Raw genomic sequence first — 144179 nt, 5'->3', positions numbered from 1 at the left:
GAATCAGCCATGATCCACCACAAAAGTGGATCCCCACCCACCATTTGGGAACATAGATATACATAATTTAGATTCTCCAGATTCTAGTCTTACACAGGTTTAGAGGTGCATCGACAACACACTGGAGGTAGGGGCTTATTTTTGGAGTGGCTATCAACAACCCCTTGACAACTCCGCTGTCTGAGTGACAGGACAAGTGTGCAATTAGACCCTCTCAATCACTCAGGCCAGCATTCCACTGTGTAAGCAGACACAGGTCTCTAACCACCTCCTCTTCTTTTCCACCTACCCCCCTCTCTCTCTTGCTTGCTCTCTCTCCCCCCTTTATTTCTCTCTCTCTCTATCCCCCCTCTCTTTCTCTCTCTCTCTCTCTCTCTCTCTCTCTCTCTCTCTCTCTCTCTCTCTCTCTCTCTCTCTCTCTCTCTCTCTCTCTCTCCCTCTCCCCTCTTTCTGTCTCTCCCCCCTCTCTCCTCTCTGTCTCTCCCTTTCTCTTTCTCCCCTCCCTCTCTCTATTTCAGCTCCCCCAGCCTGCAACCCTATCAGCAGTGCCCATACTTAGGGTGTGGGTGGGCATGTGTGTGTGTCATTGAAAGAGTGTGTGTATGTGTGCGTGCCCAGGTGCCAGAGTAGTGGGCTGAGAGAAGTCAACTCCATGACATTATAGCTGAAGGAGAGCGGACAGAGCTCTCTGAGGGGGCCCTGACAACTATGGAGTAAACGCACTGAGGGCCCCCCAGAAAGATAAAAAGACAGACAAACGGACAGAAACGCAAAAAAAGGAGAACGTATCACACAATAATGGTGGCAGAAGAGGTGATAATCACCTTGTCTGGTGGAGCACCATGGGGCTTTCGTCTCCAGGGGGGCGCGGAGCACCAGAAACCACTTCAGGTGGCCAAGGTATGGCTTCAGTGAAAGGTAGGATGGTAAAACTGTTTCAAGGGACAGGGGATATGGTAAGAGGGACATTCTGAATGATACGTGTCTATGTCTATGACATTCTATAATATATTGGTTCTGGAATTAATGGGTTATAAAGGGTTGTGAACGTGGTTCAGATGGAATATCGGCTGCAATCATGGACAGGGGCCGAGAGGCCTGAGCATGAGTCATGTGTCTGTTCTAGAATGGGTCTCATGTGGAGACATTGATAGAGCTATAGAACTTTCAACTTCTCCTGTTTGAAGCACATGTAGCAAGGCAGACATAATTTCATTCTATGTGGAATGACATGAGAAAAAACATACACATGAGGTACTGTTTTCTTAAAGCATTTGGTACGTGATTGCACAGATGTCGGACAGATCGGATAATCATCTGCAGAGTTTCCTCGTTGGATCGCTCTCGTTTCTGAATGGCTGGTTCTCAGTCAGGGTTCTCAGTCAGTCGCCACACCTCTTCATAAGAGGATATCCAGTTCAGCAAAGCTGTCATAGATACATACAGGATATCAGTTTCACACCTTAGAAATCCAACTACCTTATCACTTCTCTGCCTATGCATTCCCCCATTGCATTTCCCCATTACCAAAGTATTTCTCTTGTCCTTTTCTGTATAGGGGATTTTAGTACACTGAAACCACATTTACTGAGTGTTGACTGAGCAAAACCGCTTTTCAAACAGACTATTCTGGGTTAAGAGGTGGCTCACCAAAGTGTGTGTTTCAGCCCAGTGAAGAAATTGTCTGGGTTATATTCTTCCCCAATGCTAGTTGAGATCCAAAGGGTTAAAGAACCCCTTCAAAACAAATATAAATTCCTCTATCCTCACACACCTCAATGTAACCCTTGATGTGTAAAGTTTCTACCAGAGTAAGAGATCCTCACAGATCATGTAGCTTCAACATGTACACTCTCTTAAAATCTCATAGGTTGCATCAGCACAACTATGGGTTGACCCTGGGCACAAATAGTGGGAGAGTGCATGGGGGAGGAGAGGTGCTGGCTGGCATTTCGCTGCTGAAGTGGGTAAGAGGGCTTCACTTCAGCCACAGCTTGTGGGAAATGTCTGCAGCACGTCCAGGCTGTCAGGGCAAGTCATCAAGACAAGACATCAAGAGCTGCTTTGTCATGTTCTTCATCCAATATCACTTTTCAGAATGAAGGAGACAGAGATGATAGATGACAGAGAGATAATAGATAGAGAGAGAGCTCGTTAGAGAGAGTGAGAGAGAGAGAGAGAGAGAGAGAGAGAGTATGGCATTGGGTGCTGTTGGCAAACCTATCTTATATTGTTTACTGTGGGTGATATTTTGTCTCTCTCTGCTGGTGTAGGTGCGTAAGCGCAGTAAGGCGTGCAGGGCAGGACTGCGGGAGGGCGATGAGCTGGTGTCCATCAACGAGCAGCCATGTGGAAGTCTGTCCCACTCCCAGGCCATGACCATAATCGACAGCTCCCCAGGAATATTACACATCCGGGTCAAGAGGTCAGAGAGCAATTACAATCTCCATTGATGTGTACCCCTTTATGCATAAAAACCCTGATGTTAACATATTGTTTTACCTGTTATATTAGCATTAAGTGCTACTCCATCATTATTTTTGTAATTTAACCTTTATTTAACTAGTCAGTTAAGAACATATTCTTATTTACAATGACAGCCTGCCAGGGAACTGTGGTAAACTGCCTTGTTCAGCTGCAGAATAACAGATTTCTACCTTGTCAGCTCGGGGATTCGATCCAGCAACCTTTCAGTTACTGGCCCAACGCTCTAACCACCAGGCTACCTGCCACCCCATCTTATGCAAATAGCATAAGCCAGAGCAGTATGCCCAACAATTGTTAATTTGCTCCCACAGGGCACCAGCAGGCTTCCAGTCTGTGGTGCTGTTGACCCGCGCCCCGTCTCCCCGCATTGACAAAGAGTACCGAGCCGCCCTGCGTGCCATGTCTCCCTCCTCCAGACCCCACCACATAGCAGCTGTCAGGGAGGTCCCCCATGGCAGGTCCTCTGTCCTGTCCCCCATGGGGCGCAGCGGCCTCACCTCGCCCCCAGGCAGTGAGGCCTACTACGGGGAGACAGACAGCGACGCAGATGTGGCAGCCCACGAGAGGCAGAGGAGGCAGAAGCGCAGAAGTCCCAGCAACTTACCCGGCAAAGCCTCTGGCAGAGCCTCCCAGGAGGGAGGGGAGACCTCAGAGTTTAGCGGCTATGACAGCGCCCCAGATGGCCGGCTCTACCCAGGGCTCCAGGACCACGGGCTAATGGATGGCCGAGGAGCGGGGGAAGGCTTGCCGGGGGTGGCCCGCAAGGAGGTGATTTACCAGCCCCCTCCAGGGATGTGGTCCTCCCAGACTTCCACAGAGACCTCCTCCATCATCTCCTCTGTTGAGGACCAGGGCCCAGGACGGGACGGAGTGGCGGAGGAGGACAGTGGCTTCCAGGAGCCCTCCAACGTGGTCCCACTGGTTTCCCCCGAGAGGGCCAAGGGGGCCATGCAGCTGAGCTCCCGCAGGCAGCTGGTGCCAATGGTGGGGCCCATAGACACCCCTCTGGATGAGGAGCTCAGTGTCACCTACATGGACAAGGCCAAGCAAGCCAGTGAGTATCCTAATCATGCTCTACACGGTGATGTGAGATGTGTTACTGTACAAATAATTAGCCATGTAGTGGCTAGTTGAGGCTGGCATTGCATGTTGTGAGTTATTTATACTGAACAAAAATATAAACGAAACATGTAAATTGTCGGTCCCATGTTTCATTAGCTGAAATAAAAGATCCCAGAAATGTTCAATACACTCAAAAAGCTTATTTTTCTCAAATGTTGTGCACAAATTTGTTTCCATCCCTGTTAGTGAGTAATTATCATTCACAAAGATAAACCATCCACCTGACAGGTGTGGCATATCAGGAAGCTCATTAAACAGCATGATCATTACAGACCTGCACCTTGTGCTGGGACAATAAAAGGCCACTCTAAAATGTGCAGTTTTGTCACACAACACAATGCCACAGATGTCTCAAGTTTTGAGGGAGCGTGCAATTGGTATGCTGAATGTAGGAATGTCCACCACAGCTGTTGCCAAACAATTGAATGTTAATTTCTCTACCATAAGCCCACTCCAACGTCGTTTTAGAGAATTTGGCAGTACATCACAACCACAGACCATGTTTTAACCATGCCAGTCCAGGACCTCCACATCCATCTTCTTCACCTGCAGGATCATCTGAGACCAGCCACCCGGAGAGCTGATGAAACTGTGGGTTTGCACAGCTGAAGAATTTCTACACAAACTGTCAGAAACCGTCTCAGGGAAGCTCATCTGCGTGCTCTTGGTCCTCACCAGGGTCTTGACCTGTCTGCAGTTCGGTGTCGTAACCGACTTCAGTGGACAAATGCTCACCTTCGCTGGACACTGGCACGCTGGAGAAGTGTGCTTTTCACGGATGAATCCCGGTTTCAACTGTACCGGGCAGATGGCAGACAGCGTGTATGGTGTCGTGTGGGGGCGAGCGGTTTGCTGATGTCAATGTTGTGAACAGAATGCCCCATGGTGGCCGTGGGGTTATGGCACGGGCAGGCACAAGCTAGGGACAATGAACACAATTGCATTTTATCAATGGCAATTTGAAAGCACAGAGATACCGTGACGAGATCCTGAAGACCATTGTCGTGACATTCATCCGCCGCCATCACCTCATGTTTCAGCATGATAATACACAGCCCCATGTCGCAAGGATCTGTACACAATTCCTGGACGCTGAAAATGTCCCAGTTCTTCCATGGCCTGCATACTCACCAGACATGTCACCCATTGAGCATGTTTAGGATGCTCTGGATCAACGTGTACCACAGCATGTTCCAGTTCCTGCCAATATCCAGCAACTTCGAACAGCCATTGAAGAGGAGTGAGACAACATTCCACAGGCCACAATCAACAGCCTGATCAACTCCATGCGTAGGGGTTGTGTCGCGCTGCATGAGGCAAATGTTGGTCACAGCAGATACGGACTGGTTTTCTGATCCACGCCCTTACCTTTTTTGAGGTATCTGTGACCAACAGATGCATTTCTGTATTCCCAGTCATGTGAAATCCATATATTAGGGCCTAAGGAATTGATTTCCTTATATGAACTGTAACTCAGTAAAATCTTAGATATTGTTGCATGTTGCGTTTACATTTTTATTCAGTGTAAATCACATTTAAATAATGACATTAAGATAATGAGATGGTTTAAGTAGCTTCTCAAATCAAATCAAAGTTTATTCTCATAGGTGTCCTCTCAGGTAAAAGCAGAGTATTCCTCATGAGACAGCATTAGTCTGAAAAGGGCCACTTTAAGAGGACAGAGGCAGTCCCTTCTACGTAGAACAGGGGCTATATTTGTCCCCTAGTTCAGTGGTCCGCTAACCCGAGCACTGCATGTATGAACTGGGAAAGGCATCTCCAAGCAGCTGCTATCTGATATCAAGTAGCAGTCCTTCTCCCCCCTCTCACTTTCCCTCTTTGACCACCTTTATATATCACCCTGTCCTTCTCTTCCACTATATTCCCCTCTCATGTCCATGTCTTGCTACATCTCGCTAAGACTGCAACAAAAACAAGGACACACTGAAGAAAAACGTACAATAACTATTTACAGGTATAAATAAGACACATTTAAACTGTATCTAGAGTAAACAAAATATGATACCATTCCATTCATACACATATCAATAGACACAAAATACACACGTGCTGTCTTTGGTCGGATGGTTGAGACACTAATACACCAATAGTTAATAATAGTAAGGCGGAGTGCCCTCTGCTGTGATCAGTCTGTCAGAGCTAACAGGCAGCTGATGATTGGACCAGTGACCTGGGCTAACAGCCAAAATATATACAGTACATTTACATTTAAGTCATTTAGCAGACGCTCTTATCCAGAGCGACTTACAAGTTGGTGCATTCACCTTATGATATCCAGTGGAACAACCACTTTACAATAGTGCATCTAACTCTTTTAAGGGGGGGGGGGGGGGGGGGGGGGGTTAGAAGGATTACTTTATCCTATCCTAGGTATTCCTTAAAGAGGTGGTGTTTCAGGTGTTTCCGGAAGGTGGTGATTGACTCCGCTGACCTGGCGTCGTGGGGGAGTTTGTTCCACCATTGGGGTGCCAGAGCAGCGAACAGTTTTGACTGGGCTGAGCGGGAGCTGTACTTCCTCAGAGGTAGGGAGGCGAGCAGGCCAGAGGTGGATGAACGCAGTGCCCTTGTTTGGGTGTAGGGCCTGATCAGAGCCTGAAGGTACGGAGGTGCCGTTCCCCTCACAGCTCCGTAGGCAAGCACCATGGTCTTGTAGCGGATGCGAGCTTCAACTGGAAGCCAGTGAAGAGAGCGGAGGAGCGGGGTGACGTGAGAGAACTTGGTACCAGTCAAAAGTTTGGACATACCTACTCATTCAAGGGTTTTTCTTTATTTTTACTATTTTCTACATTGTAGAATAACAGTGAAGACATCAAAACTATAAAATAACACATATGGAACCAAAAAAGTGTTATCAAATCAAAATATATTTTATATTTGAGATTCTTCAAAATAGCCACCCTTGCCTTGATGACAGCTTTGCACACTCTTGGCATTCTCTCAACCAGCTTCACCTGGAATGCTTTTCCAACAGTCTTGAAGGAGTTCCCATATATGCTGAGCACTTGTTGGCTGCTTTTCCTTCACTCTGCGGTCCAACTCATCCCAAACCATCTCAATTGGGTTGAGGTCGGGTGATTGTCGAGGCCAGGTCATCTGATGCAGCACTCCATCACTCTCCTTCTTGGCCAAATAGCTCTTACACAGCTTGGAGGTGTGTTGGGTCATTGTCCTATTGAAAAACAAATGATAGTCCCACTAAGCGCAAACCAGATGGGATGGCGTATCGTTGCATAATACTGTGTTAGCCATGCTGGTTAAGTGTGACTTGAATTCTAAATAAATCACAGACAGTGTCAGCAGCAAAGCACCCCCACACCACCACACCTCCTCCTCCATGCTTCACGGTAGGAAACCCCACACGCGGAGATCATCCTTTCACCTACTCTGCGTCTCACAAAGACATTGGAACCAAAGAGCGTTGGAACCAAAAAATCTTACATTTGGAATCATCAAACCAAAGGACAGATTTCCATTGGTCTAATGTCCATTGCTTTATGTTTCTTTACCCAAGTAAGTCTCTTCTTCCTATTGGTGTCCTTTAGTAGTGACTTGTTTGTAGCAATTTGACAATGAAGGCCTGATTCACACAGTCTCCTCTGAACAGTTGATGTTGAGATGTGTCTGTTACTTGAACTCTGTGAAGCATTTATTTGGGCTGCAATTTCTGAGGCTGGTAACTCTGCAGCAGAGGTAACTCTGGGTCTTCCTTTCCTGTGGCGGTTCTCATGAGAGACAGTTTCATCATAGCGCTTGATGGTTTTGCGACTGCACTTGAAGAAGCTTTCAAAGTTCTTGACATTTTTCCGATTGACTGACCTTCATGTCTTAAGGTAATGATGGACTGCCATTTCTCTTTGCTTACTTGAGCTGTTTTTGCCATAATATGGACTTGGTATTTTACCAAATAGAGCTATCTTCTGTATACCAACCTTACCTTGTCACAACACAACTGATTGGCTCAAACGCATTCAGAAGGAAAGAAATTCCACAAATTAACGTTTAACATGGCACACCTGTTAATTGAAATGCATTCCAGGTGACTCCCTCATGAAGCTGGTTGAGAGAATGCCAAGATTGTGCAAAGCTGTCATTTTTATTTTATTTTATTTCACCTTTATTTAACCAGGTAGGCTAGTTGAGAACAAGTTCTCGTTTGCAACTGCGACCTGGCCAAGATAAAGCAAAGCAGGTCGACACATACACAAACACAGAATTACACATGGAATAAACAAACATACAATCAATAATACAGCAGAAAAATCTATATTCAGCATGTGCAAATGAGGTAGGATAAGAGAGGTAAGGCAATAAATAGGCCATGGTGGCAAAGTAATTACAATATAGCAATTAAACACTGGAATGGTAGGATGTGCAGAAGATGAATGTGCAAGTTGAGATACTGGGATGCAAAGGAGCAAGATAAATAAATAAATACAGTATGGGGATGAGGTAGATTGGATGGGCTATTTACAGATGAGCTATGTACAGGTGCAGTGATCTGTGAGCTGCTCTGACAGCTGGTGCTTAAAGCTAGTGAGGGATGTAAGAGTCTCTAGCTTCAGAGATTTTTGCAGTTCGTTCCAGTCATTGGCAGCAGAGAACTAAAAGGAGAGGCGGCCAAAGGAAGAATTGGCTTTGGGGGTGACCAGTGAGATATACCTGCGTGTGCTACGTGTGGGTGCTGCTATGGTGACCAGTGAGCTGAGATAAGGCGGGGCTTGACTTAGCAGAGACTTGTAGATGACCTGGAGCCAGTGGGTTTGGCGACGAGTATGAAGCGAGGGCCAGCCAACGAGAGTGTACAGGTCGCAGTGGTGGGTAGTATATGGGGCTTTGGTGACAAAACGGATGGCACTGTGATAGACTGCATCCAATTTGTTGAGTAGAGTGTTGGAGGCTATTTTGTAAATGACATTGCCGAAGTCGAGGATCGGTAGGATGGTCAGTTTTACGAGGGTATGTTTGGCAGCATGAGTGAAGGATGCTTTGTTGCGAAATAGGAAGCAGATTCTAGATTTAATTTTGGATTGGAGATGTTTAATGTAAGTCTGGAAGGAGAGTTTGCAGTCTAACCAGACACCTAGGTATTTGTAGTTGTCCACATATTCTAAGTCAGAACCATCCAGAGTGGTGATGCTGGACGGGCGGGCAGGTGCGGGCAGCCATCGGTTGAAGAGCATGCATTTAGTTTTACTAGCGTTTAAGAGCAGTTGGAGGCCACGGAAGGAGAGTTGTATGGCATTGAAGCTCATCTGGAGGTTAGTTAACACAGTGTCCAACGAAGGGCCAGAGGTATACAGAATGGTGATGTCTGCGTAGAGGTGGATCAAAGAATCACCAGCAGCGAGAGCGACATCATTGATGTATACAGAGAAGAGAGTCTGCCCGAGAATTGAACCTTGTGGCACCCCCATAGAGACTGCCAGAGGTCCGGACAACAGGCCCTCCGATTTGACACACTGAACTCTATCGGAGAAGTAGTTGGTGAACTAAGCAAGGCAATCATTTGAGAAACCAAGGCTGTTGAGTCTGCCAATAAGAATGTTGTGATTGACAGAGTCGAAAGCCTTAGCCAGGTCGATGAATACGGCTGCACAGTAATGTCTCTTATCGATGGCGGTTATGATATCGTTTAGGACCTTGAGCCTGGCTGAGGTGCACCCATGACCAGCTCTGAAACCAGATTGCATAGCGGAGAAGGTACGGTGAGATTCGAAATGGTCGGTAATCTGTTTGTTACCTTGGCTTTCAAAGACCTTAGAAAAGCAGGGTAGAATAGATATAGGTCTGTAGCAGTTTGGGTCGAGAGTGTCTCCCCCTTTGAAGAGGGGGATGACCCCGGCAGCTTTCCAATCTATGGGAATCTTAGACGATACGAAGGAGAGGTTGAACAGGCTAGTAATAGGGGTTGGCAATAATTTCGGCAGATAATTTTAGAAAGAGAGGGTCCAGATTGTCTAGTCCAGCTGATTTGTAGGGGTCCAGATTTTGCAGCTCTTTCAGAACATCAGCTATCTGGATTTGGGTGAAGGAGAAGTGGGGGAGGTTTGGGCGAGTTGCTATGGGGAGCGCAAGGCTGTTGACCGGGGTAGGGGTAGCCAGGTGGAAAGCATGGCCAGCCGTAGAAAAATGCTTATTGAAATTCTCAATTATTGTGGATTTATCGGTAGTGACAGTGTTTCCTAGCCTCAGTGCAGTGGGCAGCTTGGAGGAGGTGCTCTTATTCTCCATGGACTTTACAGTGTCCCAGAATGTTTTTGAGTTTGTACTACAGGTTACAAATTTCTGTTTGAAAAAGCTAGCCTTAGCTTTCCTAACTGCCTGTGTATATTGGTTCCTAACTTCCCTAAAAAGTTGCATATCACGAGGGCTATTCGATGCTAATGCAGAACGCCACAGGATGTTTTTGTGATGGTCAAGGGCAGACAGGTCTGGAGTGAACCAAGGGCTATATCTATTCCTAGTTCTACATTTTTTGAATGGAGCATGCTTATTTAAGATGGTGAGGAAGGCACTTTTAAAGAATAACCAGGCATCCTCTACTGACGGGATGAGGTCAATGTCATTCCAGGATACCCCGGCCAGGTCAATTAGAAAGGCCTGTATTCGCAGAAGTGTTTTAGGGAGCGTTTGACAGTGATGAGGGGTGGTAGTTTGACCGCAGACCCATTACGGATGCAGGCAATGAGGCAGTGATCGCTGAGATCTTGGTTGAAAACAGCAGAGGTTTATTTGGAGGGCGAGTTAGTTAGGATGATATCTATTAGGGTGCAAAGGGTGGCTACTTTGAAGAATCTAGGCAGAGTTGCAAAGTGAAAGCCATATCTCAGACTGGCCAATAAAAAGAAAAGATTAAGATAGGCAAAAGAACACAGACACGGCCTAGAAGGCCAGCATCCCGGAGTCGCCTCTTCACTGTTGACGTTGAGACCGGTGTTTTGCGGGTACTATTTAATGAAGCTGCCAGTTGAGGACTTGTGAGGCATCTGTTTCTCAAACTAGACACTCTAATGTACTTGTCCTCTTGCTCAGTTGTGCACCGGGGCCTCCCACTCCTCTTTCTATTCTGGTTAGAGCCAGTTTGCGCTGTTCTGTGAAGGGAGTAGTACACAGCGTTGTATGAGATCTTCAGTTTCTTGGCAATTTCTCGCATGGAATAGCCTTCATTTCTCAGAACAAGAATAGACTGCTGAGTTTCAGAAGAAAGGTCTTTGTTTCTGGCCATTTTGAGCCTGTAATTGAACCCACAAATGCTGATGCTCCAGATACTCAACTAGTCTAAAGGAGGCCAGTTTTATTGCTTCTTTAATCAGAACAGTTTTCAGCTGTGCTAACATAATTGCAAAAGGGTTTTCTAATGCTCAATTAGCCTTTTAAAATGATAAACTTGAATTAGCTAACACAACGTGCCATTGGAACACAGGAGTGATGTTTGCTGATAATGGGCCTCTGTACGCCTATGTAGATATTCCATAATAAAATCTGCCGTTTCCAGCTACAATAGTCATTTACAACATTAACAATGTCTACACTGTATTTCTGATCAATTTGATGTTATTTTAATGGACAAAAAATGTGCTTTCCTTTCAAAAACAAGGACATTTCTAAGTGACCCCAAACTTTTGAACTGTAGTGTATATACCAAAGACTTACAACCTGTCCACCTGTTACAGTCATAAACTCCCAGAGAGGGAGGGCTGAGGCTATTTGAGGACGTTGCTGTTTTAAGAAGTTTAAATAAATAAAATGCCATAAATCCCTGAGTGTCCCTAATTAGAGGTTCACATGTCCTCTTCAGGGACACTGCCAATGACAATTTAAATAACAACTCCTTACACAGTTGGGCATATTGGTATCATATCTGTCTAAAATTATAACAAGTTTGTGCAAATGTACAATGTCTGCTTGAAGTTTGCCTACAAAATGAGACTTTTCTTCAAACCTATGCTATTAAGTTAATATCTGGGAACTTCACCTTGGTAGCCCCCCCCCCCCCCCCCCCCCAGATAGCATATGAGCACGTCATAATCTTTTGCAAAATGTGTAGAATAGCATGAGATTAGCTATAAAACTGCACATTTTTCTCTCTGCCCCATGGCAAAATGTGTAGAATTGTAGGAAGTTAGCTGTTGGCGGTTTTTAGAACCTGATGTTCTCAATTTAAAGGTTATATCTGGTCGTTCAACACTGGTAAAAAAAAATCCCCCTTTACTTTTGGCAATGCATTAACAGTCATGATTTGTTCATCATATTTTAAATAGCTTGTAGAAATTATGACTACCCTGTGTCACTTTACGTGAACTAATATCTCACTACATGTAAAATACTATCCTGTGATCTTTTTGTGTATATCATGTTAGGTGCAGTTGTTCAGATGAATTGTAACTCCTATTCAAGAATTGAAAATAAGTTTCATTGAGCTTTAAAAAAAGGTCAATGATCTAATTAAAATGGAAATGGCCACAAGCGAGATGGAAACAGTAAAGGTGTTTCTACAGACGTACCCACACTAAAACATGCTCTTTGACTCCTACAGAACTTAACCGGGGTGACACGGTTCAAGACAAACAGGTGAAGGAGGCCAGAACCAAGTGCCGCTCTATCGCCTCCCTTCTGACAGACGCCCCCAACCCCCACTCCAAGGGCGTGCTGATGTTCAAGAAGCGGCGGCAGCGCTCCAAGAAGTACACGCTGACCAGCTTCGGCAGCGTGGACGAAGACATGCAGCAAGATTCCCAGGAGGAAGATGGTCTTTTCCCAGGAAGCGAGTCAGAGTTTGATGAGGATGGCTTCTCAGCCGCCCCCGACACCACCTGGGACAGTGACTACTTGGATGCACTGGAGAAGAGGGCGACCGCAGGGGGAGAGCGAGGGGATGGGACAGAAGATGCCCCCAGTCCCGGCCTGAGTGACATCTCTGGGAAGGGCGCCCAACTGTTTGAGCAGCAAAGGAAGAGGGCGGCCGAGCATGCCAAGAAGGTGGCTGCCACCCAGCCTCAGGTGCCGCCCCAGCCTCAGATAAAGACCCAACCATCGAACCAACCACAGATCCAGGAGCAGCCTCAGCCATACGCACAGAGCCAGCCCCAGCCAGAGACACAACCACAGATGTACCAACCTCAGCAACCTGTGGCACCACCGCCCCCTGTAGCCTTCCAGGAGGAGACTCCGTCTGTGGCAGAGAGGGCTATGGCACCGGCCCCAGCTGCTCCTACTGCCTACAGTATGGCTAACGGAGACGTAGCCTACTCTGCAGTGAGCACAGCTAGTGTGGTAATGTCACCCCCGACTGTGGCATCCAAACCAATCACCGGCCAAGTGTCCATCTCAACCATACCTCCGCCCCAAACACCACTGCCAGAACTCTCCTCCAGCTTTGTGGTCAACAGAACCGCCCGCCCCTTCAACCCAGGGTTTGTGACTAACCGAGCCGCCACCGCTCCTGTTGTGTTCCGCCCTGTCGTCACCAAAAGGGCCCAGCGCCCAGCAACCTCTGTGTCTATTGTAGGACCTCCCTTCTCCACCACATCAGAGCTACCTGCAAGTGGTTGTCCTTCCTTCTTCTCTCCCCCGTCCTCTGTGTCCGGAGGACCGTTCTCCACCCCCTCCTCAGCACCGGCCACTCATCCCCGCCCTGCCTTCTCTGTGGAGAGCCTGGCAGAACCACCCATGCTCTCTGTTCCACAGGCTTCCTTCACAGCCATACCTCCACCCCCAGCACAATTCTCAGGTGGCCCCATACCCCCACCTCCAGTCTCGTTTGCCTCCGTACCACCACCCCCAGTATCATTTGCCAACGTACCCTCAATTCCACCCCCATCGCCATTCTCAGGTGCTCCCATACCCCAAGCCCCAGTCTCAGTGGCCCAATCATCCCCAGCTCCAGTGTCATTTGACCCCATACCTCAACCTCAAGTTTCTTTTGCCCACATGCCCCAAGCTTCAGTCTCAGTTGTCCCACTCCCACCCTCCACAGCTCCTGCAGCTGTACCCAGATCCCCCATGTCCAAGGTCCCACCTCTCCCTGGTGGTCGTACCGGTTACCTCCAGGAGGCTCGTCGGCGCAGCGGCAGGAGGCCCATGTTCCGAGTCCCTGATGAGAAGAAGAACTCTCCCAACCCTGACCTGCTGAACATGGTGCAGAACCTGGATGACAGGCCCCACTATGGAAGCAACTCAGGGAGTATGATGGGCTTTGAGTCGGGCACAGAGGAAGACCAGGGTGCTGAAGCCGGCCGGGGCAGGATGCCTCCACCGGTGGCCCCCAAACCAAGGGTCATCCACGAGGCCCCTCAGATTCCCCAGGCGGAGGGGAAGGGGGCTCAGCTGTTTGCCCGCAGGCAGAGCCGCATGGACCGGTTTGTGGTAGACACCCCACTAGAGACCGCCTACCAGCAGGAGGTCACCTACCCAGGGGCCGAGTCCCAGTATGCCCCCAACCCCAATATCAACTCACAGTGGAAGTTATCCCCCAACATCCGTGCCCCCCCGCCCATTGGTTACAACCCGTTGCTAGCCCCCTCCTGCCCTGTGGGGCCACAGAGAGATACAGGCAGGTCTGACAGGGGGAGCTGGGGAAGCAGAGGGGGGATAGCCTCTCATAGGGAGGGAATCAAAGCTTTGGATTTCATGAGAAGGCAGCCTTACCAGCTCAACTCAGCTATGTTCGGGGGTAGTGTTGCCAACCTGTCGGCGATGCCCTCATACCAGGACCAGAGGCAGCAGCAGGGAGGGTATACTACCATGGTGGGCAGCACCATGACTCCTCCCAGACAGATCCCAGTCAAGGCGGCCCGTGTGTATGAGATCAAACGCTTCTCAACACCCACGCCCATGTCAGCCCGGTGTTTGGCCCCCACCGTGATCGCTCCTCGTTCAGCCACAACGCTGGGAGAGCGCCTGACCCGCTCCGACATGATCTCCCCAACCCCTGCTCCTCTCTCCCCACCCCCTGCTCCTGTCTTTTCCCCAGCCCCGGTCTCTGCCCCACATCCCGCCCTTGCTCCTACCTATTCAGGGGGCCTGCCCGGGCTGCCCAGAATCAATGCCACCCCAGTCCCCAACCCCATCCCCCACCCATCACCCTATCCTGGGGTGTCTTACAGTGGGCTCCAAGGTGCTAAGCAGTTTCAGAGTGCCCCTGATCTGAGTTTCCTTGCTAACCTCCCCCCTCCTTTCAGGGCAAATGCCATGCAGGCGCCCAAACCCCGCTTCATCGCCACCAAGGTGGGCGTCCAGCCGCGTGTGTGGAGACCAAGTGCCATGTGAACGGGAGTGGGAGTGGGAGTGGGAGTGGGAGTGGGAGTGGGAGTGAGAGACCCTGTCTGAGAACTGGACACATCCCAGCCCTTATATATATATATATCTACAAAACAACAGAGTATTAAAGTGGTCAAAAACTGATCAATGAGTTTGTTCAGAGCCCAACAAATACGTTTTCACAAATGTATGAATTCTCTCATTGTAAGGATTTGAAACCCTCACTAAACGAATGTTTGATTGGTGAAACTCAGAAATGTGTTTCCATTCATTTGATTATTATTATTACTATTAATTTCCACCTTTTTGTTTGTGCAATAGAGGTCCTTTGCTGTCAACGTCACAAAGTGCTATGATCAACTTCAAATCATGGCCCTCCATGTGATTGCAGTCGTTGATTAGCTTGCTTGTCACACATACTGTTGCTGACCTGCGTTTGTCTGGTTTGTCTTTCAACTCATTTGGCCCAGTCATGTCACAAAATACACAGTAGTATATCCACTGTACGCCTGTCCTGGAGGAGGTTTTTGTAGGGCTTATCTTTCTACACAGTCAGCTAAATACTGTTTAAATCGCCATGGGAGTGAGAGAGCCTGTACCGAATTATTCTTTGAAACTTTAAATGTTGACATGTAGGATTTCTGAAATGAAATGAAGTGGTGGATATCATTTTGCATAGCAACCGACCGTTCACTAAAATTTACCACAGGAGGATCGCTGAGGCCCTGAGTCTTCCCTGTCTCTGATGAGAGGACAGAGGAGGGAGAGATGAGGCTACCACAGAGAGTGGTGAACAAAGGGGGGGTCCAAGCTGATTCAATGTGAGCACCATCAGACGAGTGTCAAGCGCGATGATGCTTCCCTCAGAAGAAACCCCTGACATACTTCTCTCATGAAATCTGGGCTCTCCAGCAGAGGTCATTGCTCCTTTTTCATTGGGCAAAGGCTATGTCAAATTTGTAATGGAGCTAGGGCTGGGGCTCCCTTCCAGTCTGCTGAAGCCCACCTCGGAAGATCAGAGGAGGTGGATGATACTGTAAGTTAGACCTCGCTCCATCCTGAGTGTTTGTGTTGGTGGCACCAGATCCCTGGCTCCCAGTGGTCAGTGACAAATGCTATCTGATTTGGCGGGGCGTGTAGTTAACAGGTGTTTTTCTAGCCAGTCACTGCCTATTTGCGGAGCTGATTAGACAGCCAACCGAATTGGATGAGCACAGCAACCCAGCCCTTCCCAGACTAGTGTGCCCTTTCTGAATGTCTGGTGTCCATGTCACCACTCACGTTGTATTAAAACAAATCACACTGATGACAGATGTTCATTTTTTGTGACTGAATCGGATTTGTCATATAGAGAAACAGGGAGGCACCGGCAACAGAAATGTTAAAGACATGAGATGGGCTGTGGATATTGAAGAAGCAGGGACATACGGTCCCTGCCAAATGATTTAGAGGGGCGTCGGTTATGAACCAGGTCAAGGTCCTCACTGGCATGTTAGCCTCTAATTTAGAGGAGGGGAGATATGTCACGGTGTACCATGAGAGAGAAACTTCAGTTTGGATATTTGTCAAGGATTTCCCACAGCCTTTAGAAAGTAGACGAGAGTGACCAGGAAAGCCTGGTTCTGAGGCCTAGTAAAGGAGGAGGGTGGAGAGAGAAAAGAACAGACTCCACCGGTGCCTCTCGGAGACATGGGGGTGATCAGGTAGTGTATAAAATGGCAGAGATGACACATAAAGAACCCGATCATGAATGAAACCATAACCGTTCATGTTCTTCTAACAATGAAAACAGCTGATGGTAATTAACTGTAAATATATACAGGCTTTTGGATATGGATACGACCCCCATTCACTGACAGGGTTCATGACTTACCTTTCTGACACTGGTAAATCGTTGTTATTTTTTGTTGTTTTTCTAATTTATTAATCTAATTGAACCTCATTTAGGCTATCTGTATTTATGTCATTATGGGTTTTAAAGTATGTGATATGTTGTGCATAGTGGTCTCGGTGTGTAAAAATACAAAAAACTAAAATACATTTATCCTGGATACATCTATATAAAAGAGTGAGTGTGAAAATGTCTGTTAATAAAGCTGCAATAATGGAGGGCAGTATGAGCTTTTTACTGACTAAGAGATGTGTTCATTTTAGAGGAATAAAAATACTTAAACATTTATCCAATTGTCTGAATCCTCTGATTCCACACTGCCCCCTGTCATTAAAAAGCACTGAGTGACACTGAAATTCTCAGATACACAATATTTTTGTACTACAGAAAACCAGTCTATGAACAGGGATAATAGGCTACACGCAAAGACAGTGCCATTGTTTCCCCAAAATAACTAATATTTCTCTAATTCAATTAGGGGAGAGGGGTAAGTTGAGCCATGTTTTACATTCAGCATCACTTCATAAAGGAAATACAGTATTCTTTCTAACAAAGATATATACATATATTTCAGGATGTTGTACATCCCTGGAAATAATCAGAATTCATGTAAACATTACAGTTTTGAAAACATAGTTTGTCCAAAATATGTGGTCTCTTGGCACAACTTACCCCGGATATGGGGTAAGTTGAGCCGCCTACAAATTTCTGTACGGAATTAAATATTACCACTACCTTTTTAAAACCATGTCTATCTTTATTTCCCAAACACAATTTAACACATTCACAATCGCTTTTTTGTCTTTTAATAATTGTATGCATATTTTAACATAGGCACACACACCTAACAAACTTACTTTTTAAAACACTTTTAACATAGGCCCTGTTGTTACCTCATAGAAAACACTTAAATTTGCTCAACTTGCCATTGGCTCATGCTATCCCAAGGCAAACATGTGGACTATATTAGCCCACACAGCTACAAGGACATACTTTTATGTCATGTTTAAGACCTCCTATTGAAGCTTACTGAGAACCCAGCTGATGTATAGAACAATCTTAAAATGATTTCCTTTGTTTTAGATACAAACGTCATGAAACCTACAACACAAAACATTATTTTGACTTGGTTTTCAGTTGATTACCACTTTTTCCATGTGGTTTCTTCATTCACAGACTCCATTTAAATGACCTCTTCCTAAATATTTGGTCAAATTAATTATGTCTGTCTGTTTCAATAGCGAAAGGTAACAAACATGCAGCTACTTACCAACTGAATACAATGAAGACATGTTACAGTTTCTCAATCGCTTTGGTTCATTTTTTGAAACAGTCTTAACATTCTCTAAACTGTAAGTGCAACTGTCACAACTATTTTATGGGACATCACAACTCTATTGCATGTCTGCAAAATGTAGTAACTCACTCAAAAGATTTAATTCATGCTTCAAAACCTAGTTCTTGTGTCAGTGAATTGGCCAACGCCACCAAAATGAAAGGTTTTGTCATCCTGTGAGCCGTACTGGTCAAAATGTTGAGATGTTTTTTCACCATGTCAGTCAACCCAGGAAGTGTTTGTTATATACACATTTCAGCTTTGTTCTTTGTAAACAGAAAATTCACATTTGCATGTCCATTTTACATATTTCTTACATGTAAAGTCATATACAGAATAGTGAACAGAAGATTTGCCAGAAAATGACATCCATGCAACAACAAACAAAATGAAAAAACCTCAATGAAAAAACCTGCGGTAGTTCTGTAAAAAACAATACATTTTACCTCCTCACAGTACGTAACACTACAAGTTCCCATCTTCTTGCTGGACATCCTGTCGCTCTTGTTGGTCTGGCCAGAGATTTTCTTCAACATCACATGTGATGTTTTCCCTTGCGATGCACCGGGGGAATAAAATCTCCTTGCGTGGCGCAACCATCCCCTGCAATGATCGCCTGTGATGTCCTCACAAGCAGCATTCATGGCATCTAACAGAGACATCTGATCTTGTGCCCGATAGTCATATACTTTCCACCTCCATGCTGAAACAAACTCTTCTATCAGATTCAGGATTGGAGAGGATGGTGGAAGGAACGCCATTGTTATCCTTTCATGCCCAGCAAACCATTCCCTAACAATGTTGGTTCGGTGGAAGCTGACATTATCCCACACAGTTACATAATTTGACAAATCTGGTCTAACTAAACCTCTTTGGTGTTCTGGTATTATGTCTCTGTAAAGTGTATTTAGGAAGGCAAGGAGAAGTTGGGTGTTATAGGGCCCAATGTGTGGAATATGTGTTCTCACACCATTCTCAGAAATGGCAGCACACATTGTAATATTGCACCCACGTTGGCCTGGTGTGCCAATTGTGGCTCGGTGTCCAATGAGATTGCGGCCACGTCTCCTGCTTTTGGCCAGATTGAACGCAGCCTCGTCCACAAAAACAAGAATGTGTGTCATTTCTTGTCCTTCCAGCTCCATTATTCTCTATATAGTAACACAGAAACAAAATATAAAGTTAGTTTTATATAAACAATTCTAGAATCAGACAGTTTAGTAAAGTAAAAATGTTTTATGTTCTTATGGTTATCTACAACTTCAAGAAGTATATACAGGCATTATTGAAGTACAGTAAAAATCCCTGTACAATATACCATGTGCACACCAATGGTTTACCTGGACATACTGGTACCGCAGCTCCTTCACTCTGTCACTATTCCTCTCAAAGGGCACCTTGTACAGTTGTTTCATAGTCATTCGATTTTTTCCCCAAAACTCTGTCTATAGTGGAAATGCTGACAGAATTGATATTTGCGAAGATATTGTTGTCATTTATGATTGCACTTTGGATCTCTCTTAGCCTGATGGATTTGTTGGCAATGACCATGTTGCAAATTTCTTGTTCTTGCTGATGGCTGAATACTGCTGCTCTGCCACCAGCATGAGGTCGTTGTGCAGTCCTATATATGACATGTAGAATTCACAAATCATTCGAGAATTGAGCCAAAGCGATTGAGAAGAACTGTCATATCAGTTCCAAGATGCCAGTACAGAATCTGACTTGCTTTTCCATGAAAGTCACAGTGCACATGCCTCATTAGTGGAAACCAAGACTGTTCTCAGGGCAGGTCTGCCGGTTTAATAAGCAGAAGTGACTTTCGTAGCAGGTTAGTAGAACATACACAGCAGGTTAGGAGAATTAACGTGGCAGGTTAGAATAATTAATGTGGCAGTTTAGGAGAATTAGGCTAAGGTTAGGAAAAGGGTTAGGGTCAGCTAAATTGCTAAAATTGTCCCTGATGCAACTCAAGCATATCTAGCTACAACCAGGCCTGCCCTGAGAATAGTCTTGGTTTCCACTAATTCAGTGCTGCATAGGCTAGATCTATTGTAGGCCTACTGAAGTGTAAAATAGTGGATCGTTGGCGGTTGAGTCCCTATGGTCTTGACATAACGTACGCAAGCATCAGTCCTCTAACAATCTGCGGTGGTAGGCTACAGGTCTGCGATACAATGTAACTGAACTGAATAAACAATGTTACAATTTATTCTCACGATTGCTCTTTATATAACAAATGCAATGGATGTTCGGTACATTTTAGCAACAAGAATATGTGTGTAGCCAGGCATGCATGCTGGCAACGGACACAAATATATACACTATATATACAAAAGTATGTGGACACCCCTTCAAATTAGTGGATTCGGCTATTTCAGCCACACCCGTTGATGACAGGTGTATAAAATCGAGCACACGTCATAGGACGCCACCTTTCCAACAAGTCAGTTTGTCAAATATTTGTCCTGGTAGAGCTGCCCCGGTCAACTGTAAGTGCTGTTATTGTGAAGTGGAAACGTCTAGCAGCTACAACGGCTCAGCTGCGAAGTGGTAGGCCACACAAGCTCACAGAACGGGACTGCTGAGTGCTGAAGCATGTAGCACCTAAAAATTGTCTGTCCTCGGTTGCAACACTCACTACCACTCACTACCAACACTCACTACTACTTCCAAACTACCTCTGGAAACAACGTCAGCACAATAACTGTTCGCTGGGAGCTTCATGAAATGGGTTTCCATGGCCGAGCAGCCGCACACAAGCCTAAGGTCACCTTGCGTAATGCCGAGCGTCGAATGGAGTGGTGTAAAGCTCGCCATCATTGGACTCTGGAGCAGTGAAAACACGTTCTCTGGAGTGATGAATCACGCTTCAGAATCTGGCAGTCCGACGTACAAATTTGGGTTTGGCGGATGCCAGGAGAATGCTACCTGCCCCAAAGCATAGTGCCAACTGTAATGTTTGGTGGATGAGGAGTAATGGTCTGCGGATGTTTGTCATGGCTCGGGCTAGGCCCCTTAGTACCAGTGAAGGAAAATCTTAACGCTACAAGATACAATGACATTATAGACAATTCTGTGATTCCAACTTTCTGGCAACAGTTTGGGGAAGGCCCTTTCCTGTTTCAGCATGACAATGCTCCCGTGCACAAAGCGAAGTCCATACAGAAATGGTTTGTTGAGATCGGTGTGGAAGAACTTGATTGGCCTGCACAGAGCCCTGACCTCAACCACATCAAACACCTTTGGGATGAATAGGAATGCCGACTGCGAGCCAGGCCTAATCGCCCAACATCAGTGACCGACCTCACTAATGCTCTTGTGGCTGAATGGAAGCAAGTCCCCACAGCAATGTTGCAACAGCTAGTGGAAAGCCTTCCCAGAAGAGTGGGGGCTGTTATAGCAGCAAAGGGGGGACCAACTCCATATCAATGCCCATGACTTTAGAATGAGATGTTCGACGAGCAGGCCGTACGTATTGGCCTAGTTGATGTCCTAGTTCTACCCTATCACAGTGGCGTTAGGAAACTCCTGGTTTACAGGCCACATCAGGCCTGCAAGTCACAATGTGCTTGCTTGCAAAGTGATGTGTAATTCCTATTGGAATCCAGCCAGAGTTAGGGTATCCAACAATTGGAATTTTTATTCACCTGCAACCTGCATTCAGAATGACTGTGATGGTTCGGAAACGTGATTTAAAAAAACACTACCTAAACCATTTAAACTGGAACAACCATTTCAGTAACAGGTGCAATAAATCTAACTAGCTGATTGGATTCGTTTAGAGAAATGTGTGTTATTTATGTTTCTGTAGCATAGTATTAATCAATCAATCAATGTACATTCAAAAACACAGATATTAAAAACAAAAAATCTACCTGAAGAAAAGCATAAATGGGAAATATGTGTATGATTTTGATGGGACTGTTTTACTCTCCACATGTGTAAAACAATAATTTACTTATTAACACCAACACTGGGGATTATTTTACACCGCTGAGCGTTGAATTTAACTCATGAATCACTAGAAATGTTGCAATGATAAATCAACACTGGCCAATTTGCTGTGGAACTATCTCACAAAAACCACCTGTAGGTTATACAGTACCTTTCGGAAAGTATTCACACCCCTTGACTTGTTCCACATTTTGATACGTTACAGCCTTATTCTAAAATGGATGAAGTATTATTTTTTCTCAGCAATCTACACACAATATCCCATAATGACAAAGTGAAAACAGGTTTTTATTGAAAATAAAAAAACAGAAACATCTTATTTACATAAGTATTCAGACCCTTCGCTATGAGACTCAAAATTGAGCTCAGGTGCCTCCTGTTTCCATTGATAATCCTCGAGATGTTTCTACAACTTGATTGGAGTCCACCTGTGGTAAATTCAATTGATTGGGCATGATTTGGAAAGGCACACACCTATCTATATAAGTCCCACAGTTGACAGTGCATGTCAGAGCAAAAACCAAGTCATGGAGTTGAAGGAATTGTCCGTAGAGCGCTGAGACAGGATTGTGTCGAGGCACAGATCTGGGGAAGCGTACAACCATCTCTGAAGCACTCCACCAATCAGGCCTTTATGGTAGAGTGGCCAGACTGAAGCCACTCCGCAGTAAAAGGCACATGACAGCCGGCTTGGAGTTTGCCAAAAGGCACCTAAAGACTCTCAGACCATGAGAAACAAGTTTCTCTGGTCTGATGAAACCAAGATTGAACAATTTGGCCTGAATCCGAAGCCTCGCGTCTGGAGTAAACCTGGCACCATCCCTACAGTGAAGCATGGTGGTGGCACCATTATGCTGTGGGGATGTTTTTCAGCTGCAGCGACTGGGAGACTAGTCAGGATCGAGGCAAAGATGAAAGGAGCAAAGTACGAAAAGATCCTTGATGAAAACCTGCTCAGGACCTCAGACTGGGGCGAAGGTTCACCTTCCAATAGGACAACGACCCTAAGCACACAGCCAAGAGTGGCTTCGGGACAAGTCTCTGAATGTCCTTGAGTGGCCCAGCCAGAGCCCGGACTTGAACCCGATCGAACATCTCTGTAGCGACCTGAATTTTTTTTGCAGCAACGCTCCCCAGCCAACCTGACAGAGCTTGAGAGGATCTGCAGAGAAGAATGGGAGAAACCCCCCAAATACAGGTATGCCAAGCTTGTAGCATCATACCCAAGAAGACTAGCTGCTGTAATCGCTGACAAACGTGCTTCAACAAAGTACTGAGTAAAGGGTCTGAATATTTATGTAAATGTGATATTTCAATTTATTTTAAATACATTTTCCTAAATTTCAAAACCTGTTTTTGCTCTGTCATTATGGGGTATTGTGTGTAGATTGCTGAGGGGGGAAACAATTTAATACATTTTAGAAGAAGGTAACAAAATGTGGGAAAAGTCAAGGGGTCTGAATACTTTCCGAATGCATTGTATACAGGCCAACTAGGCCTACACATTTGATATAACTGTTTGATGTAAACAGCTAAACAGGACTACAAAGAAATAGAATATTCTTAAACCGATGCCTTTTTTACAAATTCAAAATGAAATAGTTCTATGGAATAGCAACCCGCCAACTGGGCACATCACGTAATTTCAACGTGGATAATTGCGTAGTATTTGGTTGAGCCATTGATATATGAGATTCCAACCTTTATTCGCCCACTCAAAAAGACAGCCAAAAGTTAGATGAATTTCCAATGTGTTATCGCTTTACATTGAACCATCTCAAATCACAACCAAATTCCAATGGAAAAACAACGTCTGATTTTTGGTTTAGTTGTCACCTAAATGTCTTAACTGTGCTTTCAACCAATTAAAAGCACAGCCAAGTTCAAATGGTAATACAATGTCAGATGTTTTGTTTATTTATACAACAGATGCATGTGTTATCACTGTGCTTCATCTAATAGCAGAACCAAATTACCAGGATTGGAGTTGAGATTACACTAAAAGTACATGGTGCGAGTGATCAATGTCATTTAAGGTTGTCCACAGACCTGTGGTGACCTATGCATGCTATCTTGAACATGCACGCTTTATATGATTACATAAAGAAATGTATAGTTACAGTAACTTCAATGTGTCCATGGATGTTACTCATTTTAATAAGGTTGAACGTTATATTGGTTTGTAAAATAGCCTTAACTTTGGGCTCTTTACTGTATAACAGAAATTATGAATTATGTTTGGTTGACCATGCAACCAAATATCAACATTTAAAGGAGAGAATTCCATCTGAGCCACTGGCTTAATCACATTCTTCGAATTTTATTTTTTGGTTGAGTTGGAGACATGAATCCAACATATCATTTGTTAACTTGTTGATGTTTGATAGACCATTTCTTGCACTTCAAAAGTGATATTGAATTTTGTTTGATTGTCAACGCAACCAAATATCAATAATTTTAAGGTGATTTATCTTCTCTTTAGATATGTGCCACTGATTTAGTCTGCCTTTAAATTCCAGTTTGTCGGGGCCTCCCGGGTGGCGCAGTGGTCTAGAGCACTGCATCGCAGTGCTAGCTGTGCCACCAGAGTCTCTGGGTTCGCGCCCAGGCTCTGTCGCAGCCGGCCGCGACCGGGAGGTCCGTGGGGCGACGCACAATTGGCCTAGCGTCGTCCGGGTTAGGGAGGGTTTGGCCGGTAGGGATATCCTTGTCTCATCGCGCTTCAGCGACTCCTGTGGCGGGCCAGGCGCAGTGCGTGCTAACCGAGGGGGGTGGGTGCACGGTGTTTCCTCCGACACATTGGTGCGGCTGGCTTCCGGGTTGGAGGTGCGCTGTGTTAAGAAGCAGTGCGGCTTGGTTGGGTTGTGCTCCGGAGGACGCATGGCTTTCGACCTTCGTCTCTCCCGAGCCCGTACAGGAGTTGTAGCGATGAGACAAGATAGTAATTACTAGCGATTGGATACCACGAAAATTGGGGAGAAAAGGGGATAAAAAAAAAAAATACCAGTTTGTCTACAAATTAACTGATATGTTGGATTCATGTCTCCATATCAATGGCACATTGACGGGGCTGTAGTGGAGTGGGTTGAGAGCTTCAAGTTCTTTGGCATCCACATCACTAAGAACTTAACATGGTCCACGCACGGCAGAGCCTTTTCCCCTCAGGAGGCTGAAAAGATTTGGCATGGGCCCTCGGATCCTCAAAGTTCTACAGTTGCACCATCGAGAGCATCTTTACTGGCTGCATCACCGCTTGGTATGGCAAATACACAACCCTCTACCGCAAAGCACTATAGATGGTGGTGCGGACAGCCCAGTACATCACTGGGGCCGAGCTCCCTGCCATCCCTGAACCTTATATCAGGCGGTGTCAGAGGAAGGCCGAAAAAATGCCAAAGACTCCAGACACTCAAGGCATAGACTGTTCACTCTGCTACTGTCTGGCAAACGGTACCGGAGCATCGGCTCTCGGACCAACAGGTTCTGAAACGGCTTCTACTCCCAAGACATAAGACTGGTAAATGGCCATAAGACTGCTAAATAGTTCATGAATGGTTACCCGGACTATCTGCACTGACCCTATCTTGCACTGACTCTATACACACTCATAAGACTATATATACACACTCACACACACACTACACTGACACTCTCACACAAACACCACACATTCACATACACTACATACGTACAGCCACACAACACACACACGCAAACTGACACAACACAAACTATACTCTCATCATATGCTGCTGCTACTCTGTTCTTTATTTTAGTCTTATTATTATTATCATTATTATCTATCCTGATGCCTTGTCACTATACCCTGCCTTAATGTACATACACATTGATCTGGTACTGGTAATCTCTGTATATAACTCCATTCTTGTGTATTTTATTCCTCCTATGTTACTATTTGTAACGGCAGCCTTCCTCCTCTTCGTCTGGAGGTGTAGCAGGGATCGGACCAAGACGCAGCGTATTCCGTGTTCAACATGATTTAATCAACAAGACGAAAACTGTGAACACTTACAACGATACAAAATAACAAATGTGGCAAACCGATACAGCCCTATCTGGTGCAGAGAAAACACAGAGACAGGAAACAACCACCCACAAACCCCAACACAAAACAAGCCACCTATATATGATTCCCAATCAGAGACAACACAAAACACCTGCCTCTGATTGAGAACCATATTAGGCCAAACATAGAAACAGACAAACTAGACACACAACATAGAATGCCCACCCAGCTCACGTCCTGACCAACACTAAAACAAGCAAAACACACAAGAACTATGGTCAGAACGTGACACTATTTTTCTCTGCATCGTTGGTAAGGGCTTGTAAGCAAGCATTTCACGGTTAAGTCTACACCTGTTGTATTCTGCGCATGTGACAAATAAAATTAGATTTGATTTTAAATAGAGCTTTCATTTTCCCAGGTTGTCTGCCAATAACATATGGATTATATTAGAGAGTTAAACATATAAGGACAGTTTCTCTGACACAGATTAAGCCCAGTTGTGGACCAAACATTTGACAGTGATAGAGAATTTCTACTGAGCATGCTTTTTAGTCAAGGACTACACTTTGTGTCCAGGAAACGGTCCCAAATAATGTTATCATGGTCTAATAGTAGGATATCAAAAAGACTCAATTATATCCGCTCAATCTCTATTTCCACAATATGTAAACTAGTGAATGCATATACACGTAACAGTGAAATCCTGACAACCATTCACCACATGATGGTGCTATGGGCTGTATTTTTCAACTCATTCTGAAACCCCTTAGCACTATGGCACAACTTGTTGGTGAAGGGTACTACAAACCCATACATTCTATGCTAAAAAACAGACAGTCTGGTGGAAACATTTAGCTGGCATCTTTTCCATTTGCCACCTATATATAGGGCTGTTAATATCCAGAAAGTATTTATGGCTGCTCAACGCCCCCATTTTTACATTCCAGTCAGAATATGATATGAGGAGGCCTCCCGAGTGGTGTAGCGGTCTAAGGTGCAGTGCTTGAGGCGTCACTACAGACCGGGGTTCGATCCCAGGCTGTGTTACAACTGGCTGTGACTGGAAGTCCCATTGGGCCAGCGCACAATTGGCCCAGCGTCGTCCGGGTTAGGGGAGGTTTTAGCCGTGGGGGCTTTAATTGGCTCATCGCGCTCTAGCGACTCCTTGTGGTGGGCCGGGTGCCTGCAGGTTGATCTCGCTCGTCAGTTGAACGGCGTTTCCTCCAACACATTGGTGCAGCTGGCTTCCGGGTTAAGCGGGCGGGTGTTAAGAAGCGCGGTTTGGCGGGTCATATTTCAGAGAATGCATTACTCGACCTTTGCCTCTCCCGAGCCCGTTGGGGAGTTGCAGCGATGAGACAAGATCGCAATTGGGGAGAAAATATTATGATATGAGGAAATGGTATTACAGTAGTAGCCTATATCTGTGACGGATTTTCCAAGGCTGAAATGTTGAGTGCAGAAAAAAACGTTATTGGGTCCAATGCAGAGGGTGAGGTTTTGTGATATAAATGAGAACAGTGGGAAATGAATAACGGATATCCATTATCAGCTGGGAAATACAGTATATTATACAATATTATGCCAGCAGTTTTTATTTGTGATTAATTGATTTGTTTCCTGTAACACAACAATTCACCATAACATAACCCTTCCTTCAATCTTAGTAGATAAGCTCCTGGTGCTAACAGTGAAGCACTGCAAGCCGCAAGGTCAGATGTCAAGGTTAAAAATTCAGTCCTCCTGAGTCACTGTTAACCTCCCTTACTAACGGAAATGTTTCAAATGAAGAGGCAAAGTGCAAATGGTACATTTTACTCACTTCTCTTCTAGTGAGCACACAGGGGAGAGAGAAGCTGCGACAATGACTGTAAAATGAATCATCACAAAGAGCGAATATGAATGTGGGGGTGAGATGTGTGATGGCACTCTTCACTTTGATTTTTGTTCTTCACTCTTCGTTTTGGCCTGACTTTTTTCCTACAGTAGGCTACATTACCCTGGCTTTCACTGTGATACGGAGTACACATTTGTACAGACATGCTTAAATGGGAGAACTTGAAGTGATCTACGAATTGAGTATGTAAAGTAACCAATCTACAAAATATCACACCCTGGTCTAACGTATGGATCGAATAACACTAACAGGCACATATATGAAATAACGTTCAGCCATTAAGCCATGGAGAGAGCTGTGGATTTGTCTGAGCCAACAAATCAGCACCCACTTTGGTTTAGGAGGCTATATGACCATAAATACCATACAGCAAGGACGCCTCTGCCTGACAGAAAACTGATAATCTATTGGAAGGTTGGAGTTAATTAATGAAGGGGAAAATGGGCAAACCAATGACGCCAACCCCAAATCACACCCTCAGACACTCCTCCGTCCTTTGAGGCTCTATTATAACTAAGTTTAGACTCCCCCCTCACTCTGCACCGGTTCTATACATAGGCCCCCCGGACCATCTCTTGATAGCCCCATCAGCACTTTCACCCCCCCCATCCCCCACTTTTACCCCAACCTCAACCCCCCCCCCCCCTTCCCTCCAGCCCCCCTTCAAAGATCTGCCATCCAAGCTCAGGGTGGATTTCGCACTCCCTGGGATCTGAGTCCAGCCACAGGTCAGAGGCACCCTGGGATTTGTAAACTTCGGATTAAGATTAACCTGAAGCCTTCATCTCCTACTGGTATTACTAGACCTCCTTGAACATAAGGATTTAAAAAACTGGGTGAGTGGATCATGCCATCAGCTTGATTGTACTAACCAATTGCATGCATGACTTGGCCGTCAACGGCAAACTGGAAAGTAAATACAGTTGTGCAAAAGCTTCACCTATAGCATTCAAAAATAGCTGCACTTGAGAATTGAAATTATGTTTGAAGACCTTGACTCAATAAGGAATGCATTATTTATTCATTTATGGGATATAAAGTGCTTTTGAAGGCGTGGTGAAGTGATCTTGACGTTCATTGAACATTTTTAGAATTTGCCCATCACTCAAAGACGCAGGCAGGCTCTGAGATAATGTGCTGACTGCTCCCCTTTGTCCAACAGCACATTTTATATGGTGTGCAAAGCCTGGAATACCCAGCTGGGGAGGGGAAACCTGAGTGCTGGGGTCCTCAGCTGGTGATAATTTTACAGGGGATTTACAAAGTCCTCCCCCACAATCCCTTCTCCAATCCACCCACCTCTCACCCCTCAACATCTTCATTTTAATTTTGGGAAGATTAGCTCATTCTCTTGACAATTGTGCCAATGTGTATGTGTTTGTATATGAGTGTCCATTGCGTCTCACACATCTGATAGTACACTGACGCCACTACTCGTCGCTAAAAGGTCTTGGCTGAAAATAGCTCTGGTGGATTAGGTTACAGTCAGTCGATGTGATGCGAAGTTTGCCACAGAGTGGGTCTTAAAGAAGCTGCAGACTCTCAGTAGGTACAGAACAGTATGGCTTAAAGGAGAACTACAGTACATAGAAAAGGGCTCTGTGAGACATAAACATGCTAGGTGGCGTGGTGCTTGTTCTGTATCCCAACTGAGATCTTCCATGTCTTCAAGCTTCACCTAGCAACCTAGACTACAGAGTTCCTGTGTCAAATTTCTACCTACTTTAAGAATCTATGATTACAACCATGTTCATCGTATCCATCAAATTGGATCGATGTGTTTACTGCAAATTGGATTGATCTGAAAGGCTTGGTAATTTGTGCTCATCAGCTCATGAAGAGGAATGTGTTTACTGCAACCACTGTAGGCCTACAGTATACTCTGTGTTAAACCTTTCTAATTTCTAGAGTTGTCAGACCAAACAAAACAGAAACTTACAGTGGGCTATATGATTTCTCACGGCCGGACATCTGTTGGCTCGGGGAATGTTATGGATCTGAAGCCACTCTGAACTTGGAAAAGGAGCAGAGGGCAGTCTGCACGTGTTCTTCATGGGCTCAGAAGCATGGCCTCATAAGTGTGGGTCCCAACATAGTGCAATGGTTAGAGATTATCACTAGAGGGACTCCAATCCCCGATCTCCTCTCTCTGTGCTGCCTTGAACAGAAACACTTTCTTTTCCACAATTAGTTTTTTCTGCTAATGAGTGGCTACAGAGAGACCATATATACACATATATACAGTACCAGACAAACGTTTGGACACACCCACTCATTCAAAGGTTTTTCTTTATTTGTATTATTTTATACATTGTAGAATAATAGTGAAGACATCAAAACTATGAAATAACACATATGGAATCATGTAGTAACCAAAAAAGTGCTAAACAAATCAAAATATATGTTATATTTGAGATTCTTCAAAGTAGCCACCCTTTGCTCGCACACTCTTGTTATTCTCTCAACCAGCTTCACCTGGAATACTTTTCCAACAGTCTTGAAGGAGTTCCCGAATATGCTGAGTACTTGTTGGCTGCTTTTCCTTCACTCTATGGTCCAACTCATCCCAGACCATCTCAATTGGGTTGAGGTCGGGTGATTGTGGAGACAGGGCATCTGATGCAGCACTCCATCGTTCTCCTTCTTGGTCAAATAGCCCTTACACAGCTTGGAGGTGTGTTTTTGGTCATTGGCCTGTTGAAAAACAAATGATAGTCCCACTAAGCGCAAACCAGATGGGATGGCGTATCGCTGCAGAATGCTGTGGTAGCCATGCTGGTTAAGTGTGCCTTGAATTCTAAATATATTAAAGACAGTGTCACCAGCAAAGCACCCTTACACCATCCCACCACCTCCTCCATGCTTCAAAGTGGGAACCACACATGCGGAGATCTTCTGTTCACCTACACTACATCTCACAAAGACACGGCGGTTGGAACCAAAAATCTCAAATTTGGATTCATCAGACCAAAGGACAGATTTCCACCGGTCTAATGTCCATTGCTCGAGTTTCTTGGCCCAAGCAAGTCTCATCTTATTATTGGCATCGGCAGCGTAACAGCGTAGCCTAGTGGTTAGAGCGTTGGACTAGTAACCGAAAGGTTGCAAGATCGAATCCCTGAGCTGACAAGGTACAATTCTGTCGTTCTGCCTCTGAACAAGGCAGTTAACCCACTGCTCCTAGGTCATCATTGAAAATAAGAATTTGTTCTGAACTGACTTGCCTAGTAAAATAAAAAATCCTTTAGTAGTGGTTTCTTTGCAGCAATTTGACCATGAAGGCCTGATTCACGCAGTATCATCTGAACAGTTGATGTTGTGTCTGTTACTTGAACTCTGTGAATAATTTATTTGGGCTGCAATCTGAGGTGCAGTTAACTCTAATGAACTTATCCTCTGCAGCAGAGGTGCTCCATGCTGGGTCTTCCTTTCATCATAGCGCTTGGTGGTTTTTGCGACTGCACTTGAAGAAACTTTCAAAGTTCTTGAAATGTTCCGGATTGACTGACCTTCATGTCTTAAAGTAATGATGGGCTGTCGTTTCTCTTTGCTTATTTGACTGTTCTTGCCATTATATGAAGTTGGTATTTTACCAAATAGGGCTATCTTCTGTATACCACCCCTCCCAACACAACTGACAACACAACTGATTGATTTAACAAGGCACACCTGTTAATTGAAATGCATTCCAGGTGACTACCTCATGAAGCTGGTTGAGAGAATATCAAGAGTGTGCAAAGCTGTCATCAAGGCAAAGGGTGGCTACTTTGAATAATCTCAAATGTAACATATATTTTGATTAGTTTAACACTTTTTTGGTTACTACATGATTCCATATGTATTATTTCATAGTTTTGATATCTTCACTATTATTCTAAAATGGAGAATGAGTAGGTGTGTCCAGACTTTTGACTGGTACTGTATATATATATATATATATCTAAATACAGTATAGCTAAATCCAGACATATTATACAGTAGCTTGGTATGTTCTGTGACCTTTTCTAACTTCCTGTTTACATGTGTTCTCAGTCTGCAGTCATGCCTCATGGAACACCTGCCCCACCTAACAAGCGGAAAAAGCCCTCTAAGATCATCACTGACCTGTCACATGTCACTCAAGATGGTAAGGCACGAACATGTGAGCTCATAAACACAATACATTGCATGTACAAAGGTACATTGCTCACACATCATTAAAAAAATATAATAAGGAGATCTCCCAAGTTATGTGAGAGACCGCACAGTACCATACATTAAATTCTAATCAGTAACATTTATCAATATGAGCCTGTGGTATTATCAAGAGTAACATACTGCACTAATTGGTAAACCAAGAGGGCAGGCAGGGGGACACTTGTCAAAGAGACTCCTCCACATGGATACACTTAACATGTCCTAATGACTAGCGCCCTGTCACACACACAAACATTTATCTCATAGAATTCACAGCACAAATACGATCTCTCCTTTACAATCATCGCAGTAATGGTTTACTCTCCCCTCCCTCTCAGCTGTTAGGATCCATGCTTCATTAACCAGCGATGGCATGATGATTTTTAATGAAAATGATGCAGGTGTTTTTCCCCTCCATCCATTAAGTGCTCCAGATCTGCATGCAAGTAAATATGGTAGTCTCCGTTGACATCAGTAAAGTGTACATTTATGTTGCCCTTACACTTCAGTTGTGCTGTGCACTAAATACTTTTTTGTGTAATGTGTCCTGACAGATATAGCAATAAGGCCTAAGCAGAAAGCTGTGTTTTAACAGCAGGTTCATGTTTATTGAGATAAATCTTGTCCTTAACACAGAACTGAGCGATCTTCGCAAGATGGGCTAGCTGCAAAGTCCAAATAGGCTATATTGTAAAGAGTTATGAAATGAATGTAAGATTAGGGTTAAGCATATTTGTAAGAAGTGTGGTTACGTTTGGGGTTAAAGTCCCCATGCAATCTTTGTCATTTTATTTGGAAATCATCACTGCATGTCTAATAAATCACCGTGTGTGCTTATTTAATGAAAATAACTCCACAATATATTTGTATCATGTATTTCCCTGAGACTCCTTTAACCTGTGAAATGCTCAGTCTGATCATGTGGGCGTTAGGAAAACATTTGAAGATATTTACATAAAATCACGTTTTTAAATGCATTGCCCCTTTTAAGGTTAGGGTTTGGTTTAAAATCAGATGTTGTGATTTTGTGGCTGTGCCAGCTAGCTGCAGCATTCAAACGTATTCCCCTCCACAAGAGAAGCCACGTCTGTTGTAGCTTATAACAGAAATAGACAGAAATCATATTTGAATCACATAACTAGTGTTGACTTTTAATGTCAACATAAAAATGGTACTGTCAAACATTACAAAATCGTAATGCCACAAAAGTCATTGAGACACAAGCATAGTCCTTTTGAACTGCAGAATTTATTGCCAGGGAAACAAACAGGAATGCTAAATTATTAAATCCACCAAATTTAATCAGAGTTAATGTGTGTTTATCTAGTGACAATTCCTACAATGGAAACGGGTGGCAAGAACTTAGCAGGAATTAAAAGGATGTAATGTTGAGAGGATGTGCTTTGTCAAAACGGTGTGGGATGAATGTTCTCATAACAAAGTTCTAAGGCCTGGTGGTGCTATGTAAATAATCAGCTGCTATCTGAAAACCTGTTTTTTTTTACACACAGAGAACATTTTACATAAGAGCTTACCGTAGATAGATAGATAGATAGATAGATAAAGAACAAAGCAAAGAATGATTAGGCTACTACAAAAAAAGTATAAAAGACACATATGTATCATATTAGTAGTATAGCCTACTGTTATATAGGTATTGTATTACTGCACTGTATTACTGCATTGTATTACTCCATAGCTTAAGAATTGTTGTGGAACATCTTCCCTGTGCAGTGTTACGGATTGAAGACTTTCTCCCTTCACTCATCCTCTCGGTCTCAACACCCTGTGACTTCTGACCAATGGATCATAAGCACTGAGAACAGAACAAATATAGACAACACAGACATGAAAACGACTCAGGCCTTACCTCATAAAGCCATAAAGCCTCAGTCAGAGTCAGGCCCAAACTCGGGGATGAGCTGTTCTCTGCTCTCTCTCCTCCACATTGTTGAAGAACAGCCAGTTCATCTTTGGGCAGAGAGATTTATGAATTTTCCACCGTAATGATACCAAGAATCTGAGAGCATCCCCCTCCTAGGCAACCATCTGCACTGAGTGTAATTTCTGCTGAGATGTAGAGATCACGTCACACCCACACAGATGTGTTTTCTAGGTGAAAGATGATGCACGCAAAGTACTTTAACATTCATTCAAACAATGCTAAGCAAAACGTAGAACCAATTCAAACCAAACAGGTAAGATTCTTTCTGCATAGGGAGATACATTGCTGAGTGTATTTTTGTATCACACTGCAGACATTGTTGAGTCCAATAATCCAAGTTTGAACAAATGCTGAACCAGAATAATTATGTTTTTGATTTATCCCGGAAACCTGGTCTACAAGTTTAATGGAATAGAGCCTTATACAGTATGTTCATACAGTACAATGTAGAGAAACAACAAGAGAAATTAATAGACAGTGTGAACATTTCTCATCTGCAGAGTATGAGTCAGAGCCTGAGGCGTCAGAGTTTGACCTGGGGACGAAGATCAAGACTCCCAAGGACACCATGCTGGAAGAGCTGAACCTCTTCACCAACAAGGGCTCCAAGATGTTCCAGAGGAGGCAGAAGCGTGTGGAGAAGTTCATATACGAGAACAACCCTGACCTCTTCGGCAGTGAGTCTATGGTGAGAAAAAGGAGGTCAATCATCCAAGTCAAAATTAAAAACTTGATATAACAATAATACATGTTAGTATTATACTGTATATAGTTCATGTAGAAATTCTGTCCAAAGAGCTTTAACGTAAAACAATTGCAGTGAAAATTGGCAATGGATGAGGGAAGGAAGTACAACCCATGGATAGATAGGGAAATTATCACAATGTTGAGGCTATCAATATATATTTCAACAACCACCCAGGTTGGAAGCTTGTCTTACTTGTGTGTTTCGTTTCAGGAGAACTTCCAGAAGTTGGTCCCCAGCCTGGGTGGCACAATGATGTTGGACGCTAGTGGCCACATGGTGGAGAAGAAGGCAGGCCCTCCTGTGCCCCCTCCCAAACCAGGCAAAGATGGGCATGGTCATGGTCATGGTCAGGGACATGAGCATGGACATGAGCATGGACATGAGCATGGACATGAGCATGGACATGAGCATGGACATGAGCATGGACACCATGGACATACACATCATGATGATGTTGCTCCAGGAGAACATGGTCATGGTCAGTATCCGCTCATATCAACTAGAAAAAGTGATTTTGAATGAATGGAGTGCAGTGCAATCAATATATCAGATTTTGCCTGACTTGACTTTTCCTGGAGATTTATTCCAAAGAGGCTTGAACATCATGTGATAGAATATCTGTTTTCCTGACTCACTGTTTTCTTCCTACAGGTAGTCATGGAGTAGAGGTTGCCTTAGACAAGGCCAAGAAGAGGCATGATTATGTCCCCTCATACGTATCACCATGGGAAAAGGCCATGAAGGGCAACCAGGAGCTGACATCCAGCATGAGATATCATATGCCAGGCCCCCATGCCCACCATGATCTGCCCAAGTTCAAGTCCTTCAACAGGTACAGTCCCCTCTATGCTTTGCATGGTTGACTCCATAGCATCTAAAAAATATATATTTATTTGAAAAGAGCATGAAGTAATGGAGCCCACCCATTTACTATCAAACTCAGACTCTTATATTGTCCATCCATGTATGTGACACACATGTACAGAAGTTGCCTTAGAAGATTTATTTCGTTTATTTTCCTCATATTCTTTTGTTGCCCATCACTTTATCTATCTTAGGAGTGCTACACCGTTTGGGGGCTTTGATAAGGCCTCGCAGCTCATGACCTTCCAGCTGCCAGACACCCATGAGGTGGCCCATGATGAGCCTGAACTGGCTATGGTATACCAGCATGAGATTGGCGCTCGACCCTCCTTCAACCGCACTCCTATAGGCTGGGTGGGGAGCGGTGAGCCCAGCAGCATCCACATCGAGTTGGACGCCATGCCCTTCGATGGGGAGACTGACGACCTGTGAATAGCATGCCCCACAGACCCAGATGTGCAGATAAAGACCACGCACGAATATATACAATTACATAAACAAAAACCCTAACTTTTTTTGAAAGGTTTGGGATGCAATCAGCTTTTCCTTGGATTGAATTAATTAATAGGAAAGTGTGTATGAAATGAACCACGTAGCTCAATATTGGGCTCTTTAATTTAGACAGACAGACAGACAGACAGACAGACAGACAGACAGACAGACAGACAGACAGACAGACAGACAGACAGACAGACAGACAGACAGACAGAGAAGGAGTGAAAGTAAACACAATAGGCTACCATAACTCTGATTTATGCTTACACTTACTTTTTCATGATGATTAATTTAAGGGGCATAGTATATTGTGCAATCACACTACAACTGTGTAGCTTATTCAAAAAGCAGCAAAATAACATATTTTGTCCATGAGGAGAACAGGTAAACACGACGGAGAGTTTGAGTATTGTTTAGCTTTTCAGCATGTTGATGTGACTCATTGCTCATCAGGACAGCCACAAGTTGTTCATTTAGCTTCTAGCCTTCTACCATCATGGCTTTTACTGTATTTCTGTGTTTTTTCTGTGTTTCTATGCCGTTTTCACTTTTGACAGCTTTGTCAAGCCCCTGCAAATCCAGCCCATCCCAGGATGCATGCAGTAAGCATGAGGTGAGGTGTGTTAATGTCTGTTGAGTGATAGAGATGATGTTCTACTGCATCACCCAATTTTTCTCCCTAATAAACTTTTTCCAATTGTAGTTTGCATCTGTTATTCTTTTTATCTCGCATGTGTACAGTGTAAGGCTAACTATAATCTTTAGTGGAACAAATAGACAGGAGGCCAGTCTAATGTGCTGGGACCCTCTTTAGGGCCCCACAGTGTAATTCACTTGATGGAAGACAGTGATGCAACAGGGATGAATTTCAAAGGATCTTTACCTGTGACAAACACACCTTAAAAATGTGAAATAAAATCATCAGTCAGTGCCCCCTTTTTTCCTTCTCAGTCCGTCCCCCTGTGCCAAGCACTTGAATATCACCTCTCAAGACGCCAAGCCAAAATATCGCGAGCATTGGTTGCCTTGGCTGCAGCGCAGGGTGACGCTAGAGGTTTGACTGGGGTTTAGCGGCAGAGCGTTTCACTCAAGTCCCTCAGGACAAGGGACAAGGCAACATCGGGGTTGAAAAGGTAAGTCGGCTGTCCACAAACTTGATACATAAACCAAATGATAAATTGGAAGGATTTAGATAAAATTACCAATTTAGAACACGACTTAAGTTATGGAACATGGACAAATACAGGCTGCAATCGCGTGTAGGCTAAATGCACGCGAGTCCTGTGATACATTGAGAGTGACGTTCACCATATGGATGCGTTGCAAGACGATGCTCTGTCTGCACGGTGACCACAGCACATTGGATTTCGACTTCGTTATCTAACGGGCTCTCTTGATTATTTAGACTGCGCATACGCAGCCATATGCACGCCATACCTCGTACGTTGTTTGCTTCTACCAGATATTTAACTTGCGTGCACAGTGTGTTAGCATTGATACAGATTATCTCCAACGGCGGTTACCAGTTTAAATCAAATCAAATGCTATTAGTCGCATACGCCGTTTACAGCAGGTATAAAATGTACAGCGAAATGCTTGTGTGCTAGCTCCCTCAACAATGCAGTACATTAGTCAATAACAATAATATAGTATGCATAGTAATACTGGACTGTATTACACTGTTTTTACACGTATAAAGTGGGTAGTGTCTTCATGTCACGCTGTGGAATAAATAGAACAGCAGGGTTGACTGTGTGTGTGTGTGTGAGAGAGAGAGAGAGTTCTGAGTGTGTTGGGTGCATGTGTGTAAGTTTGTGGGTAAGGGTTCGATGTGTTGGTAGTCAGTGCAAATAATCTCTAAAGTGCAGATAGTCTCTGAGGTGCAAATAGTCTCTGTAGGTGCATGTCTGTACAGGTAGACATCTAGGGTTAGCTGTTCCGCAGTTTGATGGCCTGTTGATCCGAAACCCAATGCTCCGATGCCACTTGCCAGATGGGAACAGAGTGAACAGTCCGTGGTTCGGGTGACAGGAGTCCTTGACAATCTTTCGGGCCTTTCTCAGACACCGCCTGGAGTACATGTCCCGGAGGGCAGGGGGCTCGCCCCCAGTGATGTATTGGGCCGTCCTGACCATCCTTTGTAGAACCTTATGGTTGAGGGCGGTGCAGTTGCTGTACCAAACGGTGATGCAGCCGGTCAAGATGCTCTCGATTGTGCAGCTGTAGAACTTCTCCAGGACCCGAGGGCCCATGCCAAATTTCTTCAGTCGCCTGAGGTTGAAGAGGCACTGTTGCACCTTCTTCACATCGGTAGTGGAGGGATTGGACCATGTCAGGTCATCTGTGATGTGCACACTGAGGAACTTGAAGCTTTTGACCCTCTCCACTGCAGCTCCGTCGATGGCAAGGGGCGTGCTCCCCCTCCTGTTTCCTGTAGTCCACGATCAACATTAGAGGCCACTCTGGCAGGGCTCTAACCTCCTCCCTGTAGGCTGTCTCGTCGGCGATCAGGCCCACCACCGTCGTGCCATCGGGAAACTTGGTATTTTTGGTATTTTATTGGGATCCCCATTAGCTGCTGCAAAAGTAGCAACTCTTCCTGGGTTCCACATGAAACATGACATAGTACAGAACATTAAAAGACAAGAACAGCTTAAGGACAGAACTACATCAATTAGTGATTAATGATGGTGTTGGAGTTGTGTGTGGCCAAGCAGTTGTGGGTGTACATAGAGGACAGTAGGGGACTAAGCACGCACCCCTGGGGCTCCGCCATGTTGAGGGTCGGCGTGGTGGAGGTGTGTTGCCTACCCTCACCACCTGGAGTTTGCCTGTCAGGAAGTCCTGGATCCAGGAAAAGGAGTGATTCACGGCTAAATTGTTAGCTGCATCTACTCCGCAACTCGGCAAGCGTTGTTGATTTAGATATAGCTAATGCATTCTATATGATACTTGGTGTTATGAACACATACTAATCAAGGTACGTGGATAAGCATGGAAATAGTTTCTCTTGTCTTGTCAACCCGCCTCTCCGTCTGTCAGACTCAGTTGCTGATATAGCTCCTATACCCTAAAAAAAAATGATATGGTGCATTTGTAGAGATGTCATCCTGTTTTATCTTAAACATTTCAACAACAAAAATGCATTTCGCCCTCACGCGTGCCAGATGTATAATTGTTTAATCCTTGTTTGATTCCATCATTGATCCTAATGGATGAATTGATACATGTCATTTCACACGTACAATAATGCAGAACAGTGTAGTAATGCTGTGTTACGACGTGCTACAGTGTAGTAATGCTGTGTTACGACGTGTTACAGTGTAGTAATGCTGTGTTACGACGTGTTACAGTGTAGTAATGCTGTGTTACGACGTGTTACAGTGTAGTAATGCTGTGTTACGACGTGTTACAGTGTAGTAATGCTGTGTTACGACGTGTTACAGTGTAGTAATGCTGTGTTACGTCGCGCTACAGTGTAGTAATGCTGTGTTACGTCGTGTTACAGTGTAGTAATGCTGTGTTACGACGTGTTACAGTGTAGTAATGCTGTGTTACGACGTGTTACAGTGTAGTAATGCTGTTTTACGACGTGTTACAGTGTAGTAATGCTGTGTTACGACTTGCTACAGTGTAGTAATGCTGTGTTACGGCGTGTTACAGTGTAGTAATGCTGTTTTACGACGTGTTACAGTGTAGTAATGCTGTGTTACGGCGTGTTACAGTGTAGTAATGCTGTTTTACGACGTGTTACAGTGTAGTGATACTGTGTTACGACGTGTTACAGTGTAGTAATGCTGTGTTACGTCACGCTACAATGTAGTAATGCTGTGTTACGACGTGTTACAGTGTAGTAATGCTGTGTTACGTCACGCTACAATGTAGTAATGCTGTGTTACGACGTGTTACAGTGTAGTAATGCTGTGTTACGTCACGCTACAATGTAGTAATGCTGTGTTACGACGTGTTACAGTGTAGTAATGCTGTGTTACGTCACGCTACAGTGTAGTAATGCTGTGTTACAACGTGTTACAGTGTAGTAATGCTGTGTTACGTCACGCTACAGTGTAGTAATGCTGTGTTACGACGTGTTACAGTGTAACCTACTTGAGAAAGTTGAACGGTTTTTACACAGTGGAATAGTTTTGCTACATAATGTTGCTTTTATGATGGAAGGCGAAGAACAGAAAAATTAGACAGTTGACAATATGATGGATTTAAAAAATATAATTTGAAGACAGGTAAATAAAGATAGAATAACCTAAACTTGTGTGCCTATGATGTCCTGTGGATGCGGAAAATAGAAACATAATATGCCCTTGTCTAGGCTACTCTTCACTTCCCCTTAACAGGGCTCTGTCATCGGGAAAAGTACATACAATTACATGCAGCTTTTTTGTCATCTCATCCGTTTTCAAAACATACAGTATTTTTCCCAAGTGGCATGTTATTGAATTGACTGTGGGAGATGCTGCATGTGTGATGTGGGTGTGAAAATTCACCCCAGTAACATATGGTTCCCCAGCACCCAAACTGATGTGTGAGTGTAGTACTTTTATAATCAACCATTGGATTTTCTATATTATTTAGCACAGTCAGTGTTTTCTTACATAACATGATTGTAAATCTATTTTAAGCCCCCACCGTGCAAGTCTCTGCTTTGTTTTCTGCTGATGAAGAGAAAATGACAGGATTTTATTGTTTCGTCTATGATAGGTGGGAACGCACAGTTGAAGTCGGAAGTATACATACACCTTAGCCAAATACATTTAAACTCAGTTTTTCACAATTCCTGACATTTAATCAGAGTAAAAATGTCCTGTCTTAGGTCAGTTAGGATCACCACTTTATTTTAAGAATGTGAAATGTCAGAATAATAGTAGAGAGAATTATTTATTTCAGCTTTTATTTCTTTCATCACATTCCCAGTGGCTCAGAAGTTTACATACACTCAGTTAGTATTTGGTAGCATTGCCTTTAAATTGTTTAACTTGGGTCAAACGTGTCGGGTAGCCTTCCACAAGCTTCCCACAATAAGTTGGGTGAATTTTGACCCATTCTTCCTGGCAGAGCTGGTGTAAATGAGTCAGGTTTGTAGGCCTCCTTGCTCGCACACACTTTTTTAGTTCTGCCCACACATTTTTTATAGGATTGAGGTCAGGGCTTTGTGATGGCCACTCCAATACCTTGCCTTTGTTGTCCTTAAGCCATTTTGCCACAACTTTGGAAGTATGCTTGGGGTCATTGTCCATTTGGAAGACCCATTTGCGACCAAGCTTTAACTTCCTGACTGATGTCTTAAGATGTTGCTTCAATATATCCACATAATTTTCCACCCTCATGATGCCATCTATTTTGTGAAGTGCACCAGTCCCTCCTGCAGCAAAGCACCCCCACAACATGATGCTGCCACCCCCGTGCTTCTAGTTTGGGATGGTGTTCTTCGGCTTGCAAGCCTTCCCCTTTTTCCTCCAAACATAACGATGGTCATTATGGCCAAACAGTTCTATTTTTGTTTCATCAGACCAGAGGACATTTCTCCAAAAAGTCCGATCTTTGTCCCCATGTGCAGTTGCAAACCGTAGTCTGGCTTTTTTATGGCGGTCTTGGGACAGTGGCTTCCTCCTTGCTGAGCGACCTTTCAGGTTATGTCGATATAGAACTTGTTTTACTGTGGATATAAATACTTGTGTACCTGTTTCCTCCAGCATCTTCACAAGGTCCTTTGCTGTTGTTCTGGGATTGATTTGCACTTTTCGCACCAAAGTACGTTCATCTCTAGGAGACAAAACGCGTCTCCTTCCTGAGCGGTATGACGGCTGCGTGGTCCCATGGTGTTTATACTTGTGTACTATTGTTTGTACAGATGAACGTGGTACCTTCGGGCGTTTGGAAATTGCTCCCAAGGATGAATCAGACTTATGGAGGTCTACACATTTTTTTTGAGGTCTTGGCTGATTTATTTTTATTTTTCACCTGATGTCAAGCAAAGAGGCACTGAGTTTGAAGGTAGGCCTTGAAATACATCCACAGGTACACCTCCAACTGACTCAAATGATGTCAATTAGCCTATCAGAAGCTTCTAAAGCCATGACAGCATTTTCTGGAATTTTCCAGGCTGTTTAATGGCACAGTCAACTTAATGTATGTAAACTTCTGGCCCACTGGAATTGTGATACAGTGAATTATAAGTGAAATAATCTGTCTGTAAACAATTGTTGGAAAAATTACTTGTGTCATGCACAAAGTAGATGTCCTAACCAACTTGCCCAAACTATAGTTCGTTAACAAGAAATTTGTGGAGTGGTTGAAAAATACGTTTTAATGACTCCAACCTAAGTGTATGTCAACTTCCGACTTTAACTGTTTATAAACAGTCTGGAGAGGGATCTAAGGGTTACACTGTAGCTAGGCTAATTGGTTATGAATTGCTGATCTGTTACAACTCGAGATCTGCAGAAGTTAGAAAAACAGAGAGAGGCTTAGGCTAGAGAGGGAGAGAGAGTTATTCTATTGTCCTTTCAAAATGTAAAATGCCAGATAGTTTTTTCCCTTCCTTTGCCCTAAGTGCTTTTCCCAAGTGAACGTGACTAAATCGTGCAGACATGCGTATCTTCTCAACACTCCTCGCATTGCGTAAACAAGTAAACAATAACACAAGCTCTGTGAAGTATGGAGAGAGAGGGGGTGAATAGATTAGTGCATGCTTTGATATCTCTGACCAGCCCCCTCGGCCTCTTTCTCTCCTTCTTAGCCCCCCTTCATTTCTTTCTTTCTTTCTTTCTTTCTTTCTTTCTTTCTTTCTTTCTTTCTTTCTTTCTTTCTCTCTCTCTCTCTCTCTCTCTCTCTCTCTCTCTCTCTCTCTCTCTCTCTCTCTCTCTCTCTCTCTCTCTCTCTCTCTCTCTCTCACACTCCTTTTCTCTAGCATAGATTAGCTGGGCAAAGTAAATGTGAGTCCTGGCCTGCATGCTAAATTAGGCCATGGATTGTTATGTAAAATTTGGAGATGAATAACTTAACATACGGACGGAGTGTTCCCATGCATTCTTTTAGAGAAAGGGTCTGTGGACTGTTTTGGTAGGCGGTATACCGTGCTTGAAAGTTGCAGGTGCAGCTTCCTGATGTTAGTGAGGAAGGGCCTGGATATTAGAGGTTTGAGGATTAGGCCTACTTTTGGAAAAAAAAGTGCTACTTTCTGAGGAGGAACAAAAACAGATTATTGCTTGAAAGAGCTCCCAAGAAAGTGACTTAGATCACTATTCAGACTTCATGGCTCCTGCACTCTGGGTGTCTAGATTCAAGCCGTGATGCTTTCCCCTTCTATTAACCTGGGCTTCAGTGACCTCCATTATCAGCCTGGTCCATCCTGGCAGCCAGCGTCCTGTGCAAACTCAGATAAGCAGGAGAGACCACCCCATGTTGTGATGTGCTATCCCCACCTATTTATAATATAAACAAGCCTGGGAACAGTGGAGCAAAAGCGACATCTCTGTGAATGTCAGAGGGTGATACAATAGGGGTCCTGTGCAAAACAGTACTGCGTCTCTTATCGGAGATTAGAATATAGCCTACTCAGCTTCTCCTTTAGTATTGGATCTGTTATATTTCTCCCACCAGTTGGTAAATTGCAATTCTTTGGTCTAACACATCTGAAATATGTGGCCTCCCTTTTCAATTTGTCAGAGAAGTGAGGATGGTTAAAAAACGGGGGTAAATTCAATTCCTTTCCCAGCAGGAGGCTAGCGAGGCTGGGCTGTACATATCTATAGGTACTGCTGCTCAGTCTACTGATAACCTGCTCCTACTGCGTCAGGCTCCCATTAGACCCTCTGTGGCGGAGCGAACCAATGCCTGGCATGTCGTCCATGGACCCGGAGCCCAGTTCCCTCCCTCCATCCCTCCCCCTGCACTCTCTGCCCAGGCCTGCTTATTTTCACCCACAGCAGCAGCCGTATGTTTTCTATCAGCTGTAATCTTCAGTGCAGAAATGAAACACGGCTAAGCAGGATTGCCGAGAGGGGACGTGGCAGAAATTAGAGTTGTTGTTAAACAGGAGTTACGCAGACACATCGGGACAAGAGGCTGGTCTTTAGATGGTAATGGAGAGTGTAATACAGAGGTAGGCTCTGGTTCAGTCGCCATGTAATGCCTAATGCATTGAATCTGTGTGTAAGCAGACTAGCTGAGGCAGTCTAGACTGGCCATTATGTAATTAGCCAGTCTCAACCTCCTCATCCATTGCCGTTTTACTTTCGCATCAAACTCTTTTCGATCTGTTGTCGTGGAGTCAATCCGTTTTCATTATCCATGTATCTCAGTTATTAAGAGGTCAGTCCACCTGAGCATAGGAGCCTGACATCATTGTTAAATGGATTCAGAAGATGCTGGTTCTGCCTTGTCACAGCTGTTTTGTGTATGTGAAGGGAAGGAAAGAAGGGGTGCAGTTCATGTTCAATGATGCGTAGTGAATGGTGGAGGGACACCTTCAGGCACTCAGGCTTGTGTCTCAGGCGTTGGTCTGTTTCCAGTTCACCTAATAATGCCTTCACAGGCTACACCACAGCTCCAGATGGATCTTATCAGTGGGCCATTGGCCGTTTTTACTAATACAGTTGAAGTCGGAAGTGTACATACACTTAGGTTCGAGTCATTAAAACTAATTTTTCAACCACTCCACAAATTTCTTGTTAACAAACTATAGTTTTGGCAAGTTGGTTAGGACATCTACTTTGTGCATAACACAAGTCATTTTTCCAACAATTGTTTACAGACAGATTATTTCACTTATAATTCACTGTATCACAATTCCAGTGTGTCAGAAGTTTACATACATTAAGTTGACTGTGCCTTTAAACAGCTTGGAAAATTCCATAAAATGATGTCATGGCTTTAGAAGCTTCTGATAGGCTAATTGACATAATTTGAGTCAATTGGAGGTGTACCTATGTATCTATTTCAAGGCCTACCTTCAAACTCTGTGCCTCTTTGCTTGACATCATGGGAAAATCAAAAGAAATCAGCCAAGACCTCAGAAACAAATTGTAGACCTCCACAAATCTGGTTCATCCTTGGGAGCAATTTCCAAACGCCCGAAGGTACCACGTTCATCTGTACAAACAATAGTACACAAGTATAAACACCATGGGACCACGCAGCCGTCATACCGCTCAGGAAGGAGACGCGTTCTCTCTCCTAGAGATGAACGTACTTTGGTGGCCGAAAAGTGCAAATCAATCCCAGAACAACAGCAAAGGACCTTGTGAAGATGCTGGAGGAAACAGGTACAAAATTATCTATATCCACAGTAAAACGAGTCCTATATCGACATAACCTGAAAGGCCGCTCAGCAAGGAAGAAGCTACTGCTCCAAAACCGCCATAAAAAAGCCAGACTATGGTATGGAACTGCACATGGGGACAAAGATCATACTTTTTGGAGAAATGTCCTCTGGTCTGATGAAACAAAAATATAACTGTTTGGCCATAATGACCATCGTTATGTTTGGAGGAAAAAGGGGGAGGCTTGCAAGCCGAAGAACACCATCCCAACCGTGAAGCACGGGGCTGGCAGCATCATGTTGTGGGGGTGCTTTTCTGCAGGAGGGACTGGTGCACTTCACAAAATAGATGGCATCATGAGGGTGGAAAATTATGTGGATATATTGAAGCAACATCTCAAGACATCAGTCAGGAAGTTAAAGCTTGGTCGCAAATGGGTCTTTCAAATGGACAATGACCCCAAGCATACTTCCAAAGTTGTGGCAAAATGGCTTAAGGACAACAAAGGCAAGTTATTGGGGTGGCCATCACAAAGCTCTGACCTCAATCCTATAGAAAATGTGGGCAGAACTAAAAAAGCGTGTGCGAGCAAGGAGGCCTACAAACCTGACTCAGTTACACCAGCTCTGTCAGGAGGAATGTACCAAAATTCACCCAACTTATTGTGGGAAGCTTGTGGAAGGCTAACTGAAACGTTTGACCCAAGTTAAACAATTTAAAGGCAATGCTACCAAATACTAATTGAGTGTATGTAAACTTCTGAGCCACTGGGAATGTGATGAAAGAAATAAAAGCTGAAATAAATCATTCTCTCTACTATTATTCTGACATTTCACATTCTTAAAATAAAGTGGTGATCCTAACTGACCAAAGACAGGGAATGTTTACTAAGATTAAATGTCAGGAATTGTGAAAAACTGTGTTTAAATGTATTTGGCTAAGGTGTATGTAAACTTCTGATTTCAACTGTATCTACAATAATTCATGGAGACAAAATTACCCCTAGAGTCAATAATAGTGCCCCCAACAATCAACCAGATTGCATTATGTCCCCCGGGATAATGAACATGCTATATGCAACACATAAAATATGTTAGATAATCACATAATTTATGCATAGCCTTATTTAACACATGCCAGAAGTGTGAGTGCGTGGAATATGGGTGGTTTATGGCTCCAGTTAGACAGGCTGGCTCGCATCACTGTTTAATAGGATACTCTCTTCATTGTTTTGATTGGACCTACAGTTCTCCTTAAGAGGAGATTACTTAAGGTTAACCACACTGCTATTAAACATGTACAAATGTCAGCTGTCCCTGCTGTTCTCTCAGTGCTAGGACAGGCAGAATGAATGTCGGCTGCAGCACAACAAATAACAGGCTGAGACTCTTACAAAATGACAGTACAGTCTGAACCGCAATATTTGCTGTCATTGAATCGTGCATTCATTCATTGAAGCTGACATAACACATTGTATCTAACATGAAGGATGATTATTATGGTATGGTTAGAAGGATCTTTTCGTTGTTGAAGTGTCACTCCACAATGATACAAGAATTAACAATACAAAATACATATATTTTTAAACCACTCAGATAGTGTGAAGCTTGGGAGGAGGACTATGTCAGCTATGTTAACAACAACACAGTAGAAGTTGTGAGGGTCAGATGACATCTTGTTCCAAAGTTCTTTAAAACTTCATGACCCATCTGTCCCATGTTCTCTCTCTGTCCATCTTTCTCAATGCTTTCAGGCAGTATTGGTGACACGTTGCTCACAAGGACTTGCCAGGTTGGGTAGCCTAACCCTGCAGATTTGCATACAGAGCATTTTTGTGTAAAAGAACCCATGAGCACCAACGTAAAGCGCAAAGGAGCATATCAAATTGTGTGTCAAATGAAAGTATATATTTATTTTTGAGAAATGAAGGCATACATTTTTCAACCATTTTCTATTCTTAATATTAAGAATAAGCAAAGGCTTTGATTTTTGGTTAAACAGTTGGAAAGGGGTGACATCACCAGGTGGTAAATTAGTTTATAGACCAGTAAGAAAGAGAGTTCCAAACCTCTCTGCCAATAACAGGTAGTTTTCAGTTTTCCCCTCCCCACCCAGACAATCCTAGCAAAATTATTGCTTGGGAAATTGCTTTTTGCTAAGAAGCTATGTTTGTTTTTGTTTTTTAAACTATTTTTTGTGAAAACAATCACAGTAATGTACTTAATTGTCAACCAGAAATGATTTGATATTGAGCTGAAAATAGTTCCATTGGACCTTTAAGATATTTTCAAATTCCTCCCCCTCATGAGGAGAGAGGATAATACAAGTTTGTAGAAGGGTCGTTCCATGTAATTTCAGCAACTCACCATCTCAGTTTGTTCTGAAATCATTTATTTATTTAGAAACAGATAAGATTAGCATTCATGCAACACTATTTTGTTAACACATAGTTTGATATATGAGAAATTCACCTAATTGATTGCACCGAAATTGGCCATTTTAATTGATAGGATTCGTATAATATTCAATAAAAATAGTACCTAACATCCGATTTGGACCAAACTTATTTTTAACAATGAGTAAGACATTTGGAATCACCAGAAATAGTCAAACGCCACCCACGGACCCCCCACACCCCACGCCAATCCCACCCCATCAACAAGTATACCGTATCAGTTCTCTATACAAGTAGAAGGGAGCTGGGGCTCGGAGTATTGTTTCTTCATCCTATGTAACGGCAGGTAGCCTAGTTGCGGCAGGTAGCCTAGTGGTTAGAGTGTTGGGCCCAACGAGGCAGTTAACCAACTGAACAAGGCAGTTGACCCACTGTTCCCCAGTAGGCCGTCATTGTAAATAAGAATTTGTTCTTAACTGACTTGCCCAATTAAATAAAGGTTAAATAAAATAAAAAAATAAACGTATTGTCAGTGAATTTGGTGATGTTTTTTTCCCCTGTTCAGAGAAATTTGTCATTGAAGTTGTTAGGTTTATGTCTCATCCTACATCCTAATATTACCAGGTTCTGACCACTAGACGATGCTGTTCCTGCTGTTAGGTAAAAAAGACCCCTCTCTCAATGTTAAAGGGACAGTTCACCCAAATTGCAAAAATCTTACCATGTAAGCAGTTTATGGACAAGGTATGACAGCACACATGCTTTTATTTTGTCTATCTGGCCACTGTTTCAAATGCTAACTTTTTAGCATTTGTGGCATAAATCCAATAAAAGTCAATGGTACCTATATTAGCATTTTTTGCGCTTCATATCCAAAGCCTCTTTAAGTAACATCATTGAGTTACTCAATACTTATTTTAAAAAACAGCACCATCTAGTGGTCACAACCTGGTAATATCAGGATGTAGGATGGGACATAAAGTTAATAACTTCAATTACAAATTTCTCTGAACAGGGGGGGAAAAAACATAACCACATTCACTGAGAATACGTATTATATAGTAAGAAGAAACAATACTAAGAGCCGCGATTCCATACTACATGTCAGACATAGAGAACTGATACTATATATTCGTTGTTGGGGTGGGCTTGGCGTGGGGGGTCCACTTTCTTGTGCTTTTTGAGGTGGAACGACCAAGAAGTAACAAGTAAAGAGAGAGCTATCAATTAGTTGTGGTGTTTAGTGTTTTTACTGATAACATTTTTTTTAAATGAATTATTAAGTGATTAAAATGCATCATTCTGTTACCAAATCGGTGCTGCACTGTCAAAGGTTATGAAACATAGACGTCTATGATTGGTTCATATTTGGTCCGGTCTGGACAAACCAAATGTGTTCTTGTTTGGGGTCGGAGATCATTAGAATAATAGCCAGTGTGTAGAATAATACCCAAATAGGAGGATATTTAATATTTCTACCTAGGGTTGCAAAGTTTTGTTAACGTTCCAAAAATGTCCAGGTTTTCCAGATGTCCCGGTTGGAATATTCCCGGAATCAGGAAGAAATAAGCAGGAAATCCATGAACCTACAACCAGGATTTCTGGAAAACCTGGACATTTTGGGAAAGTTATCATAATTTTGCAACCCTATTCTACCTTTTTGTACCTATTCATGATACATCTAACTCAAGGTGTCATATCATAGCTGACACCCCCTTCTTTCTGTAGAAATCTTTGAATCTGTAAAGACCAACGCTGGAGAAGCAGGTACAGGGAGTGGACATTTAATACGGAACAGACAGGCAACAAAACAGGAACAGCGTCAGCACACGGGTAAACAAGGACATATGACAATTAATGCTGCAGCAGGGAATAGAGCGGGGAACCAGACAGATATAGGGGAGGTAATGACAGAGGTGATTAAGTCCAGGTGAGTCCAATAAGTGCTGATGCGCGTGAAAGGGAAAAGGCAGGTGTGCGTACTGATGGTGGCAGGAGTGCATAATGCTGGGGAGCCTGGCGCCTTCGCGCACCAGGGAGGGAGAGCGGGAGCAGGCGTGACAGAATCTTAATTCGGAGTAAATATTTAAGAGTTTTAGGAAAACCTGGTCACATAAAAAACGGAGGGAAATTTTACCATCATTCTGTGATCAAACTTTGCATCTGCAATGTTGTTCAAGTAAATGTTTTATAAAAAATGTTCACTTGAAATTATTAAAAGTCGTTTCTTGTCCATAGAGTGTTATGGTTTGTTTCACTTTGCAATCGATGGTTTTTGTTTGACATTTTTAAGTAAAAAAGTGATTATCAGCCTCATTCTGTTATCATGGAATTGCCTTACACCCAACTCCCCCCTCTTCCCTCCCACTGTGTTTTTTGGTGTACCGTAAGAGATAAAAATGATTTCATAAGAAGATGGGGGGTGTTGGTAGAATCATTGCAGAATAAGTTACTTACAGTAAGTGCTCCTAAGCTAAGTCTTTACCTAAGGCCAGACAAAATTGATCCACTGTTTTTAATGGATTTTCCTCCCAGAAAAGTGAGGCGAGCGAGCGAAAAAATAAAAAATACATTAGGAGGATAAGCAATAACAGTACTTTTCCACATTGTCCTATGTACATGAAGAATAGGCGAAATATTCCAAGGAACGCGAAGCGAGGCGGCCATCTCTTTTCGGCGCCGGAAGTTACATACCCTACATTACCCATCTCATATGTATATACTGTACTCTATATCATCTACTGCATCTTGCCATCTTTATGTAATACATGTACCACTAGCCACTTTAAACTATGCCACTTTATGTTTACATACCCTACAGTACTCATCTCATATGTATATACCGTACTCTATACCATCTACTGCATCTTGCCATGCCGTTCTGTACCACCACTCATTCATATATCTTTATGTACATATTCTTCATCCCTTTACACTTGTGTGTGTGTATAAGGTAGTAGTTGTGGAATTGTTAGGTTAGATTACTTGTTGGTTATTACTGCATTGTCGGAACTAGAAGCACAAGCATTTCGCTACACTCGCATTAACATCTGCTAACCATGTGTATGTGACTAATAAAATTTGATTTGATTTGATTTGATTTGATTTGAAATATTCAATTTCAGACTGATTTTAAGTTCATTATTATGAATACACAAATTAACATTATTCACATAGAATATTGCATTCTATTATACATCCTATCATATTAAAAAAAAGTTTAAAAAAAGTAATGTATTATCAGTTCATTAATCTACTTAATTGTATAGCTTAACAAATTCAACAATGATTGACAATAAATAATTGTAATCAAATTAAAATATTGATGCATAATAATGAGTTCCTTACCTGAATGCATCTCTATTGCCTAGGCGTTAACAAAATATTCATACAAATATGATTAGGCCTTAGGCCTTGTAGAAAGAGGGTCAATCAAGCTAGGTCTGCCAAATGAATGTAGCATTGGAAAAAATACATAAATCCAGCCATAGAGTATAACCTATCATCATCAAAATATATTTTTTTATTTTTATAACATGTACAATTAGAAGCATCAATCTATATAGATCAAGCGTGACTAAATTCCAGCCCAGTAACCTTTCTCACCGCATCCTCCTTCGATTGTCTCGCCTGGCTGCCACGAAAAGCCCCCACCTGCTGATCTGCACGAAGTGTGTGCGTGCCATTGGCTATGTACTTTGCTGGACATTCTTGCTGTTCTTGGCGGCGCATCATCTCTTCAAAGGCATTCCGTCGTGGTGTTATCGGTTGGCCTAGTACTACTGGTAGTACCGGTAAAATGTAAATTATGAATCGCAAATCACCGTACAGCTGACACACTTCGATTTCATCAATCATTTTGACTTAAATTTGGTCGTCCAAAATACAATCAGCTTGCACTGTCTTTGCTGATGAATGCCCTGATCTCTGGTGAGTCAATTGGTTAAATTACATTGTTGTTTCGTCTATTAATCGCTTCTATTAGATCAGAAAAGTATGCAATAACCATCCATTTAACCAACTGTTTGTTTATAGTGAGGGACGTCCCACGTTTAACCTGGCTTCTGCCATGACGGCATGAGAGAGAAATGAAACATCTGCAGTCGCCTGAAGGTGTGTTTCATTGTCCAATCCGAGGCTCGAACATGATCTGACCGTGTGATCTGAGGCCGTTTGCTCTCTTGGGCATCCATTTGGGAAAGCCTCAAGGGAGAGCGGACAGTGAATTATAAACAAAGAGCTGAATATATTTCCCCCCAAAATAACACATCTGATTATATTTTATTCATTTTTCGGGGTGTGGAGAAAAGTGAGGCGGGGCATCCGTTTAACAGTAATTCAACTTTGGCCAGCCGAACCAATTTTGATTGGATAGAAAAGTTTGCCAGAAACCACCATCATCCACACCCAACACCAGCAGTGACGAGTCATCCAACCTCAGCCCGGCAGACGGCCATAATCAGAGCATGTTGGGTTGACATCAGTGGTATTAGCCTCTATTTGAACTTTAACCAGTCTTACATAGAATATGTTCACATATCCTTTTTAGACAACAATGAATTGGGATTTCTCTTTTCTTATCTCTTCTGTGCTTATGATGTTGAAGCCGGTGTCTGGTACTAAAGATAGAGGCTTCATGTAGTTTTGAGGAGCGTCAGGGTCGGTTTGCTCATTTGACCAGTGGATCACTTCCTCCCTTTGGCACCAGTGTATGCCAGGGAGGCATATGGTGAGTGAAAGCTGAGACTAGTTCCAGGTTCCAGCCCACCAGAGTACATCGGTGGGATCTGATAGAGAGAGAGGCTATTCTGAGCACTAAGTGTTGCATCAGAAAACATTTTACAGTAGAATTACGTATAATAATGCTCAGTAGATTAGAATATGTCCTAGTTAGCTGGATCCCTTAGAGATTCCAGCAATTGTGACTAAATGGATGCATGAGCATTGGTGAATGGTGAATGACTGTCCACGATGTGTGTGGAGGTTGACACCTGAGGAAACTGACAGCATATGTTTACAGCCAGCTAGCCTCATTGTCCTGATGCACACTTTGCACCTCGTCCCCTGACCCTCCTGATCTTTGCTCCCTATGTATCTAACAGTGACGGATCCTATTCTTAGTCTGTGGTGACATTGTGGGTCAGGTCAGGTCCTCTCCTAATTGGTGGGAAGAGAGGAATCTATATTGTACTCTTTTGTTGATGTGCAGCAGTTTAATTTGTCTTAAGGCCTCTGTTTACGGCTTGAAAGGAGACAAGTGGTGCATTATCTCAATTTTGAAATGTGTCTCACACAATAAAACGTTATTCAGAAAGAGAGAACGGCCAAAATACTGTAGGGGGACGTAAGATAGTTCGAGGTAGTTTGGTGTTGGAAATAATTAGATGGCAGTAGTGAAGCTGTGTTGATTTCACTTCCCCCGTTGGCGACACTGAGATGAATCGAATCTCAACGAAAACCACACATAATCCTTAATTGTCCACATTTGCATATTTCAATAATTGATTGTGTTCATCTTGTGTAAGGGAGATTTAGGGAGCTAAAGTTTGGAATTGCCTAGTAGGGTTTTATGATAATGCGATGATAGTTTATTGTGCTTGAAGACCTGCTCTAGCTTATTACAATGTTGGCAGAGAGCAGATTGGTGCTGTACTGGGAATAAACAGTGGAGCACACTGAGATTGTGTTTTACCCCTGGATAGACTGTGACTCATTGGGATTAGTTGGGCAGCAGCACTATAGGTGTGCCTGTGAAAACTCCTGAAGGGGAAACAACAGCAGTAGCCAAAAATCCCAAATAAGACTAACTTCAGCAGCATGAGCATAAAAGTGATAAATGTCTTGGCAGAATATAACATTTGGCACTCTAGTCTTTTATGCCACTGTCTTTTTGTGCTAATGGTTCCACTGTGTCTTATGGTTATCTTTCCAAAGATCCTATTTCTTCCTCAAGACTCTCTATCGCTTCCTTTGCATTGCTTGTGTTTTCTTCTATTTCGCTTTGTGAAGCTCTCCGATTGGCTGCTTTTATCAAGCTTTTAGTAGGCCTGATTGGCTGCTTTTATCAAGCTTTTAGTAGGCCTACCTCATTTCCATTTCCCTCCGCATTGCTATTATGGGTGAGCATGGAAACCAGGCTATTTCTGATGACAATAACACTGGCCTACATCTCGCTAGGCTAAATATTGAAGCAAACAGTCTATAAATGAATCAGTAGGCCTATTTTTTATTCATTCTTCCATTATTTAGAGTCTCTGTAGTGTTATTACACTGTTTTTACAATATGTGCCTCAGTGACTGATGTAGCCTAACTTTACCTTACCATTACCTGGTCTCAGGATGTCCCCCTGTTTTACCAGGATTAGAGGATGAAACAGATGAAGAATTATTTGATAATTATCATCACCGTCCACTGCTCTGAAAACGTTTGGCCGGTGACAGATAACTGACAAGCCACTTTAGGCTAATGAAAGGATGGTGCGGTGCTGAATAGGGCTTAGCTTTCGAATGAATCACACGTTCACATGACAAATCAGTCATGACATTGGTCTTTATAGCAGCTATGATACACTTTGAGATGTATGGTAATAATTTACCCATCACAGGAATTTCTGAAACTTTTTATGATCCGTGTAACAGTGTTGGTGACTAGATCAAGTGGAATTTTGTTTGAAACTCATTGATGTTTAGCCTGCAGCAAATGTCTGGTCTCCCTTCTGCTAATGGGAAATCATATTGCTATTTGTAGTATTTGAGTGACCGTATCAAATCAAATCAAATTTGATTGGTCACATACACATGGTTAGCAGATGGTAATGTGAGTGTAGCGAAATGCTTGTGCTTCTAGTTCCGACCGTACAGTAATATCTAACAAGTAATCTAACAATTTCACAACAACTACCTTATACACACAAGTGTAAAGGAATTAATAAAAATATGTACATATAAATATATGGATGAGCGATGGCCGTGCGGCATAGGCAAGATGCAGTAGATGGTATAGAGTACAGTATATACATATGAGATGAGTAATGTAGGGTATGTAAACATTATATAAAGTGGCATTGTTTAAAGTGACTAGTGATACATTTATTACGTTCAATGTTTTATTATTAAAGTGGCTAGAGATTTGAGTCGGCATGTTGGCAGCAGCCACTCGATGTTAATGATGGCTGTTTAACAGTCTGATGGCCTTGAGATAGAAGGTGTTTTTCAGTCTGTCGGTCCCAGCTTTGATGCACCTGTACTGACCTCGCCTTCTGGATGATAGCGGGGTGAACAGGCAGTGGCTCGGGTGGTTGTTGTCCTTGATGATCTTTTTGGCATTCCTGTGACATCGGGTGCTGTAGGTGTCCTGGAGGGCAGGTAGTTTGCCCCGGTGATGCGTTGTGCAGACCTCACTATGTGCCTCAACATTGAGTGTTAAAGTTACTTATTGCTACTCAATCCATCCAATCAACAAGTAAGCTATGAAATATTGATATTTATTAACCACTCGCAGACCAACTAATGGCAGAGACACATCATCAATAACTGTTTTGTTTGCCTATTGCCTTGCCATATATTTGAAGCTCTGATTCAATGAGGCACAATGTGTGAGATTCATAAATATTAAAGTGATTTAGAGTGAGGAGCAAATAGCAAACAGCAATATCACAGATGTATTCAATTATTATACAGTGTTTATGTCTTGCAGTCTGTGTTACTGACTATAGGAAGGGGAGACATTTTTCTCAGCTAGACCTCGTCCTTAATTTAACATTACTAAATGCTTACTGTGTATTTGAAAATTGAGAAACACCAAAAGAGCCATGAAACAAACACCCTTCGAAATGTATAAAACCGTGTCCCGTGTGGCTCAGTTGGTAGAACATGGCACTTACAATGCCAGGGTTGTGGATTTGATTCCCACGGGGGACCAGTACAATTTTTTTTTTTAACTCACTACTGTAAGTCGCTCTGAACGTCTGCTAAATGACTAAAATGTACAAATGTAAAATACATGTTAGAACTGTTCCCAAAGTTCCCTTTATACTGAAGCACAGCATGAATTCTTCATCTTATATAATGCCTTGTGTATCTCAGCGCTTGTAGAGGTTATGTAAACCGACTCATTGTATGGGGAGCCCTGTCAAGTTCACTGTGTTTCCTCTTTCCTGGCAGCCCCGCTGAGTGTCTGTCTCTTTAATAGGTGTACAGAGGGGAGGTGGGAGGGGCTTCCTGAGGAAACAGGTATGTGCTGACAGGGATGATGTCATTATTTCAGTGTCACCTGGGAAGACCTACGTTGTAGCGGCTCCACGATCACACCTCACAGCTGGTAGAGAGACCGGAGTGCAGATGCCTCCCAGGCGGCACGTTGATATAAGTAAGTACAGAAAAGAGCTGTCTGTTATTGCAACTGCACTTTTGTCAAGGTAAGGGGTTGTCTTACACCCGGGAAAGCCTGTTTCACAAGTAGCTTAGCTCCTGCGTAGCAGGTGTGACAGGATGGGAGCGTAGCATCACTGAGCAGCAGACATCACAGACTGTATGTTTCTCCGCCAGTAATCCCTTGTGGGGCATGAATAGTGTATTTTTGGGGAAAGCATATTTTAGTCATAAGTATAGATGTGATGACTACAGCTGTCTCCTGAACAAGTAACTGAATGCTAATGTGAGAATCCACAACCTTATTTAAAAAGATGCTTTGCTAATTTATTTCAGCAATAAGCACCGAGGGTGTGTGGTATATGGCCAATACACCACGGCTAAAGGCTGTTCTTACGCACAACCCCCTGCGGTGCCTTATTGCTATTCTAAATTGGTTACAAACAGTAACAGTAAAAAGTAGAACAGTAAAAATAAATGTGCTGTCATACCCGTGATATACTTTCAGCCAATCAGCATTCAGGGCTTTAATTACCCAGTTTATAATGTACTTTATGCCATGTCATTGTTGAATACTCCTTTCTCATTGGCTTGAAGGAGATTCTAGAGCGTGCATTATTTCCCTGTAATGCACGGTGTAGTTGCACAGTAGAATTCAATGGCTATAGTTCATTTTTACGTTTTGAAAAGCTTTCGAAAGTGAAAGTCGAATTGATAACAGCATTGGTATTATTGAATTCGATTATTGAATTCATAATTGAATTCGATTATTGAATTCATAATAGCAAGCTATGATGGTTTGTTTAGCTAAACTAGCAAGCAGTTTGTTTACCACGGCAACTACTGTAGCTATCTAGTAAACTTGCTAGCTACTTCAGTGCATGTTGAACACATTTCTACCTACAAATTAACACATTTCTAGCGGCAAATGTGTTCAATTATAGCCGTGGTATAAAAGGGATAATCAACTCAGGGCTCTATGCGTTCTCTGGAAAATGATGCAACTCCGTGGAAGGTAAGATTCCACTCCGCTTACGCATCGTGGAACACACCTTTCACGTCGTTCATTATTTTCCATAGAACGCATAGAGCCCTGAGTTGATTATCCCTTAGTTATTGTTGAATTTATGCCCCTTAAAATAGTAACCTGAAGTAGATCAGTGCATGGGCCAGCTGCATTATTCACCATGCTCCCAGCTCAGTCCGCTGGGCTTCATCCAAGGACTATTTGCATATTAGTAAATGTATGAAACCGTGGGAGCCAAGCAATTTCTTCCCCAATCTCAATGTTGAAAACGTTTGGTTGAGAGACGCCTCCTGAATCTATTGCCCCATTATTGTGGTGAATATGGTCATATATCTTTTCCTGACATTTACATACAGAGAAAAAAACTAAGACACTAGGCAACTTCCCCTTCAAAAAGTGCCTCATGGGAAACCTTGAAATGACTAAGAAGGTCTGTTCGGCAAAACAGTACCAGGAAACCTCTTTGAATGATAAGGTACCTATTAGAAGGGCAAGGCTTTTACTTAATAGGTGTGTTGTCTAACCAATAGCCTCAGGGTGGTATGACTGAGAACAGCCCCAGGGTGTGTGTGTGTTTAGGTACCATCATATGACACTGTGAGTAAACAGTATCTCAGTCAAGGTGGCTGACTAAGCGCTAGGTCGGATGATGTCATTCAGGAAGTGGAGTCAGTGGACACAGTGAAATAAGGTACTGTACTGTAGGTCTACTGTACCATATGGCCTGTCACAGAGTCATATGACACATATCTCAATTACTCGTCTTTGTTTGGAACGCTTGAGAGAATTAATAATTTTGAATGTCCCTGTTATGCTCAAGTATTAGATTATTATGACACAAAAGGTTATGTATTTTTTTTATTACATAGAGGCATATGAACCTTTAAAGTATGATATATTAACTGGAACAAACTTATACAGCATAAAAACAATCTTACTCTGTCTCTCTCTCCCAGAAACATACACATACACACGCACACAAACACATATTTGTCGAAAAAGCTAAACAAAACCCTTATTAATTGGTCTGGATGTGGACCCCCTCTTTGTTAGCTGGCTGAGTGAGGGCCTTTGGAGAAGAGGAAAGTCATGTTTGAGCAGAACGCCGGTGCATTGTTACGGGGCTAATGCTTTGTTTTCAAATAACAGCTTTTGTCTTCTGAATGAATGGCCTATTGTGAGAAAGTGTTCTAATTCCCGAATCAAAGCTTGACACAACTTGCAGATTGAGTCCCTTTTTATTTTTTTATTGAAGTAATCAATGTCTTTTCTTGGAGTAGGGGCATCTTCTCTGTAACAGTTCTTCTAGGACACCCAGTAGCGTTCACGTGGTACACTTTGTTTTCTAGGTTGTGTTTGGGATATTCTCTGGGCTTTATTTCATTAGTGTGCAGATTACAGGCTGTGCTGCAGCTTTCAAAGGTGTTTATTTGATCCTAGTGATGGATGCAGATGAAGAGTTGGAGCAGGCACCTGTTGCACTGCAAATTAGCTGGAAAGGGATCAAAAAATGGACCAATCCTCTCAAAGTACAAGCTCCCAACCAAGGAGGAAAGCTTAGAACAGAGCCCAATAGGCCTTTTCTTGATGATCACGTTGAGTCACACAATTATGGTATTTCTATCATATTGTTGTGTTTTTCTCAGAGAACTGTATTAAAAAGTGACACACAAAGTAGCCTAACGTGACTTATTATGGATCAGATTGTGTTGTGCTCCATGCTAACACGGACTTCCTTAGATTAACTCCCATGTGTTTTCTTATTAGGGTTTGAATGATTTTGTCCTCCTTTCACACCACAGCTACAGCTTTCTATAGTATGTGGTGCTATGGAATTGTAGCAGGGAGTGTGTAGGCAGTCAAACACAGTATTTGTTGACTTAACACGATTACTGCCTTTAACAATGTGTTTATCTAAGCTTCTCCTAATGTGAAGTTCCACAAATGTCCCTTGCGATAAGCACTACCTCATGTGTTGTATGGTGGTGCGTGGAACTTTTCTCCCTGTATTAAAAAGTTTTATTTCCCCCACAATCCCACCCTGCCCTATCATTTTACAAGTAAAGCCTCACACCCTGAGGGTTCACACAACTATTCATCCGCCAATATAAAGTTTAACGTTGGCCGGTCTCTCCTCCCTTCCTTCCTCAGTGGAATTTATGGAAAATCATCCACCTATTTAGTCATGTACAGTTTCGTGTGAAAACTGTTTCCAGTCATGTTGTGTGAATCAACTCACGCTTTTATGACAGGCTCGTCTCAGAGTTCAAAGTCGCGTTATGGTCTCTCTCTGGATTGGACATTTGCCACCTTTGAAAACAACCACTGTTGGATTAAAAATATCACAGCTTGGCTGTGTGCCACTAACACCATAACACAGTCACAAAGCTTGATCAGCGTTAAAGGCCCAGTGCAGTCAAAACTTGATTTCCTGTGTTTTATATATATTTCCAAACTAAGAGGTTGGAATAATAGTTTGAAATTGTGAAAATTGTGATAGTACATTTTTAGTGTAAGAGTTGTTTGACAAGAACACCTGACATTTCAGCCTGTTTTGGTGGAATGGAGTTTTTGACTACCTGGTGACATCACCAGACGTTAAATTAGTTAAACCATTACAGTATAAACCCTGTCTGGGTGGGGTTCTACTAAACTATATGGAATTGCTTTAAGAAGGTCATACCAAGGATCATTTTGCTACTGGATTTAGAATTTTAAGACCCGTTGAACTATATATATTTTTTTAATTTGGCCTTACTGCTATTAGCCTATACAAACACATTGAATAACAGATTCACTACATGGAACAACAGATACAAATCTCAAGGAAAAGATATAAGAAAGATTAGGGAACACTTTTTTTTTTTTTTACATGTATTTAAACCCTTTATTTTTGGAACTAAACAGTCTCCATATATACAGTTGAAGTCAGAAGTTTACATACACCTTAGCCAAATATATTTAAACACAGCTTTTCACAATTCCTAACATTTAATCCAAGTAAAAATTCCCTGTCTTAGGTCAGTTAAGATCACCACTTTATTTTAAGAATGTGAAATGTCAGAATAATAGTAAAGAGAATGATTTATTTCAGCTTTTATTTCTTTCATCACATTCCCAGTGGGTCAGAAGTTTACATACACTCAATTAGAATTTGGTAGCATTGCCTTTAAATTGTTTAACTTGGGTCAAACGTTTCGGGTAACCTTCCACAAGCTTCCCACAATAAGTTGGGTGAATTTTGACCCATTCCTCCTGACAGAGCTGGTTTAACTGTGTCAGGTTTGTAGGCCTCCTTGCTCGCACACACTTTTTTTCTTTAGGAATGTATTGAAGTAAAAGTAAAAGTTGTACAAAGTATAAATAGTAAAGTAAAGTACAGATACTCCAAAAAACGACTTAAGTAGTACTTTCAAGCATTGTTACTTTACACCACCGCGTGAGAGTCTCACCTTTCCAGACGAGTAGTCCAAACTATTCGGACGCTACAGACAGAAGTTGGCAGATCGGCTGTACCAACTTCAGACGAGTCCCAAGACGCTTGTGGGGGCCGTAGAGCAAAACGGAGAACCCTATCATATTCGTGAGAGTCTCATCTTTCCATAGAGGGGTCATAACCGTTCAGACCCTACAGACGGTTTTGTGAGAAGACCGATTTTCATGATGTCTGGAAAAAAACACTCTAGCGCTGTCACCTTTGACCGCAGATGCGGAAGTGCGACATCGGTGGATGTGGTGGATTGAGACACATCTAATGCAAAAGAAAACTATAACTCTTACTTGAGAAATTGCTCTTTGCGAAGAAGCTATTTTTGTTTATTTTGCATCATGTTAATTAAAAACAATCACAGTAAGGTACTTAATTGTTAGCCAGAAAGTATTTGATATTAGGATAAACCGGCTGCATTGAACCTTTTAATGAAGGACTCTGAACAGAGAAACTGTGGCGTTATTCATTTATAATGAACACCACCTCATTCTATTTGTATCGAGGTGTACTCGTACAGATGTAGGATCTTAATTTCGTCACCCAGTTGCAGGAGAACTTTTAAGTTTTAATTTCCACTTTGAAATTTCAGACTTAATTTTCCCTTACTTAAACATGTATCCACCCCTACAAAAATATCCATTAATTATAACCTACATAATAATTCACATTCATGTTGTGTTGCTGCAGGATTCTTTTCCTGCTGTAGCAAACTGGCTCAAATTTAAGAAGTTCCCGGACTGGCAGAGCTCCTGATTATAGGGTAACATAGCCCTGTTAATCATATGGGTGGAGGAGGACTATGTGGCTCATAGCTGCGTAGCCTTCAGACTGGGTGTAAACATTCCTTGAGAATGAAAATGGCTGTGTGTTAGAAATGTGGTGTGGTAGCTGTTGCGCACTCAATAGCGTAAACTGCTTGGGTAATTCCCATTGTCAAGAGTAGCACAAGAGCTGAAATACTACCCTCTGGGCACAGACGTCAGTTCAACGTCTAGTTTTGATTTACATTTGGTTGAGTTTTCAACTAACGTAAATGATATGTGAAATCAACAAAACATTTCACCATGTCATTGGATTTAGGTTAAAATACTTTTTGCAAATCCAATCAGTTTCCCACGTTGTTTCAATGTCATTTTTTGGGTTGAAATGATGTAGAAACAATGTTGATTCAACCCGTTTTTGCCCAGTGGGTAATTTGTCTCTTACCTTTGATATTTACACAAGTTTTTAGACAAGTTTTTATATACTTTTTTGTTGTTGTTGTATTTTATCGCCTTTTTCTCCCTATTTCAATTTTGTCTCATCGCTGCAACTCCCCTAACGGTCTTGGGAGAGGCGAAGGTCGAGTCATGTGAAACATGACCCGCCAAACCGCCCTCCTTAAAACCTCTCTAGGGTACGTGAGACGTTAGCGTCCCACCTCTTCAACAGCCAGTGAAAGTGCAGGGCGCCAAATTCAAAACAACAGAAATCCCATAATTAAAATTCCTCAAACATACATGTATTTTACACCATTTTAAAGATACACTTGTTGTAAATCCAGCCACAGTGTCCGATTTCAAAAAAGCTTTACGACGAAAGCAAACCAAACGATTATGTTAGGTGAGTGCCTATTCACAGAATAACACAGCCATTTGTCCAGCCAAAGAGAGGATTCACAAAAAGCAGAAATATAGATAAAATTAATCACTAACCTTTGATGATCTTCATCAGATGACACTCATAGTACTTCATGTTACACAATACATGTATGTTTTGTTCGGTAAAGTTCATATTTATATCCAAAAATCTGAGTTTACTTTGGCGCCTTACGTTCAGAAGTAACAAAACATCCTTTAATTTTGCAGAGAGCCACATCAATTTACAGGAATACTCATAATACACATTGCTAAAAGATACAACTGTTATGCATGGAATTTTAGATGCACTTCTCCTTAATGCAACCGCTGTGTCAGATTTCAAAAAAGCTTTACCGAAAAAAGCAAACCATGCAATAATCTGAGTCGGCGCCCAGAGCCCAATCAAGACACAAATATATGCAGTCAACAAAAGTCAGAAGTAACAATATAAACATTCACTTACCTTTGATGATCTTCATCAGAATGCACTCCCAGGAATCTCAGTTCCACAATAAATGTTCGTTTTGTTCGATAATGTCCATCATTTATGTCCAAATTCCTCCTTGTTCTAGCGTTCAGTACACTTTCCAAACTCACGACGCGCGGGCAGGTCCAGAAGAAAGTACGGACGAAAAGTAAAAAAAGTTATATTACAGTCTGTAAAAAGATGACAAACGAAGTATTGAATCAATCTTTAGGATGTTTTTAACATAATTCTTCAATAATGTTCCAACCAGAGTATTCCTGTGTCTTCAGAATTGCGATGGAACAGAGCTTGCTCTCACGTGAACGCGCATGGTCAGAGCATGTTCAGGTCATGGCAGACCTGACTCATTCCTCTCTCCTTCGGGCCCACTAAACAGTAGAGGCATCAGACAAAGTTCTAACGACTGTTGACATCTAGTGGAAGCTTTAGGAAGTGCAACATTGACAATATCCCACTGTATCTTCAATAGGAGCTGAGTTGAAAATCGACCAACCTCAGATTTCTCATTTCCTGGTTGGATTTATTCTCAGGTTTTTGCCTGCCTGATGAGTTCTGTTATACTCACAGACATAATTCAAACAGTTTTAGAAACTTCAGAGTGTTTTCTATCCAAATCTACTAATAATATGCATATTCTAGCATTTATGGCTTTGTAGCAGGCCATTTACTCTGGGCATGCTTTTCATCCGGACGTGAAAATACTGCCCCCTACCCCAAAGAAGTTAACACCCACCCGCTTAACCGGGAAGCCAGCTGCACCAATGTGTCGCAGGAAACACAATTCAACTCACAACCGCCACAAGCAACCGCCACAAGCAGTTGCTAGAACCCCGGCCAAACCCTCCCCTAACCCAGACGACGCCGGGCCAATTGTGCGCCGCCCTATGGGACTCCCGGTCGCGACCGGTTGTGACAGTGACACCTCAAGCACTGCGATGCAGTGCCTTAGACCGCTGCGCCACTCGGGAGGCCATTTAGACAAGTTTTTTTTTCTAGTTGGCTGCAACCCCAAGGCATGCATAACACCCTCAATGCTGATTGCTGAAATACCTGTTCTAATATAGGGGCCAATTAGTTGCCATCTATTGATTTTGACATGTGATGGTTCTAATCATTACAGAAGTCAATAGCGTACCCTCCATACCCTCTACTGAATATACAGTAGGTCTGTGGCTGGTTAATGTCACCATCCAGACAAATTCAAAATGGGTATGGTGAAGCTCATAATATTTGAGTGCTCACCCAGGTCCTACAGAGGGTAGTGCGTACGGCCCAGTACATCACTGGGGCCAAGCTTCCTGCCATCCAGGACCTCTATACCAGGCCGTGTCAGAAGAAGGCCCTAAAAATTGTCAAAGACTCCAGCCACCCTAGTTATAGACTGTTCTCTCTGCTACCGCACGGCAAGCTGTAGCGGAGCACCAAGTCTAGGTCCAAGAGGCTTCTAAATAGCTTCTACCCCCCCAAGCCATAAGACTCCTGAACATCTAATCAAATGGCTACCCAGAATATTTGCATTGCACCCCCTCTTTTACACCGCTGCTCCTCTCTGTTATTATCTATGCATAGTCACTTTAATAATTCTACCTACATGTACATATTACCTCGACTAACCGGGCCCCCACACATTGACTCTGTACCGGTACCCCCTCTATATAGTCTCGCTATTGTTATTTTACTGCTGCTCTTTAATTACTTTTTCCTTTTATTTCTTATTCGTATTTTTTAAACTGCATTGTTGGTTAGGGGCTTGTAAGTAAGCATTTCACTGTAAGGTCTACTACACTTGTTGTATTCTGCGCATGTGACTAATAAAATGTCATTTGATTTGGAATATTTATTTTAGTTACTCTATTGCATGATTACTAATATTATTTCATGTCAAATTATTCTATAGCCTATTTCAAAGTCGATGAGGCTACATATAATTACAACTTCCTCCCACTATTAACATCGTATAGTCATTATTAAGCTACTCAGTATGACCATTATCACAGCAGAACACTGCTGAATTGAGTAATATTTTTTTCTGTACATAATGTTTCGCGCTACGGTCTGCGCGGTCGAGTACCATCAAACATGCAAAAAGTGTCGTCTCTGTTTCTCCAACGCCCCCTCCACTGTGATTTTATTTGGGAGACTGCCTGTGGTTGTTTCGGTTGGCAGGTAATGGCGCCACCCCTCCCCCCGCCCAGCCTCCAACCCAGCACAGTCTCACAGAGCACGTTATGAAGATTTCAATGCCTGCTGAAATTGGTATGCGGAATTTTTGGGAGTTTGAGAATCCTGCAGCTGAAGCGAAGGTTACTACCGTAGGCTATCCGGAAACATTTTCCCGAATGAAAAGGTAAGTTGTTCGTGCTACTATTTTAGAAGAATGTGTTTTGATCTGTTGTTTTGAAAATAAATTTAAATACATTGGGTTAAGATGTTGTTATTACACAGAACCGTTACTTTCGTACAACTTTACAGTCTTTATTTTGAGTTTTTAGGAATAATTATCAGAGGTTTGTCGATGTGGTTCCAACTAGAGGCAACGGAAACACTAAGTATAAGTTTTAGCCCTTGCGCATTGTCTGTGACTAACGGTATATAGAACTGTTGAACTGAGGCACGGGATGCTGCATTGCTCGGAATCTGTTCATTGTTCTCTGGGAGTCGAGTTGACTAACGAGATGCTTTAAACTTCACTCGCGAGAACGGTTTAACATAAATGTTATATGTATCCGTTCATGTATCCATCCTTGTTCACATTGGAATGTTGCACACCGCGAAATGTTACAATGTATCGGTGCGATTCATGTAACAACATAAACACCTAACGTTGAAAGTAGGTTATTCGAATGAATGAATGGGGACTTCCGGTAAACTACCCTACGTTTGATTGTGCTATTACACAGTTAGAACCCTGGTAATATGGTGAAATAGAGCGTTTATCTCCAAAATAAACTTTTACCTACGAAATAACAGAATAGCAGGCATGACTAAATTGAGTTCGCTATACGCTATATGTTTTGACGCACCTGCTCTTCAGGCTACTTGATTTATCTTTGGTGGTTGGAATGAGGACAATATATTTTGTTTGTTTTCATTAATTTAATTTGATATTATACTGTGTCCCCTGGCTAACAGCTATCTTTGCTACATTGTATAGTGTATTCACATGTAACCTTTGACATAAATGTGTGTGAATGAGAAATTGAAACTAATATTCTATTGTTCAATTAAAATTAGTGTATTAGATTGATAAGGGTTACATGGACCGTAGTTTAATCAAAATAGCCTTAGTCATTTTCCTCTTCATTATGTGATAATTATCATGTTGTGAATTAGTGTGATAATGAGTCATGATGATTCATATTTTGTTAGGCTATTGCTATACATCTTGACCAGTCATCTCTTCACAAATACTTGTTATAGAGACAGACAGATCCACTATCATTGGACTTTCACTTTAACATCAGAACATCAGTCAAATGAACTGATTTCACCATTACAAGACCGGTCTACTTCACACTGGGTTCACCTCCAGAACTAATGGACCGTGTTAATAGGCTTTGGTGCCCATGACAGGCCAGGACTCGCTGCACTCTGGCCCACCCACTGTTGTGGTGGGGTGATGGTCTGTGTGTCATTGTAGGAAAGTGGTGTATTGACATACTAATGGTGTGTACAACGTTCCTTTTGGTGAAACCATAGGCTAACTCTTCTTTCATAAGCTTTAAACTCATTCAACTCAACTCAACCAAATGTATAATCTGTCAGTGCAACTGTTGCATCAGGTGTCTGGATTATTGTCTGAGAATGATGGAAGGAATTTGGTTGACCCATAATGACATCACCAGGTCATGTCCTCTGAAAGGCTGGGTGTCCTCTGAAAGGCTTGTTGTTGCCATATTGCTCATATACACTAATTTCATATCAGAAGTGCTAATGGGGTTGGGGCTAGGGGTTGGTTTGGTATAAGAATTTGGCGTCTCTGGGGCAAGGCGTGTCTGTGGGTTTTGGCCGTTTTGTGTCGAAAGCAGTCAAGGCTCATTAACACATACAGCCAACATCACAGCATCTCTCTCTCTCCCTTTCTCTCTCTCTCTCTCTCTCTCTCTTTCTCTCTCTCTCTCTCTCTCTCTCTCTCTCTCTCTCTCTCTCTCTCTCTCTCTCTCTCTCTCTCTCTCTCTCTCTCTCTCTCTCTCTCTCTCTCTCTCTCTCTCTCTCTCTCTCATTCCCCACCCTTCTATTCCTCACCCAGTTTTCACCCCCATTTGATATATTGCTGGTCATTGAAGGACACAATATAGACCTACAATTTGTGACTGACATGGTTCATATGGGATTTCCCAAAGATTATTGTTATTGGTGGAGTTCTATAAGAACCTTTTATTGTATTGTGTAATAGCAATCATATCGGTCATGGTAACACAGGTTAGATTACTTCCACACAAAGTGTTTTTGCTTATTGGGATCCACTAGCAATGACAATTTTCTGTGCTGTAGGTCTGATGTTATTTATGTTTAGGCAGGCAGCAGAGCAGTATTTAATCCAAGCTAAAAGGCAGGGGCTAGCTGTAAACACAGAAGATGCCAATTTTTGACTTAGTTTATGTTATCCTCCGCTGCATTTTTATTTGCCCTATGCGGGTTCAGAAATGGCTCGGGGTTAGAAAAGCAAATGTAAAATAGTTACGACTGGGAATCTATCACTTAGGCCTATGAGCAAATAAACAATAAAAATAAAAAAAGAATAAAAAAACATGGTATTTACACATTCATCATCATTAAGCTCCCTTTGAAGTGTGGCTCCCAATGGAACAAGTGATGTCGGGCTGCCTTGGAAGTGTGCTTTAGTAACGTTACTGCCTCAGCTCTTGTGTTTGGGCTGTTTATTTTTTATTTATTTTTTTCACCTTTATTTAACCAGGTAGGCTAGTTGAGAACAAGTTCTCATTTGCAACTGCGACCTGGCCAAGATAAAGCATAGCAGTGTGAACAGACAACAACACAGAGTTACACATGGAGTAAACAATAAACAAGTCAATAACATGGTAGAAAAAAGAGAATCTATATACAATGTGTGCAAAAGGCATGAGGAGGTAGGCAATAAATCGAATAATTACAATTTAGCAGATTAACACTGGAGTGATAAATCATCAGATGATCATGTGCAAGTAGAGATACTGGTGTGCAAAAGAGCAGAAAAGTAAATAAATAAAAGCAGTATGGGGGTGAGGTAGGTAAATTGGGTGGGCTATATACCGATGGACTATGTACAGCTGCAGCGATCGGTTAGCTGCTCAGATAGCAGATGTTTAAAGTTGTTGAGGGAGATAAAAGTCTCCAACTTCAGATATTTTTGCAATTCGTTCCAGTCGCAGGCAGCAGAGAACTGGAAGGAAAGGCGGCCAAATGAGGTCTTGGCTTTAGGGATGATCAGTGAGATACACCTGCTGGAGCGCGTGCTACGGGTGGGTGTAGCCATCGTGACCAGTGAACTGAGATAAGGCGGCACTTTACCTAGCATAGCCTTGTAGATGACCTGGAGCCAGTGGGTCTGACGACGAACATGTAGCGAGGGCCAGCCGACTAGGGCATACAGGTCGCAGTGGTGGGTCGTATAAGGTGCTTTAGTAACAAAACGGATGGCACTGTGATAAACTGCATCCAGTTTGCTGAGTAGAAGCTATTTTGTAGATGACATCGCCGAAGTCGAGGATCGGTAGGATAGTCAGTTTTACTAGGGTAAGTTTGGCGGCGTGAGTGAAGGAGGCTTTGTTGCGAAATAGAAAGCCGACTCTAGATCTGATTTTGGATTGGAGATGTTTGATATGAGTCTGGAAGGAGAGTTTGCAGTCTAGCCAGACACCTAGGTACTTATAGATGTCCACATATTCTAGGTCGGAACCGTCCAGGGTGGTGATGCTAGTCGGGCGTGCGGGTGCAGGCAGCGAACGGTTGAAAAGCATGCATTTGGTTTTACTTGCGTTTAAGAGCAGTTGGAGGCCACGGAAGGAGTGTTGTATGGCATTGAAGCTCGTTTGGAGGTTAGATAGCACAGTGTCCAAGGAAGGGCCAGAAGTATACAGAATGGTGTCGTCTGCGTAGAGGTGGATCAGGGAATCGCCCGCAGCAAGAGCAACATCATTGATATATACAGAGAAAAGAGTCGGCCCGAGAATTGATGTGTTTCTGTTGACCTTACCACTCTTGTTTTATTGAGTTGATCCCAAGTTGTGTTGTCCCATCAAAATCAAATACAATTTTGTTGGTCGCATACACAGATTTGCAGATGTTAACGAAGGTGAAGCGAAATACTTGTGTTTCTAGTTCCAACAGTGCAGTAACACAAAAAATGTAAGAAATATCAGAACGAGAAATGTCCGAGTCTGGAATTTATACACTACATGGCCAAAAGTCTGTGGACACCCCTTTAAATTAATGGATTCGGCTATTTCAGCCGCACCCGTTGCTAACAGGTGTATAAAATTGAGCATACAGCCATGCAATTTCCATAAACAAACATTAGGAGTAGAATGGCGTGTACTGAAGAGCTCAGTGACTTTTAACGTGGCACCGTCATAGGATGCCACCTTTCCAACAAGTCAGTTTTTCAAATTTCTGCCCTGCTAGAGCAGACCTTGTCAACTGTAATTTATGAAGTGGAAACATCTAGGAGCAACAATGGCTCAGCCACAAAGTGGTAGGCCACACAAGCTTTTTTTAGTCGAGCAGTCTAAAGTATATATATGTATATATTTTTATGACACATGCGACACCTGTCTGATTCACACCTATCTCAGTGGACTAATCCATTGCGGAGGCCAGGGGGATGGCACACCAGTATCATCAGTAGTACATTTACTGTTAATTCCCATAATTTCTGATCTACAATGTTTGTTTGGTTAAGGTAATTTCTGTTAATGTGTTCAATATATTATTATTTCAGTATTTTATCGTTGTCATTGTCGGAGTGGACACATTGTTTGCAGACCACACAACCTAGGTTACACTTGTGAAGAACACGTTTTGGTTTATTTCAATGTTGCAAGTTTGCTAGCAGGAGCTTTAGGCCTGACCCAAGTTAATAGTGATACAATGTTTCAAGTTCCTTGCAGACAGGCCATGCGTAGCCAATGTGATTTATAGGATATTTATTTTTATCAGGATATTTTCTGCCTGCAGGCTGCAATGTTTTTATTTGTTGGCTTTATGTAGGCTATTTTTATATAGTTGGCATTGGAAGTTACTTTTAGAATTTTGATTAACCACATGATAATGATTTTGAGCTACAAAGGCATTATTATAAATGAAACTGTTCCATGAAAATGTGCATATAAAAATCATAACTGGCACTCAGATGGTAGAAATGGTAAGATAAATTGACACTCCAGATGGAAAAGGTTGTCAATCTGCGAAGGCCAGCAGCAGCGGGAGGAAGAGGGTCGGGAGCAGTTTTCTTTTTTTCCTGGTTAGGTTATCTTGATCTCTGGCTCCCTCGAGTCATTTGTGTGTCTTAATTATTTAGTCACAGTGTGCTTAAAGCATCAGACAAGCTCAGTAGCCTACATATAGTTGATTTTATTATAACACACATGGTGTAGGGAAAAAGACACGTTTAAAAATGTAGATGACTAGTTCAACAAAGATTTGTTTTAGTCGGGGACAGCACAGGTGTGTATAAACAGTATGGACAGTATATGAATAGAAAAGGTGTGTACAGCAGTAGTTATATAAGATGAGCCATGACTAGAATACAGTATATACTGTACATATAAAGTGGGTAATACAGTATGCAAACATTATTAAATTGACCAGTGTTCAATGCCTCTATGTACATAGGGCAGCAGTCTCTAAGGTGCAGGGTAGAGTATCGGGTCGGAACCGGCTAGTAACAGTGACTAAAGTTCAGGGCAGGGTACTGGGCGGAGGCATGTCTGTCGGCGCCATCTTGCTTCTATCCATCCACCCCCCTGCGATGCTGAGAGTTGAGTTCACATGGCTTCTTGGCCCGGGTTCAGGTGGCACTTTATCATACAGATGGTAAGATGAATAAGCAGGCCTGGGTGCCAGGACAAAGGGACATTGAGTGCTGGATGCCTGCGAGAGAGAGAGAGAAACATAGAGTAAGTGATAGTGCTACAAAGTGTGACCAATTTTGCTGTGCGACCAGGAGTTTTATTTTGGGAGCCTTGCGACTAGGAAAAAAATCTCCCAGATAATTATTGTTGTACTGATAAGGCTCCGCTGTACCGTTGATTCCGAGGTCCTTAGAAAAAAAAGCGAGTGCAGATTCGATAGCGTCTAAGGCTGCACCATTACTACTAACAGCTGAAACAGCTTGCTTTAGCACAACCAGGTCAAAAGATCTGGGCCCAGTTTCCCAAAAGCATCTTGTTCATCATTAGATCTTTCGTTGAAGCATCGTTAAATATCCGAGCTGTTTCCCAACACCATCGTTACTAAGGTTGCACAAAACGCTTGTTATTTACCAACTGCCTCAGACCACTCTAAGTGCATCGACAGATACGTTTTTCCCCCTACCGCGTCACTTTATACACAGAAGATCTCCACTAAACATAGAATCAAGATGTTTATATGTCTCTCTGTGACGCTATTGACTTCACAACGAAGTTGACTACAAATACAAAGTTGCACAATGTCTTTGCAATTGTTACAAACAAGCGAGGGATAAACATGAAAACTGAGATGATTGCATTAAAAGATAAATAGCCTACAGTATAGGCTACATAGGCCTATATCATTTTATAATATTGAAACCAATTTCATGTTCATTCGAGTTCTATTTTGCTAATTGTAGGCTATTGTAATTTTTGCCTCCATATATTTCACGATATGTAACAACAACAACAAATCTCGATTTAGTGCATTGTCATAGAATAAGCTTCCTCAATATTTGCAGCCATACGTGATATCATCTTTCTAGGAGCTGATCCATCATCAGTATTGTGGAAGTACCTCCTTTGTTTCGCTCCGCATATCCATTAGGGACGCAAAAAGACAATACAGACTCAAACTTGAATTGATGTTTGACAACTCAGATTCGCGTCACATGTGGCAAGGACTACAGACTATCACAGACTACAAAGGCAAATCCAACTGTGTGGTGCCAACCCAAGCCTTCCTCCCAGATGAGTTTAACACATTCTATGCTCGCTCCGAGGCAGACAATACTGAGCCATTCAGGCAGACTCTCACTGCTCCAGACGACCAGGTGCTTTCGCCGTCCGAGGCTGATGTGAAGAAAACTTTCAAAAGAGTGAATACTCGCCAAGCCGCCGACCCAGATGGCATCCCTGGCCACGTCCTCAGAGTGTGTGCTGACCAGCTGGCAGGCGTCTTCTCGGACAACTTCAACCTGTCCCTGTCTCAGGCTGTAGTCCCCACCTGCTTAAAGGAGACCACCATCGTCTCTGTGCCCAAGAAAGACAAGGTGACATGCCCAAATGGCTATCGCCCCGTCGCGCTCACCTCAATTATCGTGAAGTGGTTTAAGAGGCTGTTCATGGCCAACATCAAGGCCAGCATGCCAGGCACACTGGACTCACTCCAATTTGCCTACCGCTCAAACAGATCCACGGAAGATGCCATTTCCGTAGCTATTCACAAGGCTCAGAGCCCTGGGCCTGGACATCACCCTCTGCAACTGGATCCTGGACTTCCTGACGAGCAGACTACAGGCTGTGAGGATTGGCAACAACACCTCTTCCACACTGACTCTTAACACAGGGTCCCCCCAGGGATGTGTCCTCGGTCCTCTGCTGTACTCCCTGTTCACCCACGACTGCGTGGCTTTGCACAGCACCGACTCCATCATCAAGTTTGCTGACGAGACCACTGCATGATAACCAACAACGATGAGTCAGCCTATCGGGAGGAGGTAAGTGAACTGGCACTGTGGTGTCATGATAACAACCTCTCCCTCAACTTAAGCAAAACAAAGGAGTTGATTGTTGACTTCAGGAAGCAGAGGAGGGAACATGCCCCAATCCACATCAACAGGACTGCAATAGAGAGAGTCACAAGTTTTAAGTTCCTCAGCATCCACATCACGAGGACTTGTTTGTCACTTGTTAGCAAACGTTCTCTCTGGGTGGTGTTTTGAGGAATGCATGTTACATCTTTGGCTGTTGTAGCTAGCTAACAACCTGGCAGAATAAGAAGCCTACATTCAATGTAATACATGTGTCACGATCGTCATAGTGAGGAGACCAAGGCGCAGCGTGATGATAATACATCTTCTTTTTAATAACGAAGAAGACTGAACAAACTATACAAAATAACAACATGAACGTGAACGCTAAATGACATGAGTGCAGACATGCAACATCACATAGACAATAACCCACAAACCAAACTGGAAAATGGCAACCTAAATAGGATCCCCAATCAGAGACAACGATAAACAGCTGCCTCTGATTGGGAACCAATCTAGGCCACCATAGACCTACATATGCCTAGACTACACACACACACCTAGACATACAAAAACCCTAGACAATACAAAACAATCATATCCACCCTCGTCACACCCTAAAGTCAGGGCGTGACAACACGAGTTGAATCAAAACATGTTTTACACCCTAGTTCATGAGTTAATGCTTGGAGTCTTCACAGATCGTGTGACATAAAACACTAACTCTCTATCCTTGCATTAATGACATTTATGACAGTGTTATTTGTCATTATTAACAAATAAGAATTGAATTAAAACATTGAACTTAAGCCCTGTACTAATTATGGGTCTTGGTTATTGCTTAAAATACACTGTATGTGTAACTATGCCTACTTAACATGTCATGATGTTTCACTGTGAAAGAGCTGGGCACACATATCCAAAATAATGTAGGTCTATGCAGTTGCAAAATCGAATGCTTCTAACCAAAAGAGTAAACTATAGGCCTACTTTCATTAACGTATACTTGTTGGATGGATTGGATGCGCATTGGTGTCTAGCTGTAGGCGTGTTGTCTAGTGATATTGTCGACCATCAGCTGATCCAGGAAAGAAAACAAACATCTTTAGAAAAGAATAAAGGTAAATAAATGGTCTGCTACCTCTGGTCACGGATGGCAGGGAGAACCCCAGCACCCACGAGCACCTGAAAAACAAAGCATTGAGTGATCTAAAGAGCTGACTGACAGCAGCAAGCAATGATACATCAATGGATAAATGTAATGAGTTGGAATAAAGGATATTTTTTTATTAAACGACGCATGGCAAACAAATAGCAAAAATGAGGAAGTACAAATGAAAATCAATGTGTAAAGGAGCTCAGCTAAAGCTGAAATTCAGCACTACTGAGTGGACAGCGCCACCACATACTGTAGAAATAGATGAGTTAAACCATGACAGAGAGGTGGGGGTGTTCGTTTCATTGGAAGCTTTTATTGTCATATTTACCACGGCTTTTTAAACAAATATTAGAATGGTTAAATTTCATTATTTAGAGACCCCCCCCCCCCCCCCCCCAAGTTTGACTTTTGTTGCATTTAGGGGAGCTAGCTTCTCATTTAGAGGTGCTCACGTCTCATTCAGCTCCCCCTTAATTCGCTTCATGATTTTAGCTTTTTATAATAAGCTAGTGTCTTTACAGTGTTACATATTAGTTTTTTGCAACCAATAAATTTTTTATATTTAGAACCCTGGTGAGTGATCGAGTGAGAGATTCAAAGAGTGAGTGACTGAGGGAGTGAGTGAGAGAGACAGAAAGGCTGAAAGCCGGAGATGGAGCTCTGTGCCCAGTCTCAACCTCTCTCTCTGGCTGGCTTCAGCTCAGTTCATCTCCACTGATCTGGCCAGAGTGATTGCTGCCATACCCTCCGCTCACCCCTGCCCTGCTTTCCATCTCTCTCTCTCTCTCTCTCATCTCGCTCTCTTTCTCTCTCTCATCTCGCTCTCTTTCTCTCTCTCTCATCTCCTCTATTCTAGCTACATAGCAATGTCTCCTAGTTTTATCCTCTCAAACTCCTTTTCAGTCTCTTTCGATTTTTCATCTCTCTCACTGTCAGTTACTTGAAACTATTGAGTGTTCTCTTACTGCTTCCCACTGCTCTCCTCGCACTTTTCCTTTTCTCGGAAATATTGATGGAGGTGGAAAGAGGTTGGAAGGGAGAGAGGGAGAGGGAGAGGGGTGTTGGTACTGACCAATGTGTCATCATGTCTGGTGTGTTTGACCATCCACCCCACATACCCACACCCTCATCACAAAAAAACAACCGTCTTCATCTGCCCTGTTTTCTTTGGGAGTGGAAATGTTATTGAATTGGAGGTCTGCGCGGGACTGATTTCATCCTCCCGCTCCTGCAGCTTTTCATACCGTACCCGCTCACTCCTGCTGGCTTATTGTCCGACTTCACTCTCCGCGGGTTTGGTAGAAGGTGGATGTTTCCGGTTTTCAGGGATACGGTATATTCAACCTAACTTCCGTTTCCCCTGAAAAACGAATATCAGGACTCCGCTCAGGCGTCTTTTAACGCCCGCTACGTTAGGTTAGTCCAACTCCCACCCGCTCCCACAAGAACTAGCCCCGAACCCGACCGCATTCCTGCAAATTTTATTTTAGGCATAGGTCAGGCATATCGTTTGGCAGCCATGGTCCCAGCAATTTTGCGCCCTGTAGGCAATATCAAAAATAACCCAAGAAATAGGTTAAATTACTAGAGATTCTCACTTGGCCCATTAGGCTATATTAGGTTATTGGTATTACTGGGATATATCAGCCAATAGGCTAGACGTAGTTGGAAAGAGAGCCAGAGTTGGAAATGTAGTAGGCCGAAACTATAGCTTTATTATATTTAGGAAGTTAATTTCCTTGGAAAGATAACCCCTATGGTTCTCCGCCCATGCATATAGCATGCTTTGTTTAATAGAGACCACACGCAAACCTGACCTCACACGCCCAACTAGGAGAGGAGAGGTATGGCTACTGAGCTTAAAGCAGCAAGAATGATGAGAGCGGACACTTGCACTTTCTCTTACGTTTTGCATAGCCTACAGGCTACCCTTTTAGGAGCGGGACGATTTCCATGCAAAGACAAAAAAATGGGTTATCAATATTTATTGAAAAGGAAAAGGTGCAACGTTGCACCTCAACTTTTAATTGTCAATAGTTATTTCCTGAAACTGTAGTAAACTGTAGCCTAAACATACTTAAGCAAATTTCCTTGCTAAAATAGGCTAACTGCACCATGCTTCTCCACCCATGCATTTCATTTAGACCACCCATATAGCCTAAAGCTGCACTTGATCTCGCACACCCAAACTAGGAGAGAATAGGTGCTATTGAACTTGAAGCAGCGAATGATGAGAGAGCGAGTGTGTAAATAGTGCGACAAAGAGGTGCTTTTAATTGGCTAACGCATACCCTACAAAACAGACAGATGACTGTTTCCAAGTAGCCCAATCTGCGGTACCAAAAAATATTGTCTGTCTGATCTCCCGCTCGCCGCATGAAAAATGCAGACCGCGCCGCAATGATGTCGGGTCCCACGGTAGCCCCTTATACTGAATCCCTCCTTTTCCCACGTTCGCAGGCTGCCACTACCCCCTGCCGTCTGCCAGAGCTCTGATAGCGTGCAGACATGCAGCCAGGATGGGTGTGTGTGTGTTTGTATGTGCACACTGCACACTTACATTGTTTGTCCTGGCATCACCCCATACCGCACAGCATGCTTCTAATCTCTTCAACGTCTCTCCCCCTTCCCCACCTGAGCCATAGCAAGTCATTTCAAACCTAAATCACAAGTGCGTGTGAATGACTGAGAGAATCAGGAGTCAGCCTTAAGATTTCAAGAGTCATTAATTGTCGCTAGATGTTGTCTGTCTGAAAACAGATGTAGGCCTATGTTATGCTACCTTATGTAATACTCATTAAGACCCAAGTGCTCTCTCTCTCTCACTGTGAGGCAAAGCATTTTCTGCTGAGATTAGTTGGTTTATTCTGCTTTAGTGCCACATTCTCAGTAACAGTAAACCAGATACAAGAATTATGGCAAGGTTATTTCAAGATTAATTTAGCCTGTCTCTCTCTCCCTCCTCCCATGTTAGAACGATCTTCCAGGCCAGGTAATTTTAAATAGGGCTGGAGCTGATTACATAAATACAGTAATGCCGCATTAAGACAATTAGGAGGCCAGCTTAAATGCCCAAACAGCCCAGATTTACCAGCAATGCGAGCCGGGGACAGATGTTTTATCATTTGGCAGGTCAGAGGCCAGGGTTTTAATAGTGGCAAACGTTATTCAGGTTAGGCTGCTGGAATACAGACAAGTCAGCAGTGACCTCTTTCCTCATTGTTTGACCAACATTTCATTGGTATCCCTCATCAAGTCCCCTCGAACTGTTCAATCAATGATTGCCTTTTGACTAATATTCTCAGTAGTCAAAGCCAGAATCTGCCAGAGCCTTGGCTCTTGGTTTAATGGTGGTGTGATTCTCACCAGCAGGGGTCCTGTTTTCATGTGTCACTGTAAGCTCCTAGAAGGTCCTCTTGGCAGAAGTAGATTGTGATAAAATCACCAGTAGCTGAAGTTGTTACTGTCAGACTGGGGTGTGAGTTTGTTCGATGGCGAGACTCCTCACTGTTTTCATTAATGATGGAATGTCAATACCAGTGTGGCCAAACTGAATTCCTCCCCTGTCTCCAATGAAAGTGAAACAACATCAGGGCATGCCATTTCCAGGTTGGAAGACCTTCCTAAAGGCACAGACCGTTTTTGGTGATCAGGCTACAGATTTGCCAGTACAGTCCTTAATTCAGTTGATATAGTCAATGGCAGCACAGCAGTGGGCCTGCATGTGAGCACCAGAGCACCAGTCTTTGGGAGCGAGCCCCATGCGGCCTCCACAAGTCTACTTTGCATCCCCCTGTTGGCGTAGTCCCGGTGGAGGCCAGGCCCTGGCACGGCGCCCCTGCCAGGCTGGCAATGTGGTGGTGTGGTGCTGGAGGGGTGTCAACGGGAGGCATTAGTGGTGATTTCTAGGGGTGCAGGCGGAGGAGGGGCTACACTCAGCTACAGACTGTAATCATGTTGCGTAACCACTTCCAGACAAGCACCCCCCCCCCCCCCAGGGAGTGACTGCCAGTAAAGGTGTTGTAGACTGTCTCCTGCCTCTATTGATGATTTATTATGAGATGATATGGAATGTGAGGGCCGGGGGTGGGGGGGGGGGATTACTATGCTGTGTTGTGTGTGTCTGTCTTTATGCCCGTTAAGCTGGAATTGCACCAAAGAGTCTTGTCAGGCTTCATTTGCTTAATCCTGTTCGAGGCAGTATAACGCTATTTAAGCTTTAAACAGCGTTTTACTATTGTTTATACTTCTCAAGCACCCGAATGGTATTTCTCTGGGACATACAGCTTTATTTAATTTGATGGGGAATTTTTTTAAGAAGCCTTTTCTCACTTTATCTGTGCGGTGTATGGCAGACAGGATGGGTGAACTGTATAATGGCCCATTAATGTCGTCAGGGGATATTCCGTCTCGCTGGCGCTCAGCTCAGCCTTTTCGCCTCACTGAGTTCAATTGAATTAGTCAAAATTGGTGGGTTTCAGTCACACTGTGTACACACTGCCCAGTCAGTGTCACACAGCCACAAGGGTCCAGCATCATTCTGGGTGGTTTGCTTTAGTATGGATCTTTCTTATGAAGGACCATGATTCATTTTAATGCAGATAGATGGGTATTGATTTAGTTTTTCCAATTTTGATTCTCCTAACCTTTCCTATGTAGGTCCTACTCAAAAGCACGTAGGCTAATCTTACCTGACAATCATATGGCGAGAGAGAAGCCAACACGTTACCATGTGTGTGATGGCACCCAGGCCTGTTGCAGTGGTCTGCGTAGCTGCCTGGTGAGAAAATCACTGTGAGCAGAGCTGGCCTGGACGTGATGGGACACGCACTGATCGATGTGGGCATGTCAACATGCCTCCTGGTCAGAGAGGCCAGTCCATCAGCACCCTGCCCTCTAATCAGATGTGGCAGCCAGTTGCCTGGCAATGGGCGCCATCTTCCCTGAGTCAAACAGATTCTCTCTCGGGTCCCTGAATGCTGACTGAAGGCTGTGCTGCTGTGTGAAGAGGTGTATTTAGGGTGTCGTTATCCTGACTCCCCTTTCATCGATGACTTCATTCAGTAATGATGCCTCTTTTAGAGAACATCCCTTCTGAGACCCATTTCATATGTCCTAGGACTTCTAAGTGAATGAAAAGAGATGGATGGATTCAAACACCCGTTGGAGCACATCATCAGCTGTCATCTAGGCCTATACTTTTGTTGCCTAGGAGACTTAGCCCACTTTGGTTTTCTGGCTTTGTGGCACAAACCGGCCAAAGCGCTCGCATAGCGCAAGCTTCGGTTGAAACTGGAGCCACTGTGATCATCAAGCATTTCAATCACGCTTCCGAAGTGTTCTCATCTGAAATAAGTGTCTCGCACTGAAGATGCTGCCTCCGTTTTTCTGCTTCTGGTGTTGCAAACCGAAAATAACACCTCTGGACTGCTAGGGATATGCTTGCAGTGTAGTTTCCCAATGTAGTGTCCCAATTACCTACCGCTTAGAAATCATCCAGCACTTGTGGTCACTTCTTTGACAATGATGGCTTTTGGAGAACATTTAATCTGAGCTGTCTGTAATGAGCTCATGTGAAGGCAGCAGGGAGGGAGGGAATCCCGTCTCTCTCCATGAGTATTTTGGACTAGTAGCATGTTTTCTAACTCCCTGTGGCTGCCCCTGGCCATGTGGTGTTGCTTACCACTGCAAATGCACAGTGGCTACGGGCCATGCTGAGGGAGCCTCCTACAGCCCAGTAGACATCTGTGTCTGTGGTGGAGCTAATATGAGCTTCATGTCGAGGCGTAGCGGCTAGGTTAGTCAGGTCTGCCTCCCTCCCAGGCCCAGACAGATCCCTGACCAACGGGACAGACTAATCCTAGGCAGGGTCTGATCAGGCTAATCTGCCCACATGACCTGCCTCTTAACTGAACTCCCTCCACTCCCCCATCCCCGCGGACCACAACAAAACGGTAGTTAGCTGTATAGGAGACGCCCATGCTACACTCCCCCTTAACCTCGCCCTTGGTAGGGAACACTCAGTCGGGATGATAACAACACAACACCACCTATAGGAGATGCCCAAGCACCCCCAGCGTCTTTACCCAGCATTGGTGTTAACAAGCCACCTCATTACAGGAAACGTCTAAGCCCCCCCTTTGAACCCTCTCCTCCCTGCGCCGGTGATTAGGCTGCTTCACAACCGTCCACCTATAGGAAACGCCCATATAATTCCCCAGCCCAGCCAGCCAGTCCCAGGGTGGGAGTGTGTGTCTGTTTGACCCTCAGCTCAGGGATTGTCTTACTCCCACCACGAGCGCTGAAAGTGTTGTTTTTGTCTGGCAGAGGAACTATTTTGGACTCAGCACCATTCACTGGGCTTGTGGGATAGAGAGGACAGGAGGGCTGTTGATCCTCCTCCTTGAAGTAAACAAGTAATTACGCAGACATGCATAAGTGCAGAGTAGAGACACAGACACACGCCGTAGTCTTGCTCAGTGTCGCCTCAGGTTCACCAAGAGTCTATCCTCTTGAATAAGCGACGGTGATTAATTGTTCACATTTTGTTTTTTTACACCGTTTTTAATAAAGTGTGTGGAAGGAGGACATTTCTTCCCACATTTGAACAGTGGTGGTTTATGAATGACTCATTAATGAATGACTCATTCAGGAGTATTGATGTTTCCCTTTTGGTGTCTGCAAACACAAAACTTTGTGTCTGTCATAGGCAGACTGTGTACACTGTACACCAGAGGTTGGTTGATCCTGCCAGTCGGTGCCACAGGTCCGGGTTGTGAAGAGCAAACACAAACAGACAGACATGTGACCTGGTGACATCACAAGTACAGGTCAGCTTGTGATTCAACACTGGGTAAACACATCCAGAGGAGAGAAGAAGAGAGGAGTGGAGGAACGAAAGAGGAATTGGAGAGAAGGCTCGGTTCATCACAGCCACCACACACAATAGGGATGTACTGACTCTTTCTTGCTCTCCTCCTCTGTACCTCCACCTTATTACCTCTTTCATTGTTCTCTCCCTCCTTCTTAATCCATCTCCCTTTCATCTCACTCCTCGTCCCTTCCTTGCAACTCTGCCCTGAAGTCGGACCATTTAAAGCACATTGTGATGATGATGGATATGGAAGGACTGAGAAAGAGCCTACTTAAAAACCGCCAAGAGCTCCGATTTTTAGCCACCAAACCTAATAAATGTTTCATAGTATCATAAATGTTACCATAAGCATATACAGTGTATTCGGAATGTATTCAGACCCCTTGACTTTTTCCACATTTTGTTACGTAACAGCCTTATTCTAAAATTGATTAAATATTTTTTCCCTTCATCAATCTACACACAATACCTCATAATGACAAAGCAAAAACTGTTTTTTTTCTTTTTTTTCTCCACATTTTTATAAATACAAAACTGAAATATTACATTTACATAAGTATTCAGACCCTTTACTCAGTACTTTGTTGAAGGACATTTGGAAGCGATTACAGCCTCAAGTCTTCTTGGTTATGACGCTACAAGCTTGGCACACCTGTATTTGGGGAGTTTCTCCCATTCTCTGCAGATCCTCTCAAGCTCTGTCAGGTTGGATGGGGAGCATCACCGCACTGCTATTTTCAGGGCTCTCCAGAGATGTTCGATCGGGTTCAAGTCCGGGATCATGCAGAGATTTGTCCCGAAGCCACTCCTGCAATGTCTTGGCTGTTTGCTTAGGGTCGTTGCCCTATTGGAAGGTGAACCTTCTCCTCAGTCTGAGGTCCTAGCGCTCTGGAGCAGGTTTTCATCAAGGATGTCTCTACTTTGCTACGTTCATCTTTTCCTCAGTCCTGGATAGTCTCCCAGTCCATGTGGCTGAAAAACATCCCCACAACATGATGCTGCCACCACCATTCATCACTGTAGGGATGGTGCCAGGCTTCCTCCAGACATGATGCTTGGCATTCAGGCCAAAGAGTTCAATCTTAGTTTCATCAGACCAGAGAATCTTGTTTCTCATGGTCTGAGAGTCCTTTAGGTGTCTTTTGTCAAACTCCAAGCGGGCTGCCATGTGCCTTTTACTGAAGAGTGGCTTCCGTAAAGGCCTAATTGGTGGAGTGCTGCAGAGATGGTTGTCCTTCTGGAAGTTTCTCCCATCTCCCCAGAGCAACTCCGGAGCTCTGTCAGAGTGACCATCGGGTTCTTGGTCACCTCCCTGACCAAGGCCCTTCTCCCCCGATTGCTTAGTTTGGCCGGGCAGCCAGCTCTCGGAAGTGTCTTGGTGGTTCCAAACTTCTTTCATTTAAGAATGATGAAGGCCACTGTGTTCTTGGGGACCTTCAATGTTGCAGAAATGTTTTGCTACCCTTCCCCAGATCTGTGCCTCAACACGATCCTGTCTCGGAGCTCTACAGACAATTCCTTCGACCTCATGGCTTGGTTTTTGCTCTGACATGCACTGTCAACTGTGGGACCTTATATATACAGGTGTTTGCCTTTACAAATCATGTCCAATCAATTGAATTTACCACCAGGACCAATGGAAACAGGATGCACATGAGCTCAATTTCGAGTCTCATAGCAAAGGGTCTGAATACCGTACTTATGTAAATAAAGTATTTATTTCATTATAATTTTTTTAATTATTGCAAATATTCTATAAACGTGTTTTCAATTTGTTAATATGGGATATTGTGTGTAGATTTATGAGGAAAAACATGTTTTTAATACATTTTAGAATAAGGCTATAACGTAACAAAATGTGAAATACTTTCCTAATGCACTGTATACACTGAGTGAACAAAACATTAAGGACACCTTCCTAATATTGAGTTGCACCCGCCCTCTTTGCTCTCAGAACAGCCTCAATTCGTCGGGGCATGGACTCTATAATGTGTCGAAGGCATTCCACAGGGATGCTGGCCAATGTTGACGCCAATTCTTTTCAAAGTTGTGTCAAGTTGGCTGGATGTCCTTTGGGTGGTGGACAATTCTTGATACACATGGGAAACTGTTGAGTGTGAAAAACCTAGCACCTACTATCATACCCCGTTCAAAGGCACTTAAATATTTTGTCTTGCCCATTCACCCTCTGAATGGCACCCGTACACAATCCATGTCTCGATTGTCTCAAGGCTTAAAAAACATTCTTTAACCTGGCTCCTTCCCTTCATCTACACTGATTGAAGTGGATTTAACAAGTGACATCAATAAGGGATCATAGCTTTCCCCTGGATTCATGGAATGTGTACGTGTGCCATTGGTCAGTCTACATTATGTCATGGAAAGAGCAGGTGTCCTTAGTGTTTTGTACACTCAGTGTACAGTTGAAGTCAGAAGTTTACATACACTTAGGTTGGAGTCATTAAAACACGTTTTTCGAGCACTCCACAAATTCCTTGTTAACAAACTATAGTTTTGGCAAGTCGGTTAGGACATCTACTTTGTGCATGACACAAGACATTTTTCCAACAATTGTTTACAGACAGATTACTTAGAATTCACTTATAATTCACTGTATCACAATTCCAGTGGGTCAGAAGTTTACATACACTAAGTTGACTGTGCCTTTAAACAGCTTGGAAAATTCCAGAAAATGATGTCATGGCTTTAGAAGCTTCTGATAGGATAATTGACATCATTTGAGTCAATTGGAGGTGTACCTGTGGATGTATTTCAAGGCTTACCTTCAAACGCAGTGCCTCTTTGCTTGACATCATGGGGAAATCAAAAGAAATCAGCCAAGACCTCAGAAAGATAATTGTAGCCTCCACAAGTCTGGTTCATCCTTGGTGTGACACTGGTTCGACTGGCTTCCGGGTTGGATGTGCATTGTGTCAAGAAGCAGTGTGGCTAGGTTGGGTTGTGTTTCGGAGGACGCATTTGCCTCTCCCGAGTCTGTACGGGAGTTGCAGCGATGAAACAAAACTACTACCAATTGGATACCACGAAATTGGGGGGGGGAGAAAAAGTTTCCTTCCATATCACAAAGGGCAATGAGATTTGTAATATTTACAAATGACAACAAGGGTTTTATAAAACCACTGTGGAATTACCACTCTCTCTACGCTGTCCTCTCTCTACGCTGTCATCCTCATAATCACCTTCACACACCTGTGTCCGCCCACCGAGCAGACTTTGCACAGCTTTATTTAGCCTGTCTGTGGATTTCTGATTAGAGTGCCTCAGACCTGCACCACTCGTGGCAGAGTGACGTCACACTACCACGTCTCCTGCAAGGCATTATCTGCACAGTGTGTGCTAGAAGGAAGGAGGGAATGCAGTCCCAGGTACTTGTGCAGAGACCCAGTGGAGGGTGGGCTTGGACTTTTCTCCCGTCTTAACGCTCCGCAAATGGGATGACTGTCAGCAAATCTATTCCCCTTCCACCGTGGTGATAGTGGAGACATCTGCGTACTGCGTGTGGAAATCGAGTAAAGACAGAGGTAGGGCAGGGAGAGCACTGGAGGAGACATGGCATTTTGAGTGGGAGAGAGGGTCTTGATTGTAAATATATCTCCCTCTATTGTGACTTTAGTGTGGGAGTGTGATTAAACCAGTGAGGGGGAGGTGGTATGGGGAGGAGCCCGCTCATAAACTTCTATGTTCTTGTCCCCCTGCAGATCTGCTGAAGTGTGAACTTTCACCTCTCTCCCCTTTGGCCTCTTCTGTAAAGAGCTTCTGTTGTTGAGGAGCTAAGACTCTGCTGTACTTGGCTGTGCAGGAGACACCAGTGAGGGTCGACACACCTGCAGCAGCAACAATAACTACCATCAACGAGTCCCCTAGTGTCAGACGTCTGTGAGATTCCACAAACCAGTCCAAGAAAGAGGGGGAGTCCAGGAGGGAGACTGAGAGGGAGTGAGAAAGCTAGAGGATGAGAAGATTCCACTCGCTCTATCTCTCTGAAGACTGGATTAGACAGGACACACCCTGTCCGATATTGCACTAGGAACATTAGAGTCTCTGGACTCCCAGTCAAATCAAACCATTGGAAAAACTAACCACAGTTGTATTGATTTTTTTTGTCTTTCTAGACCATTTTGGACACCCACTGATTTTCACTCTCCGTTTCTTTCTGCCACTGCAAAGATGGCCCTGTGTGTTTTGTCATGGGGGCGGACTGTTGAGTGTTGATCCCGGGAAATAGGTGACTCATAGCCAGGAACATGTCTTGGAAGAGGAACTACTTTGCGTCTGGAAGCGGCGGACTGCAGGGGATCTTTACCCCACGCACCATGACATCCATCGCCCCCAGTAAAGGACTCAGCAACGAGCCGGGCCAGAACAGCTGCTTCCTCAACAGCGCACTGCAGGTAGGGATACAAACAAACACACTACTGCTTGCACGCACACACAGCAAATTTTAGATCCGAATTTTAACACCCAGAATATTAACACCCACAGTGAAATTATATGTGACCCACCAAAATAATGTTAAAACTAAAACTTTTCAAAGTGTTCACAAACTAACACCCCTAGAGTGGTGGTCCTTAACACCAAGGGTGTTGCAAATTCAGACTTAAATTAACACTTTATTAGAGCTGTTGCTGTTACACTTTTTTATGTTAGGGAAAAGCTCATGTAGTGTTACAGTATTTTTTTTTGGGGGGGGGGGTTGTTTTAACGATGTAGGTTGTAAACGCCTTATTTGCATATGCCTTTCAATTGAATGTGAGAGATACCCACCCATTAATGTGTTTGTTAGTGACAGAGACATAGTTGTTGCATTCAATAACTTTTAGTTCTGAGGCCTTCACCGAGTTAGTGACTGAACAAGTGAATGTGTTTGAATTCAAAGTCAACCCTTTATACACTGCTCAAAAAAATAAAGGGAACACTTAAACAACACAATGTAACTCCAAGTCAATCACACTTCTGTGAAATCAAACTGTCCACTTAGGAAGCAACACTGATTGACAATACATTTCACATGCTGTTGTGCAAATGGAATAGACAAAAGGTGGAAATTATAGGCAATTAGCAAGACACCCCCAAAAAAGGAGTGATTCTGCAGGTGGTGACCACAGACAACTTCTCAGTTCCTATGCTTCCTGGCTGATGTTTTGGTCACTTTTGAATGCTGGCGGTGCTCTCACTCTAGTGGTAGCATGAGACGGAGTCTACAACCCACACAAGTGGCTCAGGTAGTGCAGTTCATCCAGGATGGCACATCAATGCGAGCTGTGGCAAAAAGGTTTGCTGTGTCTGTCAGCGTAGTGTCCAGAGCATGGAGGCGCTACCAGGAGACAGGCCAGTACATCAGGAGACGTGGAGGAGGCCGTAGGAGGGCAACAACCCAGCAGCAGGACCGCTACCTCCGCCTTTGTGCAAGGAGGTGCACTGCCAGAGCCCTGCAAAATGACCTCCAGCAGGCCACAAATGTGCATGTGTCTGCTCAAACGGTCAGAAATAGACTCCATGAGGGTGGTATGAGGGCCCGACGTCCACAGGTGGGGGTTGTGCTTACAGCCCAGCACCGTGCAGGACGTTTGGCATTTGCCAGAGAACACCAAGATTGGCAAATTCGCCACTGGCGCCCTGTGCTCTTCACAGATGAAAGCAGGTTCACACTGAGCACATGAGCACATGTGACAGACGTGACAGAGTCTGGAGACGCCGTGGAGAATGTTCTGCTGCCTGCAACATCCTCCAGCATGACCGGTTTGGCGGTGGGTCAGTCATGGTGTGGGGTGGCATTTCTTTGTGGGGCCGCACAGCCCTCCATGTGCTCGCCAGAGGTAGCCTGACTGCCATTAGGTACCGAGATGAGATCCTCAGACCCCTTGTGAGACCATATGCTGACATATGCACATTTGTGGCCTGCTGGAGGTCATTTTGCAGGGCTCTGGCAGTGCACCTCCTTGCACAAAGGCGGAGGTAGCGGTCCTGCTGCTGGGTTGTTGCCCTCCTACGGCCTCCTCCACGTCTCCTGATGTACTGGCCTGTCTCCTGGTAGCGCCTCCATGCTCTGGACACTACGCTGACAGACACAGCAAACCTTTTTGCCACAGCTCGCATTGATGTGCCATCCTGGATGAACTGCACTACCTGAGCCACTTGTGTGGGTTGTAGACTCCGTCTCATGCTACCACTAGAGTGAGAGCACCGCCAGCATTCAAAAGTGACCAAAACATCAGCCAGGAAGCATAGGAACTGAGAAGTTGTCTGTGGTCACCACCTGCAGAATCACTCCTTTTTTGGGGGTGTCTTGCTAATTGCCTATAATTTCCACCTTTTGTCTATTCCATTTGCACAACAGCATGTGAAATGTATTGTCAATCAGTGTTGCTTCCTAAGTGGACAGTTTGATTTCACAGAAGTGTGATTGACTTGGAGTTACATTGTGTTGTTTAAGTGTTCCCTTTATTTTTTTGAGCAGTGTATATTATACATTTCATAAGGCCTAGTTATCATTAACATTGTGGTCTGAAAATAAAATTTTGCCTCTTGGGCTACATCAGACCTGCAAGTTACAATAAACTGGTTTGTGAAGTGATTATTTATTCCTTACGGTATCCTGCCAGAGGGAGGACATCCAACAATTTCAATATTTTATCACCCACAACCTGCATTCAGAATGACTGCTATGGTGAAAGACATAATAAACTAGACTACCTAAACCATCTCAACTGGAACAACCATCTCAGTAACGGGTGCAATAAGTCCAACCCCTTACAGATTGGATTAGTTTAGAAACAAGTTATTCATCTTGGTATAGTATAAATCAATTAATCAGTCAATGTGCATGCAGAAACATAAATACTAATACAAACTATTGGAAATATCTACCTGCAACAAAGCATTCCGGGAAAAATTACAGAGGCCCCTCCCACGTCTTTTTCGCTCTGATAGAGTTAACGGAAATGAGCTCAACACAGTCGAGTAACAACAACACCACACACAGTGTTGATTATACTGTGATTCAAATAACACTTCATTTATTCACTGCATTTGGGGTCAATTTCAATCCCACTGATGTTAACCCCCCCAGAATCAACACTAGAACTGACCCCATTTAGCGAACTGGTTGATTGTTTGGTATATAGGCTGTTGGTTGACCAAAGATTTCTTTGATGTACAAGACACCTGCCTTGTCTGAGTGGACTAATCCATTGTGGAGTCCATAACTCGTAAGACATGCTACTGAAATTGTATATGGCTAAGGACAATGGTAAAATTATTTTAGAACAAATAATAACTTTCTCCTGCATTCGATAGTGGTCGCTGTCTGCGGTTCTGAAACATCAGTGCGCTGTTGAATTGGCGCCTTTTCCTAGACCATGTTGCTATTGTCACGACTTCCGCCGAAGTTGGTCCCTCTCCTTGTTCGGGCGGCGCTTGGCGGTTGGCATCGCCGGTCTTCTAGCCATCATCGATCCACTTTTCATTTTCTATTTGTTTTGTCTTGTCTTCCCACACACCTGGTTTCAATCCCATCATTACATGTTGTGTATTTAACCCTCTGTTCCCCCCCATGTCCTTGTCCGGAATTGTTTGTTGTAAGTGCTTGTGCACGTTATGTCTGGTGTGCGACGGGTTTTGTACCCATTATTTGATTGTTCTGTTTTCCGGTGGTTTTTATTATTAAACTGCGCCGTTGTCAACACAGTTTTTGCTCTCCTGCGCCTGACTTCTCTGCCGCCAATACGCACCCCTTACAGCTATGTGGATAATAGCAAAGTTAACCAGCATATTGGTGTTGAGAACAATGCGGCGGTAGCAGCAGCAGAGTTGGGAGACAAGAAAACAGCCCTTGCCTTAATTGTCTAAGAAAAGTGAGAAGAGAGGAAACCCCAAATAAATTAGGTCTATAATCAACAGCCTAACTGTTAAATATGCCTGGCTTTATTTATCATTCATATACAGTACCAGTCAAAAGTTTGGACACACCTACTCATTCAAGGGTTTTTCTTTATTTTGACTATTTATTTTGACTATTTTAATAGTGAAGACATCAAAACTATGATATAACACATATAGAATCATGTATAATCAAAAATGTGTTAAACTAATTCTTCAAAGTAGCCACCCTTTGCCATGATGACAGCTTTGCACACTCTTGGCATTCAGAATGCTGTGGTAGCCATGCTGGTTAAGTCTGCCATGAATTCTAAATACATCACAGACAGTGTCACCAGCAAAGCACCCCCACACATCACACCTCCTTCTCCATGCTTCACGGCGGGAACCACACATGCGGAGATCATCCGTTCACTTACTCTGCGTCTCACAAAGACATGGCGGTTGTAACCTAAAATCTCAAATTTGGACTCATCAGACCGAAGGACAGATTTCCACTGGTCTAATGTCCATTGCTCGTGTTTCTTGGCCCAAGCAAGTCTCTTCTTCTTATTGGTGTCCTTTAGTAGTGGTTTCTTTGCAGCGATTAGACCATGAAGGCCTGATTCACGCAGTCTCCTCTGAACAATTGATGTTGAGATGTGATTGTTACTTGAACTCTGTGAAACATTTATTTGTGCTGCAATTTTTGAGGCTGGAAAACACTAATGAACATATCCTCTGCAGCAGAGGTAACTCTGGGTCTTCAATTGCTGTGGCGGTCCTCATGAGAGCCAGTTTCATCACTGCGACTTTTAACAAGGCCCACCCGTTAATTGAAATGCATTCCAGGGGACTACCTCATGAAACTGGTTGAGAGAGTGCCAAGAATGTGCAAAGCTGTCATCAAGGCAAAGGGTGGCCACTTTGAAGAATCTCAAATATAAAATATATTTGAGATTGGTTACTACATGATTCCATATGTGTTATTTCATAGTTTTGATGTCTTCACTATTATTCTACAATGTAAAAAAAAATATTAAAAAAATAAAGAAAACCTTTGAATGAGTAGGTGTGTCCAAACTTTTGACCGGTACTGTATATTTACAGAAACAAGACAGATCCTGCTTATGTTGCCTGTTTGAGTGTTTGTTTAATAGCCTACAGACTGTGAGCACCAAGCCTCATGTCAGATAAACAATATCACAAATGTGGCTCTTTTTTTATTTGCTATGCTGTAATAAAGGCTTTGCACTTGTTTCTGTTGGAACAGCCCCTCTGGTATTACTTAGAACTTCTTTAGTGTTGTTTACACTGTTCCAAATTTTCCCCAAAATTATTTTAATAATACAAGTAATAACCCTCCTTTTTCTTGATCTCTTTATTGTTATTATTACTACTGCTATTATTATGATAATCATTATACAAATAAGTAATGTCATTATCATTACTAGGCTTAGTATAGCTGCCTGGTATAACCACCATCGAGCTGTAGGCCTAAGAGTGCATTCTGTTTAGTCTTAATACCATAACTTACTTAGGCCTATATTTCTATATTTATGTAGCCTAATGTATCAATCATTCATTTGTTCATGTCATCACAAAGCATACGAGTCATTCATTATTTCAAATGCAGTCAAGCATTTTAGCTTTAAAATAAAATAACAAAGCGACCCTTCAATAATTGGCGTAAACAATACATAAACTGTTCAATTTCGGCATTTGCATTCACGAATGCATGCGGCTGTTTTTAGTCTTTGCCGGCTAAAAAAGGCCAAAAAAACATCACAACAGACTCTCTGGTACGCTTATACTTTATTTTGTGTTGTTTACATTGTTCCAAACGGTCAGAAAAATATTATAATTTAACAGCACCTGTTTGGTACACATAATATGCACACAGCGCTTGCTCCATACCTTATTTTTCTTGATCTCCAGTGTTTTCCACAACTAGCCAAATGTATTCAACACATCTGACTTCCCCTTTACCTCCTGAGCAACCAGTAACATTCCCCCGTTTCTAGTTTATTTGGCATGTCCTCTGCATCCATTTTGCTGTCACGTGTTACGGTGTGGAGTTTATTATATCCAATTTATTGATGTGATTATGATATGCCATAGGTCAGGCCCTATTGGTCACATGCATGAGATGCATACATGTGTCACGTAAAGAAAGCAATGGTTAAGGGAATAGGGAATGTTTTTCCTAAGCAGAACTTTTCAGTCAGAAATGGCTGTAATTATGTTGCAGCCACTGTTGATGTTCTGTGGTGGTTGCTGCAGCAGGGAGGAGAGAGAGACGGTGCTAGTCACACAGTCACTAGCAGTTTTTTGTTTTTACACAATCTGAGCCCGGCCCTGTACAATCAAATCAATTGCAGTCGGACTCCCTCTAGTCATTTTTGTGTCTTAATTATTTCAACCAACAGTGTGATTAAAGCATCAGACAAGTTCAGTGCGTATAGTTGATTTGATTAAAACACATAGGATGTGTCTATATATGGAAAAATACACGTTTAAAATGTTTTACCAATCGATTGGTCGAAAGAACAGCCGACTCTCGACAGCCTTAATCAACACTCAGATATATCACTCACAACACTTTTTACCTTAACACCAAGATTTGAACACTTGCAAATTTGCTGTGTAGGCTACTGTAGGCTGTCTGATAGGCCTTTCGGCGGCTATACCATGGCAAAGATGAATTACAATCATAAACTGAGATTTTATTGAAATGATGGGTCAATCACGCAAATAGGCTTAACTATTTGCATTATTCATTTATAACGCTTTGTTTAACATCAGGCACAGGATAACATATACCGGGGTTTTTCGAAATACATACAGTACGATTTTCAATACCCTCGCAGGTTCTGCTGGGAGGTGTGCTACGCCACTGCTTATAACTAACTATAAGTTAAGTTTAACTATACGAAATCTAAGATGTGTCAAATAAATTATTTCAAGCTCAGGGTTCCAGCTATGCATTTGTTTTGCTAACGTGCTAGCTAAGAGGCTAGATGTCAAGATCAAGCTTCTTGGTTACAACAGAGACATTCAACCCCCTCCTGGATCTCGATCCCTGCTGCCTAAATTGTTTTGCATTTAAAAAAATGTATATTATAGAGCCCTTTGTGTGCACTTCCGGTAATAACGTATACCCTGGTATGGTACAGAAACGGTATGACGGTATGAAAATCTGAATACCACCTAACTCTAGCACAGAATAAGGCACAATTGCCAGAAAATAAGCTTGTGAAAGTGTTTCTTGCGCAGAGATTTTGAGATCCTCTGTCCAACTTTCATCATTAAAACTCTCCTGTCGGATTTATCTATGATTATGCACATGCACAAAGGGATTTATGTACAATCCTAGCAGTCAAACGAGTTAAATCGACATCCTTTAATGGGAAAAGATTTTAATAAGAGTTAAATAAGGCGAATTATCATTGCTGTTGCGACATATGCACATTTCTTTATTATGTCACATTAGCTCACAATAATTATTATTTTGAAAACAGAATTTTGCTTCTTACTTCGATACAAGTTACGTCGACATTCCTTCTTAATTTGCTCGATAACGTTATGGAAAAAGAGTTAGACTTCTGTGAGATTTCTGGGGAGGAGCAGTGATTACAGACAGCAATAGACAAGTCCTGTGTGGCACCCTTAGGAAAATATAGTGAAACACAACTCTCTGAAATACGTGTTAGTATCCTCACTTGACATGACAGAGAGAGGACGATACATTTAATGTAGCATGATACACACACACAGAATGTTCTCAGAACTTCATGCTCCAAGTGTAGCTTTAAATATTTCAGTGCGGTAATGTTCTTCACTCGGGAGTCTGCTTCCCATACTTCTGGCTTCTCATACCCACATTTTCAGATTAGTCCAATTTCTAATCTGTCAGTGATATGAAACTTTATGCCAGATCTCATTATAATCAGCCTTTGTTCCTGACTAATCCCTCTACTGATGCAATACTGTAATTACAGATTCTCATGTAGTCCCATACAATGTCAATCCATTGATAACTATAAAACAACAATAACAGCAATTAATTTGTTCTACTGTAAAACTGTCCATTATTTGGTCGTCTTAAAATCCAACCACTGCAAGTCACCACACCAGCAAGTCACCAAGTCATCCTTGAAGGACTCATGTTAAGTAAATGATTGGTGAAGTAGGCTTGAGTCTTATGAAATGCCTGGATAACCAGTCTCGTATTAGTGTACTCATAGATACTTTACTTGACGTAGTGGGTTGGAGACTCTTGTCCACTCTCTCATCCAGAAGGACTCAGCCTGAACAAGTGGCTTAAGAAAGTGGTTCTACCATTGCCTTCTATAGGACTGCTGCCCAGGCACTGACAGCTTGACTGGGAGGACCCACTCACACCGTACTTCGGGGGAAATGGGAAAGGCGGTTCCAAAGTTTAATATGGTGCCTGCCAGGCAGTCAGTCGCCTGTGACTTAAGCCAAGCTTCTAGTCCCCATAAACAATTGTCAGACAGATGCTGCCATGCACCATAATTACCCAGCCAAACAACCTGTCATTAGTTTTCACTCTATTTTTGGATTACCATATAATCAGCCAAATTGAAATACAGAGGCTTAACTGACTGATAATACCGCCAAAGCTACAAATTAGTGTCAGTTATGAGTAAGGAGACAGAGGGGGGGAGCTGATAATGTATTGTCTGCTGCTGGGAGCCATAACAATATGCTGGAACAGCGTATCGGCAGCCCGGGGGCGAAAACAGTAATTTTTTGTCTGAAATTAAATGCTGTGCGTTAACTAGGCTTCATTAAGTTCTCTGATATTGTCTCTTATTTTGCCTACACATGGTTTAACAGGCATAACTTTGTTGAAAAGGTCATAATTTGGGAACCTTTGAATATGGGCATATAAAAAGGATTTAAGCAAATCATTTCTATGCTGAGTTGGAAGTACACTCTTAGAAAAAAGGATATTTGGACGTCCCCATAGGAGAACCCTTTTTGGTTTCAGGTAGAACTCTTTTGGGTTCCATGTAGAACCCTCTGTGGAAAGGGTTCTACAGTACGTGGAACCCAAAAGGGTTCTACCTGGAACCAAAGGGTTCTTCAAAGGATTCTCCTATGGGGAGAGCTGAATAACCATTTTAGGTTCTAGATTGCACTTTTTTTTCAAAGAGTGTACTGTATGTCAGTCCGTTTGCAATCCACTGTGCATTTAAATGTGTAATCTGGACATATACATATTGCTATATGTTATTAGAATGGTTTCATTTCAGTCCATTTCTGAGTTTAAGTTTGGTTAAGCCTATTGTACAGTATTGTTTTGTAATGTTAATTTGCTACAGCTCAAAACACTTCGATTGATGTCCAGTACCCACCATGTTAACAGAAACCACTTCTGGTAGCTGCAGTACTCTGGGCTTAATTGAAAAGCCCTAAATCACTGCCGCTGGGTGAAAGGGTTTATTGAAACCTGCCATTCTGTGTTTGCTTAGAGGAGAGGATCTGAGGTACCTACCTTTGAGAGATGACTTAAGCACTTACGTACAAGTTCCTCCCTATGTGGATGAGCATCAGTCTGTGATGGAACAGAATCTTACTTGTACCTTCGTTGGCAGTGTAAATACCTGCCTGACGCCCGAACAGATAACTTCAGCTTTACCCCTCTCTAACATCACCGCTACAGTTTTATCTAATCATGTTATTTTGAGTTTCTGAAGCATGCTATGCAGGGACGCACGAAAGGCCATTGTGTTTGAGTTCACATTCTTCATCAAATGTTTGAAAGTAAAACCTTCATACCGAGGCACATAATAAGAACCAGTTGAGTTACAGGAAATGGGAGAGGGGAAAACATGAGAGGAGGAGAAATGTAGCGTCTAGACACCCCCTGTGTTTGTAAAAACGTATCTGCATGTAACTCTCACCCATCAGTCATGGGTAATGGCTCAGTTTAAGATTAAGGACCTTCTGGCCTTAACTAATTAGCATCCTATCATGTGAAATGAATCCAAAAGAAATGTCAAGACTGATATGTAACATTTGAACAGGACACAACGAAAACATGTATAAACTATCTTTAGATTGATTGCAACATTCTAGTGTCTCGTTTCCTAACACCCGGCATTGAGCATCTAGGCCTATTTAATTGACAGCCTATTATTTACAGTAGGGATGGCAGTTTGCAATGATTTATTCAAACATTTGAATATGTTAATGTAGTCTTACAGAAGAACAATCTTTCTGCTGAAGGATTTGCCACTCAGTTTTCTATGTGTTCATCAATTCCCTTGCTCTCATCCAGACTGATCACATATGGGGCTGACTACCACAGCAAATCGTCTGTGTTGTGACTGTCTTAGCATATCTGGTTTTAAAAGATGAAGCAATTGAGTAGCTCCTATTAAAGCCGTGTTGAAAAAAAGGGGCATGGGAGCATGTAAGTCACTGCGTTGAAAGTTTCATTGAATGTCCTATAAATCCCAGGGGGAAATCATGTCACTCTTTCATAAGATGTCCGATTTAGCGCTGAAGGACCCAGTTCCATTCGAAATAGGACATTATTTCTGCCAAAGGACAGCTCCACAATACTCTCTGATATTCCATATCGGAAAAGAAGTGGCCCATGGCATCCCTCTGTCAAGTAAATGTTTTCCAGAATGAAAACTTCATCAGATGGAAATCTGTCCAATCTAGTGGTCCTGTGTGTTTTGGGTATTTGGGCATCTGTCTTTCATGTGTTCTAGGGCTTGAGATGGAAGGAAAAAACAACTATGACATAACCCATTTCCTGTCACGACTCACGACTGGGGCAAGCAAACAAAGCAAAGCATGCCTACTTCCTGGTGGCAGCTTAGTACTTCCGGTGTCCTAATGATCCCTGGAGACTTGAGTTAACAGCTTGAGTTGAGCATTTGTCTGCTGTTCAGAATAGCCTTGTGGTGTTTGTTTTGATTATAGTAATTACTTGCACAATTTGTCTCTGTCTGATTTGGTCATATTTCTAGCCTAACATTTTTCCTACAGTTGCTTTGAGCTCCACACCTTCTATTTAACGATAGATACTGTCCATAGTTCTGATTAAGTGCAGTGTTGGGAAAACATGAGAAATATATCACCTGACATACCATCTCAGGAAACAGATGTCCTGCGGTTCAACAGAGCCCTTCTTCCTCTCTCCCTCCTCCCTCTTTCCTTCCATCAGTTCCTCACTCCTTCCTGCCTTCTCTTTTTCACATGCACTTCATGATAATGCAGAAACAAATAGTCAACGACGGCTCTTTTTTTCTGCTGGGCTATCACTTTCCTCCAGAGCTGTCCAGTCGGGATGACTTTGTCATGCTCTCCTGCCTCTCTCATTTCCATATCATGTACAGAAAGGGGCCCGGGAGATGCCTCGAGGCCAATAGGAGAGCAGCATCTGTGCCGTGTGCCTTCCTAACAACCCTCTCCTCCACGCTCCACAGTTCAACAAGGACACGCAAACCTGGGAACAAATATGTTGAGCTTCACTTGCCTGACTTGAGCGGCGTGGCGTGCAAGTGTTGTATAATTGTGCCCAAAGTGATCAAGATAATGTATGCTTGGAATACCTAAGGGCCTCACAGGGCCAGTAGAAATGGCACGTTTGTGAATTGTAGTAGTTGGGTCTGTGCTCAGATGAGGAGTAGAGTTGTTCTGACATCTGATTAGGATGAGGGAAAGGGCTGGAACATCGCAGTAACAAGCAGCTATGTCCCATGTTTGCATACAGACAGACACCTGTCTTCCTTTGGCCCTCCTATCAGTGGCGGTCGGTGCCATTTAAGATGAGGAGGACAATGATTTTTATATGAGCATGTCCTTATTTCTATTACAGCGTATCGGATGACTGTCATTCATGTTCCAATCACCCATCACCCAGCTCAATGTAATATCGATAGGTTTAGGCTACTACATAATACTAACATTTTCCCTATACCCATCATGAGGTTACTACAACCTAGCCTATGAATTAAAGTTTACAACATAGGTGCACGGGTCGAGAAGGTGACAGACAGTGACACATTCAATGCTGCCTTGCACACTTTTGCCCTGCATCTAGATGATTTAGGGTGTAATCATTAGTCCAACAGTTGCAAACAAATTCAGGTATGTTTATCCCCATTTTGTTCCGTTTGTTTCCGTTTAAGAAAGGTTTTTCAACAGAATCGGCTGAATGAATACACACTTTCATAGCAACCACATACAAACAGCATGATCACTTTGCTCGTAGTAATTCCTTCTTGCATCTACGTGCTCTCCTCCTCTCTCCCCTTTTCCCTTCGCTTGTGGACTTCAGTGCACAACACATCAGCAGTCTGTGACCAGGCGAAATAACCTTTCCAAGCCAAACCTACATCGTCACCATAATAGCTAATGTCATAGTCAACATAGCTAATAGAACTTATGCATTAGTAAACCCACTACAATCATGCAGTACAGTGTACAGTCAGCAAGCAGTTTAGCATTTACACCAGCAGGCCCCGGTGGCAATAAATTCATAAAACCAAAAGCGTACCTTGACATGAAAGAATTCCAATGTTGGATAGCCATACCCAGCTAGCTAACATAACATCACTCTCCATTTGAGCCAGGTATTTTATTTTATTTTTTTACCTTTATTTTACTAGGCAAGTCAGTTAAGAACAAATCATTATTTTCAATGACGGCGTTGAAAATGAAAATTATTGCGTTGAAAATGAACTGCCTTGTTCAGGGGCAGAACGACAGATTTGTACCTTGTCAGCTCGGACTTCGAACTTGCAACCTTTCGGTTACTAGCCCAACGCTCTAACCACTAGGCTACCCTGCCGCCCCGATTTAAGTAGGATTAACTAGCTAGCTGCATTCACTAGCTAAGTAAGTGAAAGTGAAAATATAGCTAGCTCTCTCTCTCTCTCTCTCTCTTGCTTCTCCTTCATTTTTTAAGAAATGTATTTGTTCAAAACTGTTCAACAATTGTCCTTCTCTCTCTTTGAGTCAACTACTCACCACATTTTGTGTACTGCAGTACTAACTAGATGTAGCATATGCTTTCAGTACTAGATTAATTCTCGGATCCTTTGATTGGGTGGACAAAATGTCAGTTCATGCTGCAAGAGCTCTGATAGCTTGGAGAACGTCCTCCGGAAGTTGTCATTACTGTGTAATTCTGTAGAAGGGGGGTGAAAACCATGAGCCTATTAGGTTTTGTATTGAAGTTAATGTACCGAGGAGGGCGCAAACTAGCTGTTCTCTGGCTACACAATGGTGCTACTCTACAGAGTGCTGTTGAGGCTACTGTAGACATTCATTGCAAAACAGTGTGTTTTAATCAATTATTTGGTGACATTAATATTTTTAGTATAGTTTTATTCAAAAAATGTATGTTTCACAATTTTAATTTGTATGAAGTTCACTGAGGTGAATGGTCCTCCCCTTCCTCCTCTGAGGAGCCTCCACTGCCTTTTACCAATCCCATATGGAGAGGTACCTTCCTTTTCTGCTCTCTGCTTTGTGTAGTACAGTTGTGGACTGGACAGTGTTTCCATCCTGGACATCTGTCTCTAAGACTAACAGACCACCACAAAGAGAGAAGGGCTCACAAACCTGGGAAGAATAGTCTGTGTGCGTCGGAAGAATGCCATGGTCTGGGTCTGCACTCCGCAGTGGGAGAACAAGCAACATATTGGACCTGGTAGGGGGCATAGGACAGGAAGAAAAACACAAACCAGGAATTGTGCTGATTGCGCATTATGCACATATGATTCCATTCTCTCTCCATGCAATATAGACTCAAAAGCTATATTTTCTGTTATTCTTATTAACTTAGCCCTTGTACAAGAACTGCAGTAACACATACTACTTGCACACAGACACTGATACCATACCGGCCACTGCTCATGAAGGCGGAGAGCTATTCATCATGGCCTAAAAAGGTTTTGCAGTCACGCCTCCACCTTCGGAATAAAATCTGTCATGCCACATGTTCTTTCCTAAGTCTTGTCTGAGGGGTAGCCTTGGAATGAGGTGGTACCCTGAGTATTGTGATGCTCACCCTTCTCTGATTGGGTGAGTAAACCAGTCAGTGTTGTTGGGTCTTTGGGGTGTGATTGGTTGCATAGTGCCGTACATGCTGCACCGAGGCAGGCTGGATGGAGGGCTAGCTACAGGAGCCTTTTCCATGTGGAGGAGAGGTTAGAGATGTTGATTTAGACTGCCCCTGGAAGTGAAGATGAAACACTCAGTTTAATAATGTAGGGATGTGGGTTTGATGTGTGTTTGGGCGGTGCATGCATGCGTGTGTGTGTCTCCATATGTTTGTGTTGTTAGGGTTAGAAGTTGTCTGTTTTCCCCCTCCACTGCCACCTCCCTTTCTCTGCTTAAATGTAATCTGCTAATCCTGCTTTAAGTGCTGTCGTCATGGCAGCATTAAAGCTGGAATTTTGCTATTTTTGTTATATCATCGATTTGCATCTCGTCCAGTCGGATTTTCCCACTTTTTATGCTTCTCGTTCCTGGATCAGTTCCCTGAAACACTTTTATCACAAGTGATGGCTGACAGATTGAAGGCATTATCAGGGACAGGGTCACACAGAGTGGCAACACAGCAGGGGTCTCATAAATAAACTGAATATACATTCCAACGATTCTGGAATGGATGAGAGGAAATTCCCAATGTCTCCGATTACATACTTCAGAAAAAGAACTGAAGGCCTGTGGTATCACACACTCAGTACCATTTCTAGTTTTCCTGTTGCTGATGTTCAGATTGTTTGGTGCATAGATGGAATGTTCTGGCATACTTTTTGCCAGACTGACGGGCACACGATGTTACATATGGTTTCACCTGGCATTTGACCCCAACTCACAGCTCTTTGAGTCTAGGTGAAACTGAAACTCACATATTTGGCCTCATCCAGGTGTTGAGGCAGTCCTTTGCATTTCTGTGAAGCTGCTGCAGTGCAGATGGTCTGGTGTATTGTCCGGTTATGAAACCTGGAGGAGAGGTCCAGTCAGGACTTGTTAAGATCTGGGAGATGTTAATGTGTGCGTGTGGCTGACAGCCTCTTTATGGCTGTCTTATAGGGCATAACCAGCAACTTCTCGTCTTAAGATACTTCTCAGGATAGAACTCATCTCTCATCACTCTCTTTGAGATGTTTAGATCTCAATGTGAGCGTTTCCAACCCCCCAGCCTCTGGCCCAAATCTTGCTGATAGCCTACTCAAGGGAAGGGTGTACTAACAAAACAATGTTTTGCTGTCCATAGTGACAAAGCTCTGGAAGGTTTCCATTTTGAGAATTTTGCCTCGTATATCATTCTAAATTTATAGGCCTGTACAAAAAAAAAATTGGGCCACTTAAATTACTGTGTTTGACACACTGCCTTTTTTTCATCTGGAAATGATTGCATGTCAAATCTAATTTTATTTTATCACGTACCGAATACAACAGGTGAAATGATTACTTACAAGCCCTAACCAGCAATGCAGTTTTAAGTAAATATATACTAAATAAACTGAAGTTAAAAAAGTAACACAATAAAATAACAATAACGAGAGTCACTTTACCCCTACCTACATTTACATATCACCTCAATTACCTTGACTAACCTGTACCCCGCGCATTGACTCGGTACCGGTACCCCCTAGATATAGAATCATAGAGGCCTGTCAGTCTCTGTTAACCTAACACCCATGACCTTCCTTTTTCTATCTCTCTGTTCTCCCTGTCTCAGACACTACCACCTTCACATTTTTCACACCAATCATGATCCACCCAAAATGATCACCCAATACTGTACAGTACAGCTGTGCTATCTTAATTTGATCCCTCTGTTGTCACAGAGAATTTAAAAAAGGCTTCTTAAATCAGTAATTTCCACTTTAAAAAGTCAGACTTGATTTATCCTAACTAAAAATGGATCAACCCCTACTTAAATGTCCATTAATTATAATCCACATAATAATTTGCAATTCTTGTTGCTGCAGACTTATTTTCCTGCTGTGAGAAACTGGTCAAATTATAATAGTACATCTGTATGTCAATAGCACTTATGCATAGATAATAAACAGAGAGTAGCAGCAGTGTAAAAAACGGAATAATAATAATAATTTATATGCTTGATGTTGGTAAATGTTAATCAAGGAACATCTATTAGTTTTATAGTTCAACCTCACAGTTCTTGTACTTCTTGTATCTCAGTCAGCAGTGTCACAACATGGTCCTTAAACCGCCTCAGTGCTTTTCTCTACTGCTTCAGGCAACCAACTTATACCAGCTGTAATTACATTTACATTTACATTTAAGTCATTTAGCAGACGCTCTTATCCAGAGCGACTTACAAATTGGTGCATTCACCTTATGTAATAAGCTAAAGTCCTTTCAAATGTAGTGACCATGATTGTGTTTTATCACGCACTTGGACAGATTGTATATTCACGCCTGAGGAAGCATGCAGCGTCAAGAAGTGGTATTGGTTCACACTGTCCTGGAGTAGTCCTGGAGGAGTCTCTTGCCTTGCAGAAACTGTTAGAGGAGGTCACCGGAGGTCAGCTATATTGACCTATGGAGGCCTGTCATGCTCAATGCTGTTGATTGCTATTAACCCGCTCCACTGGGTACTAGTGCTGTAACGCCTGGCTCTGCTGGAGGCCAACAGATGCTCCAGGCTTGCTGCTCACTGAGGTATTACTCATGCCTCACCACACTCACTATTTATCCCCTAATGTTGTTTGAGTTTAAATGAATTGAAGCAATGTTTTAGTTTGAATACTTATGGGAGAGTTTGGATAGCTGTTTACACCGCTGCATAAATGTATTGGCGTACAGTATAGGGTGACAATTGGTTGCATCATGATTGGTGTTTCAATTGATTGAAGCCATGTTTGACATACAGATGTACTATTATAAATTGACCAGTTTCTCACAGCAGGAAAATAAGTCTGCAGCAACAAGAATTGCAAATTATTATGTGGATTATAATTAATGGACATTTTTGTAGGGGTTGATCCATTTTTAGTTAGGATAAATCAAGTCTGACTTTTTAAAGTGGAAATTACTGATTTAAGAAGCATTTTTTATTCTCTGTGACAACAGAGGGATCAAATTAAGATAGCACAGCTGTACTGTACAGTATTGGGTGATCATTTTGGGTGGATCATGATTGGTGTGAAAAATGTGAAGGTGGTAGTGTCTGAGACAGGGGGAACAGAGAGATAGAAAAAGGAAGGTTACGGGTGTTAGGTTAACAGAGACTGACAGGCCTCTATGATTCTGCTCAGTGACGTGTGGCAGCCTGGCAGCAGGACCATGACATGGGCTGTCACGCCCTGGCCTTAGTATTCTTTGTTTTCTTTATTATTTTAGTTAGGTCAGGGTGTGACATGGGTATTTATGTGGGTTTTGTAGTGTCCAGGGTGATTGTAAGGTTTAGGGGGTTTATTTAGAGTAGTTGGCTTTATGTTTAGTATAGTTGTCTAGCTGTGTCTATGTAGAACGTTTGTAGCCTGTATGTATGTGCACAACGTTTGTAGCTTCACGGTCGTTTTGTTGTTTTGTTAGTTTGTATAGTGTTTTGTGTCGTGTTCATCTTCGTGGTGTTATTAAAAGAAGATGGCTTATTTTCCAAATGCTGCGTTTTGGTCCGTCTCTCAACCACACGATCGTGACAGAATTCCCCACCACAACAGGATCAAGCAGCATGATCGGAACCAACAACAGCGGCAAAGTAAACAGGACTCATGGACATGGGAGGAGATCCTGGACGGCAAAGGACCCTGGACTCAGCCAGGGGAATATCGCCGTCCCAAAGCGGAGCTGGAGGCAGCGAAAGCGGAGAGGCGGTTTTATGAGGCAAAGGCAAGGCAGAGTGGCTGGAAGCCCGTGAGTAACACCCAAAAATTTCTTGGGGGGGGGGGGGGGGCTAAAGGGGAGTGTGGCGAAGCCGGGTTGGATACCTGAGCCAACTCCCCGGGCTTGCCGTGGAGTGAGAGAGCGTCGTACTGGTCAGACACCGTGTTATGCGGTAAAGCGCACGGTGTCCCCAGTACGCGTGCTTAGCCCAGTGCGGGCTATTCCACCTTGCCGCACTGGGAGGGCTAGGTTGGGCATCGAGCCGAGTGCCATGAAGCCGGCCCAACGTATCTGGTCTCCAGTACGTCTCCTCGGGCCGGCGTACATGGCACCAGCCTTACAGGTGGTGTCCCCGGTTCGCCTGCATAGCCCAGTGCGGGCTATTCCACCTCGCCGCACTGGCAGGGCTACGGGGACCATTCAACCTGGTAAGGTTGGGGAGGCTCGGTGCTCAAGAGCACGTGTCCTCCTTCACGGTCCGGTATATCCGGCGCCACCTTCCCACCCCAGCTCAGTACCACCAGTGCCTACACCACGCACCAGGCTTCCAGTGCATCTCCAGAGCCCTGTTCCTCCTCCACGCACTCTCCCTATGGTGCGTGTCTCCAGCCCAGTGCCTCCAGTTCCGGCACCACGCACCAAGCCTCCTGTGCGTCTCCAGAGCCCTGTACGCACTGTTCCTTCTCCCCGCACTCGCCCTGAGGTGCGTGCCCTCAGCCCGGTACCTCCAGTTCCGGTACCACGCACCAGGCCTACAGTGCGTCTCAGCCGGCCAGAGTCTGCCGTCTGCCCAGCGGCGCCTGAACTGCCCGTCTGCCCAGCGGCGCCTGAACTGCCCGTCTGCCCAGCGGCGCCTGAACTGCCCGTCTGCCCAGCGGCGCCTGAACTGCCCGTCTGCCCAGCGGCGTCTGAACTGCCCGTCTGCCCTACGCCGTCTGAACTGTCCGTCTGCCATGAGCCTGCAAAGCCGCCCGTCTGCCATGAGCCTGCAAAGCCGCCCGTCTGCCATGAGCCTACAGAGCCGTCCGCCAGACAGGAGCCGCTAGAGCCGTCCGCCAGACAGGAGCCGCTAGAGCCGTCCGCCAGACCGGATCAGCCAGAGCCTTCCGCCAGACCGGATCAGCCAGAGCCTTCCGCCAGACCGGATCAGCCAGAGCCTTCCGCCAGACCGGATCAGCCAGAGCCTTCCGCCAGACCGGATCAGCCAGAGCCTTCCGCCAGACCGGATCAGCCAGAGCCGTCAGCCAGCCATGACCAGCCAGAGCCGTCAGCCAGCCATGACCAGCCAGAGCCGTCAGCCAGCCATGACCAGCCAGAGCCGTCAGCCAGCCATGACCAGCCAGAGCCGTCAGCCAGCCATGACCAGCCAGAGCCGTCAGCCAGCCATGACCAGCCAGAGCCGTCAGCCAGCCAGGATCCGCCAGCCAGTCCGGAGCTGCCGTCCCTCAGCCCGGAGCTGCCGTCCCTCAGCCCGGAGCTGCCGTCCCTCAGCCCGGAGCTGCCGTCCCTCATCCCGGTGTTGCCCCTTATCCCGGTGCTGCCCCTTGTGTCGATGTTACCCAAAAGATTAAGTGGGGGTAATATGAGGGTGGTCATTTGTAGGGGGAGATATAAGCTGGGATTGACTATGGTGGGGTGGGGACCTCGCCCTGAGCCTGAGCCACCACCGTGGTCAGATGCCCACCCAGGCCCTCCCCTAGACTTTGTGCTGGTGCGCCCGGAGTTCGCACCTTAAGGGGGGGGCTATGTCACGCCCTGGCCTTAGTATTCTTTGTTTTCTTTATTATTTTAGTTAGGTCAGGGTGTGACATGGGTATTTATGTGGGTTTTGTAGTGTCCAGGGTGATTGTAAGGTTTAGGGGGTTTATTTAGAGTAGTTGGCTTTATGTTTAGTATAGTTGTCTAGCTGTGTCTATGTAGAACGTTTGTAGCCTGTATGTATGTGCACAACGTTTGTAGCTTCACGGTCGTTTTGTTGTTTTGTTAGTTTGTATAGTGTTTTGTGTCGTGTTCATCTTCGTGGTGTTATTAAAAGAAGATGGCTTATTTTCCAAATGCTGCGTTTTGGTCCGTCTCTCAACCACACGATCGTGACATGGGCACTGTGGGGTCAGGGTAGACACTAGACAGGTGGGGGTGGGCCCTGTCCCTTTGGGGGTGCCCAGGCAGGGTGCCAGATGGGAGATGGTATGCCATGGACCTTACCGACAGGAAACTGCCAGGGCCACGTTTGTTCCGCTGACAACCCGCATCTCCGCTCGACCTGGGCAAGCGTACATTCCTCAAAGTGATAGGCTTCAGAGGGGGCCTGCTACTCTCTCACACACATATACCCAAGACACACACACACACACACACACACATTCTCTCATTCTCTCTCACCTCTCTCTCTCTCTATTCCACCTTCTGTCCCCTTCTCCCGCGGTCTAGCGCGTACTATCTCTTTCTCCCTCTGTCTGTCTCGCTCCCCCCTCAGTCTTTATTCCTTCTTCCCGTAACTCCCGGCGAGGCGTGCAGGATTCCTCCATGCTGAGGGGATTAAGTGCCTGGGAGGGCATCAGGGATCTGATTGGTGAGGACCTGCTCTTGTTCCTATTGGATGGGCGTGGGACAGTGCAGCAGTGGTGGGCTCTCAGAGCCAACGGGGGATTGGACAGGACAACAGTGGGCACTACTGTGGTTGTGTAACTAACCTCAGATCCAGGGAGGGACATCCTTTAGCATCAGGTACGAATTAGCGAGGGAATTCCACTGGTTTTTAGAGTTAGATTTCCACAGATTGACAGTCCCTGTTCTCTCTAAGGGTTTTGAATCTGTGAAAAGCTTTGACCTTTGGAGCGAAGCTCCGGCACTTAGAGAGGGTGGGAAAGTCAAACGCAGGCGACGCAGCGGAGCAAGTGTTTGTCACACGCTCCCGTTGCATTTTGTATCAGACACGCACTGCAGGGATGTCGACCATCTGAGGCAGCAGCGGAGGCGACACAGAGACAATCTGACTGTCAGCTTTGTCTCTCTCAGGGGTTCGATGGAAACACTCTACCAACCTTCTAATGTCCTTTCTGTTGTTTACTCAGTAGACAACTCAGACTCCGTTTAGAAATCAGGAAATGAGAAGGCCTGAGGAGCGTTTTCATGTTTTGTCTCACTCCTTCCTGCTCTTGTTTCCCACAGGTCCTGTGGCACCTGGACATCTTTCGCCGGAGCTTCCGGCAGCTGACCACACACAAGTGCATGGAGGACTCGTGTATCTTCTGTGCCCTGAAGGTAAGAGTCTAGACCTGTGGGTGGAGAGAGGATGGGGCCTGTGGGTGGAGGAGTTGATTCACTTATTCATGAATCCTTTCCAGGTAATGCCTTCCAAAGAATGCAGATAGAGGATGGTTATTTTGGTATTGGACTGTTGCGTTTATTTTAACAGTAAATCTAGGAGTATTTTCTTAAGTGACTTTTGTGGATTTAGCTGAGTGCCCCCAGAGAGATGGAGGACCATGCCTTTGAATGTGAACATGTGTATCTCAGCATGTGAATTGTCAGTAAGTAAGTAATCTACCCTGGTGTGGACAGGCAGTGGTTGGATGCCTGGACAGTGGTTATGGATTGTGCACCATGGATCTCTCTCTGACTGTCAGACTCCTGAACAGCTAATCAAATGGCTACCCAGACTATTTGCATTGCCCCCCCCCCACTCCCGGAACGCTGCTGCTACTCTCTGTTATTATCGATGCATAGTCACTTTAATAACTCAACCTACATGTACACATTACCTCAATTACCTCGACACCGGTGGCCCGTACATTGAGTCTGTACCGATACCCCCTGTATATAGCCCTGCTATTGTTATGTACTGCTGCTCTTTAATCATTTGTTATTCTTATCTCTAACTTTTTTTTGGTGGTATTTTCTTAAAACTGCATTGTTGGTTAAGGGCTTGTAAGTAAACATTTCACTGTAAGGTCTACACCTGTTGTATTCGGTGCATGTGACAAATTTGATTTGATTTGATTTTTGACAATTTGATTTGATCTGGACAGACTGCCGAATGTAGATCATTGGCTTTAGCCAGCTCCCCCCCTCTCTTTTTTCCTTTCTGTCTCTCTATCTCCCTTACACTCCCTCTTTCTCCCCCTTTCTCTCTCACTCTGCTCCCTCCAATCCCCCCTCTCATCACTCTTTCTTTTATTATTACATTCCATCTAATGTGCAGGAATGCCACTGGCACTCTCCATCAAACGTTCAATATCTCAGTTGGGAATGAGAGGCTCTCTCCTGTGCTTTCCCCTGTCCGTTTGTCTCTGTCGGTCTCTCTGTCTGTGAGGAGTGTGACGGACTCAATGGTTCTCTCTCTGTTTCACCGTGATGGTCCGTCTCGCTGTCTTAACGTGTCCGTGACCGTCTCCTTCTCACTGTGACCAATGACCATTCTCTATATATCTCACCATGACCGTGTATTTCTGTCTGAGTGTGGTCTATCAAACTTAGATGTTACGCAGTACTGGACTCTGTCGGGCGTTCCAAATCTCTGTCCAATTGTCTGGCTGGCAGAACCAGACTAGCTTTGCCTCTATGCTACTTTCATTACACCACAAGACTCATCCTGTGGGCCAGAAGTTATTTTTCTTCCTGTTTTGAGTCGCTGATTTGATCTTAATGAGGAGGTGTCACAAACTCACACACACCCGAGGTGACAGTCGAGGCTGCGTAAATGCCTTTTGAGTGGCTGTAGGATGGCACTTCACACACTCAGCCGTGTGGGATTTTTTACCCCCAAATGCAGATTTAATGAGCTCTTGTGAATCTGAGTGGTGTGATCTGCGATGCATTAGGGCTGCAGGGCCATCAGAGGGGTTTGATGGTGACATTTGAAGGCATTTCTGATTCCTTTGTGGGCCTGTGGCAGGCAGGCAGGCAGGCAGGCAGGCAGGCAGGCCGGCATGGCTTAGAGCAGCTGAATCTGGCCAGCTGGCAGGACTTGGAGAGTGAAAGAGCCCTGTGGGTTCAACGAGGCCATCCTTTTAGCTACTGGCTAACTAGGTCTGGTCCTTTTAACTGTGACCGGTTAGCTGGTTTCACACTCGTGTCTACTGTACCTCAGTGTGAGTCATAGTCATTGTAGGCTTAAGTGTACTTCTGCTGCTCCCTCTGCACTTTCTCTCTCTTTCTCTTTCACTCCATCTCCCCCCACCCCCTCTCTCTCTCCCATTCTCTCTCCCCCTCTGCTCTCTCCACATCTCCCTATGCTCCCTTTCCCTTTTCCTCCATCTCCCTCTCTCTCCCTCCCTCTGGTCTCCCTCTCTCCTCTCTTTCTCTCCCTCTCTCTTGATGTTTCAGCCTTATCGGAATTCACCAGGGCTCATTTGAGGGGTCGATTACAGGGCATTTCTGCCAGGCATTTAATTTGAGAAGAATTATTAGGCTATGATCATTTATCCTCTCCCCACTTCTTTCCCTGCCGCTCCTGTTCTCTCTCCCTTACCTCACCCACCTCTTCTCTTCTCCTCTCGCTCTCTCTCCTCCTTGCGCAAGATAAATTGAGGTGCAGCGGCAGGGCAAACGTGTGTATGTGTGTGCGTGTGGGTGTTTGTGTGCCTGCATGTGTCTGTGTCTGCTTTCCCAATAAACACTCACATTGTTCAGGGTGTTTTGATTGAGGAAACAGAAAGACATTATAATGGGCCATCTTCTCTCAGTAAGTCTAGGTTGTGTTATGAGATTAGTCCATTCGTAAGGATGTCTTGCATCTGAACGTGTCATGCCCTGTGAACCCTGTGAAATGATCAATCAATCAATCAATCAATCAAATGTATTCAAGAAGCCCTCCTTACATCAGCTGATGTCACAAAGTGCTGTACAGAAACCCAGCCTAAAGGCCCAAACAGAAAGCAATGCAGGTGTAGAAGCACGGTGGCTCGGAAAAACTCCCTAGAAAGGACAGAACCTAGGAAGAAACCAGGCTATGAGGGGTGGCCAGTCCTCTTCTGGTTGTGCCGGGTGGAGATTATAACAGAACATGGCCAAGATGTTCAAATGTTCATAGATGACCAGCAGGGTCAAATAATAATAATCACAGTGGTTGTAGAGGTTGCAACAGGTCAGCACCTCTGGAGTAAATGTCAGTTGGCTTTTCATAGCCGATCATTGAGAGTCTCTAGAGAGTTGAAAACAGCAGGTCCGGGACAAGGTAGCATGTCCGGTGAACAGGTCAGGGTTCCATAGCCTCAGGCAGAACAGTTGACATTGGAGCAGCAGCACGACCAGGTGGACTGGGGACAGCAAGGAGTGATCAGGCCAGGTTGTCCTATAATTTCTTTACTCCAGAAAGTGTGAAAGTTATTGACCCTGCTATGTTATTGTGTTTCTTGTTGTTTCTAGAGTATCTTTGCCCAGTTCCAGTTCAGCAGTGAGAAGGTGCTGCCGTCTGACGCGCTCCGCAGCGCCCTGGCCAAGACCTTCCAGGACGAACAGCGCTTCCAGCTGGGCATCATGGACGACGCTGCAGAGTGCTTCGTAAGAGACAACCCTCCCTCACTCTTCCACTCTTCCTCTCTCACCTCCCTTATTCCTCCATACTTACTTACCTTATCCCTCACTTCCCCACGTGCATTACCCTTCATTCTTCCACTCCTGCTTATTTTGTTTTATATACATCTACAGTTGAAGTCGGAAGTTTACATACACTTAGGTTGGAGTCATTAAAACTCGTTTTTCAACCACTCCAAAAATGTCTTGTTAACAAACTACAGTTTTGGCAAGTCGGTTAGGACATCTACTTTATGCATGACACAAGTAATTTTTCCAACAATTGTTTACGGACAGATTATTTCGCTTATCACAATTCCAGTGAGTCAGAAGTTTACATATATTAAGTTGACTGTGCCTTTAAACAGCTTGGAAAATTCCATAAAATGATGTCATGGCTTTAGAAGCTTCTGATAGGATAATTGACATAATTTGAGTCAATTGGAGGTGTACCTGTGGATGTATTTCAAGGCCTACTTTCAAACTCAGTGCCTCTTTGCTTGACATCATGGGAAAATCAAAAGAAATCAGCCAAGACCTCAGAAAAAAAAATGTAGACCTCCACAAGTCTGGTTCATCCATGGGAGCAATTTCCAAACACCTGAAGGTACCACGTTCATCTGTACAAACAATAGTACGCAAGTATAAACCCCATGGGACCACGTAGCCGTCATACCGCTCAGGAAGGAGACGCGTTCTGTCTCCTAGAGATGAACGTACTTTGTTGCGAAAAGTGCAAATCAATCCCAGAACAACAGCAAAGGACCCTGTGAAGATGCTGGAGGAAACGGGTACAAAAGTATCTATATCCACAGTAAAACGAGTCCTATATCGACATAACCTGAAAGGCCGCTAAGCAAGGAAGAAGCCACTGCTCCAAAACCTCCATAAAAAAGCCAGACTACGGTTTGCAACTGCACATGGGGACAAGGTCGTACTTTTTGGAGAAATGTCCTCTGGTCTGATGAAACAAAAATATAACTGGCCATAATGACCATCGTTATGTTTGGAGGAAAAAGGGGGAGGGCTGGCAAGCCGAAGAACACATCCCAACCGTGAAGCACGGGGGTGGCAGCATCATGTTGTGGGGGTGCTTTGCTGCAGGAGGACTGGTGCACTTCACAAAATAGATGGCATCATGAGGCTGGAAACTGATGTGGATATATTGAAGCAACATCTCAAGACATCAGTCAGGAAGTTAAAGCTTGGTTGCAAATGGGTCTTCCAAATGGACAATGTCCCCAAGCATACTTCCAAAGTTGTGGCAAAATGGCTTAAGGACAACAAAGTCAAGGTATTGGAGTGGCCATCACAAAGCCCTGACCTCAATCCTATAGAAAATTTGTGGGCAGAACTGAAAAAGCATGTGCGAGCAAGGAGGCCTACAAACCTGACTCAGTTACACCAGCTCTGTCAGCAGGAATGGGCCAAAATTCACCCAACTTATTGTGGGAAGCTTGTGGAAGGCTAACTGAAACGTTTGACCCAAGTTAAAGAATTTAAAGGCAATGCTACCAAATACAAATTGAATGTATGTAAACTTCTGACCCACTGGGAATGTGATGAAGGAAATAAAAGCTGAAATAAATCATTCTCTCTACTATTATTCTGACATTTCACATTCTTAAAATAAAGTGGTGATCCGAACTGCCCTAAGACATTACTAGGATTACATGTCAGAAATTGTGAAAAACTGTGTTTAAATGTATTTGGCTACGGTGTATGTAAACGTCCGACTTCAACTGTATATAGAAACAGAAGAGCTAAGGGATCAGCTGAAAGGGATCTCATAGCTAAATGCTGTATGTTGACACCAGACATTTGCAGTAGCATAACATTTACAAAACAGTGGTAGAGTCACTATTTTCTTTGGCAGAACAAAGGAAAGTTTGGGAAGTGTTTTTCACTTTGGGAAGCTGCAGGGCAGAGTTCTGTACAGGGCCTTTTCCTGATCCCACCGACAGTAAGCAGAGTCCACCTGGTCTCCAAACTACGACAAAGAAACCAACGAGCCTGCTCCCTCCTTCTCCCCTCTCAGAGGTGCATGATTGTAAAGAATCATTTATTTCCTCCTTACCAGGTAATCTTATAAGCAATGCCATTGGGCAGCCAGCCAGAGGATTGTTCCTTACCCTGTATCTCTATCTGGGCCTGTTCTCTCCTCTCCACCTCTCTTCCTTCTCTCCTATCTCTCCTATCTCTCCTCTCTCCCCCTCTTCTGCTTGTTTAGCAGCCCTTATGTTCTGCTGACAACCGGGAACATACAAAAACTGCAACTTGGGTGGTTTTTTAATGTGTATTATTCGAGGTGTTTGGCTGAGGTCCGGAGGCAGTGAGATGGTGGGTGCGGGGCAGATGCTAACTGTACACTGGACCCTCCCCGTGGAGACCCTCTTTCTGCGGTGCTGCAGCTTATGTGTGCAGAACTCTGCTGTGATCCCACCGCCCAGAGGGCTCCTGCCTGCAGTTCGAGTGATCAATCAACCAGTAAATTATCCAAGTATAACCGACCAGAGCCTCTGTGATTCACTGGACTTCAGTGATTTTTTTCAAAAGGATATTTTCTTTGTGTGTTGGTTTTGTCATGACGTAGTAGTGTGATTAAGTAAAAACATAAATGTGGACAAGCACACACACACTTGCGTACATGCACAATTACACACCAAGAAAACGGGCATAACGCTAACGTGACTGTCTCTACCTGTTGCCCCCACAGGAGAATATTCTAATGCGGATCCATTTCCACATCTCAGATGAGACCAAAGAAGACATCTGCACAGCCAAGCACTGCATCCCACACCAGAAGTTTGCCATGACACTCTTCGAACAGGTCAGCACAAACACAAGCATCAGTACAAATACAAGCCTAAGTAAATTCTTTATATTATCACAGTCAATCAAAACATTTTTAATCTCAGAATTGATCCGCCCATCCATTCCTATTTTAATGAACTGAAGTGAAGCCATCTCTTGTTATCATAGTCACGTAACTTGATGTGTGTGTGTGTGTGTTTGCAGTGTGTGTGCAGCAGCTGTGGGGCCTCCTCTGACCCACTGCCCTTTATTCAGATGGTGCACTACATCTCCACCACCTCCCTCTGGTAAGTAACCCTCTGACTGAGGAAACAGCACTGAGCCGACTGGTTCTGACTGGTACTGACTAGTTCTGACTGGTACTAACTAGTGATCTGACTGGTACTGACTAGCTCTCACTGGTACTAACTAGTGTTCTGACTGGGACTGACTAGCTCTCTTATTCTTGGGGTTAGGAGCTGTCAGCAACACCTTTCTGGGCTATGGGAGGAGAATCATCCCGCCGTTAGGCTACAGACTAGCTGTAGTGAACCAGGGGCCGCCTGCCCGCCCGCCCGCCCGCCTACGTCTCCAGCTGTGTGCTGTAGCCAGTCAACCCAGAGGGCTTGTTATGCTATAAGCAAACTTCTTATGCAAAAGTTATGAAATGTCTCCATTCATATTTCATGAGATGAGTCTGGTATTTGTTCTGTATGGGCTCTATCTGATTCTTGAACGCTGTTCTGGCCCAGATATAAGCCCAAAATCCCCCAACACAAGCCTCTCTCTCTCTCTCTCTCTCTCTCTCTCTCTCTCTGTCTTAGAGAAACACACACATACACAAACACACTCTCCACGAACCCCTCAGAGGAGTGTGTTGTATCCTGACAACGGTTTGTTTGCCAATAACAAAGGTCTGTCTCCTGAGACCTAGTCATCTCTCCTGCACCAGAGCACAGAGCAAAGCTACAGTATAACCCTGGAGCGTCTTTGAGGTGTGCACCTCTATAGGTGGAGAGATCTCCCCAGAGACCTGGAGAGAATGGGAAGGGACAAAGAGTCACCTTGTAGATGAGTGCCCTGCAGTGAAGGGCAGTGCTGTCTCACATGAACAGTAGCACCCGTGTTAAGGCTGGGGCTGTATTGTCTGTCTTTTAGTACGATGTCTTTATTGAAAAGTGTTTTTATCGAAAAGTTACATTTAACACACTCTGTATATGTGGATGACTCACACCCACAACCCCGATGTTGCAAGGACTAGACGTCTGAGTGAGTGTCGTCTCATACTGTCGATGTCTGAGTGTCAGTGTTCTGTGTGTTTCTGCTACAGTAACCAGGCGGTGAGGATGTTGGAGTGTAGAGACAAGCCCACACCAGACATGTTTGGAGAGTTGCTCCGCAACGCCAGCACTGTGGGAGACCTACGCAACTGTCCGGTGAGTTTCGCAAAGGCGATATCGTAACCTACGAGGTTCATCCTAGGTGTGATTATACTAGCACACTATATTTTACCATACCATAGACCAGGGTTTCCCAGCCACCGGGCTCCGGACTGGTACCCGGGCCGCTGGCCCTAGGTATAAAAATAAGAATATAGATTTTTTTCCCCCCTAGCACATGGGACAGTAATCAATTAACTCGCCGCAGCCCATTCTGCGAGCCAATCACGCTTTTCTTACTCCCTGAAGCATAGAAAAAAGACAAACCCACAACAGGTGCTAATTGGATGAACTGGACACGCATCAAGTCTCTTACATTCTGTCAGTAGCCACCTAAACGTGTCAGTGCCAGAGTGCCGTTGTAGTTACAGTCGCAAGTTTACATGGACATGGATGATATGCAATTTACAAAAACATGAATGTGACAGCGTTCTACACTGAACAAATATATAAACACAAAACATGTGCATTTTTTGTCCCATGTTTCATGAGCTGAAATAAAAGCTTATTTCTCACATACCTGTTAGTGAGCATTTCTCCTTTGCCAAGATAATCCATCCACCTGACTGGTGTGGCATATCAAGAAGCTGATTATTAAACAGCATGATCATTGCACAGGTGCACCTTGTGCTGGGGACTATAAAAGGCCACTTTAAAATGTGCAGTTTTGTCACAACACAATGCCACAGATGTCTCAAGTTTTGAGGGAGTGCGCAATTGGCATGCTGACTGCAGGAATGTCCACCAGAGCTGTTGCCAGGGAATGTAATGGTAATTTCTCTATCTTAAGCAGCCTCCAACGTCATTTTAGAGAATTTGGCAGTATGTCCAACCAGCCTCACAACTGCAGACCACGTGTATTGCCTCATGTGGGCGAGCGGTTTTCTGATGTTAATGTTGTGAACAGAGTGCCCTATGTTGGTGGTGGGGTTATGGTATGGGCAGGCAGAAGCCATGGACAATGAACACAATTGCATTTTATTGAGATACGTGAGGAGATCCTGAGGTCCATTGTCATGCCATTCATCCGCCACCATCACCTCATGTTTCAGCATAATGCACAGCCCCATACTGCAAGGATCTGTACACAATTCCTGGAAGCTGAAAATGTCCCAGTTCTTCCATGGCCTGCATACTCACCAGACATGTCACCCATTGAGCATGTTTGGGATGCTCTGGATTGACGTGTACGACAGCGTATTCCAGTTACCGCCAATATCTAGCAACTTCACACAGCCATTGAAGAGGAGTGGGACAACATTCCACAGGCCACAATCAGCCTGATGAACTCTGTGAAGGAGATGTGTCGTGCTGCATGAGGCAAATGGTGGTCACACCAGATACTGACTGGTTTTCTGATCCACACCCCTACCTTTTGTGGGGGGTATCTGTGACCAACAGATGCATATCTATATTCCAAGTCATGTGAAATCCATAGATTAGGGCCTAATGAATTTATTTAAATTGACTGATTTCCTTATATGAACTGTAACTCAGTAAAATCTTTGAAATTGTTGCATGCTGCGTTTATATTTTTGTTCAGTGTATATTGCATTTATATTTACCACATATTATTGCTTATGGTGGTGAAAATGGTCTGATTTATTAATTTCTTGGAGCCACTTTTTGGGGGATTATTCAGTCAATGAAAATAACTGTACTCTCACACATATGCATGCTCAGACACACAATCTAACTGAGGCTTGTATTGAGTGTGTGTAACGCCTGTCGTCGGAAGGAGTGGACCAAAGCGCAGCGTGAAAAGTGTTCATGATTATTTATTTATCAAAAAACACTTGAACAAAGTAACAAAATGAAAGCAAACAGTTCTGTCAGGTAACAGAGACTAAACAGAAAATAACTACCCACAAAACATAGGTTGGAAAAGGCTACCTAAGTATAATTCCAAAACAGAGACAACGATAGACAGCTGCCTCTGATTGGGAACCACACTCGGCCAAAAACAAAGAAGTAGAAAACATAGAAATAAAGAAACTAGAATGCCCACCCTAGTCATACCCTGGCCTAACCAAAATAGAGAATAAAAGCCTCTCTATGGCCAGGGCGTGACAGTGTGGGCCGACTGGTTCAGCGGAACTCCATGGCTTCATGGCAGTAAACAACATTCGGAGGTCAGCCAAGCACACAGTCCTCAGTGCTCCGACTGTAATATCTCTGGGTTCGACACTGAACTGAAAGGACCAGGGGGGCTCAACATGAGCAGCTCAAAGTATTATTTGAAAATTTCAACCACATGAAATCTCCCAGTCAGACATTACTCCTATTATTCATGTACTCCCTCCCAGCTTTGTCTTATCAAACATTAAAGCCTATAAAGTCCCGTAAGGTGAACACTAGAGTCTACATATATCTAACGAGCTCCCACAATGTTGTACAATTAAAGACATTTTTCAGAACAGTATTTTTTTTCTCTGTAAGTATTGGCTGACTGAGGCTTCTACCGCTGGTCTGTGTGTGAGAAACCCCAGTGCTCTCATGTGCTGTGAGAAAGTCTCCTCTGTTTATGGCAAATTTGGCGTGTGCACAGTCGCTGCCTTCAGGGGGCCTTCCGCCTGCCTGTTTCCAGCCTCACTTCTGGGGAAACGAGGTCAAGATGGCAGGTGCATGCGGTGACATGCGTCCCTCTCCCACGCAAACAAACGCATACAAACGCACACACACACACCGCTCTGGCCAAAATCAGCTTTATGAAAGGAATCCTGTGGTAAACCTTCTCTTAAGGAACCTCACATGCTGCTGGACCCAGTGTAAAGGACGGTTGGCTCTCTGTGACAGGCATAGAAGTGACACTTGAATTGGGGGATGTCATTGTCAGGACTTGGCCTACAGCCAGCTGACCTTTTCAGACACAGCTTACTGTGAGTGCTGCCTTGAAATGAACCATCGTCAACGCTGAACTAGCTAAATGGATAAAGATCACTGTCCACTCAGTACGTAATGAGTCATGGTAGACTTTGCTTTAGGATTTCTTTGTTTGTTAGAGGATTTTGTGTTTATATTTGTGATTTATTACGCTCAATTTACCGTCTGCCTCTCCCACTCCATCTCTTGCCCTCTACCTTTCTTCTCCCACCTCCTCTTCACGCGGACTCTTCTTCCCTCTCTCTCCTCCTTCCCGCCTCTCTTTCTCCCTCCCTCCCTGCTTCAGAGTAACTGCGGGGAGAAGCTGCGCATCCGTCGGGTGCTGATGAACTCTCCCGAGATCATCACCATAGGTCTGGTGTGGGACTCTGACCACTCAGATCTGGCAGAGGACGTCATCCACAGCTTGGGCACCTGCCTGCGCCTGGGGGATGTAAGACACACACACACACACACACACACACACACACACACACACACACACACACACACACACACACACACACACTCTTACAGTTTCCTTTACAAGATGCCACAAGGTTAGGCTGTTCTGGGTTTGCATATGCTGTAATGTGTCTAGCCTCTAACACCAGAGTGGGTAAAAAGAAGTCTGATGTCTCTATACTCTGACTCAGTTGTAAACACACAAGTCAGGCACCATCTTCCATCTCTATTGAATCTTTCATGGTGTTTACCGGCTGTAAAAGCGAGCTAACCTTTGAGAACCTCTGGAGAGGTGTTGTGATCTGATACAGACATTCCTGATGTCTGTTTGGGCCTCAGTTGATGTAAATGTATGACAGGCAAAATGTATTATGGATTATATTTACTGTAAGGGCCTAATTTGTTACATTAACCCACATATGTTTTTGATGTACAGTATTGCAGTACAGTGTATTTTGAATTTCCTTATGGGGCTGAATATCAGTGCATCAATCTGTCCTCTCCTTGTGCCTCACAGCTCTTCTACAGAGTGACTGATGACAAAGCCAAGCAGGCAGAGCTCTACCTGGTGGGCATGGTGTGTTACTACGGCAAGCACTACTCCACCTTCTTCTTCCAGACCAAGATACGCAAGTGGATGTACTTTGACGACGCACATGTCAAAGAGGTAAAAAAAACAAATACCAAATCGACCCGGGTGAATGGCTCCAGAAGTTGCCTTATCCACAGATCTAAGATTACTTTAACCCTAGCCATAACCATTATGATGAAAGAATATCTGACCCTGTGTCAGTGGTTAGGGGCAACTTTTACCTACTCTGTGTTAGGCATGGGCATGAGTAATCGAGTACTCGAACGGACGTCAAAGCTCAATATTTAACCAGAGATCAAATACTGTAAAACTATTTGGTGGAATGTGCTTTGTGGCTGCCTGAACGGGCAAGTAAAATTCTGTCTTGAAGACAATGTTAATTTGCTTTACATCATTGCTTTACATCATTCACTCAATTGCGTTCCGACCACTCCCTACGCTCGCGCGTGCTGAGTGCGCACACAAGCTCCCGTTAGGCCTACAGAAATAAATACCTATAAAAACGTATCTAACTGATAGGATACCCAAACTACATTCCTTGCCAAATGATGACAGTTTTATCTTCAATTCAAAATGGACTGGTTGATTGAAGTAGGAAAATATGTGTTCCAACAACGAGCTTCAGTTTTTAAATAATTCCTGTCCTGTCTATTTTCCGCTTAGGCTACTTTGCGAACTGCCATTTAGAGTTAGTTACCCTAGGCTATAACCCCAGTAAACATAGACAGGTTCCACACTGAAAATTTGCAAAACATTAGTTTGATAAAGACAAAGAGCACATTCTTTGGGCTCCCAAGTCCCAAGTTTATGTTTGTAACCCAGAATTCTTTCTTCTTTCCACTCCCCAAATTGAGCCCCGTTTCAAATGATCACTTTTTGACAACGACTGTTCCAGATTCAAGGTGCGCATCACTTCACACGGGCAACTTTTTTCATTCCAGTGTGGCCCTTGTCTTCTAAAAATGTATTTTGAGTACTCAAACAGTCAAAAAACGTCAAATGCCCATCCTTACTCTGTGTGAATGTATTTTAAAAAAATAAAAAAAAGTTTACTGTGTAATTTCTGTGTTTTATTCTCCTGGTATGTTTGTATTTAAAAATCATACAAGCCATAATTGGCTGTGCTGTGCTCCTCACTTGGGTGATGTTACTGTGACATAAACATGAGCTATACAAGTGTTTTTCCTGAGAATCCTCTCAGATATGAGTCCTCCTTCTTATATGTTAATGTCTCTGTCTCTCTCTTTCACGTTGCTGTGTCAAGAGGGAGAGGATATTCATGTTTTAACAGCGAAATACCTGTTTTCTTTCATTGCTAAACAGTGGCCTGGCCCATCGGACCTATTCTAAGCCCTCTCTCTCTCTCTCTGTCTCTCTCTCTCTCTCTGTGTTTGTTGCTCATTTCACCACCCACAGCGCCATTAGTTTACATTGACTCACTAACGAGCTGGGGGTGTTTTTACTCCATTTTTTATATGTGACATAGGCTGTGTTGTCATGACAGCCAAAGGAGGGATGGTTGTCATGGTAGTAGTTTAGTTTAAGGGAAATTCCACGGTAACGGAATTACGCTGAGAGTGCTTTGAACAATTTACACCGTTCAAAAAAAACCATTTACCAGTAAAACTGTGCGGATGCAAAGTTTGGTGACAGAATTACGGTAAAATCTCACTCAGTTTTATTCTGTTACCATACTTTGTATCTGCACAGTTCTTCCTGTAAATGGGTTTTTGTAAAATGTTCAGTGGGAATTGTTAAAAGTAGTCCTTGTGCATAGAGTTCTCTACGGTTTGTTAAACTTTGAAATCAATGGTTTTTGTTTAGTGTAGATTTTAAAGTGAAAAATCTCAGCGTAATTCCGTTACCATGGAATTGCCCTTAGTCAACTTTATTATCCTACGGTGGATATTCACACCATACGAAAATTACAATATGAACAACAATCAACAAGTATGTTCAGTTGTTCATGCAAAGAAACATGTAACCTGCCACAGTCTTTATCATGGACAAAGAGAGGACCCCAAAGCCTGTCACATGAGGTCAACTGGATGAACTCTGATTGGTGGTTCACACTTCAGCAGTGTTGTGAGCAGTCATGGGTGTGATTTCTGATTGGCTTCTCCTGCAATTCCAGGTCAGGTCCCGTCTCCCAGTGTGACTTGGTGTGTGAGCAACGAGCAGAGGTGTTAGTTAGTTAGTTCCACACGCCTGGCCTGCTGACCCAGCTGTGGTGTATCTCTCTCAGCCCCCCCCCCACCCACTGGTCTGGGTCTCTCATCTCCTTTCTGACATCCCTTCTTCCCTTTTCCCCTTCCTCTATCTTCTCTCCCCTCTTCCTTCTCTCCTCTCTTATCTTATCATTGCTTTAGTCTCATAATGGCTGTGCTGTACGTTCACTCCTGGACAGTTGCACACAAAGTAGCGCTTTCTCTCTTTTTTTGTCTCTTTCTTTCTGTCTCTCTGTCTGCCTCTCTCTCTGTCTGCCTCTGTGTGTCTGTAAAGCCGGCATGTGAGCCAGTGAGGGTTTGAACAAAAGTGGCCTGAAACAGTGGATATCCCTCCATTGTTTATCTGGCCAGCTGGACAGGAGGGTGTGGCCAATAGAGAGCCAGAGCACAGCGGCCACCACTGTAGACACACACACACACATTTAGACTTTCAAACACACACTCTTGCGTTGGGAAAACCAGGTTGAGGTAAGACAGGGTTGGAAAATGGAGGGAAAGACTTTGCTTGATAACAACTTCCCTCGTGACTCTTGGTTCTTGCCCCTCTGGCACTTACAGACAGTTCATGTTTTCCAGTAAATATTGTACTGTAAATGTTTTGTTTTACTAACTCTCATTCTTATGTGAGCTCACTTGCATTGCTCTATGTGTAATTTTCTGGATGTTTCTCTGTCCCAACAGTTTGAGATTCACATCAGGGATGGGCTGAATACTCACATCTAAACACCTTTATTTTGATTTCCCTGGAAAGTTGTGACAGCGCTTTCCTCTCTTCCTGGTAGATCGGGCCCAAGTGGAAGGACGTGGTGTCGCGTTGCATCAAGGGCCACTATCAACCCCTGCTACTGCTCTACGCTGACCCCCGGGGGACGCCCGTGTCAGTGCAGGACCTGCCCTCCCGCCTGGACCTGCACCACTTCAACAAGGCTTACTACGACAGCGAGGACTCGGGTACGAGACGCCTCGCGTCACACAAGATCACTGCTACACACACAGGATGGCTGTTACATACTACGCCTGGGTTCAAATACTATCTGTTTTCTTTCAAATTAAACTAATGGAATAGTCCCTAAAGTGCAAACCCCGCCCATCTGGTACCGCGGCTTGTGTTATCCCATTATCTCTGCAGGCTGTCTGTGTCTGTTCCGTTGTCATGCTGACGTGTTTTGCTCATCATGTGTCGTCATCAGGCCGGGAGCCATCCATCTCAAGTGACACTCGCACCGACTCGTCGACAGACAGCTACTCCTACAAGTACTCCCACTCCCACCATGAGTCCATGGCCAGCCACTTCTCCTCCGACTCCCAGGGAACCGTCATCTGTAACCCGGACAATGATGCAGCCTCACACAGCAGCCTGGAGACCACAGGTAGGAGGCGGAGGAATTCAATTCAATTGTTTGAGGTGAAGAAAACATTACTTTGAGAAGCTCCACAGCTCATTAGTGGTGGTGAGTTACGACAATCAGAAATACTATCAGCCCCAAATGGGCACATTTATAAGCCTACATTTGCGCGCAGGCCAGGTAGCTTAGGTCTACTTCTATGCGTAATCAGGTGCGCGTCCTTACTCAACATTGACAGTAGCGACAATGACTAAATTGACAAAACTGGAATGAAATACACCAAAACTTGTTTCTCACAAATGTAGCATAGGTTGTGTGCTCTGCAAACAATGTAAAGACTGTAATGATAATATATTGAATGCATTAACATAAATTACCATAACCAAACAAACATTGCAGATTAGAAAATTAACGGTAAATGTAATACTGGTGATCTATGTAATGGGGAATTGATAGACACTAACAATCAAGGAAAACAATTCACACAATGAAGTTATGAAACAATGAATGTTGTCAAATTGGCGGGAGAGAGCACATTCTGGAACGAGACGTGCTTTGTGCATTTAAGCCACACTCCCCTTCTTCTTGGACCGTTCCATCCCCGCGCCCTCCGCAATGGATTGTCTCTGCCTCCGCAATGGATTAGTTCACTGAGATAGGCGCGAATCAGACAGGTTTCTCGTGTGCCATAAAAAATTTATATATTTGCTGAATGCTCAACTAAACAAAATCTCGGTCGACCAACAGCCTATCGACCAGTCGACTAATTGGGGTCAGCCCTATTATATACATACACACAAACATATATATGGAATAGATGCACACACACACACACACACACACACACACTCACGCAGACACACACATTCATACACACATTGACACACACACACACACACATACAGTATACTCCCACGCATATACACAGACTAAGCTATATATTTATTCATGCTTTTACCTTGCACACATGCAACTACTTAGGATTATGCATGTAATACTCACCCCAACATACTGAGACAGTTTTGTATGTACTGTATAGAGGATTAAAGCCACAGCCATTACCCAATCATGTTAATCATTGATCATGTGTCATCATGTCTCGCATGTCCTAACCACATAAACGGTCATTCAAAATGTCCTCCCCCGCTTCTCATTGTTGCTAAGGCCAAGTGGCGGACAGTGGACCAGTGCAGTGCCACTCTTTGAGGAAAGGTGGGACAGTGGACAGAAAGGGCGGGGCCTGTGACAGGAGGCGGAGCTCTAGTCGTCCTCGCCGACTTGAGGAGAGGAGCCGGGGCTCTAAGACTGACGAGGCCACGTCTGCAGGTTACCACAGCGAGGGTATGCAGGAACCAATCACACGGTAGAACCAGGAGACTAGTGACCAACCACACAGCAGAGCCAGGGGACAAGTGACCTATGAAATAAGGGCATGATGGCTCAGGAGACTATATACTGTATCTAGAAACTTACACTTCATCAGAATCAGTGCCTCAGTAGTTCAAAGTATTTTGGTTTTCCAAATTTAACCAGAAGATCAGAATCAGGTACAGGAGTAGGGTATCGTGTAGTATACTGTAATATGTGTGTCCTCACCATTTTATTTTGTTCTGTCCAGTTATCAGTTATCACCAAAGTTGTCACTCACGTTGCACTTTCAGACCATTATTTTCTTGCTTTTTCCACCTCTCCCCCATCGACACATGACATCATACCACTAACGTCTTTATCTCCCGCTCTCGCTCTGTCTCCCTTCCTTCAATCTCACTCCTTTTCTCTCCCCTCTCTCCCTGGTTTCTAGGTGAGACTCTGAAAGAGCAGCAGGCACCACGCACCGCAACCAAGTCCTCCTCCTCCAGTCGACTGAGGGACTTCAAGGAGACCATGAGCAACATTATCCACAGCCGGCCCCTCTCCGCCTCCTCCTCGGGCTCCGGGGCCCTTGGAGGTCTAGGGGTTGAGCCGGGGGCCGCCACCAAGTCCAGAGACTGGGAGGCCGACAGCACCAGCAGTGAGTCCAAGTCCAGCTCCTCCGGGGGACGCTACAGACCGGCCTGGAGGCCCCGGAGAGAGGTCCTCAATATAGACAGCATCTTCAGCAGGGAGAAACGCAGACAGGCCGGGTATAGTCCCCTAGGGGCCACCTTGCCTGAAGACAGTGGGGCCCCAGCCGAGGGCTCCACAGGGTCAGTCACTGGAAAAGGACAGGGGCCCTTTGGTAATATGGCCTCTTCTTGGACCCTGCCGACCCCCAGGGGCCATAAGATGGAGCAGCAGCCCCCCAGGCTCATCCAGAGGATGGAGAGCGGCTATGAGAGCAGCGAGAGGAACAGTAACAGTCCTGTCAGCCTGGACATGCCTCTCAGCGAGGGACCCAATGCTGTTAATGCACACAGGTACAGTCAACTATTCATACCGTTATGACCACTATGAAAGATTCCAGATGACTGTAACTCACATATCCGAAAAAGGTAGAGTCACACATGGACATGGTGAACTGCGTATGACCTCTCCGTCTGTTTCCCTGCGTGTCTCTCAGGGACACCGGTCTGAAGAAGCCCTCCAAGTCTGGCTCAGGTCCATCATGGCGCACCGTGCCCAAGTCTAAGAGCAGCAGCGCTCTACTGCAGGATGTCAAGGCTTCATGTAGAGGCAACAGCCACGTAAGCCTGGGTAGGTCTGAGTCCGTGTGTGTGATTGTGTTTCCCACAATGTGTGTGGGAAAGTGATTTTTACGTTGGATTTGGGTCTGTTTTAGGGGGTGTGTATATACATCACACCATGTTTAATGTGAATGTCTGCATGTTCACCATATCACACCATGTTTAATCTGCATGTCTGCACCATATCATGTTTACACACTATTGTCTCACACGTGCGCTGCACATAATGGAATGGTTTCATGGCATGTGACCCCTGAGCAGATGGTTTCTGTTCATTCATATCTGTGTCTCTGTGTGCTCAAAGTGTGATGAAGTGTACACACTGTCACTCCCCACACCTTTTCTTCCTTGATATAGAACAGGGAACGTTATAGAAAGCTGCGATATCAACGTGTTTGTGTGTGTGTGCGTGCGTACGTGTGTGACACAGCGGGAGAGGGCCGCAGCGAGCTGGACGAGCTGCAGGAGGAGGTGGCCAGGCGAGCGAGGGAACAGGAGTTACAGAGGAAGAAGGAGAAGGAGAAGGAGGCCGCCTTGGGGTTCAACCCCAGACCCAGCAAGTTCATGGACCTAGACGAGCTTCAGAACCAGGGTAAGGCCCCAGACACAGCTCCAGACCCAACCTAGAGAACAATGACTTGTATTAGTTGTTATGTGGGAGGCAGCCCTGCTCTGTGTGTGTGTCTGTGTGTGTGTGTGTCTGTGTGTGTGTGTGTGTGTGTGTGTGTGTGTGTGTGTGTGTGTGTGTGTGTGTGTGTGTGTGTGTGTGTGTGTGTGTGTGTGTGTGTGTGTGTGTGTGTGTGTTTATATAGCAGTTGTCTGAGTGCGTTTATATAGCAGTTGTCTGGTCTGAGTGCTCCCTGTTTAAAGCACCCTGAGTGGGTTGTCTAGTGGGACTTCTGTTTTCCAACACACACACACAATAGGACATTTCCTCATTCAGAGGATTAGAAACATGTTTGATTGTTTGCTGCGTTTGTAGTGGAGAGAAATTGGATGAACTAGTGAGATTTGTAGCACTATTCAGTGATTTAGGTAAGTGGTGCTAGGCACTTGCGATTCTGAAGTGAAACATAAGTCTTCAGTTAACTCAACCCCACAGTGTGCCTTTTTTGTTTTAAAGAGCTTTTTTTGGTGCGTTTAAGGAGCTTTGCTTTTGGTGTGCGTGTTCTTTAGGCAAAGGGGACAGCTTTGAGCGGTGTGTGCCGGACGCTGAGGTGCTGCTAGACCAGTCTCTGCGGCTGGAGCAGGCTGGCGATGTATCTGCCGCTCTGTCAGTGGTTAGTGAAGCTATGTGTAAGTAGCCTTTACCTGCCTCCCTGTGCCTGCTGCCAGCCCAGTCGCCCCGCTAGAACACTGTACCACCACCGACCTGTCTGTGTCCCTGTGTCTTTTCTATGTGTGTCTCTGTTGGTTCCACCTGTAGTCCTCACCACTGTTGTGCATAAGACAGCCATGCTAACTGCTAGCATGATGCTGGCCATGATAACTACTTGATTGAGGGAAAATGTACTTGCTACGACTGTGATGTGGTTGTCTCACCCAGTTACCTTAAGATGCCCTAATTGTAAGTCACAGTGGATAAGAGCGTCTACTACATGACTCAAATGTTTAAAAAAAATATACAGTGGGGAGAACAAGTATTTGATACACTGCCGATTTTGCAGGTTTTCCTACTTACAAAGCATGTAGAGGTCTGTAATTCTTATCATAGGTACACTTCAACTGTGAGAGACGGAATCTAAAAATCCAGAAAATCACATTGTATGATTTTTAAGTAATTAATTTGCATTTTATTGCATGACATAAGTATTTGATCACCTACCAACCAGTAAGAATTCCGGCTCTCACAGACCTGTTAGTTTTTCTTTAAGAAGCCCTCCTGTTCTCCACTCGTTACCTGTATTTATTTATTTTATTTTTTTATTTTACCGTTATTTTACCAGGTAAGTTGACTGAGAACACGTTCTCATTTGCAGCAACGACCTGGGGAATAGTTACAGGGGAGAGGAGGGGGATGAAAGAGCCAATTGTAAACTGGGGATTATTAGGTGACCGTGATGGTTGAGGGCCAGATTGGGAATTTAGCCAGGACACCGGGGTTAACACCCCTACTCTTACGATAAGTGCCATGGGATCTTTAATGACCTCAGAGAGTCAGGGCACCCGTATTAACTGCACCTGTTTGAACTCGTTACCTGTATAAAAGACACCTGTCCATACACTCAATCAAACAGACTCCAACCTCTCCACAATGGCCAAGACCAGAGAGCTGTGTAAGGACATCAGGGATAAAACTGTAGACCTGCACAAGGCTGGGATGGGCTACAGGACAATAGGCAAGCAGCTTGGTGAGAAGGCAACAACTGTTGGCGCAATTATTAGAAAATGGAAGAAGTTCAAGATGCCGGTCAATCACCCTCGGTCTGGGGCTCCATGCAAGATCTCACCTCGTGGGGCATCAATGATCATGAGGAAGGTGAGGGATCAGCCCAGAACTACACGGCAGGACCTGGTCAATGACCTGAAGAGAGCTGGGACCACGGTCTCAAAGAAAACCATTAGTAACACACTACGCCATCATGGATTAAAATCCTGCAGCGCACGCAAGGTCCCCCTGCTCAAGCCAGCGCATGTCCAGGCCCGTCTGAAGTTTGCCAATGACCATCTGGATGATCCAGAGGAGGAATGGGAGAAGGTCATGTGGTCTGATGAGACAAAAATAGAGCTTTTTGGTCTAAACTCCACTCGCCGTGTTTGGAGGAAGAAGAAGGATGAGTACAACCCCAAGAATACCATCCCAACCGTGAAGCATGGAGGTGGAAACATCATTCTTTGGGGATGCTTTTCTGCAAAGGGGACAGGACGACTGCACCGTATTGAGGGGAGGATGGATGGGGCCATGTATCGCGAGATCTTGGCCAACAACCTCCTTCCCTCAGTAAGAGCATTGAAGATGGGTCGTGGCTGAATCTTCCAGCATGACAACGACCCGAAACACACAGCCAGGGCAACTAAGGAGTGGCTCCGTAAGAAGCATCTCAAGGTCCTGGAGTGGCCTAGCCAGTCTCCAGACCTGAACCCAATAGAAAATCTTTGGAGGGAGCTGAAAGTCCGTATTGCCCAGCGACAGCCCCGAAACCTGAAGGATCTGGAGAAGGTCTGTATGGAGGAGTGGGCCAAAATCCCTGCTGCAGTGTGTGCAAACCTGGTCAAGAACTACAGGAAACGTATGATCTCTGTAATTGCAAACTAAGGTTTCTGTACCAAATATTAAGTTCTGCTTTTCTGATGTATCAAATACTTATGTCATGCAATAAAATGCAAATGAATTACTTAAAAATCATACAATGTGATTTTCTGGATTTTTGTTTTAGATTCCGTCTCTCACAGTTGAAGTGTACCTATGATAAAAATGACAGACCTCTACATGCGTTGTAAGTAGTAAAACCTGCAAAATCGGCAGTGTATCAAATACTTGTTCTCCCCACTGTATATATTTATACATTTTTAATCATGTGAATGCTACAAGAAGGGTACTTTTTAACCTTTGGTGTGAACTTGAGGGTCCTATTGGACAACTATCTACTTCCAGGCCACAGAGTCACTTGGTTTGAACCAGTCAAATGAGTAGTCTATACCTGAAAGACTAACTTGTGCCACTGTATTGGAAGAATAATTGCCGCAATGTGTGTGCAGCATGGTGCTCTATCGTCTCCTAGCGATAGTTTGTTACAAAACCCAAACCTTTTAGTGCCCTCAACTGTAGCTCTTGTTTTATCCAAATATTATGACATTTGTGCTTTCTGTCCAGTCACACTTACAATAAGGCCTAAACCTAAAATAAAAGCCCATAAACACGAGGAGCAGTCTTGAATGAGTAACGACAAGGGGAAGGGACAATTTGGTCTGTCTAAACACAAGTTTGAGAAGGCTGAAAAGGTCGGCAGCCCTCTGTCTACCAACCGTCTCTGTCTGATGATAATGAAACGAGGCGAGTTGTCGGCATGTTTACCCATCACCGTGGTTACTAGCCTGCCTGCCTGGCGGTGCGGAGAGGGACGGGTCAGGGGGTGAAAGAGGGTGGGGAACCCAGCGTTATGACAACCAAGTCTCCCAAAGGCTCAGTTAGGACAATGTGTCCTCGGTCTGTTATGTCAACATGCCAGTGAGTCTGTTAGTATGGTGTGTGTCTCTTGTCTGTTTGTCCTCATTTCCTAGTATATCTGTGTATTGATGTAACTTTCACAGTATCACTGTCTCTGTCGTGAGCGTCTTGGACATTGAATGTGTGTATTATACTCCTGACTCGTCCACGGAGGAATGCTCACAAACACCCAACTCTCTCACACACACACACACACACACACGCACACACACACACACACACACACACACACACACACACACACACAGTTTCCCCTGTCAGGCACCCCAGTATACCCTTGTCCCACAAACCCCATTTCTCCGTTTAAGATCTACAGCAAGTCAAGTCGAGTACTAAAAGCGTCTGAACTAAAGATATTTCGCCAGCTAACCAAGAAAAATTGCTTCTGTATTTCTCAATTCAGCTGCCACGATACAGTATGAGTCAAAATACCAAGGAACAGCCTTTAGTTTCTTCTCAGCCTTCTTAGATATTACGCCTAGGGAAGGGCTCAGCTTAAAACCATCAATTTAAGTTTTTGGGCTTAACATAATTCACTTTGATTAATTTAACATTATTCGATATGATTTAACCATTGTGCCATATGAACAGAATCTTTTAAGAGTCACTGTGGATATTCATTTCCCTAGCTTGTGTCCATTTTAATGTACCAAGTGTGGTGCCCGTTTGTGTTTTCCTCGACCCCAAAACCCTCCCCTCCCAAACCCCACCCCCATTATTTCAAGTCTAATCCTATGATTTAGTTTTGTGCCAAGTGTTTTTGCATGCATCTCCATAACTCAGCTCTTTATTTTCTGCATTTTTCTTTTTTTCTTTTCTGCTTTCCTTCCCTTTTTTTTCGCCCTGTAGCTAAACTCAGGCTTCCCATGCATGAGGGCGGTGCTAACACTCATAGCAGGACAGTGGCTGAGGCCCGGCTGCAAAAGTGCATGAGGAGAGCGCGGGGCCTGCAGCAGCGCATGCAACAGCAGCAGCAGGAAGACAGACCCCAGCAACAGGATCAGGAGCAGACAGAGGAGCAGGATCAGCCCTGTCCCTGTCCCCAGGGGCCCCCCAGGTACCAGCACTGTCTCCTGTCTGTGTCCTGTGACTCCTGTCCTCCAGCTGACCTGCCCTGTTCTGCCCACACTCCTGGCTGAGCTCCTCATGTGACTCTGGAAGGAGTGGAACAAGGGATCACACAGTCCTGGTTTATTCTTTAACATGCAAAATGCCTTGCAGGTAGTATAGGAAAAATACCATTGATTTATAGGTAGAAGTTGTGTTCAATGTGCATACAAAGCGAGAAATGCTGTTTCCTTTCATTGAACCTAGGTTATTTAAAGTAGGCTTAAATATTTGGAGTTTTATCAGTTTGCTGATGTTATCCTTCATCTATCCATTAATCCAACATATTTTTTTCCTAACACACTGTTTGACTCTTGTGTTTGAAGATGTACGAATATTTGCTAAAGCCACATCGTATTCAGTGAAAATGCAGCTGACGCTGCTGTGTTTTGTGGAGGGAGGGTTGTGTGTGTGTTTACTGTTTAGTCTTGTGGGGGTTGCTGTGAGGGGGGGGGTCCACAGACACGAGTGCCTTTCCCAGGGGTCCGGTTCTGAGCCAACCCAGCCGTCCCCTGGGCTAGCCTGTACCAAAGTCCATAAAGAGTACATCTGTTACAGGAACATGACACACGTTCACAGTCATCTCGCTCACACGCACAGTAAACTCACATACCCGCACACACACACACCCACATACGCACCCACATACGCACCCACAACCACACCCACACACACACACACACACACACACACACACACACACACACACACACACACACACACACACACACACACACACACACACGTTTTAGACCTACAACACAAACTCCTCCTCTGTTTCAGAGCTCAGACCAATGAGAGATGCCTGGCCATGATTCACTAACCAGCCCATAACGTGAGCCTCTTTCCTCCTCCTTCCTAGTGAACAGCCTGTCCCAATCAAAATACTGTTGATGGACGTCCAGGAGGACCAACCGCAAGCAGTCCTGGAAGCCACCAGAAGCATGCCTTCTCCTCTCCACGTTAAGCCACTCCCCTCCGGTAAAAACTCACTCCCTGAGCCCTCGAGCCACCCCCCTGTCTCTATGCCCCCAAGCCCTCACACAGGGTCAACCACAGGAGGGTACGTGGCGGAGGCGAGGGGGCGCTGGGAAGGACTGGATATGTCAGGCGTGCTCCCTCATGTGAGACCTCTCCACAAACACGCTGCCATGTCCCTGCCTGCCCTGTGCGTGGACGGCTGGGACGAGAGCCATACTGAGGGAGGCCATGACCAGCCTCCAGCTCTGCCCAACTACAAGCCAGCTGCATCCCCACACTGGAACAGTAAACCCGCAGCCCAGACTCTGCCCACCCCACACCCCCACTCCAGGACACCCTCCCCAGTCAGCCACACCTCAGAGGAAAGGGGCCACGCCAACATGGAGAATGCCTACCCCAGACGGCCTTCCCTGTGCCCCTCTCAGCCCCCTCCTGCCCATCAGAACCACAGCTCCCCTGTCCCTATCTCCTCCAACACCTCCAGGCTCGGTCCTCCTCCCCCTCCCACCCGGAACTGGTCCGGCTTGAGCCTGGGCCGGCCTGATGCTGTCGACTCCCCTTTCTACACCCCTCCCACAGACTCCCACTACCCTCCACCCGCCCCCAGCCGACCAGGGCGGACCCCTTCCCCGGCGTCTGGGGACTACAGGTCAGGAGCCGCCATGCCAGTGGATCACTGGGCAGAGAACGTGACCCGCTTCTACAACTCCCAGCCTGCCCCTGTGGTGGGGTCGCCCTGCGAGGAGCTGTCAGAGTTAGACTCTCTGTACCAAGCGAGCCTACAGGCCCCCAGCTTGCCCCGGGCCCCACGCGGAGTCAGCCCCCAGCCCACTACGAACAAGCAGCGTAAGATATTCACTGACCAGTGACCACTGTTAAAAAAAAAAGGGGGGCGGGACTGAGAAACAATGATTGAGAAAGAGTAAGTGGGCGAGAGCTGTCCACCCCTAATACTGTGTCTCTGTGTTGTATCTGCAGCGGCTAGGAAGCTATTGTCTGGGCTGGCTGCACCTGGCCGCTCCAAGACTCCCACAGCCGAGTTAGAGAGACATGCCTACAGAACGCCAGGCTACACCAGCAGCCCTACACAACACTCCAAGGTCAGTATCCACGTGCTGTGTGTACGTTTGTGTGCATACAGTGCATTCTGAAAGTATTCAGACCCCTTGACTCTTCCACATTTTGTTACATTACAGCCTTATTCTAAAATTGATAAAATATTTTTTCCCCCTCATCAATCTACACATAATACCCCAAAATGTCAAAGTAAAAACAGGTTTTTAGGAATTTTTGTTAATTTATTTAATTTAAAAAAATGAAATATCACATTTCCATAAGTATTCAGACCCTTTACTCAGTACTTTGTTGAAGCACCTTTGGCAGTGATTACAGCCTTGAGTCTTCTTGAGTATGACACTATAAGCTTGGCACACCTGTATTTTGGAAGTTTCTCTCATTCTTCTCTGCAGATCCTCTCAAGCTATGTCAGGTTGGATGGGGAGCGTTGCTGCACAGCTATTTTCAGGTCTCCAGAGATGTTCGATCAGGTTCAAGTCCGGGCTCTGGCATTCAGAGACTTGTCCCGAAGCCACTCCTGCGTTGTGCTGTTGGAAGGTGAACCTTTGCCCCAGTCTGAGGTCCTGAGCGCTCTGGATAAGTTTTCATCAAGGATCTCTCTGTACTTTGCTCCGTTCATCTTTCCCTCGATCCTTACTAGTCTCCCAGTCCCTACCGCTGAAAAACATCCCTGCAGCATGACGCTGCCACCACCATGCTTCACCGTAGGGATGGTGCCAGGTTTCCTCCAGACGTGACACTTGGCATTCAGGCCAAAGAGTGCAATCTTGGTTTCATCAGACCAGAGAATCTTGTTTCTCATGGTCTGAGAGTCTTTGGGTGCCTTTTGGCAAACTCCAAGTGGGCTGCCATGTGTCTTTTAATGATGAGTGGCTTCGGTCTGATTGGTGTAGTGCTGCAGAGATGGTTGTCCCTCTGGAAGGTTCTCCCACCTCCACAGAGAAACTCTAGAGCTCCGTCAGAGTGACCATCGGGTTCTATGTCACCTCCCTGACCAAGGCCCTTCTCACCCGATTTCTCAGTTTGGCAGGGCGGCGGTTGGTGGTTCCAAACTTCTTCCATTGAAGAATGATGGAGGCCACTGCATTTTGGGGACCTTCAATGCTGCAGAGGTTATTCCGCACCCCTCCCCAGATCTGTGCCTCGACACAATCCTGTCTCAGACCTCTACAGACAATTCCTTCGACCTCAGGGCTTGGTTTTTGCTCTGACATGCATTGTCAACTGTGGGACCTTATATAGACAGATGTGTGCCTTTCCAAATCATGTCCAATCAATTGAATTTACCACAGGTAGACTCCAATCAAGTTGTAGACACATCTCAAGGATGACCAATGTAAACAGGATGCACCTGAGCTCAACTTTGAGTCTCAAAGCAAAGGGTCTGAATACCTATCTAAATAATGTATTTCTGTTTATATTTTGAATAAATTTGCACACAAAAATAAAAACCTGTTTTAGCGTTTTCATTATGCGGTATTGTGTGTCGATTGCTGAGGATTATATTTTTTTCAGTCCATTTTAGAATAAGGCTGTAAGGTAACAAAATGTGGAAAAAGTCAAGGGGTCTGAATACTTTCCGAAGGCATTGTATATATGTGTATGTGTGTGTGTGTTGGCTAGTCGTGAGATTCAGGGCTGTGAGTGGTGATGCGTGTTCAAAGCTGTGTGTTTCGATGTGTGTTGAGGCTGCGTGTAGTGATTTGGTGCAGATGTGCGAAGGCTGTATCTGAGTGACGTGTGTGGCTGGACTCGCATGTGTTTGTGTCAGCCCCTGTGTCTGTACAGGCATGTGTTTGTGTCAGCCCCTGTGTCTGTACAGGCATGTGTTTGTGTGTGTAGGAGGGCGTTTGACACGATGTGTCTGTTGTTTCCCTGTAGCCTGGGTCATGTGAGCGACCACTCGCAGATGACGAGAACTACAGTGCTGAGAACCTCCGTCGCATCACCCGCAGTCTGAGTGGCACAGTCATAGGGGGACGACCGGAACACCTCGCCCCCTCCCGCAGCTTCGTGAGTCACACACACACACACAAACACACACACAAACACACACACACACACTAGTGCTAAGCGATTAACCAAAATGTTTTTTTTTTTTATTAAACAACTGAGAGAGGGTGGTTCAATTACTTGAAGTCACTCTGGATAAGAGCGTCTGCTAAATGACTAAAATGTAATTAAATAAATAACATTTTGTTCGTTTTTTTGTGAGCTGAATGCGCCGTTTCTCTGGAGAGAAATCATATCAAGCACGAGAGACATCAAATAAAGAATGAACTGTGGGACGCTGTAGGGAGTTGAAGACTCAATAGGCACTTATTCAACCTAGTTCAGTGCAGAAAATGTGGTAATTAACTACAATGACCAGAATCCATTGCACCTCGTCTTCCCATTCCCACACAGAGAGGAACCTAACCAACACAGTGACGAGAGGGATAGACACAGTTTGTGACTCGAGGTAGCTCTACCCGATTGATAGTTGTAGCAGTCTTGAAACCTACTAAAATAGTGATTTTGTCAGACAGCTCTTCAGCATGGGCAGCTGTGGCAACCCAATGATCACGGCTACCCTTTTCGAGCCAACTAGCTAAATAGTATGACTCGTTGGGGAGCACAAAGATAACGTTAGATGGCTGTCTGGCTGCTACCTCCTGACAGCCAGACAACCGTCTAATCTAATCACAACTGAAATATTTGATTTTAGTAATGTTCATAATAAGTGGTAAGCAGTAATGGGCTCTTATTAATTGTTTTATTCTGTGTTAGAGATAATGGAATGTTTTAAATGTTTGGCTTTGGAATTTAAATTACAAAGGTCATATTTCATAATGCATTTAATGTAAAAAAAAAGAAGTGTTTTAACCTAAATCGAAAAACGTGATTATAAAAAATAAAAAAACGAAATGCCTTTAAAAAACACTAATTGCTCAGCCCTAACACACACACACTGTGCATACGTCACACACACACACACACACACACATGTATACACACTGTGGATACGTCACACACACATGCATACACACTGTGCATACGTCATACACACAAACACAGAGCCTTACACGCAAGCCTCAGTTCCTGACTGGGGAATGCCACAGCTGTCACTCCCACTCAGAGCTGCATGTGTTAGCTTTGGCGAGCACGTCATTACATCATCATGTACCATCAGTGTACCTTATCATCGTCACACCTCCCTCGCAGTGGATATGATTGTTTCATACTGTCATACCTCCATCTGGTGTTCACATAATGTAACTGCCGTGCTGGAGCCTCTAGTGGTGTGATCTTCACTCAGCAAAATGCCAGAGGCGGAATCTATAAATGATCCATAAATCATTCAGGTAGTCCATTAAGCTTTTAACCTTGTGTTCAGCTTACTTTCTTTGGTTGAAGAACAAAGACCAGCGCTAGACATGGTTCTGTTGCATTATATGAATAGATGGTGAGGTTTGTGTTGCCATTGAAATCCTGACTGTGTTGTTTTCGTTTTGTTTTCATTTGTGGGTCAGCCGTCCCTTGTCAACCTGTTTTTTAACTCATCTGTTTTCCTCTCATCCTCCCTCTCCTCTCCTTTCTGCCTCTCAACTGCTGGGTATTCTCACCTTGTGGTGGATCTCTCTCTTTCTCTCTCTCAAACTGAACCTCGTTCTTTTTTCTTTAATAAAAAAAATAAGGAGCCCCCAGTTACCAGGATGCCAAAGCATGCGGACCCCCGAGTCACCGCACGTCACCCTAGCACGTCCTCCCTGCACCTCCCTCCCTCCTCCACCCACCTCTCTCCACCCGAACCCCAACACCAATACGTCCACAACAACCACCACTACAGCCCCCCAGCACTGTCCCAGCACCCCCCTCAGCAGGCAGCACGGCCCCCCTCCTCGGGGCCCTATCTGGGACGCTCAGGTAACCGTCAGCCCCCTCCACCTCCCGTCATCAAACCACAGCACCATCATGGCCCTATCAGACGTGGATCACATCACACGCTCACTGTCTGTTATTCCTTTTGTTGTCTCTGTATGTCTGGTCACACTGCATGGTTGAGGCGATTCAACGCCAGCGGGAGCAGAATCTATTTCTGGGTGTCCCAGGTTGTTCAGTCAATTCTCACATTGAAACTTCATTGGGAGGAAGGATGTTTTACATACTATTTACATTTGTGTCACAAACCATTTTTGAGAAAATCATGATGAAAGTGGGCATTTTAGGCCCATTTTAGACCTATACATGCCTCCTGTAAGACATAATGATCTGTTAATCGTACGTGATACAGACAACATCTTGGTGTCATTATACTACTTATAGTGTTCTCTAACATATGGAGTATGTCTAGATTCTGAAATATGCATTTTCACAGTAATTTATTCAACATAAATAAATATTAATATAAATATCTCAAAACTACCCTTTTGAAAAGAAAATGTGACAGGAACAAATTCACAGAGCTCTTTGATTGTACATTGTGTTTCCCGCTGTGCCTGTACTGGAATAGCTAGTTCTCTGCTCTGTTCTAACGATGATCTGCCCCCACAGGAGATCACCAGAAGGGAGACCAGTTTCTGGCTGTGTTTGACCGGGGTGAAGCTTTCTCCCGTGAAAACTACCACAGTGTTGCACTGAGCTACGGCACACTACCGCGGGCACCTCGCAGGACACCTCCATCCGGGTCCTCCTCTCTCCCCCAGCCCAGGGAAGGAACCGGCCCTGGCCCTGGGTACTACAGCCACCCAGACACGGGCTACGCCACCCTCTCCCACCCCCGCCGTTCTGCCCCCCCTAGAGGCACCATAAACGGCTACAGGCAGCCCCTTCAACCCAGCAGGATCAACGCAATCCTACCTCCCCAACACCACCCAGCCTACCACCAGCTGTCCAACGAGACCTCCACCCAGCCCCTCCGCCTGGACGTACCCCCGGATGTTGACTGGAGGACTCCCGACTACAGGATGGTACCACCGTCCATGCCCATGCGGGACCCTCACCCCCTCCATCAGCCCACCCAGAAACCTGACCAACCTCGAATGAGGGCCTCATCCCGTGGCCCCGGTAGTGCCCCACTTTGTTCCCTGTGCCAACAGCTGCCCACCGAGCCCTCCCGCCACTACTGCCAGTCCTGTTGGGCCTATATGGCCCGCTTCCGGCCTGCCAGCTGATCCAGCTCACCGTCACCCTACAAACAGACCCAGTTCACTCCCAACACACACCCCCTCTTTCTCTCTCTGTCTTCTTTCTGTCTCTGTTCCCTGTTGGGCTGTAGAAGTCAGACTCTAGTCCTGAGTGTTAGGGAGACTAACAGCGATCTTGGGGCACGTTGTTCTAGCAGATTGTGGCCCTTTCGCTTCCCATCAATTACTGTCTATAGTATAACCCCGCCCCAAACCTCTTTAACCAGACAGGCCAACCACTATCTGGTCCTAAACCTGGTCTATTTCGATAGAGTTTATGTTTAGCCTCATCTAAGGTTGTTTAAAGATGGTGTGATCCAGAGCGATGCCAACAACATTGGAAGGTGACAGAGTCCAGGCTGGGTAGAAGGGGGTTGTGAAAGCCTTGCACTGAGTGTCCACTGAGGTGGATGGCGAGAGGCATTGTGCCTCTTGGAGTTTAGGACACCCCTCATTCCCCCGTTGACACATCAGCACCAATGCAGCTGCAAGTTTAGCGGTTCCACTGATGTTCCCAGGGGTCACGATTAAACCCTTTGAGGAAGCCTGTTACAGACAAAGACTGAAGACGGACGTTGAGTTAACGGGGTGGGGAGGTTTTTGTTGTTGTCAGTCATGAATTATTCTTTAACAGGTATTAGACAGTGAAATGGATGCATCATAAGGCTTCTTCCTCACACCAACCCTTCCCTGTCTGGATAGGAAGAGACAACACCTTCTTCTCTCCTCTCCTCGTTGTATACTGACACTAAAACAGGACCTTCTGAGCTTTCAGATTTATTTACTTACTGTACTACTGTATTTATCATTTTTAGGGTGCCCTGGGTAAGTAGTGTATAGATTGTCAAACTAATCTTTCAGCCTCTGTATATACTCTGCCATAGACCTGCTGTACTTTGCATTGTTTCAACTAGCTAGCACTGTCTGGTGATTAGAGCCCTCTTGTAGAATGGGCCTGTGTGTCTCTCAGTTAGAGAGGGCTAAGGACCCTAGACTTTTCTCTTGAGGCTTTCCACGGCCCTGCAGCTATGCACGGTTGTTCAGCACATCTACGACTGACGGAATCACTCGGCTTAGAGTACGTTATAAAGTAATAATGAGATTTTCTTAGTGCAGTGAATTTACCTAACTGCGTTTAAACAAGTTTAGTTCACTTCAGAAGTGTTGAGATAGTTTTATCTGTTGCTGTTTTATTTATATTGACATTTCTCCCATTGTTACGGGAGATTCTCAATGTTATTAACCGGTTTTTGTACTTTAAAGACTTGGGGTATTTAGAGGATGGTGATCTGGAGTGCTAAGGAAGTACAGAGGTTTAGACTCGTAGAGAGAATGTAGTGACAGTGTACTTTACAGAGAACATATATGGGAACTGACTTTCACGCTGTGTCAATGCAATGGCTTTTAGCAAATCGTACTTGTTGAATCTTGAACGTTAGACCCATTTAAATTTTTTCTTGATGTTTTGTCTTTGTGATGCGCCAACACCGGGGATGGCTAATTAGTTCCTAATTGAAATCTCAACCCAAATATTACTAAGACGCTGATTTATACAGTAGCTCTGGAATACAACAAAAGCCAACTTTGTCTCGTTTTTGAGGCAGATTTTAGATCTGATGATGTAAACTTATGGATCATTAGAGCCCCAATTACAGTGAAGTCGCTTTTTTGGCTTGGGAGGAAAAGCGAGCTACAGCCTTACAAAATACACTTACGTTATCTACAATCTGAAATGGAGGAAATTACTAAATGATGTTTTGTTGCTTTCTACGATATTGCTGATTTGTTTTGGAATATTTGTACACGTATTTTTCTACACTGTAGATATGACTGAGGAAATATGAAGAGAATGGAGCTTAATGAAGAAAGTTGAGTGTCTTAAGATAAAACAATTGCTAAAATCATATGGTTAATAAAGAATTTAGGATGCTCAACTGCAGTGCAATTCACCGGGTGCGAGTGGTGTTGTCCTTCTTTGGGGAAAACAGTCTCTGAAACAGAAATGTAATTGGATTGTTGCAGATGTTAAACACTTAACCAAAGAGTGCCACGTTAGTGAGTCATTTTGATGAAAAGGAATTAATAATCCTTAGTTTGTGTACATTATGCAACACTGCCCCCTCGTGGATTGGCAGCAGAAGAGCAGGTGACAGGTGTCCATTTTCTTTTATTTAACATGCTAATAAACAGATTCTGCGACAGCTGAACAGTGTAAATTTGTGTACAGATAATGATATCCTTCGAACTTAAATGTTAAGAGGATGTGTTTTCTTGGTAATATAAAGGAAGGGTTGACAGATTTCCATTTTGGACTTAGTTTGTAAATGCTGTGCTAGCAGATGGAACTTGTATTTTTGCAATAAAGTTGTTACAAAGTGCTCCAAACAAGAGCAGAGTATGAAGATTGTCTGTTTCTGTGTGACTATGCTATGTTGTAGGCTACAACTAGGGCCCAGCGTTTATCCATGTCAGATCATGTGATCAGGAAAAGCTCCTGACTCTAAGATGCTCTATAGCCCCCATACTCAACTGGCGGACCGCGATCAATACGGACCGTATTGGAACATTCTGGTTTCGACCCCATATCATATAAACACACATAAGACAAGCAAAAATGTGTAGAATTGCAGAAAATGAGCTTTAAAACAGCAAAACAAATATTCCTGCCCTGTAAAAATGTGTAGAATTGCGGGAAATTAGCTTTAAAACCCCACAATTTTCACTCCGCCAACAAGAGGGGTGTGAACAGTTTTGCATGGGTTGCGAGGTGGGGCTTCATTACTACACGATAAATGACAATATCCATCCGGAAATGTGTGTGACAGAACCTTCTCAAATAGTAACCGTTCTCTATAGGTTAGTCACTCACTGACCTTAGTCGGTGTTAAGATTATATGACACTTCTGCTTGTGGCCAGTAAGGCTGAGAATGACTACAACAACGTCCTGCTCACTCCTTTAGTAAAAAAAAAAGCGCCCCAACTTGAGAATTTGGACAAATGTCAAAAGAAAGAACAGCTAACTTAGTGCTTGCTGACTTTTACCTCAAATTACAGTGTGTGAATACCAGTGTTTGCACATGAGAATGCCTTCGTGTGTGTATCTGTCAGAGAAAGAGACTTTTAATCTCCATGTGCAGCTCTTTCTCAGCCAGCCTTCAGACTGCAGGGCCTTGAATGAAGCACACAGTACAGTGAACAACCAGAATATAATACACCCCAGGAGGCGCAGAGGGAGGGAGGACTATGAAAATATATATATAGTTTATATCCTCCCGCTGAAACTAACCCTGTTGGGTGAGGACAGTTTATACTATACACTGCTGTCTAAAGTATGGTCACGGTTACAGCTGGAGTGGCTGTTTCCACTTCATTGGCTTTGCTGGATTTGCAGGATTTCATTCCAGCTTAGCTCTAAACCTGATTTAACGAATCAGCCATTCATGGGCTGTGCTCAGAAGGATGAAATGTTCAGAACATTCCAGATAGAAATGAGGTGACACCATTACCTTTTCTCCAAAGGGTAATCCACACAGCATATTTCTATATAAACGCTTTGTAACCTTGCATCCTCCGTCCGTCCTGAATAAGCTCAAGGTCTTGAATGTAGATCAATGTTATGTGGAACCAGGCATGTTAGATCTGAGCTGGAACACATGTCTGCATAGTGCACACAGCTGTCAGGACTGCCCTTCTCTGCTCTAGTGGGTAATATACAGGGATTTTCCTGTTTTGGCTACTCTGATGAGATATTCTGTTGTGCTAATTCTGTTAGCGACCCATAGAGTGTGTCCAGTATATTACCTCTGCTCAGAGGCAAAACCATAGTGTGCCTACACTCTTAGAAAAAAAGGTGCTATCTAAAACCTAAAACGGTTCAGAAATGTTGTGAAATAGCACCGTTACAAATAGAAATCAAACTGGATGAACATCAGAAATAGAGGAAGGACTAAAAACAAGCCAAATATAACTATTGTAAAAGAGATTGTGTCTGTAAAATGTGTATAAGATGTATAAACTGAAGGTAGAAGCCTAAGTGTTATTGATTATTAGTTTACTCCAATTGGGGGAGGGGTGGTAGGGTTTGGGGAATAATACAGGTATGTTCTAAAAAAAAGTATATGTATGTATGTATATACAGTGGGGGGAACAAGTATTTGATACACTGCTGATTTTGCAGGTTTTCCTACTTACAAAGCATGTAGAGGTCTGTCATTTTTATCATAGGTACACTTCAACTGTGAAAGACGGAATTGTAAAACAAAAATCCAGAAAATCACATTGTATGATTTTTAAGTAATTCATTTGCATTTTATTGCATGCATAAGTATTTGATCACCTACCAACCAGTAAGAATACCGGCTCTCACAGACCTGTTAGTTTTTCTTTAAGAAGCCCCCCTGTTCTCCACTCATTACCTGTATTAACTGCACCTGTTTGAACTCGTTACCTGTATAAAAGACACCTGTCCACACACTCAATCAAACAGACTCCAACCTCTCCACAATGGCCAACACCAGAGAGCTGTGTAAGGACATCAGGGACAAAATTGTAGACATGCACAAGGCTGGGATGGGCTACAGGACAATAGGTAAGCAGCTTGGTGAGAAGGCAACAACTGTTGGGCAATTATTAGAAAATGGAAGAAGTTCAAGATGACGGTCAATCACCCTTGGTCTGGGGCTCCATGCAAGATCTCACCTCGTGGGGCATCAATGATCATGAGGAAGGTGAGAGATCAGCCCAGAACTACACGGCAGGACCTGGTCAATGACCTGAAGAGAGCTGGGACCACGGTCTCAAAGAAAACCATTAGTAACACACTACGCCATCATGGATTAAAATCCTGCAGCGCATGCAATGTCCCCCTGCTCAAGCCAGTGCATGTCCAGGCCCGTCTGAAGTTTGCCAATGACCATCTGGATGATCCAGAGGAGGAATGGGAGAAGATCATGTGGTCTGATGAGACAAAAATAGAGCTTTTTGGTCTAAACTCCACTCGCCGTGTTTGGAGGAAGAAGAAGGATGAGTACAACCCCAAGAACACCATCCCAACCGTGAAGCATGGAGGTGGAAACATCATTCTTTGGGGATGCTTTTCTGCAAAGGGGACAGGACGACTGCACCGTATTGAGGGGAGGATGGATGGGGCCATGTATCGCGAGATCTTGGCCAACAACCTCCTTCCCTCAGTAAGAGCATTGAAGATGGGTCGTGGCTGGATCTTCCAGCATGACAACGACCCGAAACACACAGCCAGGGCAACTAAGGAGTGGCTCCGTAAGAAGCATCTCAAGGTCCTGGAGTGGCCTAGCCAGTCTCCAGACCTGAACCCAATAGAAAATATTTGGAGGGAGCTGAAAGTCCGTATTGCCCAGCGACAGCCCCGAAACCTGAAGGATCTGGAGAAGGTCTGTATGGAGGAGTGGGCCAAAATCCCTGCTGCAGTGTGTGCAAACCTGGTCAAGAACTACAGGAAATGTATGATCTCTGTAATTGCAAACTAAGGTTTCTGTACCAAATATTAAGTTCTGCTTTTCTGATGTATCAAATACTTATGTCATGCAATAAAATGCAAATTAATTACTTAAAAATCATACAATGTGATTTTCTGGATTTTTGTTTTAGATTCCGTCTCTCACAGTTGAAGTGTACCTATGATAAAACTTACAGACCTCTACATGCTTTGTAAGTAGGAAAACCTACAAAATCGGTAGTGTATCAAATACTTGTTCTCCCCACTGTATGTATGAATGTTTATGTATGCATATGTATATATATGGGTATGTACGTGTATGTATGTATGTATGTATGTATGTATATGGATATATATATTTACCATAAAAGATATGGGGGTTTGGAAATGATGCAGACAATTACATTGATGGAAGCAACAATCTATCCACAATATTAAGCTGATCCACCCCTAAAAAACAACATTTAAAAAACTCTTCTTCGGCTGTCCCCATAGGAGAACCCTTTGAAGAACACTTTTTGGTTCCAGGTAGAAAGAACCCTTTTGGGTTCCATGTAAAAACCCTTTATACAGAGGGTTCTACATGGAACCCAAAAAGAGTTCTATCTGGAACCAAAAAGTGTTCTCCTATGGGACAGGCGAAGAACCCTTTTGGAACCTTTTTTCCTAAGGGTGTAGATACAGACCAAACCACATACGGCTAATTATGTGGTTGTATTCTGTGATCCTCTAAGTCCGTTTTAGTGAAGGGTTGTCATCATTATGGAGTTTTATTACGAATCAAATTTGGAGGGAACGATGGAAGGGATTCCTTGAAACAGATCCTGTTCTGTTTTGATGGAAGGTTTGGAGGACTTTGCCTTGAGCAGTTACATGAATCATCAATGTGCCATTATGGTAAACAGGGGAATAAGGGAAAACATTGGTGTCCATGGGGTGTTACCCAGCCCTCCAAATTAAAGAGAATAGCCCCCATTATCAGGGCCAATGCTTATTATATAACTATAATAACTAGAGCCCAGACTTTCACCTAGTCAGATCACATGGTATCATACTGTAAATATTATGCATCAGTGTCAGTGAGGCCAGAGGACTTGCCTAATGCCTGTTATAGAAGGAGAGCATCTCCACTGGGCTTCAATAATGGAATCAGGTTGCATTGACTCTGCATGCTAAACACTTCTCACCCTCCCATTCTTCATTTCGTTACATCTGACAGACCGTTAGTGTGTCATGCAAAGTAATGACTGTGTCCCCAGGTGTAATATGAACGATGAAATAACAATGAACTGACTGAAATGGGTGCATGGATGCAACCTGGAGGCTTCTTAATTAGGTGTGTGTGTGTCCTTCTATACAGACTGCAGTATCCATGCCAACCTGGAGATGCTGCAATCTCTATCAGAAGACCAGATAGCCTGTGCGGTCTCAAATCCTCTGCACCCAGTTTTTTCAAAACTTTTCTGAGCGGAAATCGTAAAATTGGTTATTCCAAAACTTTGAATGTGATAATTCGTATTAGGTTTCAGATTTGGTCATCCGATATGACTTTTAAAGACCATTTTATAATTGAGATAACATTACAGAAATGCAAAAGCCCAGAATAAGACTGAGCAGGAAAGCCATGGCATGAAGGAATCTCCTGAAATCAACTCCCCTTCAGGGCCAAGTTTTTCAAAAGGTTTAATCTGGATAAGAATGATCCGCATTCTGTAATCCCCTGTTTTGCCATAGATTATGTTAAATTGACTGTTGTTTAGGTACAATATGTAGTCAATTGTTAAATTGAGAAGTGTCAAATAAATCTACTTTCTTACAAGTGATAAGCAGGTTCTATTATTTTATTTTAGTTACCTTTGTTCATGTAGTTTACTCATCTCTGTTTCATTGACAGTGTAGAATTAGTAACTTGACCAGTCCAGTAGATGGCAAGGATAGGCCTATTCAAAGCATTGAAAATACGGATTCTGTGATCTTGATATTGTGGTATCTGGATCAGTATGATCCTATCCGATCCTTTTCTGAAAAACTGCAGTCAATCTAACGTAATGAACCTCCCCATCGTAGTAACACAGAAATGTAATCCCAACCTTTGAGTTTTGAAAACTACTTCATGAATAATAGGCTACCTTCAATAAATTGAAATGACTTTGTCAGAAAATAACATTGAACAGAACATTTCAAGGGCAGAATATTTATGTATCAAATGTATCTTTTGTAAATGATGTCTGAGTGTTGGAGTGTGCCTCTGGCTACATTTTAAAAAACAAGAAAATGGTGCAGTCTGCTTTGCTTAATATAAGGAATTTGAAATGATTTATACTTTTACTTTTGATACTTAAGTATATTTACAACCAAATACTTTTAGACTTTTACTCAAGTAGTATTTTACTGGGTGACTTACTTTTACTTGAGTAACTTTCTATTAAGGTATCTATACTTTTACTCAAGTATGACAATTGGGTACTTTTTCCACCACCAAGGTGTGTGACTCTGAGAATCTGCTGGGAATTACCTTTTTTTCTATTGTCCTTTAAGAAAGAAAGAAAGAAAGACTTTAAGAAAATAAATTGTAGAAATGGGTGGGGTTTAGCCATAATTTGGACTTTGTGACACATGGGTTGTCAGAGGTTTGCTAAAGGTCATGACCTCTGTCATTATTATAACTGTGAAAGCAGAATGGCCTGAGTTGATTCCAAATGGGCAT

General features: G+C 44.0%; 3 protein-coding genes across 11 annotated transcripts; all 3 read left to right on the top strand.

Moving 5' to 3' along the window:
• The first annotated feature begins 556 nt into the window (after positions 1-556).
• On the top strand, positions 557-17068 carry LOC139562394 (synaptopodin 2-like protein). 2 transcript variants are annotated; one of them, XM_071380088.1, is made up of 4 exons: positions 557-900; positions 2274-2425; positions 2799-3541; positions 12167-17068. In XM_071380088.1, the coding sequence occupies exons 1-4, from the start codon at positions 799-801 to the stop codon at positions 14896-14898; spliced, it is 3729 nt and encodes a 1242-aa protein (XP_071236189.1). In that variant the 5' UTR covers positions 557-798; the 3' UTR covers positions 14899-17068. The 2 variants fall into 2 exon arrangements, with proteins under 2 accessions (XP_071236189.1, XP_071236190.1); XM_071380089.1 differs by having other exon boundaries at positions 786-918.
• Positions 17069-28671: 11603 nt separating this feature from the next.
• On the top strand, positions 28672-36930 carry LOC139562320 (myozenin-1-like). Of its 2 annotated transcripts, none has more exons than XM_071379927.1 (6): positions 28672-28836; positions 32033-32126; positions 34622-34809; positions 35080-35188; positions 35521-35701; positions 35928-36930. In XM_071379927.1, the coding sequence occupies exons 2-6, from the start codon at positions 32042-32044 to the stop codon at positions 36163-36165; spliced, it is 801 nt and encodes a 266-aa protein (XP_071236028.1). In that variant the 5' UTR covers positions 28672-28836; positions 32033-32041; the 3' UTR covers positions 36166-36930. The 2 variants fall into 2 exon arrangements, with proteins under 2 accessions (XP_071236028.1, XP_071236027.1); XM_071379926.1 differs by having other exon boundaries at positions 28673-28836; positions 35080-35347.
• Positions 36931-37263: 333 nt separating this feature from the next.
• Positions 37264-138400, top strand: LOC139562318 (ubiquitin carboxyl-terminal hydrolase 54-like). 7 transcript variants are annotated; one of them, XM_071379918.1, is made up of 23 exons: positions 37265-37361; positions 56168-56269; positions 84575-85267; positions 105768-105860; positions 108966-109100; positions 111829-111942; positions 112131-112213; positions 113236-113341; positions 116514-116660; positions 117189-117338; positions 120274-120442; positions 120682-120861; positions 122002-122178; positions 122639-123233; positions 123377-123510; positions 123931-124092; positions 124677-124796; positions 128518-128725; positions 129638-130602; positions 130735-130856; positions 132715-132846; positions 134511-134739; positions 135367-138400. In XM_071379918.1, the coding sequence occupies exons 3-23, from the start codon at positions 85121-85123 to the stop codon at positions 135984-135986; spliced, it is 4788 nt and encodes a 1595-aa protein (XP_071236019.1). In that variant the 5' UTR covers positions 37265-37361; positions 56168-56269; positions 84575-85120; the 3' UTR covers positions 135987-138400. The 7 variants fall into 7 exon arrangements, with proteins under 7 accessions (XP_071236025.1, XP_071236026.1, XP_071236019.1 ...); XM_071379924.1 differs by lacking the exon at positions 134511-134739 and having other exon boundaries at positions 37264-37361; positions 135367-135601; XM_071379922.1 differs by lacking the exon at positions 122002-122178.
• The last annotated feature ends 5779 nt before the right edge of the window (positions 138401-144179 follow it).

The sequence above is a fragment of the Salvelinus alpinus genome, chromosome 32 (assembly GCF_045679555.1).
Source record: "Salvelinus alpinus chromosome 32, SLU_Salpinus.1, whole genome shotgun sequence".
Lineage (NCBI taxonomy): Eukaryota > Metazoa > Chordata > Actinopteri > Salmoniformes > Salmonidae > Salvelinus > Salvelinus alpinus.
Note: the sequence above shows the minus strand (reverse complement) of the source record. Positions and strands in the feature narration are given on the sequence as shown.

Coding starts and splice junctions, on each gene's coding strand:
- LOC139562394 (XM_071380088.1), top strand. CDS start 799: ATGGTGGCAGAAGAGGTGATAATCACCTTGTCTGGTGGAGCACCATGG. Junction 2,426..2,798: donor TTACACATCCGGGTCAAGAG/GTCAGAGAGCAA, acceptor TTGCTCCCACAG/GGCACCAGCAGGCTTCCAGT. Junction 3,542..12,166: donor GGACAAGGCCAAGCAAGCCA/GTGAGTATCCTA, acceptor TGACTCCTACAG/AACTTAACCGGGGTGACACG.
- LOC139562320 (XM_071379926.1), top strand. CDS start 32,042: ATGCCTCATGGAACACCTGCCCCACCTAACAAGCGGAAAAAGCCCTCT. Junction 34,810..35,079: donor TCTTCGGCAGTGAGTCTATG/GTGAGAAAAAGG, acceptor GTTTCGTTTCAG/GAGAACTTCCAGAAGTTGGT. Junction 35,702..35,927: donor AAGTTCAAGTCCTTCAACAG/GTACAGTCCCCT, acceptor TATCTATCTTAG/GAGTGCTACACCGTTTGGGG.
- LOC139562318 (XM_071379918.1), top strand. CDS start 85,121: ATGTCTTGGAAGAGGAACTACTTTGCGTCTGGAAGCGGCGGACTGCAG. Junction 120,443..120,681: donor CTACGACAGCGAGGACTCGG/GTACGAGACGCC, acceptor TGTCGTCATCAG/GCCGGGAGCCATCCATCTCA. Junction 124,797..128,517: donor AGTGGTTAGTGAAGCTATGT/GTAAGTAGCCTT, acceptor TTCGCCCTGTAG/CTAAACTCAGGCTTCCCATG.